The following is a 141388-nucleotide window of genomic DNA, read 5'->3' on the forward strand; positions in this document are numbered from 1 at the left end:
GTTTCATTTTTTCCTCTCTTCCCCTATTATTCTGTTTTGTTTCTTAAACTCCACATGAGTTAGATCATACAATTGTCTTTCTCTGTTTGAGTTATTTCACTTAGCATAATATCCTCTAATTCTACCCACATCATTGCATATAGCAAGATTTCATTTTTTGATGGCTGAGTAGTATTCCATTGTGTACACAACTTCATCATCCATTTATCTTTTAATGGACATGTGGGCTCTTTCCATAGTTTGGCTATTGTAGATGTTGCTGCTATAAACATTGGGATGCAGGTTCCCCTTTGGATCACCACATTTGTATCTTTGGGGCAAATACCCGGTAGTGCAATTGCTGGGTCGTAGGGAAGCTCTATTTTCAACTTTTTGAGGAAACTTCCTACTGTTTTCCAAAGTGGCTGCACCATCTTGCATTCCCACCAACAGTGTATGAGGGTTTCCATTTCTCCACATCCTCACCAACATGTGTTGTTTCTTGACTTGTTAAAATTAGCCATTCTGACTGGTGTGAGGTATTGTGGTTGTGATTTGTATTTCTCTGATGCCAAGTGGTGTTAAGCATTTTGTCATGTGCCTGTTGGCAATTTGTATGTCTTCTGAGAAATGTCTGTTCATGTCTTCTGCCCATTTTTTGACTGGATTATTTGTTCTTTAGGTTTTGATTTTGATATGTTCTTTATAGATTTTGGATATTAGCTTTTATCTGATACATTATTTGCCAATATTCTTCTCCCATTCTGTAGGTTGCCTTTTGGTTTTGTTGAGTCTTTCCTTTGTTGTACCAAAGCTTTTTATCCTTATCAAGTCCCAATAGTTCATTTTTGCTTTTGTTTTTCTATACTTTGGAGATGTATCTAGCAAGGCATTGCTGCAGCCAAGGTTACAGAGGTTGCTGCCCATGTTCTTCTCTAGGAAGTTTTTTTTTTTTTTACATTTTAAAATTTAAATTCAATTTGCCAGCATATAGTATAACACCCAGTGCTTATCCCATCAAGTGCCTTCCTCGGTGCCCATCACCCAATTACCCCACCCCCCCTTCTCTAGGATTTTGATGGATTCCTGTCTCACATTTGGGTCTTTCATACATCTTGAGTCTATTTTTGTGTATGGTGTGAGGAAATGGTTCAGTTTTATTTTTCTACATGTAGCTACCCAATTTTTCCAACAGCAGTTGTTGAAGAGACTATGTTTTTTCCATTGGATATTCTTTCCTGCTTTGTTGAAGATTAGTTGACCATAGCATTGAGGGTCTATTTCTGGATTCTCTATTTTGTTCCATTGATCTATGTGTCTGTTTTTGTACCAGTACCATATTGTCTTGATGATCACAGCTTTGTAATAGAGCTTAAAGTCCAGAATTGAGATGCCACCAGTTTGGGGTTTCTTTTTCAACATTCCTTTGGCTAGTCGAGGTCTTTTCTGGTTCCATACAAATTTTAGGATTATTTGTTCTAATTCTGTGAAATAAGTTGATGGTATTTTGAGAGTGATTGCATTGAATGTACATATGTTAAAGACATTTTAACAATATTTGTTCTAATACATTACCATAGAATGTTTTTCCATTTATTTGTATCTTCCTTAATTTTTTCATCAATGTTCTATAGTTTTCTGAGTACAGATCCTTTGCCCCTTTGGTTAGGTTTATTCCTAGGTATCTTATGGTTTTTGGTCCAGTTGTCAATGGGATTGACCCTTAATTTCTCTTCTGCCTCATTGTTAGTGTATAGAAATGCAACTGATTTCTGTGCATTGATTTTATATCTTGCCACTCTACTGAATTCCGGTATGAGTTCTAGTAATCTTGAGGTGGAGTCTTTTGGGTTTTCCATATAGAATATCATGTCATCTGCAAAGAGTGAAAGTTTCACTTCTTCTTAGCTGATTTGGATGCCTTTTATTTCTTTTTGTTGTGTGATTCCTGAGGCTAGGACTTCTTGTAGTAATGTTGAATAACAGTAGTGCATGTGGACATCCCTGTTGTGTTCCTGACTTTAGGGGAAAAGCTCTCAGTTTTTCCCCATTGAGAAGGATATTCACTGTGGGCTTTTTATTTTATTTTATTTTTATTTATTTATTTATTTATTTATTTATTTATTTATTTATTTATTTATTTTTTTGGAGGTTTGAACTTGAGTAAGACATTTATAAAAACCTAGACAGGGGCAGTGTCCTCCCCAGCCCAGGTGCCACTAGGCACAGCACAAGAGACTAAAAACTCAACAGAGGGGAAGGCTGGACACTCGGGTTTGGGAGTGTAGGCACCCCACATCTGGCTCAGGGATTTGGGGAGTAAACAAAACCTACTTGGAAAAGAACTGGGGAAGAAAACCAGCAATTGCCTTCTGCAGGGGTAGGGGCAGGAGAGGTAGGGCCAGGGGCAGGAACATATTTCACATCACTAACCTAACTCGGGAAACTGCAAGGGACCATCTTCAGCTGGCCTTAAGAGGAAGGCCAGATGGATGATGGGAGAATCCACAGGAGGGAAAAGGAGAGGGAACGTGGCTGGGAGGGGGCAACAGCCCCTTCCTTTCTGGGCACAGGAAGGCAGCCAGGGCACCAGGTCCAGGGAGTGACCTCACAAGGACAGCACAGTTTTTGCAGCTTAGAGATCACCCACCTGCCCCCACCCAGCTACTCATTCTGCTCGCCGGCAGGTGTAGGGCCACTCTCCGGCCCCGAGGGAGTGGACGGCTCTGCAGCCTGGGGCCCTGCCTCTTCCTCTGTGTCTCCTCCCTTGGAGGCAGCACTAGCCTCTGCCCCCTTGGCCTGGGGCTCCTGGCTCTCAGGGGTGGCGGCAGCCTTCCTTCCTGGGCTGTGCCTTCCTCGCCGCAGGCACGGATCTCGCCCTGCTCCTGCTCTTCCTCTGTGGGTGAGGAGGCAGAGGAATCACCCCCACCCTCCTTCCGATTTCTCTTGAAGGACAGACCACTCAATTTGAAAGGCTTCTTGAAAGAGAATTTCTTCTTCTTCTTGGGGGTCTCCTTGGCGGGGGCATCCCCCTTGACCTCAGCGCCCTGGCTAGGGGGTGCTGGCTCGATGCCATCGCCAGTGGCCCCGGCTGCCTCCTCTGTTCCGTTCACGGGGGGCGACTCCCCTTCACCCTTGGGGGATAAGTCTCCATTGCTTTTCACGTGGCCATTCTCCTGTCCGTTGGCCTTAGCAGGGGAAGCGCCTGCTGCCTCCTCGGCGGTCACGTCGCCCCGGGGAGCCTTGGAGCTCTGGCTGCCCATGATGGGGGGGGGGGTCTGCTGGGGGGCGCCCGGGGCGGCCCCGGGCTCGCGCCGCAGGGGATAGTTCGGCCGGGTCGGCCTGGCCGGCGGAGCGGTGGGGCTCGCGCCTGAGGGGGAGGGGTATGGGGGGAACCGAGCTGCACCCCCTCTCGGCACCCGACCCGCTAGCTACGCCCGCCACCGCTCTGCTCCGCGCCAGAATGCCCTGTGGGCTTTTTATATATGGCTTTTATGCTATTGGGGTATGTTCCCTCTATCCCTACACTGTGAAGAGTTTTAATCAATAAAGGGGTGCTGTACTTTGTCAAATGCTTTTTCTGCATCTATTGAGAGTATCATATGATTCTTGTCATTTGTTTTATTAATGTAGTTTATCACATTAACTGATTTGCAGATGGTTAACCACCCTTGCAGCCCATAAATCCCAAATGATCATTGTGCATAATCCTTTTAATATCCAGTTGGATCCTTAGTATTTTGGTGAGAATTTTTGCATCCATGTTTACCAGGGATTTTGGTCTGTAATTCTCCATTTTGGTGGGATCTTTGTCTGGTTTTGGAACTAAGATAATGCTGCCTTCATAGAGATTGGAAGTTTTCCTTCCATTTCTATTTCTTGAAAGAGCTTCTTAAGAATAAACATTAATTCTTCTTTAAATGTTTGGTAGAAATCCTCTGGGAAGCCATCTGGCCCAGGACTCTTGTTTATTGAGAGTTTTTTTTTTTTTTTTTTTTTTTTTTTTTTTTCTGCTTCAATTTACTTGCTGGCTATAGGTCTGTTCAGATTTTCTATTTCTTCCAATTTCAGTTTTGGTATTTTATACATCTTTAAGAATAGATCCATTTTATCCAGATTGCCTAATTTTTGGCATATAGTTGCTCATGATATGTTCTTGTAATTGTTTGTATTTCTCCCATGTTGGTTGTGATCTCTCCTCTTTCATTCATGATTTTATTTATTCAGGTCTTTTTTCTTTTTGATAAGTCTGGCCAGGGGTTTATCAATCTTATTAACTCTTTCAAAGAATCAGCTCTTAGTTTCATTGATCTGTTCTACTCTTCTTGTGGTTTCTATTTCATTGATTCCTGCTCTAAACTATATTTCTTTTCTCCTGCTCAGTTTAGGCTTTATTTGCTGTTCTTTCTCCAGCTCCTATAGGTGTAAGGTTAGGTTGTGCTTGAGACCTTTCTTGGTTCTTGGTAAAGGCTTGTGTTGCTATATACTTCCCTCTTAGGACCACCTTTGCATCCTAAAGGCTTTGAACTTTCATTTTCATTTATTTCCATGAATTTTTAAAATTTTCTTTAATTTCCTAGTTGACCCATTCATTTGTTAGTAGGATGCTCTTTAGCCTCCGTGTATTTGAGTTCTTTCCAAATTTCCTCTTGTGATTGAGCTCCAATTTGAAAGCATCATGGTCTGAAAATATTCAGAGAATGATCCCAGTCTTTTGTACCAGTTGAGATCCAGTATGTGATCTGTGACCCAGTATGTGATCTATTCTGGAGAATGTTCCATGTGCACTTGAGAAGAATGTGCATTCTGCTGCTTTAGGAGGAATGCTCTGAATATATCTGTGAAGCCCATCTGGTCCAATGTGTCATTCAAAGCCCTTGTTTCCTTGTTGATCTGCTTAGTTTATCTGTCCATTGCCATGAGTGGGGTGTTTAAATCCCCTACTATTATTGTATTACTATCAATGTGTTTCTTTAATTTTGTTATTAATTGGCTTATATAACTGGCTGCTTCCATGTTAGGGACATAAATCTTTACAATTGTGAGATCTTCTTTTTTTAAGATTTTATTTCATTTCATTTATTTTCATTTCATTTATTTATTTCATTCATAGAGATGCAGGCAGAGACACAGGCAGAGGGAGAAGCAGGCAGAGGGAGAAGCAGGATCCACGCAGGGAGCCCGACGTGGGACTCGATCCCGGGTCTCCAGGATCACACCCCGGGCTGTAGGCGGTGCTAAACTGCTGCACCACTGGGGCTGCCCCAATTATGAGATCTTCTTGTTGGATAGACCCTTTAATTATGATATAGTGTCCTTCCATCTCTTATTACAGAGAGATGGTTTAAAATCTAATTTGTCTGATATAAGAATTACTACACTAGCTTTCTTTTGACATCCATTAGCATAATAAATGGTTTCCCACCCCCTCACTTTAAATCTAGTGATTTCTTTGGGTCTAAAATGAGTCTCTTGCAGATAGCATATTGATGGGTCTTGCTTTTTATCTAATCTGATATTTTGTCTTTTGATTGGGGCATTTAGCCCATTTATATTCAGACTAACTATTGAAAGATATAAATTTAGGGGCACCTGGGTGCCTCAGTGGTTGAGCATCTGCCTTCAGCTCAGGTCGTGATCCCAGGGTCCTGGGACTGAGTCCTGCATCAGGCTTCCTGCAGGGAGCCTGCGTCTCCCTCTGCCTATGTCTCTGCCTCTCTCCCTGTGTGTCTCTCATGAATAAATAAATAAAATATATATTTTAAAAAAGATGAATTTAGTGCCATTTCATTACCTAAAAAGTCACTGTTTCTGTATATTGTCTCAGTTCCTTTTTGGTCTATGTTATTTTGGGGCTCTCCCTTCCCTTAAAGGCTCCCTTTTATTTTTTATTTTTTTAAAGATTTATTTATTTATTCAGAGGAGAGAGAGAGAGAGAGAGGTAGAGACACAGACAGAGGGAGAAGCAGGCTCCATGCAGGAAGCCTGACGTGGGACTCGTTCCCGGGTCTCCAGGATCATGCCCTAGGCTGCAGGCGGTGCTAAGCCTCTGCGCCACCGGGGCTGCCCCTAAAGGCTCCCTTTTAATATTTCTTGTAGGACTGGTTTGGTAATCACAAATTCTTTTAGTTTCTGTTTATTCTGAAAACTCTTTATATCTTCTTCTATTTTGAATGACATCATAGCTGGATAAAGTATTCCTGGCTGCATATTTTTCTCATTTAACACCCTGAATATATATCATGGCAGTCCTTTCTGCCCTGCCACGTGTCTATGGATAGGTCTGCTGCCAGCCTTATGTTTCTACCCTTGTAGGTTATAGACCTCTTGTCCTGATCTACTTTCAGGATTTTCTTTGTCTCTGAGATTTACAAGTTTCACTGTTATATGTTGAGGTGTTGACCTATTTTTATTGATTTTAAGGGGTGTTCTCTGTGCCTCCTCTATTTGGATGCCTATTTCCTTCCCCAGATTAGGGAAGTTCTCACCTAGAGTTTGCTCTAATGTAACTTCTGTCCCTCTCTCTTTTGTCTTCTTCTGGGATTCCAATTATTCTAATATTGTTTCGCCTTATGGTATCACTTATCTCTCAAATTCGCCCCTCATGATCCAGTAGTTGTTTATCTCTCTTTTTCTCAGCATCTTTACTCTCCATCATTTTGTCTTCTACATCACTAATTCTCTCTTCTGCCTCATTTATCCTAGCTGTTAGAACCTCCATTTTTGGGATCCCTGGGTGGCGCAGCGGTTTAGCGCTTGCCTTTGGCCCAGGGCGCGATCCTGGAGACCCGGGATCGAATCCCACATCGGGCTCCTGGTGCATGGAGCCTGCTTCTCCCTCTGCCTGTGTCTCTGCCTCTCTCTCTCTCTCTGTGACTATCATAAATAAATAAAAATTAAAAAAAAAAGAACCTCCATTTTTTATTGGATCTCATTAATAGCCTTTTTTATTTCCACTTGACTAGATTTTTAGTTCTTTTATTTCTTGAGAAAGGGATTCTCTAGTGTCTTCTATGCTTTTTTTGAGCCCTGCTACTATCTTTATAATCATTATTCTGAACTCTAGTGCTGATATGTTACTTATGTCCATACTGATTAAGTCCCTGGCAGTCAGTACTGCCTCTTGTTTTCTTTTTTGAGGTGAGTTTTTCCAACTTGTCCTTTTACCAGAGAAGAATAGATGGACAAGGGCACAAAATACTAAAATGGCGACAATGACCCCTAAACAAATCAGAAGCTCAAAACTTAAAAAAATATATATATAGAGAGAGAATATAATCAGACAAGTGAACAGAATTGAGCAATACACTGGACTCTGTGTATTTTGATCCACTTGTTAGAAAACTAGATCCCAAAATTGTAACAAAAAAATTTATATGAACAAAAACTTAAATACAATGAAAGGATAGAATGTAACTGTAAAAATGGAAATTAAAAGACAAAAAAATGGAATATAAACAGAGAGGTGAACAGAACAGAGGATTACACTACATCCGGAGTGTATTTTGGTCAGTTTGTTAGAAGAAACTACACTTCAAAATTGTAAAGAAAGAAAAACATAGATATAAAAATAAAATTAAATACATTGAAAGGATAGAATGTAACTATAAAGATAAAAATTTAAAAATCTTTAACAAAACAGAAAAAAAGAGAAAGAGAAAAGTGAATACGACCAGACTGATGAGGAGAATAGAGCCATAAACTACATTTTGGGTGTATTTGGTCTGTTAGAAGAAACTGCATCCCAAAATTAGAAATATGAAAGAAATAGAAAGAAAGAAATTAGAAAATAAGAAAGAAAAACATATATATGTTAAGTTTTTTAGTAACTAGACGGAAATGAGACCGCCAAGGCAAACGAGGGTCCAAGAACAGATTTTATTGCAGGCACCCTCGGGCAAGGTTCCACGACTCACCGGGGAAAGAGAGTGAGTCGAGGAAGTCGCCCCAAGACAAGGTGGTCGGGGGTTTACATAACGTTGTAAGGCAGAACGGTTTCCTATTGGTTGGCTCATATGCAAAGGAAGGATTGCAATCCAACCAGTCAGAGTGACCCTCACTATGCAAAGGAAGGATTGCAATTCGGCCAGTCAAAGGTGACTTCCTCCTCTGGGGTTTGAAGGGCATTGGGTTCGGTTGGGGAAGTCCAAAGGAGTGGTGTAAGGGTCTGCTCAAGCTGTCAGCAGGTCATTGGTCTATTGGCGTCCCAAGTGGAGGTGGTGACAGGAACCTCAGCCATTTTGGCGTATCCGCCATCTTGAGGAGTTTCCCTTCCCGCCTGGCCCCAACAATATATAGAAGATAGAATTAAATACAATTAAATGGTAGAATGTAAATGTAAAAATGAAAATTAAAAAAATAATAATAAAGAGTTGATAAGGGGCATCCCTGGTGGCTCAGCGGTTTAGCGCTGCCTTCAGTCCAGGGCCTGATCCTGGAGTCCCGGGATCAAGTCCCACCTCAGGCTCCCTGCATGGAGCCTGCTTCTCCCTCTGCCTGTGTCTCTGCCTCTCTCTCTCTCTGTCTCTCATGAATAAATAAAATCTTTAAGAAATATAAAAAATAAAAAAAAATTAAAAAAGAGTTTTGATAAAACAAGAAATTGGTTGAAAAGGAGAGAAAAAATTAAAATTATGGGACTGAAGAATTTTGGGGGAAAGAAACCCACTATGAATTATATACATTGTATTCCTGTAGCCCTGGAGTTTTGCAGTTCTCGAGGTTTGGTGAACTTGGTCTTGGCTGGATGTTCTTGCTGACCTGGGGGAGGGGCATGTGTTGATTCTCAGGTATCTTTGCCCCTGGCGGGACTGCACCGCCCTTGCCAGGGGGCAGGCTAAGTAAGCTTCTCAGGATTGCTTTATGTGGCTTTTCCCTGAAGGCTTTCTAGGCAGCCTTAGGGGATGAGAGTGAAAATGGAAGCCTCCCAATCTCCAGCCCTGGAGCTGAAAGCTCAGGAAGGTGGGGTGGGGGGGCCCATGCCTCAGCTCTGCCCTTGGGAAAAGCAGTCCATCACTCCCATTTCCCTGGTCCCCATCCGCACCCCGTGTTCACTGAGCCTGGGACTGAGCGTTTCTATCTCAGGCATGACCTGGTTCCAGTCTCCAAATCCTGCAGACTCCTGTGGGTCGCTCCCACGCCGCTCCTCCCTGGGGAGGAAGGGGACATCTCTCGAGTTCTGCCACTTGCTGGGCTCCTGCTCAGAGAGTGGTGGCATCGACTGTGCCCCAGTTCCAGTTTATGGCCACCCTGAGCTGAAAGCCCACTCCCGGACCCGCTGATTGCAGCTGTTTCCCTGCTCTGATGCCTGAGAGCTCTGCCCCACTCAGGCACCTCTGGTCTTCCTGTGATCCTGAGGATCCTGAGACCACCCTGTCCCATCTAAGACTCGGCCCCTGCTCTGCTGCCCGAGCACCTTTCAGGCAGGGATGTCCCTCACCAGAGTAGGCTTCTAAAATTTCCAATTGTGCACTCCGCTGCTCTATCATTTTCTGGTAGCCAGCTGATGGAGGAGGCTCCCTCCCCTCCAATGTTTATCTTCCCCCATATTGTCCTATTGCCTCCGATGCACTTCTCTGCACCTCCCACTTTGTAGAAAATGTGGAGGCCTAGAAAAATCAAGGCCATTCCACCTAAAGTTTAGCATTAGCACAAGTACAGCCATCTTAGGCCCCTGTGAATAAGAGCTGAACTTTACAGGAAAAACCGCAGAATGTCCTCAGCAGAGAATCCCCTATCAGAAAGACAACAGAGCCCACGCCCGTGGTAGAAAGTCCCATATTAGAATGAGAGCAGAGCTCAATGCCCTTGAAAGCCCCATATCAGAATGTAAACAGAACTTGAGAAATTCCTCCACCTCTTCTGAAAATCCCCTAGACCAGCCTATAAAAAACCCAGCTGTAACCCACTTCAGGGTCCAAGTCCCTGCCCCTCTGTGTCGGCTATATTTGGACCCAAGCTCGAGCTTGCAAATAAACCCTCTGTGTGCTAGCTTCGGTGTTGGCTCCTTGGTGGTTTCTCGAATACGTAATCTTGGGCACAACAGAAAATGAGCACTTTTCTCTGTAGTTTACTTAGAGCTCCAGTTGAGTTCGTGGGTGTTCAGAATGATTTAATAGCTATATAGCTGAATTCCTAGGATCTGAGGAAACTAAGGTCTCCTACTCCTCTGCTATCTTGGACTCTCTTCCTGTATCCTAATACCTTAACCTCAAGAAGATCTGAAGAGAGTAGGAATATCCATACGAAATGGTTTTCTTAAGGCAGGTTGAAAGAAATTCCTATTTCATCCATTGACACATTTCTTTTCTCTGTGTTTATGATTGACAGGGTCCAGGGTGACCAGTTCTCCTGAGTAATGTGAGAAGCAATTCCAGTCAACGTTATATCTGAGGTATCACCTGCTAACAATTAAGCCAGGAAGGCTTACAGAAACTCTCTTTTGAGGACTTTCATGACATTCACAAGTTGTTTTTTTTTTTTTTAATATTCTGTGTCTTTAGCGTTTTATCTATTGCTATTTTTTTAAAGATTTATTTATTCATTCATGACACACACACACACACACACAGATGCAGAGACACAGGCTGAGGGAGAAGTAGGCTCCTCGCAGGGAGCCCAGTTCAGAACTCGATCCCAGATCCAGGATCATAATCTGAGCCAAAGGCAGGCACCCAACCGCTGAGCCACCCAGGTGTCCCATCTATTGCTATTTATACTGGAATGATGAAGTCCTCTTGATGGAGTACAGGTCAGAAGTGGAAGCAAATGCAAGTGCTGGCAAGAAACCCATTTGCCTCTGGTGTATTGGCTGGTACCAGGAATGGGTACATTGGGCTTTCATGGAACAGCTCCATGAAACACAGAGATAGAGTATGCATTACTGGTCTCCACAGAAGCTGTAAGAGGGAAAAGGAGGAACATTCAGCTGATTCTGAGAGAGACCCTCCTGGCTAAGCATGTCACAAAAATAAGCAGGTCCTGCCATCAGATCCTCCCATTTTATACCCATCCCAGCTGCCTTTGGATCAGTGTTTGCATGACGTAACTATTGCTATCCTTTGACTTTGAACCTCGTTATTTCATTATATTTGAAGTGAGCTCATGGGAGACAGAATACAGTTGGGTCAGTTTTTTTTTTTTTTTTTAAGCTTCTATTTACTTATTCATGAGAGACACAGAGAGAGAGAGAGGCAGGCTCCATGTTGGGAGCCCGACGTGGGACTCAATCTCGGGTCTCCAGGATCACACCCGGGGCCGAAAGCGGCACTAAAGCTCTGAGCCACCGGGGCTGCCCTTGTTTTTGTTTTAAGATTTTATTTATTTATTCATGAGAGACACAGAGAGAGAGGCAGAGACACAGGCAGAGGGAGAAGCAGGCTCCATGTTGGGAGCCCGACGTGGGACTCAATCCCGGGTCTCCAGGATCACGCCCTGGGCTGAAGGTGGCACTAAACCACTGGGCCACCAGGGCTGCCCTGTTTTTGTTTTCTTAGCCCACTTTGACAATCTGCTTTAAGTGGTGTGTTCAGCCATTTACATTTAACATAATTCTCGAAAGATTAGGATTTAGCCTAGGTCAGCCATTTTAGTACTTGTTTTCTGTTTCTTCCCTTTGTGCTGTATGCCTGTCTTTCCTTTCTTGGCTTTTCCATGGGTTACTTGAAGAGTTTTTAGCATTCCACCTTAATTTATCTACTGTGTTTTCCACAATATGTGGTTGTGTATTTTTTAGTGATTGAGTTACAGATAAAAGGATACACACTGAATGCATTAGTGTTACTATCCATACTGTACTAATTATAGTGGAATCTAGAAACCTTAGCACCATTTTGGCCATGGTACCTTCTATGACTGGGTTGTTTTGAGACTATGTCTCTCTATATAATAAGGTCCCAAAAGGAAAAATGTTTTATATGTTTTTTACTTTCTTTTGTTTTTTGTTTTTGTCTTTCTTTTGTTTTTAAGATTTTATTTCTTTATTTTAGAAAGAGATACAGAAAGCATAAACGGGTGGAGGGGCCAAAGGGGAGGGAGAGAGAGTCTCAAGCAGCCTCATCGCTGAGCTCAGAGCTTGTGGCAGGGCTCGATCTCATCATCCTGAGATCATGAACTGAGCTGAAATCAAGAGTTGGATGCTTGACTGAGCCACTCATGCATCCCTGGTTTTTACACTCAATTGCTGAATATATTTTAAGAGCCCATGAGGAGTATTATTTACGATATATGCCCATATATTTACCATTTCTGATGCTCTAAAATTTTTTAAAAGATTTTATTTATTCATGAGATACAGAGAGAGAGAGACAGACAGAGACACAGGCAGAGGGAGAAGCAGGCTCCACGCAGGGAGCCCGATGCAAGACTTGATCCCGGAACTCCAGGATCATGCCCTGGGCTGAAGGCAGGCGCTAAACTGCTGAGCCACACAGGGATCCCCTGATGCTCTAAAATTTTTAAAAATATTTTATTTTTTTGACAGAGAGTGTGGGATAGCACAAGCAGGGGGAGGAGCAGGCAGAAGGAGAGGAAGAAGCAGGTTCCCCACCAAGCAGGGAGCCTGACATGGGGCTTGATCTAGGACCCTGAGATCAGGACCAGAGCCAAAGGCAGATACTTAACCCACTGAGCTACCTAGGTACCCCTGCTTTCTGTTTCCATGGGATGTGATTTTTGTTTTTTTGCTCATAGGTCAAATTTGTATTGCGTTCACGTGGAACTCATTGCTCTTCATGGTACGTATGTACACCTTCTTGACTCCGTCTCCCCTGAAAAAGCCCACAGACTTCATTTTCATACACCTGACATTAGTCAATGTCTTCATTCACCATCATGTTCAGGTTGATTCCAAATGTCATGTCATCATTTGGAATGAGTAATTTCCCAGACGATGTTGAGTGTAAGGCAATGTTGTACACATACAGAGTCTCTCAGCATCTTCCCATCAGTATGACCTCTCTCCTGAGTGCCTTACAGGCCATCACTATCAGTTCCAGTAATTCTAGATGGGTGTGGCTGAAATCTAAAATCTCTACATGCAGGGCACCTGGGTGGCTCAGTGGCTGAGCATCCGCTTTTGGCTAAGGTTGTGCTCCTGGGGTCCTAGGATGGAGTTCCACATCAGGCTCCCACAGGGAGCCTGCTTCTTCCTCTGCCTATGTCTCTGCCTCTCTCTCTGTGTTTCTCATGAATAAAATCTTTAAAAAAAAATCTCTACATGCAATTTCCCCTCTTTCCTTTCTTTCTGGATCAAAACATGCTCATATATATCCAAATCATTGGAAGCTTACAAGCCAATACCAATTTCAGTACTGTTGGGTTTGGACATTATCAAGGATACTGTCAAACTAAGCAGAATAAACCTCACTATCCAATGGCATTAATAAGTGTCATGGTGATTTGAGATCTGCTGTTGTGGTCCTCATGGTGTGGTCCGGCATCCATATGGTGAATCTCTTGTGCAGACACCACAAGAGAGCCCAGCATGTTCACAGCCCCAGCCTCTCTTCCCAGCCACCTCCTGAAATCAAAGCCACCCACAGTGCACTTTTGCTGGTAAGTTGCTTTGTGTTCTTTTACTGTTCAGGCAACTGCCTTACCATCTATTTGACTTCTGGACCTGAGGAAAACCCAAGACTGGAGAGAATTGCTGGAAGTATTTCATCATGCTACCTAACCATCTGCCCTCTTGTGCTAATGGAAAGTAATAAAATTATTTCCAAATTTATTTCTGCCCTTTCAAAGGTGAGAATTACCTCTTCTCAAAGAGCATTCAGTGACTCACCTGATACCCCACCACTTCTTTCCAATGCAGAGGAATCTACATTATCATTTATCTGAGGAAACAAATGCCATGACATCAGAAATGTTTTTAGTTTAATTTTGAATTGTTATTTTTTAAATGATTATACTTTGGGAAAGCATTATCAATACTTAGCTAGTCTGATAAATTATTTCAAGGTATTGGATGAACCTGCAGAAGTGTACATGCAATATGTAGCCTTGTATTGATTATAAAATTATGCAAAGCAATGTAGGATGTATTTTCATAGGAAAATGTACATATTGGCAAGACTGAAGGAAAACATAAAAATGAGACATATAATTCAGGATAGTGGTCACTTGTGTTACATTTTAAAGATCTGATTGGCTTTATTGAATGATTTGTGAATCTGGCAGCAATCTATCCAGCAAAAAAAAAAAAAAAAAAAAAAAAAAAGGAGCTCAAAAGGGCTACAGAAAGGAAATGGTTTCAAAGTGAGGAAAGGCAGGTGATTATTAGCCATGGATGCATTGTTTTAGGCAAGGTTGTCCTTCTAAGGGAAATGGGGTCTATTGGTGGACTGGTCACTTCCTTGTGATTACTGGCCAGGACACCCACGTTGGCTGGCTAAAATTCATATTTCTGGGAGAAGCTCAAGCTAGAGTTAGGTTAGGTGTTAAGTCTTGGTGGGGTTTAGTCTAAGTGACTCCATTGGAGCCTACTGTCTCCTTTGTAATGCTCTATGGGCTATGGGAAGAGTACACCTAGGGCCTTGTCAGCATTTGTAATGTTTTAAATCCTAAACAGTTCTGGGATGTAGGTTATTGCTTGATTGTTTATATGTTTTTAAAAAGATTTTATTTATTCTTTGAGAGAGAGAGAGAACAAGCAGGGGGAACACCAGAGGGAGAGGAAGAAACAGATTTCATGCAGAGCCGGGAGCACAACACAGGGCTCAAACCCAAGACCCTGAGATCATGATCTGAGCTGAAGGCAGATGGTTAACTGACTGAGCCACCCAGGTGCCCTTATATGAATTTTTAACTTTGAAATATTTTGTGCTGGTTTTAAGAGAATCAAGTCATATTTCATTTATATTTTCTCCAGCTTCATTCAGGTATAATTGACAAAATTGTATATATTTAAAGTGTACAACATAATGATTGCTATACATGTATCTTGTGAAGTGATTGTTACATTGGGTTAATTAACAATTTATCTCACATTTTGTGTGCATGTGTGTGTGCGTGTGCAGTGAGAATGGGTTTGAACAACTTTCAAGTCTATAATACAGTATTATTAACTGTAGTCGCCATATTGTACATTACATCCCCAAAACTTATTCATCTTCTAACTGAAGGTTTTTACCCTTTGTCCTGAATTTCCCCAAGTCCCCCATCACCAGCAATTAGTAATGACCATTCTACTCTGTTTCTGAATTGGACTTTTTTTCTCTTTTTGGTTCCACATGAAAGGGAGATCCTACAGTATTTGCCTTTCTCTGTCTGACTTATTTCACTTAGTATAAGCGCTTCCCTCTCCCTATCATCCATGTTGTCACAGGTGGCAGGATTTCCTCCTTTCTCGGGGCTGAATAATATTCTATTGCATGTATACCACTTTTCTTTGTCCATTCATCCACCTGCGGACACTGGATTGTTTTGGAAAAGAAGCAGTGTGTCTTAACCTGAGTCATTTGCCCACATGACAGCAAACCAAGACTTAATTGAGGGTTCAAAATCTCTCAAAAATGTCACCTTGAAACAGTCAATCTGAAATTCCATGATCACCACTGGCAAAGTCATCTGCATGATAAGACCCTTGCCATTCCTTCTTCCCTAAGGATGAGTTGGCCTAGAGCATTTGTCTTTACTTTCTTTTTAAAGATTTATTTATTTATTCAAGAGAGAAAGATTGAGAGAGCAGGGGGAGGGGCAGAGAGTAAGAGTGAATCTTAAGCAGGCTCCATGCCCAGCACGATGGGGCTCGATCCCAGGACCTTGATATCATGACCTGAGCCAAAATCCAGAATCAGACGCTTCACCGGCTGAGCCACCCAGGTGCCCCTTTCTTTTCTTTTGCTAATAATTTTCTTACCCTGGTCTCCCTGTGCCTATAAAACCTTCCATTTTTTAAATTTTTTTTTATTTTTTTATTTTTTTATTTTTTTAATTTTTATTTATTTATGATAGTCACAGAGAGAGAGAGAGAGAGAGGCAGAGACATAGTCAGAGGGAGAAGCAGGCTCCATGCACCGGGAGCCCGATGTGGGATTCGATCCCGGGTCTCTAGGATCGCGCCCTGGGCCAAAGGCAGGCGCCAAACCGCTGCGCCACCCAGGGATCCCAAAACCTTCCATTTTAATACCACTCCTCTGAGCCCCTTTAATACCACTCCTCTGTCTCTACTAGAAGAGATGCTGTCTGATTCATGAATCTTTGAATAAAGCCCATTAGTTGAGTTTTGTTCTTGAACGAGGTAGCTTCCATGTCTTGGTTAAAGTGAATAATGTGTCATGAACTTGGGGGTGCAGGTTGCAATTTGAGAGGCTGATTTCATTTCCTTCAGATATGTATGTAGAAGTGGGGTTGCTGGATATTCTTTTTTTAAATAATAAATTTATTTTTTATTGGTGTTCAATTTACCAACATACAGAATAACACCCAGTGCTCATCCCATCAAGTGCCCTCCTCAGTGCCCGTCACCCATTCACCCCCACCCCCCGCCCTCCTCCCCTTCCACCACCCCTAGTTCGTTTCCCAGAGTTAGGAGTCTTTATGTTCTGTCTCCCTTTCTGATATTTTCCACACATTTCTTCTCCCTTCCCTTATATTCCCTTTCACTATTATTTATATTCCCCAAATGAATGAGAACATACACTGTTTGTCCTTCTCCGATTGACTTACTTCACTCGGCATAATACCCTCCAGTTCCATCCACATTGAAGCAAATGGTGGGTATTTGTCGTTTCTAATGGCTGAGGAATATTCCATTGTATACATAAACCACATCTTCTTTATCCATTCATCTTTCGATGGACACTGAGGCTCCTTCCACAGTTTGGCTATTGTGGACATTGCTGCTAGAAATATCGGGGTGCAGGTGTCCGGGCGTTTCATTGCATCTGAATCTTTGGGGTAAATCCCCAACAGTGCAATTGCTGGGCCGTAGGGCAGGTCTATTTTTAACTCTTTGAGGAACCTCCACACAGTTTTCCAGAGTGACTGCACCAGTTCACATTCCCACCAACAGTGTAAGAGGGTTCCCTTTTCTCCGCATCCTCTCCAACATTTGTGGTTTCCTGCCTTGTTAATTTTCCCCATTCTCACTGGTGTGAGGTGGTATCTCATTGTGGTGGATATTCTGAGGAAGCTCCATACCGGCTTCATAGGGGGTGGTACCGACTTTCGTTCTTTCTAACAGTGCTTGAGGGTTTCCTTTTCCCCACCGCCTCACCAACAGCTTTGAAAATGCCATTCTAACAGTTGTAAAGTGACATTTTATTGTGGTTTTGATTTGCATTTCTTTGATTTAGTGAAAGCCATTGACAGGTGGCTTTTCTTTTGATAATACAAATGCCTCACTTAAGCTTTGCTTGCCAAGACCTTCACTTCCAAGACAAACACAGCCATCCCAATAAACACATTGCGGGGGGGGGGTTGGGGGGGTAGGGGTGTGTGTGTGGGGTGCTGGGTGGCTTAGTCACCCGCTTAGCTAAGCGGCTGCCTTTGGCTCAGGTTCTGATGCTGGGGTCCTGGGATGGAGCCCCACATCGGGCTCTCTGCTCAGCAGTGAGTCTGCTTCTCTCTCATTCTCTCTCAGACCCTTCCCCCTGCTCAGGCTCTCTCTCTCTCTCTGTCTCAAATAAATAAATAAAATCTTAAAAAAAAAAAAAAAACACTGCCAGCCACACAGTAGATAAAGAGCCAGCTTGCCCCCCCACCCCTCCACTCTAGTTTCTAGGCTCCGTGCTTCAGGCTTCTCTGTTACAGAGATCTTGGGTGGTTTCTTAAATTTTTTTTTTATTTTTTTAATTTTTAAAATTTATTTATGATAGTCACAGAGAGAGAGAGAGAGAGAGAGAGAGAGAGGCAGAGACACAGGCAGAGGGAGAAGCAGGCTCCATGGACCAGGAGCCTGACATGGGATTTGATCCCAGGTCTCCAGGATCGCACCCTGGGCCAAAGGCAGGCGCCAAACTGCTGCGCCACCCAGGGATCCCTCTTGGGTGGTTTCAATATCTGTTTGGGCTGCTGTTCTTTTCTTTTCCCATGCTTTAAATTCCTGCTTTTATTTTTACTCATTCATTCATTCTAGTAATCTCCACACCCAATGTGGGGCTCAAACTCACAACCCAGAGATCAAAAGTCACATACTCTTCCGATTGGACCAGCCAGGTGTGCCTGCTTTTATGTTGTTTTTTTTTTTTTAAGATTTTACTTATTTATTCGTGATAGAGAGAGAGAGAGAGAGAGAGAGAGAGAGGCAGAGACACAGGCAGAGGGAGAAGCAGGCTCCACGCCGGGAGCCCGACGTGGGACTCGATCCTGGGACTCCAGGATTGCGCCCTGGGCCAAAGGCAGGCGCCAAACCGCTGAGCCACCCAGGGATCCCTGCTTTTATGTTTTAAACACAGAATAAAAAGTAAGCCTGCAAAAGCCTTAGGCCTCCACTCTCTTTGCCAATTAAAGCAGAACTCCAGGCCTGTGCACTCTCTTTCTCCCTGCATTCAAACTATAAAAAAGATAAAGCTGGTTTGCTATGTTAAAATTAAAAACTTTTCTTCAAACTGATGTGCACATGAACTACTAAAAATTAATAACAAAAGGGCAGAAGACCTAACTGGAAAGAAGCCAAAAGGCTTGACTGGACACCTCGATTATGAGACATGTAGTCAATAAATATATGGTAGAGTCCCCATCTCATCAATAGTCAGGTTAAAAGAAATTAAGCTGAAAATGAAATCCCACTACAATACAAGTCAATTTGGCAAACACATGTAACTATAAAAAATATAAAATTGTGGGGTGCCTAGGTGGTTTAGTCGATTAAGCATCTGCCTTTGGCTCAGGTCATGATCCTGGGGTCTTGGGATTGAGCCCCAAATCGAGCTCTCTGCTCAGTGGGGAGTCTGCTTCTCCCTTTCCCTCTTTCCTAAAAGAAATAAAATCCAGGTACTTTTAAGAGGAGGGAATGTGTGCTGTGTGGACAACCAGGACATATCCACAACCAAATTCCAGGTGGGAAGAGTGTGTCTGTCTCTATCCACCAAATGTAAATTTCATAACAAGAGAATAAGACCTGGTTTTATTCATTGCTGGAACCTCAAGCCACAGAACATAGTAGGCACTCAAAAAATACTAGTAAATAAACAAAAGAAAGAATGAATCCTACTGACTACTCCCTAGGAAAAAACAAAGCTCAGACTCAGTTTTTCTTTTTCCCATTCTTCCTTCCAACCTTGTATTTGGGGAGTGCGTCATTTGGACTGATATTGCTTCTCAAGGCTCCTGCATCCTGTGAACATGGGTGACAAGCACAGTTTTTTTTTTTTTTAACATAGTTGTTGCTGTGAGGAATAAGTGAGATGTGCACACCAGGCTTCAGCAGAACACTGGACACGTGTGGTGTTCAGTAAGCAACAGCACCAGTGAGGAGCGTTGACATGGGACTTTCCAGCCAATGACTGTCACGCCCCTCTATGGACCTGCCCATATTGGGGACACAGAGGTGAGTAAGTGGTAGTTCCTCTGGGAGTGCACAGCCTGGTGTATGTGCCAGACATGCACACAATTGAAACACCAGGAAGTCACGCCCTGTCATGGACTTTTGATACATGACAGACTAACGGAGCAGAGCAAGGAATTTCCCTAGCCACGACACTAAAGCTGAAAGATATGAGTGTGTCCAGGAAAGGAGGGTGAGAAGGGGAATTCTATTTTTTTAAAGATTTATTTATTTATTTATCCATGGGAGACATAGACTGAGAGAGAGAGGCAGAGACAGAGGCAGAGGGAGAAGCAGGCTCCCTGCAGGGAGCCCAATGTGGGACTTGATCCCGGATCACGAAAGGCAGGCACCCAACTGCTGAGCCACCCAGGCATCCTGAGAAGGGGAATTCTAGACACAAAAAGCAGCATGTCCATGTGACCAGAATTAACAATAAGAAAACGAAAGGGCATGTCAAACTCATTTCTTATTTTGTAACCAAACCTGCCTCCCTGAAATTTGCCCAACACTGGTTCTTTCTCTCACTCTCCTACCCCCCTCTCCTCCTCCCTCTTCTTTTCCTTCCGCTCTCTCCCTCTCTCACTGCATAACATTCTCAATCTTATATCCTGAGGAAATGACCTAGGGTGATGTACATGTGCTGTATCTGATTGGGGTGTTGGTCACACAGGTGATTATACTGGTCAAAACTTGTTGTACTACACATTGAACATTGGTGCATTTTACTCTACACAGCTTTAAAAAACCAAAAGCAAGCAAGCAAGCAACGAGCCATCAACGAAAAATAAAAAGTGAATGTAGAATGGAAGTCAGAAATCAAGAGTGATCCAAGCGGAAGAGGATCACGCTCCCTTCCTTTCGGTGTCTATACCTCTATAAATGGATTCGTCATTACCTGATTATGCTAGATCAAGCTCACCAGTACAGAGCATCCATACCAGTGCCCCAATGGTTTCTAATATTTACCCAGCGCCTATGTGAGAAGCATGATGCTCTACTCACTAACTTTGTGGACTGGAGCAAATTAGTTCACTTCTCTAAATCCAGTACAACATAGGAGAGGTAATAAAAACTACCCTACCCGGGTTAAATGCGCTGATGTCATTAGTGCTAATGTTATCCCCATTCAATGGATTCTAAAACTGAGATACAAAGAGGCCGGGTAACTTGTCTAAGGTTACGGCTATAAACAGTAGAGCTTGGGTTAATACTAAGTCAACCCGACCGTAAAGTTCAGTCTTATTCACTGGATGAGATTGATTGAATACATCTATCACTCTCTCCCCTCCCATCCCTCCATCCCTGAATGCAGGAGCCCACTGTGCCCATCCTAGTCCCCATGACCTCTGTCCTCCCCCTGGACCTCAGTCCCCTAGGATCTTTCTAGGATGGATAGATTCCATGTCTTCAAGGACCCTCTGGAGGCTTGAAGGTAAGAATTCACATTTACCAGGCTGATATCATGGGTATGGGTCTGGTGTCTAAAGATCTGAATTCTGGTTCAATCACACACCAAAACACAATCACACATCAAAACACCTTACATGGTTCCAATCTCCACAATCCTCACTTAGCTCATCTACACAATGGGATGTAACTAGGCGCTGTTTTCCCAGAACTATCAAGACCCAGAACTGAGAAGGAAAAAAACCCAACATCAACCTCCCAGTGTAAGGTTGAAGAATCACCAGCAGTCCGGTCAGGTCTCCTGGTCCTGGCGTGGCCTCCCTAAGAGCACAAGTTCAGCAGAATCTCTGCCACAACATTCCCACCTCCCAATTTCAGGAGGACTGACCCGAAGAACACTGCCTTTTTGGAGAGAAATTCATGATGATCTGCTTGCCCCTCCCCTAAACCCTAATGAAGAGAAAGAACCCCAGACGCTCAACCTCTGAGCCACCCAGGTGTCCCTGGGCCGGTCTTTCTAGAGACTGGTGCAGGTCATGGAGCTGTCGGTACATAAAAAACCGGAACACTGTGACAGCACCAGCCCAAGGTGAGCAGAGATGTTGCTGGCGATGTTAATTAACGGGTAACTGGGGTCTAGTTTCAGGAGCTGCTCTAAGTGCTTCTCATACAAGAACCCATTTCTCCCTCAGTGCAACCTGCTGGAGGAAGCAGGATTATTACCCATTTGATAGAAGATGAAAATGAGGCACAGAATGATTAAGTAAGTTTGCCAGTGTCACAAGGCGTGAGAGGCAGAGCTGGGACCTGAACCTAGACGGTCTGTCTTGAGAGCTGGGGTTAGAGGATATCCCAGAGCTCCCCCTGCCCTAGGCATGGGGGGCAGGCTTATCTTTTTCCAAGATCTTCCCAGGGGGTTGAGGGGGACAGATATTCCCACATCCTCCACCACCAACTATGCCTGTCCTCTCCATCCCCTCAGTGCTGAACCCACCTGGTGCATGTCCTTGCCCAGCCTCCTCCCTGGCCTCCCCACCTCCGGTGTCTTGTCTTCAGTGCATCTTCCATGGGGCCCTAGAGGAGTCTCTCTATCCCCCAGTGCTGTCCCTGCCCCTTTCCCACTCACGTTCCTCCCATGGCTCCCCAACTCTCCCAGGAGAAAACCCCGAGCTCCCAAACCTGGCCTTCGAAGCCTTTCACAGAACAGCCTCTGGAACTGAACTCATTTCCTCATTTCAGTTCCCTCTCGCCAGGTAGCTCAACCACCTGGCAGCACCAGCATCTCCCTCCAGAGCCTGCTGGTCCCTCACACGCATGACATGTTCACTGCTCTTGGAGTCTTCCTGCAAACCCAGTCCACCTCCAAGGGTCCTCATCCATGGACAGCCTCATGGTTCACTCAGTACCTGCCCAGGTCCCCTGGGAGGTTCTCATCCCTCCCTTCCTCCTCCTCACCGCCCCTCTCCCACTTGTCAGTCCCCAAACCCCATCCCTCAACCCCACTCCTCTTGCGTTTTCTTTCTGCCTTGTATCCTCCCCTGTGTCCCCAGGGCCCCTGCCCCAGCTCAGATCTCTTCTCCCTCTGGATCTCACTCCAGCCTCCTTTCTGGCCTCCTTGCCTCCAGTCTCCCCACTCTAGTCCAACTCCCACACGGGACCCATTCTTCACCCAGGGCTGATCTTGTCCGGTCTCTCGCATCAGCCCCCCTTGCTATGCCCCTTGCACATTCTCCAGTGTAACTCTCCATGTATTTGCCTGTGGTCCTTACATTCCAATGGCAGCCTCTCCTTCTGAGTAGGTCCTTAACTCTTCGGCCAGTTAGCACTTGCACCTGTTGTTCCTCCATCCATATAGAAATAACCTTTCTCAGCCTCAGTCGGACTCCCACTCCTGCTTCAAGGCGCACACACTCACCCGGACCCTCCTTACTCAGACACGCAGAGGTCACCCCCAAGCCTGCCCTAATCTCCCCCATACAAACGATGCCCTCTCCCACCCAATTCCATCCCCGTCCCCCGACTCTCAATGGTCCCGCCCACCCCTACCTCCCGCCTCTCGACCCGGAGGACTAGCCTATCCAGAGGCCCCGCCTTCTTTGCTCGACTGAGCTCCTCCGCCCTGCCCTTCAAGCTAGGTTTCCTGAAGGCCTCCCCTCTTCCAATCATTTGGACCCCTTTAGCCCGCCCTCCCCCGCAGCATTTACCCCCGGATCTCCGCGACAATGGTCCCGCCCGCCGAAACGGACCTGTCGTCCCCAGGCCCAATCCCCCCACCCCTCTGCTGGAAACTTGGTGCGTCCCGGAGTGGCAGAAGGGAACGGGAGTCGGGCGAGACCATTACCGACGGGGGGGGAGGGCGGAAAGGGAGTCCCTCTTCTCCTAGGGACGGACGGGACCGCTGGCTCCCTTGGTGCCTTTCAGATCCGACCAGTGTCTCCCCAGACTCTGCCACCTCCCTGTCGCTGCCCCCGCCCCATTAGGGCTGTGATCTTCACCCTTCCCGCCTGGTGCCCCCCGGTTCCCGGGAGTCTGGGTTCACCCGGGATCTCAAGGTAGCGGCGCTTCCTACCACCCCAATGCGCATGCGCCGCACATTTCCGGGGGCCCGGCTTTTCTTTATCCTGATGTGGATCCGGGCTGACAAATACTGGGAGACCCTCCCCCTGCAGCAACGCCAAACGTCAACCTACATCTTCAGTCTTTCAAAAAGAAAACAGTTATATAATAACCAATTATTGATGCGCTTCGCGTGCACTAGACAGTATAAGCACATTATTTTCAATTCTGCAGCCGGCCTTGGGGAGTTGGTATTATCCCCATTTTCCACGCGAAGACACTAAGGTTCAGAGATGGGGAGCCTCAGCAAGTGCTAGGACAGCGCGGGACGGACGCCAGTCGTGTATGACACCATCCATACTCGCTGCGATTGGAAGTTTAGGGACATATAATGGGGCGCCTGTGTGGCTCAGTTCGTTAAGCGCCCAACTCTTGATTTCAGCTCAGGTTATGATGTCAGAGTCGTGAGATCAAGTCCCGTGTAGGGCTGCTTAAGATTCTCTCTCTCCGTCTCCCTCTGCCATGCTCTCTCAAGGGATGGATGGTCGTGCAGGGGTGAATGTTTGGGTTGGGGAGGATTGTTCCGTGTCCTTTGGCAAGTCACTGAATCTCTCCAACTTAATTTCCACAGCAGGAAAATGGGCACCATGCCCACCTCCTGGGGTGTTGGGGGTGATCCCAGAGGGCATCTCTTGGCTCTGTCACTGCCAGCACTGGCTGCATTCTCACGCTCCACTAAGATGCTCCCAATCAGGTCTAAGCCTGACCATTTTCATTCCGGGGCTTCTTGGGATTGAGAGAAGGTTTAGAAGTCTCCCACCCTGAGCAGACCCATTGGCCTGGATTGGGTCACACAGCCATTCTTAAACCATTCATGGCCACAGTGGCTGAGACTGGACTGACTGGACTGATTTGCCAAAATCCACGGATGTTGGCAAGTTGCCACCCTAGCATACTGGTGGATGTGGACACAAGGGAGGAGGACTGCTGAGCTGAAGCAGTGGCAGGGGGTGGGAGGGTGGATTTATTTTTGGCCCCTCCATTCCATCTGGCCCCAGGAGGTCTTGTTGATAGAATGGAAGAAGGAATGTCGGACCACTCAATTTCTCTCCTGGCCAGGACCTCTCCCCTTCCACCCTCCCCCCACCCCAGAAGCCAGGAACTCAGTGCAGAAACCAAAATAATACTGTTTTATTCCAATCTTGAAGTACAATAGTCCAGAGCCTCTGACCCATCCCCCGAAACCCCTTTTCTCATTTAGTCTCTTCTGGAAATGACCAACCAGAAGGCCAAGGGGATCCAAATCTCCAGGCTTTGGAGACTCTCAAATCACTCCGTTGTTCCTTCTCTCCCCCTCTCCCATACCTTTCCTTTCCGTGTGTTGTTTTTTTTTTCTCTGTCCTCTACCCCTGGCCTCCTTCTCCCCTGCCTCCCTCTGCTTTCCCCCTATTTCTGCCTCTCCTCTTATCCTCTCTTCTCCGCTTGTCCCCCTGTCAGTTTCTCTCCACCCCACCCCCACCCTCATTTGTCCTCCTACATTCCCCTTTGCTTTTCTCCTTTGCCCCTGTACTCTCTGGACTGACCATCTGCTCCTGCCTGGGCTCTCCCCATAGCCTGGTGTCTCCCCCTCCCTCAGCCTTGTCCCATCCTTCCTTCTGCCCCGGTCTGACCCTGTCTACCCCCGTCTCATCACACATTTCCTCTCCTGAGGGAAGCCCTCAGAAGCCATCCTGGCCACCACCATCTTCCACACTGTGGCTCCAGGACCTCGGAGACCACTGTCAGCCTCCCCGCAGACCCAGAGAGGCAAACGGCCAAGGTGAGGTCTCTGGATGACACAGGAGGTGGCCAGAGGGACTGGGGTGGCCTCCTTGGCCTCAGCCCTATTATCTTTGGGATCGAAGAACGCCCTCCTGCCCTCGCAGCGGAGGGTGGCAGGCAGGGGCCTGAAGGGTCAGGGCTCTGGGGCTCTCCCCCAGCAGTCCCTGAGCAGGTCCATGTGGAACAAGGCTGCCCCGGTGAGGAGGCGCGCTGCGAAGAGGTGGCGGCAGGGCAGACGTCGGGCGGCGTGGATGGAGCAGCTGCAGCGTGTCAGAGCCCTGTCCAGGAAGAAGTCCGAGGTGCCATCCTTAAGGGCAAACCCAGCCCCAGTCCAGTGGAAACCCCGGGTACCGTGCCGCCTGGCAAAGGCCAGCTCCTCGGCCACCAGTTCTGCTAGCTCTGGCCCGCAGGCCGCCCGGAACTTGGCCAGGGGCTCCCAGTCCACCTCCTCCTCTGCCGAGGGGCAGCAAGGCCTCTTCGGTTCCCTCGGGCCATCTTCCTCACCTCCCTCCTGCGGGCCCTCCCCAGGGGCCAGGTATGCTCTCCTTGTCCCTGCCCATTCTGGGTCCCCCTCAAGTGCTGTCCCCACGGGGGTGCTGCACGTGACCCCATTCCCCAGCCCGAGACACCTCCCTCCGGTGCCCCCACACTCCACCCCCTGTCCTCCTTGGCTCTTGGGGCCTGCAGGTGGGGCTCCCTCTCCATTCTCCAGGCCTGCCATCCTTGTGTCCCCCAGCTGGACCAGCACTACATCCTCCAGGTCCCGTCTTCTTTTGACCCCCAACCGCACTCCTCTCTCTTCTCCCATCTCTGGCCCTCTCTGCCTCTCATCTCCCCACTGGGGCTCCCTTTGGTCTCCATTCTCAGGGACCAGCTCCAAATGGCGCCCCCTCCAGTTCCTGACCTCCAGCCCCTCTTCCCTTCTCGGCTTCCAACTGGGGCCCGTTCCACTCTCTGGCTTTCAGTCCACGCGCCTTCTCATCATGCAGCTGGGCCCCCTTCCAGGTGCTCCCCTCAAGACTCCGGGCCCTCTCGGAGTCAAGCTGGGTCCCCCTCCAGTCCGTGGTCTCCAGCACCCTGATCCTTTGCTCTTCTAGCTGGGCGGTCCTCCAGGCATACCCTTCCAATCCTCTCAGCCCGTAGTCCTCCAACCGGGCGCCTCTCCGCACATAGCCTTCGGGTCCCCAATCCTTCTCATCCTCCAGCGGGGCGCCCCTCCAATCTCTGATCTCTGGCCCTCTCCACTGCTCGTTCTCCAACGGGGACTCTCTCCAGACACTCCCTTCTAGCCCTCTCACTTTCTGGTTCTCCACCTGGACCTCTCTCCAATCTTGGATCTGCAACCCTCTCCCCATCTCACTCTCTAACTGCGCCCCTCCCCGGTCTCTGGCCTCCAAACCTCGGGGCCACTCCTTCTCCAACTGGGCGCCTCTCCATATACTTCCTTCTTTGGGGGCTCCTCCCCAGTCCCCGCTCTGCAGGCCCCTCCCCCTCTCCTTCTCCACGTGGGCTCCCCTCCCCGGCTCGCCCTCCGACCACGGCCCCCCACTGTCCGCGCCCTCGGGCGCCGCCTCCCCTGCCGCATCGGCCCACTGCATGGCCACCAGATCGCGGAGGCACTGCGCCACGCTGCGCGAGGGGCTCAGGCGGCGCAGCAGGCGCCGGCGGTGGCCGCGCACCAGGGCGCACGCGTCCAGGTCCCGGGCCGCCTCGAAGGCTCGGAAGCGCACCCACATGTCGCGGCGCGGGGCCCAGTTGCGCTCAAAGTAGTCGACGAAGGCGGCCGGGCCGTGCGCGCGCAGCTCGGCCAGCGCATCGGAGTAGGCGGCGGGCGACGACGCGCCTGCGAGGCGGCACAGGCGCGGCCACAGGCCCGGGTCCTCGCGGCCGGCGCCGCCCAGCTCCTGCGCTTTGCTGAAGAGCGTCTCGAGGCCCTGCGCTCGGCAGATCTGCACGCGCGCGCCCGGCAGCAGCTGGCGCACGGCGGGCAGCTGCGCCGCCACCTCGGGCCCGGCGGTCAGGCAGCGCACGCGGCCCTTGACGTCGGGCGCACTCTGCAGCAGCGAGGCCAGGGCGAAGCGCAGCAGGCTCGGCGTGCCCGGGCGCGCCACGCAGCAGGCGGCCTGGCGCGCGCGGCCCGCTCCGTCCACGCACAGCACCGCCAGCAGGTCCAGCGCGCCCTGCAGCCCGGGCAGCCGGTCCACCAGGAGCATGCGCGGGAAGCGCCGCAGCAGCGCCCGCGTGCGCGACGTCAGGAAGAACACCGTCTCCACCACCGCCTGGTCCTCCACGAACACCAGCTTCACCTGCGGGCGGGGGAGGGGGAGGCAGGGAAACAGGTCGGGGGACGCCGGCGGCTCCGGGATCTCGGGTCCCCCGCACCCCCCACCGGGGGCGATGGGAATCCATTCATTCCTGCGTGCGGCCATTTATTCTTCCGACCGGCAGGAGGCAGTGCCGAGGGGGTGTGTGTGAAATGGTTAAAGACGCGACCTCTGGAGGCCGACCGCCGGGGTCTGAGAGCCTGCACCGCCGCCTAGTAGCTGTGCGGTTTCTGCACCCGAGACAGCCTCTCTGAGCCTCAGGGTACCTGCCGGGACCTGGGTTAGGTTAGGTTCCTCCTGCGCCCAGAGGCAGTCTACAGCCAGTCTTAGAAGTGTAGGCCTTGGAGCAGCAGCGTCACCTGCTGGGATCTTGACAGAAATGCATATTCTTAGGCCCCCCTGCCAAGTCCGAAGCTCTGAGGGCCCCACAGTGGGCGCTTTGACAAGCCCTCCAGGGGATTCCCACGCATGCTCAGTTTGAGAGCCCCGTCTAGCACTAAATCCATAGACTTAGAAACCCGGTCGTCTAGGTTTGAGTCCCGGCCCCACGACTTCCGAACCTGGTGACTTAACCTGAGCCTCAGTTTCGTCCTTACTCTCCTTGTTCCCCTAACTTCTCCTTCTGGGAACTGGAAATTTGTTCCTTCCTGCTTGGAGGGTCAGGTCCACATTAGGGCCTCGAGCCAGACTGCCTGGGCTGAGACCCTGGAGCCCCCACCCCCACCCCTGCTTCCTGGCGGTGTGGCTTCCCAAGACTTCCCTGACCTCCATCTCATTTGCAAAATGAAGAGAGTATCTCTGTGAGGATGAAATGAATTAAAGCATTGTTGAATACTGCTCTGGCACAAAAATACATTAATATTCTACAATATTCGTTCAACCAAAAGTAAGTGCTCTCAAAGTGTTCATAATTACAGCAATTATCACCCCTGCTCAGAGATCATGTCCTCATAAAGGTCTGCTCTGACCATCCCTTCCAAGCAAATAACCCCAGCTCCCTCTAGCCGTGATTGGCCATAGCATTCAACCACCCCGAAGCATGTCACATCTTTACTTGCTGGTTTGCTTACTGCCTGTCCTAGCAGGGAAGCGTCACAAGGTTAGGGATGTTGTGTTTTGCTTTCCTAATGTTTTGAATGGCGCCCACAGCAACAGCTCGATACATTCCGAATGAAGGCATGCGTAAGTGTGCAGCAATATCCTCTGGCCACGTCTCTAGAGTTCAGGGAAGAGTCTGGTTTTAAATCCTCGCTTTGTCTCTTACTAGCTGTGGGACCCTGCGCTGAGTCTCACTTTGCTTGGCTGCAAAATTGAGGTAGTGTCTATTGAATAAGGTCATGGAGAGGCTAAAATGAGATCAGTTGTGTCCAAAGCTTGAGGCAGTATCTAATCCCACTATTATTTCTGTCTGACTTGTCTTTCAGCAGCACTGAGGACTGGGACCCTGACCCTTTTCTGGAACACAGATCACTCTTGGCTCCTATCATCCTCAAAACTCCTGGCTGTCCTCCTTCCTCGCAGGCATCTCCTGTGTGGTCTCCTTTGCTTGTCTCAGCCTTCCTCCACCCCTGCTCCACTTCTAAATGTTGCTGAGCTGCAGAGCACCCCCTGGCTCCTCTTCTCCTCCTTCCTGTCTCTAGACTCTGCCAAGGTGATCTCATCTGGTCACATGGCCTTCCTCATCTCTCAGCTGATAACTCCTAGTTCTGTATCTCCAGGCTCTAGGTCCATCTATTAACTGCCTCTGCAGGAACATGGCCCATTGGACATCTCCAGTGTCCCTGGAGATTGGCAGCCCAAAGCCGCATTTGATTCTCACTGCCCCCCCAACCAGCCCCATCTCTGTTTCATTTTTAAAACTTCTGATCAGCTCACTCCCTCCCCTGCTCGAAAACCTTTCCTTTCCCGGGACTTCACATCCCACTTCAAGTACCACCCAGAGTTCACACCATGCTGTGGGCTGGGTGATCAGGTCCTTGGACCTCATCTGTCCCTCTCTTTCTCCTTGGCCTCAGCCACTCTGGCATCATCATGCACGAAAGCCACTGAATGGGATGCCTGGGTGGCTCAGTGGTTGAGCGTCTGCCTTTGGGTCAGGTCGTGACGGGGTGGGGATCAAGTCCCGCACTGGGCTCCCCATGGGGAGCCTGCTTCTCCCTCTGCCTATGTTTCTGCCTCTCTCTGTGTGTCTTTCATGAATAAATAAATAAAACCTTTTTAAAAAGCCACTGAATGGGGCAGGCAGGCAGTAATCGGACTCCTTCTGCTGGTCCCTGTCAGTGCTGACCCACAGCTGCAGAACCAGGATCTGAATCAAGAAAGCACGGATCTCACCACAAACTGCACTGCTATTGTCCAACCTCCTCCTATCAGATGGTTAAAAAACACTGCATCAGGGCACCTGGGTGGCTCAGTCAGTTAACCGTCCGACTTGATTTTGGCTCAGCTCATGATCTCAGGGTCATGAGATCAAGTCCCGTATGGGTCTCTCCACTTAGGGAGTTTGCTGGAGATTTTCTCTCTCTCCCTTTGCCCCTTCCCTCACTTGAGCTGTTTCGAGCACTCTTTCTCTATAAAATGAATAAATAAATCTTTAAAAAATAAAAAAAAAGCACTGCGTCATTCTCAGCTTTCAAGGAGAAAGAAAAAACTCTGATTAAAAAGAAGGGGGGGGGGAATCCCTGGGTGGCGCAGCGGTTTAGCGCCTGCCTTTGGCCCAGGGCGCGATCCTGGAGACCCGGGATCGAATTCCACGTCGGGCTCCCGGTGCACAGAGCCTGCTTCTCCCTCTGCCTGTGTCTCTGCCTCTCTCTCTCTCTCACTGTGTGCCTATCATAAAAAAAAAAAAAAGAGGTCTAGTAGAGTCCATAAAGAACAAGGAGATTGCTTTCCCAACCCAGAAATCCTATATTCAGCATCTTAACTAGTATTAGAATTCACCAAATTTTATGAAAAAGCCTGGAAAACTTTCTGCTGGATTAGTTATTACCCCACTACGATTTTTTTCAACCATCATGAATTTGTACATTTATAATTACTTTATGATTGATTTATCTCTGCAAATGTTTCAATCCAGAAGGGCTCTAAGCCCGTAGCCTTAGCCACATGTAGCTATTTACATTTAAATTAATACTTGACAACCTATAAAAATTCGGTTCATCGGTCCCATGAGTCCTAGGCTAGTGGTTGCTCTCCTGAATGCTGCAGATACAGGACATTTGCACCATCACAGAAGGGTCTGTCAACGTGAGTGTAGAAATTAGTGCAAAGGTAAAAGTTGTCATAACAGTTGTTAAAAAGGAGTGACATGTTCCTATAGTCTTGAGATCATGTCTGTTTCTTCTGGGGAGTCAGGAGTAAGAAAAGAAAATACAGCAAAATGTATTTGCCTTGAGATTTTTCCAGAGAAGGCAAGCAAGCACTCGATGAGTTAGAAGCTGGCTCCCATTCTTCAAGGGATTTTTGATTTCTGATCCCAGGTTTTCTTTCTTTTTTTTTTTTTAATTTTTTATTTATTTATGACAGTCACACACACAGAGAGAGAGGCAGAGACACAGGCAGAGGGAGAGGGAGAAGCAGGCTCCGTGTACCAGGAGCCCAATGTGGGATTCGATCCCGGGTCTCCTAGGATCGTGCCCTGGGCAAAGGCAGGCGCCAAACCACTGCGCCACTCAGGGATCCCTCAGGTTTTCTTTCTAAAGAGGCTATGGAAGCTTTTCCTGCACAGACTGTGGGATTCAAATCCAGGTGCTTCCTCTTACCAGCTGTGTGAGTTTACACACTGGTTGTGTGCATTGGGAAAGTGTCTGAACTTCTCTGTGCATCAGCCTTTCACATCTGCAAAGGTGGAGTTCACCATCTCCCTGACCTTACAAAATCACTATGAGGATTAAATGGGCTGACTCGCACAAAGCCCTCAGAGTGGTACGAGGTCAGGATTTATTGTCAGCCGTTATTATCATTACCTGAGTGTGGAGGGCATGCTAAGGGGGCTAAGGTTGGGGTGAGGCCCTCCAAGTGAGTGACAGCCATTGCCGAGAGGGCACCATCATTTTCCTTAAACTAAAGATATTCCAGGTGTGTAGAGAAGAATGAATTCCACCCACCTGGGGGTCCAAACTGCATATTCCAAAGGAAGTTCTGGCTCTTGCCCAGATGCTGGGACATAGGAATGTCCTGCTTGATAAGAGTGTCTGGGGGCCTTGGGCCACTCGAGACAGTCTATGCTAACAAGGTGATCTATGGTGGGGGTCACACAGTATCAGCTTGACCTCCAGAGGGGCTGGAGACTTAGGTCAGCCACTCAGGCAGTCAGACGTGTCCATGTGACCAAACCCCAGTGAAATTGCTGCACACCAAGGCTCAGATGAGCTTGCTTGGTTGGCAAGACTCTGTGCCTGTTAACACATCGTTGCTGGCAGAACTTAAACTGTGTCTGCACAACTCCACTCGGAGGATAGCTGGAAGCTAGAGCCTGGTCTCTTTTGGACTCCACCCCATACGCCTCTTCCCTTTGCTGATTTTATTCTGTCCTGCTGCTGTAATAAGCCACAGCTGAGGGTATAACAGCTTTGCTGAGTTCTGTGAGCCCTGAAACTGAGGACAGTCCGAGGGCCCCCAGCTACACCAAAGCCAAAGTGAGTGAGTGAGTGAGTTGGCCAAAGCCGTGGAGCTAACAGATAGTGGGGTGGGATCATAGCCTCGATTACTCAGAATGGTTGGGGGGGGAAAGCAAGGAGCAGAGGGAGATATGTAGGTGACGCCGAGGGGTGGCATTTGCTGAAAGTGGGGGATACGTAAATGAATGAACTTTTCTACCAAATATTTACCGAACAAGTCTGCTGTGTGTGCCAAGTGCCGGTTCAGGAATTGAGGGTGGCCCAAAGGGCTTCTTAGAGTAGGAAGAAGCAGCCTGCAAACCCAAGATGAATAAATGTACACGTGATGATTCCAGGCACATGGAGAGCTCAGGAGAACACAGACCTAACAGGAAGTGGTTTTTCCTTGCCAAGGCCATTAACTCTTTCAATTCCCACAACAATCCTGCAAAGAGGGACTCTTATGACTATTACCATTTCTCAGATGGCAAAACTGAGGCACAGATGGGTTCTGTCACTTACCCAGGGTCCCACAGGTAGTAAGCAACAGAGCTGGAATTTGAACCCAAGGCCACTTGAGCCTAGAGTCCGCACTCCTGACCACTATACCCTCTTGGCCTTCATGAGAGTGATCCCACAGGCCTGATTCTAAGGGCATGTGGTAGGCAGCTATGAGGGCTCACGTGAGGGTAGGTATTACCTCAGACACATAGATCGGGGGCACTGGGATGCATCAGCCACAGAGTGGATTCCACAAATGTGAATATCAGAAACAGCACCGCTAAATACTTTTCATCCACACCTCCTCCTACGTGTGAGCACAATCTTCTTTTCACATGATCAGAAAAGGACTATCGTCCAGACTGTCCGGAAAAAGAACTTGAGGGAATAAGAATAGTAGCTAAACATACAGGGCTTCCTACTTAACTATATTTTACACACACACACACACACACACACACACACACACACACACAGACTTAATCCTCATACAACAAACCTGACAATCCTATGAGGTAGTACCTCTTCTTATCCCCATTCTACAGATGAACAAACTAAGGCTTGCAGAAGGAAGTAACTTTGTTGCATGCCCAGCCAGAATGTATCTAAAGCTTTTAGCACCTAACAAAACAAATAAAATCAGTTTCTAGTTGTTACTATAGCACCCAGAAAATAGCTGCTCCAAGGTACAAAAGCTGTAGGGCACAGAGGATATTCCCCTGGGGAGCCATGAAGAAAGAGGGGTTAAGACAAGTGGGTGGGGGGCAAGGAACTACGGATCAGGGAAACATGAGCCCAGATTCAGACTGGGCTCTGGGGGACCGTGGGTGGGACAGCCCTCTATCCGTCCTCTCTGGTTGCCCTTGACCATATGCCGATTAATCGTGGCTCTCCTGTCTCGAGCCCTTGGCAGGAGTCCACCCGTCCATTGCTTTGCAGTTGGGCAGGGTCATGTACTTGCTTTGACTAACAAAATATAAGTGGAAGTGACCTGCCGTGGTGTGTCACCTGGGTGCGGAAGCCCCAACGGTCCTTCCTGACAGATACACTAACCATGTTGGGAGGATTCTGATGAGGAGCATGTCTCCCAACAACCCGTGGCGGGCATGCAGAGTGAGCAGAAAATAAACTTTGGTGCCACTGAGGTTTGAGGGCTGGTCACTGGGACAGCGAATCCCGGGCCCTCCTGACTGACACAGTCTTAAGATTCTCTATTGTTCACCCCCTAATTGTTCTTTTCTAGAGAGAAACAGGGGAGCATAGTGCATTGGGACTATTCTCTATTTTTCACCTCCTCTTTTAAAATGAACTATTTGACGGGCACCTGGATGGCTCAGTGGTTAAGCGTCTGCCCTTGGCTAGGGCTGTGATCCTGGAGTCCTGGGATCGAGTCCCACATCAGGCTTCCAGGAGGGAGCCTGCTTCTCCCTCTGCCTATGTCTCTGCGTTTCTCTCTGTGTCTCTCATGAATAAATAAATAAAAACTTTAAAATAAATAAATAAATACAATAAAATGAACTATTTGAGAGGCGCCTGGGTGGCTCAGTTGGTTGAACCTCCAGCTCTTGATTTCAGCTCAGATCATGATCTCCGGATTGTGAGATGGAGCCCACATGGGGCTCCGCACTGAGCATGGAGGCTGCTTGAGATTCTCTCCCTCTCTCTCTGCCCTTCCCCCTGCTCACACTTTCTCTGTCTCTTAAAAAAATAATAAGTAAAATAAAATGATCTGTTTGTGCAAAACTCCGTAGGGTCTGAAAGTCTAATCATAGAAGCCATACAGCCACGGTCTTCTTCCTATCGTCTTTCAACCACCCAGTCCCATTTGCTACTCCTATGCCCATCCACCTCCTCGGTACTTTCTAGAGTTTCTTTATGTGAACACAAGCAAGCAAGCCCACCTAGATGGTCTCATTTTCTTCCTTTTATACACAAAACAGCATGTTACGCACTGTTTTGCTCCTTGCTTTTGGTGGTTGCCATTGTTAACCTAAAAATGTGCCCCAGAGATCTGTTCAGATCAGTTGCCAGAGTTGTTAGCATTCTTGTCTAAAAGTTTTGGGGTATTCCAGGGATAGATGTCCCAGGATTCTGGAACCATTACCCTACTGGTGGGGTTTTGGTTGCATCTAATCTCTTGCTTCCATAAACCACAATGATTAACCTTGTAAGTCATTCTTCACCTGTATAACTATGTCTGCACAACAGATTCCTGGCAATGGGAGAGGGGCCAAAGTGGTCATTTTCATGGATCTTGCTCAATTGTCCTCCACAGTGACTATATCAGTTTACCTTTTAGTATTCCTAAAAGTGGCACACTTTTATGGATGTGGATCAACATTGCCCTTTCTCAGAAGGCAAAGTGTACTTAAGACAGGAGTTACAACATTTCTGTGCAAGGTCCATCTCTGCCCAGAAAGCCAGTTGGCTTGCTGATTACCCTACCTCAGTCCAACATTGCTGCCTCAGGGCAGATTATAAAAGGTCTTAACATCTCCCTGGTTGAAGTGGCTACTCAGTCTTGCCCACAAACTGTGGCAGTGGCTTTTGGGTACCTAGCTCTTATGGGACCCTCTCCCAAGACCAAGTAGGCCATCTCCACTCAGGGGGACCTAGGCATTTGGCTTTTTAAAGCAACCCCTCCAAAACAGGAACAAAACCAAATCCAAAACCACAACCACAACCACAACCAAAAAAACCCAAAACAAAACCAGAAACAAAGTCATCCCTTCTACAGGAGACTGCTGGGAAGCAGAGAGCATAATAATCTGATTGTTGCTTAGCCTGGTCTTGGAACCAAAGAATTATTATCTTAGCAGATTAATAAATAATACAGAACTCATTCACTATATCTCATAATTGAAAAGAGCGACGCAAAATTGCCATGTAAAGGTGACAGGTTGATCATAGTCTTCTAACTTTATCTTCCCTGAACTTCGTAGAAAAGGATTTCTTTTTTAAAGACAGAAGCAATAGAAAAGGAGACAACAGGAACCAAACTTGGGAAGCCAGCAAGCAGATGGACAAGACACTCCCCATCTCCGGCAAAACAAAGCCAAACCCTAAGCCCCAAGATTCCTGCGCCAACAACTGCAAAATGCCGAGGACCAACAGTAGCATCTTCAAAAGGAATTGGCAGAGTGCTAGGTGGCAGGAGGAGGTTAAATTAGACAAGTTGATTGTTGTCTAAGAAGCAAGCAGACCTCCCCAAGTCAAGTTTCCTCTCACTCCTTGGTGGCTGGAGGTTTATTCTGTGAAAAGCCTAGAACGGCAAGGGCCACCGGCCTCGGGGACCATGGGTACAGCTGATGAGGGACTGGGTGTCTGTGCATCCTGCTGCCCCGAAGCTAGCTCCTCAACCCTCTTCCCCCATGTGGTTCCCGGAAGCTGGCAGCCTGGCCTTTACCCCTGCCAGGCAAGACGTTACAGGCTTTTCTCAGGGGGATTTGACCAGCCTCAGAGGAAGAATGAAAGAAGCTGACATGTGACCAGTCCCAACATCTAAAGCAAGATGCAAGAAAGTATGTCTAATATGCTACTTTGCTGGGGGTAGGGAGAGAGCCAGTAGAAGTAAAATTAAAGACACAAACTTATCTGTATACATACAGGGCAGTGCTGTTCAATGGGAAGCCACTAGCCCACATAGGGCTGTTTAAATGGCAATTAATTAAATTAAATAAAAAAATCCAGTTCCTCCATCATACTAGCCACATTGTAAAGTGCTCCATGGGCACACGAGCCCAGGGGCTAGTGTCCTGGACAGCACAGACACAGATCATTACTATCATCATAGAAAGGTCCCCTGGATCACCCTGAGCCGTAGAATAGAAAGATATCTAAGATGTATGAAGAACTGCTGCTCTGGTAGCCTCTGAGTGGGGGACTTGGGGGACAGGAGGTGACAAGGCAACTTTTCACCACCAACTCTAGTACCTTTTGAATTTAGAAGGATGTGAATGTGTTACATATTCAAAAAGTCAATAGTTAAATGTTAAAAAAAGAAAAGGAATAAACCTTTCACAGATCTGTTTCTTGGTGTTCCAGAACTTCTTCCTCATTTCCTTTGACAGTATTAAGGTAGACTAAAACACAGACCCAGGAGCCAGCCTGGATTCTATGGCAGCCTCCAACCTGGAAGTTAAAAGGACAACCCCTCGGCATTGAAGGTTTTCATTTGTCAGTGAGCTGCTTCTCACAGGGGTAACCCTACATGCATATTTCCAGGAAAGATAGTGAAGGCTGTTTATAATAGCTCAGCGAAAACCAGTGGCATGTACCCCCATTGTACAGAGCAACAAACTGCTTTGGGTGGGACCCTCAAGCCTCTGGAGGCCAGAACTATGAGAAGGGTCCCAAGCCTCATTTCCAAACTGGGGAATAGCGAGCAGTGAAGAGCATGGCCCTGGATCCAGACTGTGTAGGTGTGAGGTCCAGCTCCATCATTAAGTAGCTGTGTGACCTTGGGCCAATGACTTGACCTCTCTGTGCTTCAGGCTTCAGTTTCCTTGTCTAGAAAATTGCGGGGGTGGGTGGTGGGTAGAATGGTGAAATCCTTCCTCCACATGCTCTTGTGAGATTTAAAGGAATTATAATATGCAAAGCATACAAGGTAGTGCTTGGCACATCGTCAGTGCTTGATAAATGTTAATTGAGATTATCATCGATATTATGTGTGGATAGAGCACTGGGTTTGGGTTGGTGGCTTGAGTCACGGCTGATTCCTGAGCAGGAGATGGAGGTGGGGGGAGTGCTCTGGGTCTAATTCTGGAGAGTGGGTTCACACTGTCACTACCCTGAGTTGGGACCTCTTCCATGCATGAGAGAAAAGCACAGCTGGTGTGGGGGGGGGCACCTAATTTCCCTCCTTCCTCCTTCCCTCCCTCCTTTCCTTCTTGTCCACCCCACCCCAGCTCTGAAGTTGGATCAAAGCAGCACAAAGATCCCTCTTGGAGGAATAGCAGAAATGCTCCAGCCTCCAGTTTTCCACTGGCTACTCCTTCTGCCTGGAACTCCGGCCCCTCTGAAGAAGGATGGGGGATCCCCTGCCTCCATTCTGTCTCCTCTGCTTTACCAGCTTTTTCTTTTTTTTTTTCACCAGCATTTTCTTAGAGATGTCTTCCTTGACCACTCAAAATACAACAGCACCCTTACAACTAACTGTCCCTCTCCATATCCGCACCCTATACTCCCTGACACTCCTCACTCTATCACCTTAGGTGACAAAGGCGACCCTCCCTCCTGAGTCTTGATCTGGGTGGCGGGGATGGGCTATTTTAATTTTGTGAACGTTCCTCCATCCATGTACTTCTTCTCATCTGTGCATTTTCTATGTGTGTGGTTTGGTTTTCTTTCAATGGCACTTTCTGTGGCCTCTTCTTCCTACCCCCAACCCTACTGACATAGTATCACAGTGTGTCTGTCTATTGTGGCTTTCTCCCATTACAACTACAAGGTAATTCTAGCAGGTTCCTCTGCAAAGGTAGCCAACAGCCAGAAGTGGCTGCTTAAATTTCAGTGAGCTAAAATGAAATAAAATTTAAAATTCCATTCCTCGGTCCTACTGGCCACATTGCAAATGCTCAATAGCCAAGTGTGGCCAGGGGCTACTGGACCCTCCAGGTGCAGAATCCCTGGTCGGGGCAGAAACCTCTTCTGGTTCCTGAGGGCAGGGAGCACGTGTGTCTGGCAGGCTGCTGCCTTCCCAAAGCTGCTACGAGCACTTAGTGAATGACCAAATGACCGCACGGGGGAATGGATGGAAGGAGTGAATGGATGGGGGGTGATGAATGAATGAATGAATGAATGACCCGCGAGGCTGGAGTGTGGCTCTCCCCCACCCCTGCCTGCCTCTCCCAAGACCCCACCTTGGCCTCGGGGTCGGTGCGGAAGAGCCCCTCGAGCACGTGCAGGGCGTCCAGGACGCCGTGGTCGCGGCCCTTGCAGTAGGAGAGTAGGCGGTGCACGTCGGCTGGAGCCACAAACTGCTTGGAGATCTTGTTGGTGGTGCGCACGGGCAGGCAGGCATTGGCCAGCAGGTGCCCCGGGCGGAAGTAGTAGGCAAACTCCAGCGGGCAGGCCGGGTGCGAGTGGGTCAGCTGGCACTCTGTCACCACGAGGCGGTCCCGCAGTGGGCTCAGCTTGACGATGATGAAGGCCGGGCAGCCGGGCTGGGGGGGCCTGCGGGAGGAATGACCACCGCCGCCGTCACATCACCCTCTGCCCTCGTCCTCCTTCTCTCTCTCTCCTTTTTAATTATCGTTTTCTAAAATTAAGAACTGCTGCAAACATCGAGAAGAGAGGGCCTTCCGAATCTGCCAGTGGTGTGACCTTGGGCAAGTCACTTCAGGTCTCTGTGCCTCAGTTTCCTCCTATGTTGAAAGGGAAATAATCATCATCGTGCCTTTCTCATGGGGCTATTGTGAGGATTGAAAGAGTTGATGTATGGGAAACACTTAACTTCTGTCTGCAACGTGGCGGGCACTAGTGTTACCACACCTCTGCACCTATTGCCCCATTTCTATCAAAAGTGAATGAATATTTTATTTCCCTCAAAGAACTGTAAGAAATACAATACTTCAGAGACTTTTGTATCCACTTCTCATTTAGCAATGGCAAATTGAACACCTCTGTGAACCCTGTCCCGACAAAGTCCTCTCCCTCCTGGGTCCCCCAAAGTAGCCACTTCCCAAACTGGGTATCTTGCATTCCTGCATATATTTTCAATACCCATCAATAGTAGGTGGTAGATTTCTAGGTTTTAAAACTTTGTAATACATGGAAAGGTGCTCAAACTCCTCAGTCATCTACCGAATGCAAATGCAAACCTCCAGCAAATGCGTCTACCACCGCCAAAATGACCCGATAAACACGGAGCACAGACCAAGAGGTAGAGCAAGCGCAACACTTAACTTCTCATCGATGGGAGTGTTAAATGTAAGTCACTTGTGGAAAACTGTGTGACAGTATCAGCTATCGTTGATCATGTGCCTCCCCGTGACCCAGTATTTCCATTCAAGACAAATGCCTGAAGATGGGCGCCAAAAGAATGTACTAGAATGTTCCAGCAGCACTATTCATATTAGCCAAGTATTTGAAACAGCCCAATATCCAACGGTAGAGTAGGAAAGTAAGTGATATATCCTTACACACAACCCTAACCAATAGTAAGAATGGACAAGCCACTGCTATCCCCAGCATCGTCAACAGATCTCACAGATCAGCTGTGTGAAAGCCCAGCACAAAAGATGATAAATCACCGTGTATCAGGTTTATCAAAAGTTCAATAAGAAGCAAAGGTAGCCACTGCTGTCAGAAGACTGGATCGTGGTTACCCTCGGGTGGTTAACTCTACGGGGAGTGCTTCTTAGTACCTGGCACGTGTATTTCCTTGGTCTGGGTGTTGGTTACATGTGCATTTTATTTTGGGGAAATTCACTGAATTACATACACATGATGCGTGTGCTTTTTTAAAATGTGTGTCATGCTTTTAAAAAGTTTACTTAGGAAAACTTTTCTTTCTAGTGTATGGTAGGCAGACCAACAGCCTGATCACATCCTAGTTGCTGGAGCTGTGCAAACATTACTGTGCATTGCAAAAGGGACTTTGCAGGTGTGTAAATTAAGGGTCTTGAGATGGGGAGATGATGATGGTTTACCCGGGCAGGCTCAGTGTACTCACAAGGGTGCTTATAAGCGGAAGACAGAAACAAGCAGCCAGAGAGGCAAGTCAAAGTCAAGAGAGAGAGAGAGAGAGAGAGAGAGAGAGAGAGAGAGATGCTTCTTTGCTGGATGAGGAACAGCAAGCTGCGGGGAGGCCGCAAGCTGAGGAATTGGGTACCTCTAGAAGCTGGAAGAAGGAGGGAAACAGATTTTCTCCTAGAGCTTCCAGAAGGAGCCAGCCCTGCAGACACCTTGATTTTAGCTCAGGGAGACCCATGCTGGACTTGTGACCCTCCGAGCTGCAAGATCACACATTTGCATTGTTTTAAGCTGTCCTGTTTGAGATAATTTGTTACGGCAGCAATGGGAAGCTAACCCCACTCTCTATATACTTTTGCAACTTGCTTTCTCACTCATTAGTTTTTCAACATTGGTTCAGTACTTTTCCTGCCTGTTATTCCACTCCCAACTCTGCCAACTGTATGTTGCATTTTTTTAAAAGATTTTATTTTTAAGTTATCTCTATAGCTAAAGTGGGGCTCGAACTCACCACCCCGAGATCAAGAGTCGCATGTTCAACCGACTGAGCCAGCCAGGCACCCCTCTGCCAACTGCATGGTGTGTCCAGCTCTCCCTTCTTACAAATAATGCTCCAATGATAGCCAACTCTCTTATCCGTTTGTGTGTGAGCAAGAGCCTGTCTAGGACAATGGCCCTCAAACAGCAGGGCATGGCCCATTAGCTGAAATCACTCAGGGAGCTATAAGGAGCATCATAAAAAATGAAAGAGAATGTGGGGGTGGGAAATGGGGTGTATTTCCCTGATGATAATACTTAAATTGACAGCTGCTTCTGAAAGGAGGTTCCGTGTTTCTCCATAAGGGATGATATTGGCATTTTTGGTAGGAGGTTTAAGTTTATAGAGCAGGGATTGGCATACTTTTTCTGCAAAAAGACAGAGTAAATATACCCTTGCTATATTGTACAAACAGCCATACATCCTATGTCAATGCATGGGTCTGGCTGTGTTCCAATAAAACTTTATTTACAAAAAACAGCTGCAGGGTGGATTTCACCCAAGGTCCTCACAGCTTGTCAACCCTTGTAACATAGACTGTCCAGGGCGTGGCAAGTAGTTAAGAAGCCTGACTCCCAGGCAGTAAATGCCAGTAGCATCCTTTAAAATGCTCCCAAATTGTTTCCAAATGGCCCCCTGGAAGGGTGATCCTTTTCAGAACACACCCCAAGAATCTCTAGTATAAATACTTAAGAACTGCCTTTGTTAAACCAGAAGGAGCTCCCTGACACATTCCTTTTCTGCTCCATACAGAAAGAGGTAAAGTAAAACCAGGAGCCTGCCAGATTTTGAAAGTCTACATAAAAAGCTCAAGACCTTTGGCCTTATTGGAAGCGACAAAAATAACATAAAATTAGAAAAATTGTAAGTATACAAATCATTATAAATAAAATACAAAGGTGGAGCCCTCACAGTGGTGTTAGGTAACTAAAAGACATTCCCGATGTGCAACCCATTTTTGATCTACCAAAAAGGCCCATTCACGGGGCTCTTATCTGACACATTTCCCCTGGATAACTCACAGGCTTTTGTGAAACTCTCTGGTCTGGCTTCTTTTGGCCTGAGTGGTTCAGTCCCTAGAACAAGCCCCCACTCAGGGGAGGTCACAGCTCCGTGAAGTGGTGCATCTTGCCAGAGAACTGCACATCCCCTCTGGGGTCCCAGGATCTAATATAACTGTCTACTGTGGCCTCAACACGCAATTTTTGCAATTTCTCTACAGCTAGCTGGGGAGGATAATGCCACCCACCTCTACGTGTGAACTCCACGTGGGCAGGGATCACTGTCTGTTTTGCTTACTGCTACATCCCCAGCACCGAGAACAGCCTCTGGTCCCTGGGAGGCGCTCAGTATTTACTAAGAAAAGACAATTCCACTGCACATACGAACCCCCAGCACCCAGGCACTCCGCTCCTTACATCAAGCCACCCAGCACCAAGTCTTGTCTATCATGCCTTCTGAACTCCTCAGACCATCCACTTTTCCCCCATTCCTACTGCCACCAACTTTACTTAGTTTTTACTTTCTTCGTGAAACATCCTTCTCCCTTCTTTTCACCTAGTTAGCTCCTATTCCTCCTTCACAACTCAGAACCAGCGCCAGCTCCTCCAGGAAGCCTTCGCTGACCATCCCCAGGCTTGGGCAGATTTCACCACACACTGGGGTGATGATCTGAGTGATGCCCACCCGTAATGCATGCTCTTCACTGAATGGGGTGCTTTTCCACTGAAACCCTGGCATCTAAAACACATTCACCCAGCACACAGCAGGTGCTTGAAACAAAGCGGATGGACACAGCATGGCACCTAGGACCACATTCAACTCTCATACTGATAATCCATGATGGAAATATAGATGAGGGGGAGGAGAGGGAAGAGAGAGGCAACAGAAGTATGGGCTTTGTGGTCAAACTGTGTGGGTCCTGATCCTAGTTTCCCCCTCTGGGCAGCTGGGCAATCTTGGGAAATTCCTCTAACCTCTGTGCTTGTTTTCTCATATGGAAATTGGGGCTAAGGAGAATACTACCTCACAGGTTTATTGAGAGGAGTACAGAAGAGGATTATGTTATGCAAAGTACTTTAGACAAGGGGCTGGTACATAGATAGCACTTGATAAAAAAAAACCAGCCCATTTTCCTCAATTTTTTTTCTTCTAAAAGTACCACTGCTTTGAGCTGTTTTGCACTCCATGTGCCATTTCTTCTTGATCTTTCAGGTTCCCAAGCTCTTTGTATTTTCAAAGGCTGGTGTGTGTATTCTAGAGTGGGAAGCGCTGAGAGAGGCTGTGGGGGGTGGGCACAGAGCAGAAGGCTGGGGAGGGGGGAGAGGGGGGGAGGCGATTTGGGAGAGGTTGCCAGGCAACGTCTGAGATAGGGGGACAGAGTGGCCAGGGAGAAAGCCGTGATGTGCGTTCTCGGGGCCCCTCAGCCCCAGCTCCTCGCTGGCCTCCTGCCTGTCTCCTCCAGTCTGTCACTGACACAGCCACAGGAGGGATCATCCTACAGCCAGAGCTGCCCCTGCTCTCAGCCCTCCCAGGGCTCCCCCAAGATAAATCCCGGCCCCTGGACTCAGCCCTGCAAGTCAGACTTTGATACCATTCTGCCCACATCTGCAGTCTTTTCTCACACACTAGACGCCCCCTAGGACCCTGGCCTGTGGGCTGTCCTTGAGTTATGACTCTGGAGAGGTGCTGTCTGAACAGCTGGGGGGACAGATGGGCTGGGAAATGATGGGCCCCCCAGTCATCATCTCTGAACCAGCTTGCCAACCACCCTCACTCCTGGGCTCCCCATCCAGACACTATCCCACTGTCTCCCCAGTCAGGGCACCAGCCTGTCAATCTCCAGTCCTGCCCCTCCTGTCTCCTGGCTCCCTCTGAGAATTGCAGAGCACTGGAGATAGTGCCTGGACATAGTAAGTGCCATGTGTTTAAGTCAAATACATACATATGTAAATGTATAAACACAGAGAATCCTTCCAGTCTCTGTTTACTGGTCACCTTTTCCGGGAAGACTTCCAGAAGCACTCTGTAAGGTCTCAGATGGAGCTGCACTGACCACTTCTCTTTTGTCCTCTTCCCTTCCACCATCTAACTTCTTCTCCTTCACAACTGTGAGCCCTTATTTCCAATTTTCTTTTTTTTTTTTTTCTCCTCCATTAGGTTCTCCGCTGCTCAAGAGCAGAGGCCAGCTCTGGGTTCCAAATGCCTAGCAAAGAGCATGCACACAGTAGGTGTTCAATGTTACTTTGAATTGGCTTCTTTTAAGAGATTCCAGATTAGGCCTAAGTGGCTCACAAGCTCTAATGTTCTAGATTTCTCTGTGATGATGTGTGTTTGGTGCTGCTCTGCTTCCTGACCTCTGAGTCTCTGTTTCTAGGTAAGCAGTGAGTAAACCACCAAGAACAATAATCTCTCAATAAATGTTTAAATAATTATGGTGAGAATTGCTGTTCCAAAGTGCTCACTCACTCTGTGCTGGATGCTCTTCTGGTGACTTGCATGTTATCAGCTCATTGAATCCTCACAAAACCTAGGAGATGGATCAGTACCATCCCTTCCTCTGTTTTCCCAAGTCAGGAAACTGAGACCCAGAAAGGTGATGTCACTTGCTCACTGTCACTGGCTAATCATAGGAGGCGAGGCTGCTGGCACCCAAGTCTGTGCTCTTGACTTCTAGAACATGTGTTCTTTACCCAACTGCCCAATGTTCCAGGCAATGGGCGGGGGGGGGGGGGGGGGGGAGTTCCTTCCCATCCTTGGGCTCATGGTAACCTTCCAACAGCTCTGCAATAACCCCACTTCAGAGAGGAGAAACCCGACTCAGAGATGGGATATCTGTGGCCCAAAGACACCCACCCTGGAAGTGGTGGCAGCTGGTCTCAGGCAGCCGGAAGGCAGAGCCTGAGGGAAGTGACAGGACTAAGTGTGAGGTAACAGAGAGTGGTGGGGTCTGGGGCACACCTGAGTGCCAATGCCTGGTCTAATTGCAGTGGCCGTCTGCCACGCAAGAATGTGGGCTCAGCCTCTTCCAGTGTTTCAAGAAAAGCTGGAGACCATATATTTTATGGGGAGTGCTCTGGTTTAAAACTAGGGTCGATTAAAACATCGTTGGCCAGCTGGCTATATCTCCTAGCTCTCTCATGGATTTTTCAATTGCCCCTTGTAGCATTCCACTTGGAGGGAACTTATTTGTGAGCTTGTTCATACAACGTCAGCCTTCCTGTCCAGTCTGAAAGTTCCGGGAGGGCAGGCGATTGGTCTATCCTGTTCAACACCCTTTCTCCCCAGCAAAGTTATCTCTAGCCCTCGTGTAGGACCTGGCCTCTGTATTTACCAAATTAATGGATGGATCTTTCTCTCTCTGTCCTGTGGCTTTCTCTGCAGCTCAGTCTGTCTCTCATCTCTTTGTATGTGTCCCAAACCTGGCTCTCAACCATTTTTCTGATTCTGGCTGGTGTCTCTGGCTCCATGTCTCCATGTTTCTGGAATTTTCTGTCTTGGGTGAGGGGAGGGGCCTTTCTTCAATGTATGCATTTCACTCTGGCTCTCTGTTAAGTCCCTACTAAAGTCTTGTTGGAGCCTGCCCTGCTACTTACTATGTATGTCCTTCCAGCTCACTGGCTGTCCCCTTTCTCCTGGGACTTCCTGCAAGGTGTACTCAGCTGTTTTAGTGGGCATCTCTCCCTCCCCTTCTCTTGTCTCTTGATGCAGGGGCTCTCTGCCTCTCTACCCCCTCGCTTCCCCTCCCCCCAGGACCCAGCAGGGCTCGGCACCGCTCACGCACCCCACGGTGGGCCGGCTGGGCGCGCGCACGTCCTTGCACACGAGCCGCACGTAGCTGTACTTGAGCACGTCGATGAGCGTGTAGAGTGGGGGCGCGCTGGCCCAGCGGCAGCGCGCCAGGTGCATGGAGCTCTTGACGAAGAAGAGCGCCAGCCTCTGCTGGCACCACGCATCGAAGAAGCGGCTGAACTCCGCCCATGAGAAGAAGGCACGCTCCCGCAGCTCCTGCTCCTCTTGCCCCGCTGTGCTGGGTGGGGACTCCATCCTGGGGCGCCTGAGTGGAAGAGGGGAACGTAGATATCAGACCCATCTCCACCAGGGGTATCCCGCTTCTTTCATTACCCGCCTGCCTCTTTGATGCTGGTGCCTCTTTCCAGGCGGGGCCCAGGACGGGATGCACCCCCATTAGTATGTGGATATGAATCTGCATTCCATCTTTGGCTTTCTCCCATGCCTGCAGTATTCCTGGGACAGTTGGAGCCTGTCATCCTTGATCCCTAATTTCAGCTCCGGCCCCCTCCTTTATAGATGTGCCCCTCGGTACAGTTGGGGTTCCTCTCCCAAAATATAACCCTTAAGTTCAATGGTGGATCTCTCGAATCTCTTCCCAACTTCCAGCTAAGACCTCCTCTCCACCTCCAGATGTATCTTCTACACTTGGCTGTAACCTCTTTTTGCTCCCATTCATGTGACACCCCCCCCCCCCAAGTGTCTACACTTGGCTCTAACCCACACCCATCTGTGCCCTCTTCTAAAGATGTTCCATCTCTGGATCTGCTCCCACATCCAGGCACTGACCTCTCATCCCCAGTTTTATTCTTCACGCACCTGTGCCTCCCTCCTCCCTGCATGTGTCTCCGACAACCTGTTACTGCCCCAGATGTGACCCCACCAGTCGTCACATACAGCTGCAGCCCCTGCCTCCAAGATGTCCTCCTCACATCCAGTATGTACTTTTAGCCCACAGGTGTGTGCTCCATTCACTTGTGGCCAATTCTCAGAAGTGTCACCAAAATTTGGTCTGTGCCCCCCTCCTGCCCAGACGCGCCCCCCAGTCCAGCAGTAGCTCCCACCTCCCATCTGCAGCTATCTACTCCCCAGAAGTGCGTTCTGGTCCTAGACATGGAAGCCCTCGTCCTCAGATGGGCTTCATCACCCCGGATGCTCCCCCACGTCCGGCTGCGCCTCCCGCCTTCGTGCAGCCCCTCCCAGCCCGCTCCCGCCTCCCCAAGCCCTCCCAGCCCCTCCTGTGGCGGGCCCTCCCATCTCCGCTGTCCCACCCAGCTGTGCCTCTCCCCTCCCCCAGATGTGCACCCTTCCCGCCCCTCCCCACTCACCTACCCGCCCCGGCGCGGCGTCCACCTCCCACAATGCTCCGCGCCGAGGCCAGGCCCGGCCCTTGCTCCCGGGATGCCCCGCGCGGTCTCCCGCCTCTCTTCCCGCCGTGCCTCGCGCGGCGTCTTCCCCCGTAGCTCCCTCTTTCCCCGCCAGTCACTTCTCGGACCCGCAGCTACACCCGCCCACCCGGAGCGAGGGAAGGCTTGGGCCGTTTCCCATCGTACTCTGCGGGAGGGCTCACCCTGCTTCACCCCTTTCCTAGGAGCCTCCCACCCGGGAGACTACAACTCCCACCGTCCTCCGGGAGGCAGCGGCGGCGCGGACGACGCCCGGGCCCCGCCCCTCGCACGGCCCCGCCCCCGCCCGCCAAAGTCTGCGCGCGAATTCCGTGGCGCGAATTGAGGACTGCAGTCGAGCGCCGAGCGGTTCTGGGTGTGACGCGCAGGACAGTGGCGCGCGGGGCCGGCGCGAGGCAGGTGTGGCCGCCGGCGCGGGACTGGGAGATCTGGGGGCGGCGCCCGTGTCGTACGCTCCGGGCCCACGGCTCCGCCGAGTCGGTCGGCTGCAGGGGAGCGGGCGTGGGGCGACGCTCAGGCAGCCGAGAGCGCGGCGAGAGGGAGAGTGCCGGCAGCAGGTCGCTGCGGGGGACGGGGGGCGTCCGCCGGCGGGAGAGGGCCAAGGGGAGGCTAGACGGGGGCCCGAGTCCGTAGGACCCGACAGGGTTTGAGGAGAGGCCTGGGGGCGGGGCCACCACGGGGGGCGTGGTCACGGAAGCCGGGGGGGGGGCTGGGGGAGAAAGACGTGGTGGGCGGGGCCACCGGGAAGGGGGGTTGGGGAGATGTGTGTTAGTGGGCGGGGCCAGGTGCTGGGAGGCGGGACCAGAGGAGAGGTTCAGAGTAGGGTCGGCTTTAGACGGTGTTGGGGAAGGATCCCGCTGGATCTCTGGTCAGAGAGAGGTCAGTGGTCTTGTCCAGGTCTAGGTCAAAGCCTTAGGAAAGGTCGGGACCTTTCTGTTTGAGAGTTCTGGCTTTGTGGGCCCCTCATGAGGGGGCGGAGCAGAGGTAGGGTTAGACACACAGCCGGGAGGCCGAGGCCTGGGGAGGGAGGGGGCCCTGGAGAGAGTAACCCAAAGGTCGAGGTTTATCGTTGCCCTAAAGGGTGGAGGGAGGGCCAGAGGAGCTTGGGGAGGCGAGAGAGAAGGTTATTGATGTCCTTAGGTGAGGGGAAGGCTGGTAAGGCAAGGCAGGGCGGGGTGCTCTTGGCTCAGAGAAGAGATGAGCATTTGGAAAGAGGGGGTTGGCATCTGAACGCAGAGGGGAATCACTGAGGAGAGACAGCAGGAAATGGGATTAAGGACACATCACTTCTTTGGCCTCCATCTCCTTGTCGTCCGATTAGGAGGTCTAATAGGTCTCTGACCTATTAGCTTGAGGGAGGCCTGAGGCAAAGGCCCGTGGAGTCTAAGTAAGACCTCCTAAATTTCATCTTACTTTAGAATTCGCTGGGAGCTTGCTGGGCCTGTAGATTCCCCCCTCTATTCCCAGAGTTTCTGATTCAGGAAGTCTGGGAGTGGGCTGGAATAATCCCAGGTGGTTCTTAGAACTGGCGCTCTGTGTTTCTGGTATCCACCATTGGCTGGCTGTGTGGCCTTGAAGGAATCACTTTCTTTCTCCTGTTTCAACTTCCTCTTTGTCTTTTGGGGGATGCTGAGCTGTTCTGAGCTTCAGAGGATGAGAGAGAGTAGCATGTTTAGGGGAATGGGTGTAAAATACTTTCCAAGGTGGAAGGTGGTGAGGGGAACAGACAGGTCAGGAAATGTGAACTTTTATTAACGAGAAGAAAAAGACTTGAGCCTTTTGGCTGGTCATCCTCAAACTGACTCTTTTATATCATGCTTCCTGTCACGTGGCCTGCAGTTTTGAAAGATCCTGCTTAAGAACCCTAAATTCTTTAGTAATGATGTTTTTGTTACTCCAAGCTTTTTAAAAAGATTTATTTATTTGAGAGGGAGGAGGGGCAGAGGGAAAGAGAGAGAGTCCCAAGCAGGCTCCATGCTCAGTGTGGAGCTGACATGGATCTCAATCTCACAATCCTGAGATCATGACCTGAGCTGAAACCCAACTCAAGTTGGATTGGGAGCTCAACTGACTTTGCCTGTTACCCAGATTTTTAAATAAAGACATGCAGATGGGCCAATGCATTCAGTACCTGGCACAATTTTGGATCCTGTGGCCATATCACTAAACAAAATGGACAAAATCCTTACCTTTCTGGAACTCAACATTTTAGCCCTGCACTGCTTAATAGAGTAGCAGCCAGCCACATATAGAGATTTAAACTCATTAGAAACAGATGAAAACCTCAGCTCCTCAGTAGCACTAGCTGCCTTCAAATGCTTGCACATATAGGTAGAGTGATCTTTTTGGACTCTGCAGGTATAAAATGTCCCTATCATGCAGCAAATTGTGTTAGAAGCACTACTCCAGAGAGTGGGACAAATTCTAATTTATAAGGTCCAGTTGTGCTAACTGCTGGGAAGGAAAGGAGTGAGGGGTTAGTACAGCAGGCTAGGGGTGGCGGTAGCCAGACCAGCGCTTGCTTGCTCACTGGTAGCAGTGGGATGCTGAGAGGCGGTTGACTGGGTGGTGTTTGGGAGGCAATGCCTGCTAGTGGGATTCATAAGTTTGGGGTGTGAGAAAAGAGGTGAATCAACAATGTAAGGGTTTTTTTTTTTTTTTTAAGATTTTATTTATTTGTTCATGAGAGACACAGAGAGAGAGGGAGAGAGGCAGAGACACAGGCTGAGGGAGAAGCAGGCTCCATGCTGGGAGCCTGACGTAGGACTCGATCCCAGGTCTCCAGGATCAGGCCCTAGGCTGAAGGCGGCGCTAAACCACTGAGCCACCCAGGCTGCCCCCCCCCTTTTTTTTTAAATAAAATTTACATATAGTGAGTTTATTCTTTTTGGTGTTTAAGTCTGTCGATGATGAAATGTGTAGAATTATGTAAAGATCACCACAATCAAGATACTGTACAAAAAGCAATTCTTGTGCTCCATTGTATAGGCAACCCCCCCTCAACCATTGGTCCTTCTCCCTCCCTGCAGTGTATCCCTACATTCCTTTTTATTGCCATGTGAGTGTAAACAAGTTTTATTTAGTACATCCTACAGTGGGATACAGTTCAGCAAACAAAAGCATATGATGTGCCATATTTTGTTCATCCATTTCCTGTGGAAGAACATTAGGATTGTTTTCGGTGAATGTAAATAGATCTGCTGCTGTAAACATTCAATTACAGGGTTTTGTGTGAACATAGGAGTTCTCTGGGTAAATAATTCGGAGTAGGGTTGCTGGGTCATATGGGAAGCATGTTTCCTTCACCATTTGAGAAGCTGCCAGGCTTCTCCAAAAGTGACTGTACCATGTTGAATTCCCACCAGAAATTCCCACTGTTCTACATCCTCATTAGCACTTGATATTGTCAGGTGTTCTGTTGTATTTTTAACGGTTAAATATGCATGTAGTAGACTCCAGGGTTTCTGACTTCAGGTTTTCTGACTGAAAAGCTACCAACGCAGAGATAGGAGAAGGAATGTGTGGGTATATGTCCCCTGGAGTTTGGTTTTGGGCCCATTGAATTGGAGAAGTTGGTTGGACATCTAGATGCCAGTGCAGAAAACCAGAATGTGCCCCTTGAATTTAGAGGCTAATAATAGCAGGAGTTAGATATTTTGGGGTTCTGATCATAGAGTACGTTGAAGCCCTCTGAGTCCATGTTAACAAGACAGAGAGGAGGCCTAAGGACTGGGCCTGGGGCACTGCAACAGAAAGCTATTTGCCATCTAACTTAGTCTTCTGTTGCTACTGTACCAAATTACCCCCTTTGCCACTTAAAAGTTCTGTGATTCTTTGTGTGTCTCGTCATTGGCGAGATGGGGATAAAAATTGAAAATATTTGATCGGGTTGTTGGGAGGTATTGGGTAACATGATTGTTTTACACTGGTTATCTCAACCACCCCAAGTTCTAAGGACCACCCACCACCCCTTCGATCCCAATACAGGGTGACTCCTGCCATTCTCAACCTCAAGAATAGGTAGCCGTTAAAGATACGGACTTCGGAGCCGGACTCTGATCCTGGCTTTCAACCCATTAGGCTGTGTGGCCTTGAGCAAATTACTTGATCTCTCTGCTCCTTTTGCTTCATTCATAAAATCAGGATAATAACGAATTGTAATAGATCTTGTATGAATTAATTCATATAAAGCACTTGGAAAATAAATAAAGCACTTGGAATGGTGCCCGGTCCCTAGTAAGCCCCCCAGTTAATAAAGTTGATTTTTTTCTTTTTAACAGAAAAAATATTAAGGGGAAAAAACTCAGGTTTTACATAGATACAGTTGAAATTTCAAAAGGATGGAGAATGTCTAAAGTTTGGGAGATAATTTTTGGAGAAGATGGGAGTGAACCAGGCACAGCCCCATGGCTCCAGAGCTCCCAGTCTGATTGGAAAGATGAGCTGTGATACAATCAGGAGAACAGAGGGTCAACATGATATGTGTGACAAGAGAAGTACCAGTTAGCCATCACAGGAGGTCAGGAGATGGAGAGTCTCTTATAGCAGGTGCCCCAGGGAGGCATCTGGACATTCATCCAGTTCTCAGAGTTGGGCATAGGAGGGACTGGCTGCTGGAAGGAGGGGAGGGCATTCCCCAGAGGGACCCTGGAGGAAGGGGATAGGAGGCGGATAATAAAATCTGAACAGTTATGTGGGGCCTTTATTTACTGGTGTTTTTTTTTTTTTTTTAACTGAATAGGTAATAAATATGCAGGATCTAAAATAAAATCAGGATAGAAGTATGCAGTGACAGGCCTGGTTCACATTTCTACTGCCAGTCACCTTGAGAGCCCCCCAGACGCTTCTATTGGCTTCTTGATTATCCTTCCAGAGTTTCTATTTGGCAAACAAAAGCAGGCCTAAAGAATAGATGTGTTCCTATTTTCTCCTGTCTTACGGAATCAGTAGCACATTACGTACACTGTTCTCTGTCCTTTTTATGTACTATCACTGTTTAAAATGTTACTGAAGGTACCTGGAACATCTTTCTATATTAGTACATGAGAGTGTCTTCATACTTTTTTTTTTTTTTACTTTTTATTTTGAAAAAATTGTATAGCCTTACGGGAAGTTGTAAAAATAGCTCATCTGTCTCCCTGTAATGGTGACATCTTATATAACCATAGTCCAGTATCAAAACCAGGAAGTTGGCGTTGGACAGTACCATGAACTAGACCACAGAGCTGGTTTGGCTGTGTGTGTGCACATGTATGCCTGTGCTCATGTGTGCACATATGTACAGTGTAAACCCTTGTAAGGATCGATGTAACCACCACCACAGTCAGAATATGGAACAGTCTGTTTCCACAGAGGCACTCACTGTGCTGCCCCTATATAGCTGCTCCCCACCCACCTTTTGTCCATAAGCTCTGACAACCCCTGATCTCTATCCTAGGTTTTGTCATTTGTTACGTAAATGGAATCATACAGTACATAACTTTCTGGAATCGATGTTCTCTGCGGGATGTTTTGCCCCTCGTTTCTGTTAACAATGTACCTTAGAAACTGCTCAGCAGCTGATTCATGTGCACCAGTGGGTATTATTTAATGGGCTGCCATGTTTCAGGGTCGTTTTAGGATATTATATAATCACCTAAAAACAGTTTTCTACTTATTTTTTTTTAAGACTTTTTTTTTTTTTTTTTTTAGCACGAGCAGGGAGGAGGGGCAGAGGGAAAGGAAGAAGCAGACTCCCCACCAAACAGACAGCCCAACATGGGATCGATCCCAGAACCCTGGGATCATGACCTGAGCTGAAGGCAGATGCTTAACTGACTGAGCCACCCAGGTGGCTCCATTTTTTGCTGATCTTGAAACTTAATTCCTCCCCCAAAACCCCTAACAAAACCAAAAAAAAAAAAAGAATCCAAACAAACAGAAACAAAAATAAACAACCAAATCTGTAGGTTTCAGTCTCCTTTATGTTAAATGAAAAGCAGCCTGGCTCCACACGATCAAGGAGGCATCTCATCTTGGTCTGACTTGGAACTTTTTCTTCACTAATAAATCTCACCAGCAGATCAGTTTGTCTATAAAAACAAGATTTTCTTATCAGTGGGGAAACTCATGTTTCTGATTTTGTGGGTTTTTTTTTTTTTTTCCTTAAAGAAGGAGGGTTACATGTTTTGGTCTCTGCACAACTGGCAGCCCCACCAAGGATCTGGATTTCTGTTTCAGGAACAGCTGGCTGGAGAAGAGAAGGAGGAGGGAGCATTCTGATCCATCATGCAGCGGAGTATCATGTAAGGATGCTCATCCTACACTCTGAGTTCTCTGCTTATCTTTCTATTCCTTCGCTTTTTCCTGGAAGAACACAGGTTAGCCTCCAAATTGGAGTTTCCCAGCGAGCAGGACAGAATATGAGATGTGGGATCTGGGGACGGGTAGCACGTTAACCAGAATTTTTTAGCTGCGGGGTTCAGAAACACCGACTCCGCAGCATCAGGGGTTTGCAGTCAGTGGTTTGGCCCCCCAGGGAACAGCTGGCAGTGTCCAGAGACATTTTTAGTTGTCATTCCTGGGGACAGAGAGGGGGTTTGTTTTGTATCTACTGGATAGGAGACGGCATGGTAGCTGTTTAACACCTATAGTGCACAGGACAGCCCCCCACAATGAAGAACGGTCTGGCCTGAAATATCCATGATGTCCAGGGGGGGAAACCCTGTTGTAATGCAAGCTGGCTTCAGGAAAATGAGACGGGGAATTGCGTGGCCTGTGTAGTTGAAGCCTTCCGAATTAATGGCCTCAGGCTTGGTTGGATTCAGTTGCCAGAACTCATTCACTGGAAATTGAGGGGATGTCCCAGTAGGAAACTGGTGAGGCTGCTCCTGGAAGAAGGGGATGGATTCTAGGTTGACCCAGACCTGGATACCATCACAGGCTGCATTTCTCTCACGTGAAGACGAGTCTGGGCATCGTGGGTCCAGGGTGGAGAGCACCTCTGACAGCTTTCTGCCTGTGGCTTGTCTTGGCTTAGCTTGATCAGTTGATTGCTGACCGTAAATTAGGAGTCAATTTTGGAATGGGTTTAGATGTACAGAAGAGTTGCTCAGGTGGTAGAGACCATTTCCACATACCTCTTTCCACAAAGGCACCCAGTTTCCACCGTTGACATCTTGTGGCCTGTTGGTCCCAAGTAAGGGACCAGCGTTGGTACATTATTGGTAACTACACTCCACCCTTTATTCCGATCTCATTGGTGTATCTACTAATGCCCTTCTCTATTCCAGGATCTGGTTCAGAGTATCATGTTGCATTTAGTTGTCATGCCTCCTCGGTTCCCTCTGGTGTCACTTCAGGTGACAGTTTCTCAGACTTTGTCATGATACATGCAGATGGTCCCTCAATTTGTCTGATGTTGTTCTCATAACTAGGCTGGGGTCATGGGCAGCGAAGTAAGGTAACCTCTTGTCACCTCATAGTTGGAGTAAACAATGTGCCTGGGACATCGCTGGTGATGCTGACTGTACTCACTTGGTCAGGAGAGTGTGGGCGAGGCCTCTCCACCATCACGTTTTCAATGTCCCTCCTCACTACTCACTTCTCTGGAAGCCAGCTATTCAGTCCAGCCAGTCCAGGTGGACAAAGGAGGCCTTGCTTTATTTATCTTTTCCAGAGCACTTCATACCTCCCAATGTCTTATATTTAGTTACTTAACATTTGCCTCTTAGGGAGTGTCAGCTCCTTGGGGGTGGGGACTTGGTGTGTTTATCTCCACCAAAAATGCTTAGTTGATTCTTTATGCTGTTATCATTCCCATTTTCCTCTCCTGTGTTCCTCCAGGTCATTTTTCTACCCCAAGAAGGAGGGCAAAGCGAAAAAGCCAGAGAAGGAGACCTCCAACAGCATCAGAGAGACAGAGCCACCCCCAAAGTACGTAACGGGGCTAGGTGAATTTGTTCCTTTGTAAGTCAGGGCTCTCTTGGCTGTGAGTGTTTCGGACCCAGCTCAGAACATCTGGGGGTTCTAAAGGGAATTTTTTGACTTCAGTAACTGGGAAGTCCAGAGGTGGGTTCCTGCTTCAGGCACAGCTGGATTCAGGGCCTCAGTGTTGTCCAAGCAGGTTGGTAAGTCCCAAGTTCCAGGAGTGAGACTGGGCAAGCAGTCAGGAGCAAGTCATATGCTTGACCATACCTCTTCCATCGTATTGGTGAGAACCCCTCACATAGCTGCAGGGAGGCTGAGAATGATAGTCTGTAGCTGAGAGCCCGTGGACCTAGCTAAATCTCAGGGGCTTGTATGACTAAAAAAGAGAGGATGTCCAAATGGATGTCAGAGGCCATTCTCTGCTCTCAGTTGGAACTCCCATCTGCTCCTTAGCATTGCTTGTCCATCACAGAGAAGGTGCGCATACAGGAGGCCTCCAGAAATGTGAATGCAGTGGATAGATGGATGATTAAAACTATATGCCAAGGAGGCGCCTAGAAAAAGCTCATGGAATGCTTGAAAGAAAAGGAAAGGAATGGAACATAAGTGAAGGAGCTGGAGCATTCGGGAAAGGATACCCTCTCTGCCTGCTGGAACACCCCCATTTTCCCACCTTCCAGGGTGGCACTGAAGGAGCGGAATGGAGAGGTGCCTGAAAGCGATTCTCCAGTGAAGAGGCCAGGGCGGAAGGTGGCCCGGGTCCTGGGCAGTGAAGGGGAGGAGGAGGACGAAGCCCTCACGCCATCCAAAGGCCAGGTAGGTCCCCACCAACCTATCTATTCATTATTTCTGGAAGAAGCCATAATTCCCATTAGCCTCTTGTAACCTGCTCAGGAGTGCTCATGCTCCAGGAGGTGGAGGAGTTTAGCACCTGTTCCCTGGAGCAAATGGACAGTCTGCTGTACACGGTTCCATCTCTGTCCTGTGCCCAGGGCAGGCTCCTTGCCTCGTGCTTCGGCCACCTCACCTATAACCTGCAGCTCTTGAGAGCACCTACTTCATGGGGTAGCTGTGAACAGGAAAGGACTCAGTTCATGTATGGGTCTAAGAATAACACATCGGGCAGCCCCTGTGGCGCAGCAGTTTAGCGCCACCTGCCCAGGGTGTGATCCTGGAGACCCAGGATTGAGTCCCACATCGGGCTTCCTGCATGGAGCCTGCTTCTCCCTCTGCCTGTGTCTCTGCCTCTCTCTCGCTCTCTCTGAATGAATAAATAAATAAATCTTTTAAAAAAAATAAGAATAACACATCATCCAAATTACAGGCTCAAAGATACATGCAGTTTCTCCTATTGTCAGAAGGCTTTCCATCTTTTCCAGAGACATTGGCTTCCTTCCTCTTTCCTTCCCTTGTTAAAAGTCACTGAATGGGCAGCCAATTGGTGACCTTAATTCCCTCTGCAGCCTTAATTGCCCTTTGCCACATACCTGAATATATTCACAGGTTCCAGGGACTGGGAGGGGCCACTTTAGGAGCTTGGACTTTGCACTGTCGCTGCTAGGGATCTTTGGAATGGTTGTGAGCAGGAGAGGGACAGGGGTAGCTTTGGGTCCCAGGCAGCCTTCACAACATCCTTGTGGGGCCTGTGTCTATCAGGATCCAAATAGAGAAAAACCACAAGAGTGATTTGAACAGAGAGAATTTAATACAAAGAATTATCAACTAGGTATGCAGTTTTCAACTGGGTCACTGCAGGGGTGAAAAGAGTAGGGAAAAAAAAAAAGAGAGAGTAGGGTGCAGCCACCATCCCTGGAGCTGTGGAGCTGATAGACCTTCAGATGCTGGCTCGTGGGGGCCAGGGTCTCTGAGCTTACAGGTGGTGCCCTGAGCACCTGGTCAGATCTGTGAAGCAGGGGCAATCACATCACATCACATCAATCACATCACAATTACACCCTGGGTAAGGGTGCTGGCATCCACGGGGCATCACATCACAGGCCCTGTGAGTGTTATTGGAAATGCAGTAAATTGAATCCAGCTGGAGTAGGCCTCTCTGGTGTCCTGTTAGGGCATTGCCTGACAGAGCCTTCTGTCGGAGTGGGAAAGGGGTTTTCGGAGTCCCAGCATCATGAGGGAGAGTAGACAGGGTAGCCTTGGAGCTGAGGGGCAATCACTTAATAAGTGGCAGAGGGCCTAGTAGGATGAGTTAGGGATTGAAACCCAGATACAAATAACGGGCTTACACAAGGTAGGAATTTCTCTCTCTAATGAGCGCGAAAAGTCCAGGATTAGTATGTCAGTTTCTCAGGCTGTTTCTGTACCATTGCTTTTATCCCTAAATGCCCTGGTCCAAGTGAATGTCCATATTCAGCCAGTGAGAAGAGCAAGACACTCACGGGAAGTGTACATCATTTTCCTTTATATTGCGCTGTGTAGTAGTGAGGCTCCTGGCCACACTTAGCTTCAGGGAATGCCAGGCAGTGTAGTTCTCAGGTTTCTGGGCACACCTAGCTACAGGGGAGGCTGAGATTTGTGATTTCTTTTTCTTTTTCTTTTTTTTCTTTTTAAGATTTTATTCATTCATGAGAGACACAGAGAGAGGCAGCGACATAAGCAGGGGGAGAAGCAGGCTCCCTGTGGGGAGCCCGATGGGGGATTTGATCCCAGAACCCCAGGATCATGATGTGAGCCACAGGCAGACGCTCAACCACTGAGCCACCCCGGAAATGTGGTTTTCAGTTGGGCCATTGTATGCCTAGCTAAAAATCAAAGGTTCTGTTACCTTAGAAAACAGAGAGTTGTTATTGTCATCCATGATAAAGGAGAGTCTGGCGCCATGAAACCCCACAGGAGGGTAAGGCCCAGGTAAGAGAGGAGAAGGCCTGAATGGACAGAGAATTCACTACCCCTAACTATTTGGAAAACAACAAGGAGGTGGCCACTTCTTCCTCCCCTCACTCTAAAATATCTCTTTTCTTGCTTTCCAGAAACCTGCCCCAGGCTCTCCACAAGTCTCCCCTCCCAGCCCTGTCACATATCCCGAGAGCAGCCCTTCCCTCTCCAGTACCTCTCCTGTGGACATCTCAGCAGGGATCCCAAAGCGGCGCACTGGTGAGGACACACAGGCCCCTGCCCTTTCCCTTACCTGTCTTTGTCCGCAGGAGGATTTGTGCACCAGGCGGCCATCCTTGTGACAGCTCTGATCTTAGCATTGTGGTTTAGAGCATGGCTTCACCATCTACTGGCTGTGTGACCTTGAGTAAATGACTTACCTTCTCGGAGCTTTGATTGCTTCATCTGTACAACAAAGACAACGATAATTACAGCATTTATCATACAGAGATTAAGAGCAAATAGGTGGAAAGTGCTTGGAACTCAGCCCAGCCCAGAGTGAGTGCTCAGGAAACACTGGTCATTGGAACTGTGGGTACATGCCTCAAGGAGACAGTGCAGCTTACTGTGGGAGCACAGTGAAGAGAGAGACTTGTAGAAGAGAGATTCACCCAGCCGAGCCCATGAAGGACAAGGAATAGTGAGCAGGGAAGAGGGTTAATGGCAGAAGGAAGTAGGCATTGAGAAGGCCCTTCAGGGCACCGATGATAATGTGCTGGTGTGTAGCTCACAGGGTTGGGACACCAAGCAGGGACACTGGAGATGGTCTGCAGAAAGCTGGCCTGAGGAATGGTACCTCTATCCCCTGGTAGATCAAGAAGGTTCTGTTTGGGGTGAGGAGGCACAAGTAAGAGACCTTCACATTATGTTGGGTGACAGAGATGGCAGATGGGGACCAAGGGACTGAATTTTCAGTGTTAACATCATTTTCATTAAATTTAAGAGTGAAAGCTGGTGCCAGATTGAGTTACGGAAGATTTTCAGGCACGTTAAGAATAACTTGAGTGTGTAACTCTTCTTCAACTGTAAATTCTGTGAAATCCAAACACAGATCCGCTATTTCTGATGAAAACGTAGCGCCCAGTTGTTGAGATTTAAAGTAGATCACACTTTGAAGACTCAAAGCCTGTGGAAAAAAGAATGTTTATTTTTTTTAATATTGAAAACACAACATGTTAGAGTTAGTATATTTGGATATATTGGGTTACATAAACTATTATTAAAATGAAGTTCATATGGATTGTTTTTCCTTTTTTGAATTAACTACTGGAAAGTTTAAGACCACGTATGTGGCTCACTATATATTTCCATCAAGCAGCCCTGGTGGTATAAGAGCTAGCACACCTGGGGGTGCCTGGCCGGCTCAGTTGGAAGAGTTTATAACTCTTGATCTCAGGGTCATGAGTTCGAGCCCCATTTTGGGTAGGGAAATGACTTAAAAATAAGATCTTGAAAAAAAACTCAGCACAGCTGAAATTAATAGATTGCATGTTAATTACACTTACATAAAAAATTTCAAAAATTCTTTAATTAAAAAAAAAAAAAAAAGAAAAGAAGCAGCAGTGGTAATAGGGCTCAGAACTATTGGAGCTCAGACCTGAGCCAAGACGGAGCGAGTAACCCCCAGCTGAGTCTTAGAAGATGAAGTAGTATTGACTGGGCTGAGGGGGAGCAGCCTTTCCTGCTGTAGCCATGAGTGCCCTGCAGAGCCTCAGTGGAGGAACAGCATGATACTTGGGATCGCATGCACTGGTGTGTTTCTGGAGGATCAAATGCAATTTGGGGAGCAGGGATAGTTTGAGGACAGTGTGCAGTGAGAGAGGAGAGTGGGGGTGGCTCCCGCAGGGCCCCTGGCATGGTAGGCCAGGACCCTGGGTTTTGTCCTGGGAGTGCTGGGGTGCCACAGGAGGACTGTGGGAGGTGGGGGTGTCATGAAATAGCTTTGTGGCCCAAGGCATGCTGGAAACTCAGGGCTGACCTTCAGATTGACCCTCAGGGTGGGCCAGGGAGGCATGGAATTCTTTTTAGAGGAAAGGACATCTGAACTGTTTCCTAGAGGACCACCGAATAGCAAGTGTGAGGGCCCAGAGGTCTGTTTGGGAACTGCAGGAGTTCCAGGTCATGGAGAATGAAGGATTATGTGGTGTGGCGTGGGAAGAGTTAGGTCAACTGGAGAGAGATGGGGGTAGCATGGCAGCAGATATCAGAAGGCTTGCTTCTGGAATGGGGGTGAGGAAATGTGGATGGCTTTGTGAGCAATTAGGGCATTGCCAGCCACAGCTGGTAGTAGATCCATCTGCAACCGTGCAAAGGAGCCACCAGGTCCAGGAGGCCAAGGAGAAGGTGACTAGAGATAATTAAAAGACAGATGCCTCTCAGTTCCTCACCATGCCTGAGCATCTTGCTTAGAGTCCTCTAGAAGCAATTTCTAAAGCTCTGAAACAATAGTTCAAGAAGTGAGGCATTTCTTTGGGGAGTGCAGAGAACACGGACAATGAGTGATTCAGGGAAGGAAGGAGACATAGCAGAAGATGGAGCAGTTCAGAGCGGCTCTGCGTTTATGTACCATTTCTCATCAATCATTAACAAGGGCCCTTCTTGGAGCCTGTTGCTTCCCTGATGTTTGGTGGCCCCCGGAAGAGCCACCCAGGATACACGCTGATGGCAAATCCTAGGGGTACAGATGTGGCCCCAAGGGCAGCTACTACAGTCAGCTCTGGGTACTGGGCCAAGCGCATCATAGCATCACCAGCTCTCGCAGATTGTTTCCATTCTGCACACGCAAGAGAGGGAGGCACAGAGAGATTCAGTAACCTCCTCAGGTTCACACAGCCAGGAAGCAGCAGAACTTGAAGGATGAGACCTCCTGGGGCGGAAGGGGAGGGTCCTGGAGCCTTCTCAGGGGCCCCCATTACCAATGGGCCTGAGCTCCCTGGACCGGGGGCAGGCGGTCCCACAAAGTCAGCCATACTGAGCCCTTTGCCTCCTCAGCTCGGAAGCAGCTTCCTAAGCGGACAATACAGGATGTCCTGGAAGAGCAGAGCAAGGATGAGGACAGAGAGGCCAAGAAGAAGAAGGAAGAAGAAGGTGAGGCACCAGGAGGAAGGAGGGAGGGAGTGCACAGTGCACGTGGCAGGGAATCTGGAAGGGTGGGGCCTCTCCCAGAGGCCAGACTGTTAGGATCCCCGATCTCCATGTCCCTGAATCTAGGTGTGGCCATACAGAACCCTGTACACCAACAGTTATTTGTTACGAGAGCATTTTGAAATGCATTTGTTTGGACCACTATAATTTAGTATTGATTCATAGGCAGTTTCCCATTTTTATTGTTTTTCTATCTGTTTTGATGGAAAATGTTTTCCTCTCCATGACTTCTTTTTCCTTAGAAATGTTATCGGAAGGCAGAGTTCCCCAGCCTATCACAGCATCCTTAGAAGGTCTTAGTAAATTGTTGCTGTCTCCCTCCCTCCCTCCCTGGGCCACCACCTTAGCAGTTCCATTTATTAAATAGTTATGTCCAGACAACTGTTGATGGTTCACGAACCTGGGTGTTTGAGAAAACAGTGCACATCCTTTGAAAGGAAAAGCGCTATTTTTTGTTTCATTTTGAAATACTCATGATTAGCCACTAGCTAGGATGTGTCCTGGCCTCTGCACGATTGCCCAAACATTGCAGTCCCTCGTTTCCCGTTCTCTGTTGGCTGGCGTTTGTGCAGTGCGGAGCTTTGTTTTGTTAAGATTTTATTTATTTATTCATGAGAGGCAGAGAGAGAGAGGCAGAGAGAGAAGCAGGCTCCATGCTGGGAGCTTGAGATGGGACTCGATCCCAGGTCTCCAGGATCACACCCTAGGCCTAAGGCGGCGCTAAACCACTGAGCTATCTGGGCTTCCGCAGTGCGGAGCTTTGTTTTTTTTTTTGTTGTTTTTTTTTTAAAGATTTTATTTATTTATTCATAGAGACACAGCTAGAGAGAGAGAGGCAGAGACACAGGCAGAGGGAGAAGCAGGCACCACGCAGGGAGCCCGATGCGGGACTCTATCCCGGGTCTCTAGAATCACGCCCTGGGCTGCAGGTGGTGCCAAACCACTGCGCCACTGGGGCTGCCCCAGTGCGGAGCTTTGATCGCAGCAACCAGTGAAAGCCTGGCTCTGCAGAAAGGTTAGCATCAGAAATTGTGAGGCCGGTGGTCTGAGGATACTGAAATCTGAAATACCTCGAGCTAGTAGTTCCTGTAGCATCCCTGGAACTGGGAACTATCGCACGGCACCTGTGGGAACCACTGCCAGGATCCGATCCATTGCTGCCTTTGCTACTGTCAGTGTTTGTTGAATAAAAGGTCCTCATTGGGCTCAACTTCCCGAGGGCATATGTGACTTTCTATCAGTGATGTTTAGTCCATTTGCAATCTTACTGTAAATGGTGCACTTTTTAGCCGGTATCTGCGTCTGGGGCCTTGGAAGGGCGAGTAGCTTCTTGAACCTAAGGCATGTTTTTCTCAGGGTCACTTCCGCAGTTTCATTATTTAATTACTCTAGAGGTGTGATTTTTTTTTTTTCCAGTTTAAAACATTTTTCATTTTTACCTCTATCAAGTTAATCATGTGCGTTTGGAACTCTTTCCAGTTGCACCTTGCAGTGAATAGTTCTAGAAGTTGATAAGAAGACACTGTCTGTCCATTTCCAGCTGCTCAGGCGAATGAACGTGGGGTTTGGATTCTGTTGGAGACCCCGCTGTGCTTGGGGCTGACCAGGAGCGGGCTCACACCTCTTGGCGCTTTATAGACATGCCTGATTGGCACAGGAGCAAATGAGAGCAGAATGTCTCAGGAGTTGAAATGTATCTGGGGGTCAGAGTGTTTTTTTTCTCCATCTGACTTTTCTGTCATCTAAAGCAGAGACCCCACCAGAAAGTCTGTCAGAGTCTGAAGTGACCCAAGAGAAGGAGGCAGAAGGGGAGGACCAACCTGTGACATCCCCTGAGCACCGAGAGACCTCCCGTGAGTTTCCAGTCCCCCTGCAGCCCCAGCTCTCTGGTTTGGCCTTCCGAGGCCAGTTAATTTTAAATAAGACTCAAGTGTGTTGTTTAAATGTGAATTCTGGGGGCTCCTGGGTGGCTCAGTCAGTTAAGTGTCTGCCTTCAGCTCAGATCATGATCTCATGGTCCTGGGATGGAGCCCCCAGTTGGGCTTCCTGCTCAGTGGAGAGTCTGCTTCTCCCTCTGCCCCTCCTCCTTCTTTGTCCTTCCTCATTCTCTCTCTTTCAAATAAATAAATGAAATCTTTTTCAAAAAGTGAATTCTAGGGGAATCAGAGGTTTTATTATCATCGTTGCTTTTATGGTTAAAATCCTCCCCTCACCCCTCCCCCGTGCACTTGGGAAAAGAAGAAAGAGCCAGTCATCCTCAAAATATTTGTATCTTTGAGAAATCACAGGCACTAAACGTTACTGAGGGTAGTTATGAAGTAAGGCAGCCCGGCTGAGCTGGGGGGTTTTGAGGTTATAGTTACCCTCACAAGCCCTGCAGCCAGGTGTCTGTGAAACTCTTGTATGAGAAACAGCACCAGGTGAGGGGACGTTTTGAGGATGCACATCGTATCTGATTTTCTGCAATTGCAGGAGATGTGGAAACATTTTCTTCTGATCCTGCTGAGATGTCTTTTTTTTGCTGCTGTCCATGAAGTCTCCGGGCTCAGACCAAACGCTAGAGAGAATTCTGTTAGTACTGACAAAAAAGCATCAGACCCAAGAGGCTCGTAAAGACAAGGGTCCGAACTGATGGCCTTTTCCATTTATGGCATCAGAACAACCTTGGGTGACAAATGAAGCCTCGGATTGAAAGTTGGCATCACCAACTGACATCTCTTGCTTTGGCAGCAGAGCCCCCGGTGGATAGCACGTTGGAGCCTGCGGTGTCTGGGAAGCAGGAGGCTCAGAACGAGGACTTGGCTAAGCCGCCCACCAGAGCCCCCAAGACGGTCAGCAGCTTCTTTGGTGAGTGTCTCCCACCCCTGAGCTGCCAGCGCGATCCAAGGGGGCAGGTGAGCCTTTCTCCAGAGCACGCCCCACCCCATGGAAGGTCTGACCCCTGACTCCTGGCCCCATGATTGGGTGGTGGGGGCTCTCAGGAGGAGGACATACAGGTTCCTGACTTCATTACCAGCCCCGCGGAAACCGGCAACCAAGAAAGAAGGGAAAGAAGAGGACCCTGGCACTCCAAGGCAGGAGGAGACCAAGGGGTGAGTCTGTATCAGCTGTCAAGTAGAGAGGACCGAGCATTAAGAGGAGGCATGCAGGAAGTCCAGATTCTCTTGATTGGATTCCTCTAACCATGAGACCAGTGATCACTAGAAATTTTCAACTTTAACCATCGGTGATTATGATTGATTATTCTAATGACGTGTTTTGGGGATTTTTTTTTCTTTAAGGTTGTGTTTTATTTATTCATGAGAGACACAGAGAGAGAGGCAGAGACACAGGCAGAGGGAGAAGCAGGCTCCCTGTGGGGAACCTGATGTGGGACTCCATCCCAGGACCCCAGGATCACGCTGCTACACGTCTTTCTTCACCCTCCCGACAACGCGGGGTGGTAGGGACTCTCGGTGGCTCCGTCGAACAGATGGGGACACCATGGTTCAGAGAGAGGAAGCTGCTTTCTCGGGGTGACAGCTGCTCAGGGATGTGAACTCAGATGAATCTGACTGCAGGGTCTGGGCTGCGGTGGTGGCTCCAGCAGGGTCAGTGTGAGGCATTTCTGGAGGCATTTTTGGTGGGGAGGTTTAGAATGCTGTCTCTGAAGCCATGCTGCTAACTAGCTGTGTGGCTGAGTGGGAGCTACTCAAGCACTTACCCGGGAAACAGGGTTAGAAGAGTCCCTAGCGTAGCTGATTGCTAACAGGTGAGTGCTGTGAACACAGTGCCTGGCACTTGAGACCTCTAGGGACCACACCCTTCTGCCATTCCTACTGGTTCCATCCAGAGAGAATAAGGTTGGGTGAGAGGCCCAAAGGGATCCCTTGCCTCTTAGAATGGCCCCAAAGGATTGCCTTGGTGGCTCAGTGGTTGAGCATCTGCGTTTGGCTCAGGTTGTGATCCCGGGGTCCTGGGATTGAGTCCCACATTGGGCTCCCCATAGGGAGCCTGCTTCTCCCTCTGCCTATGTCTCTGCCTCTCTCTGTGTGTCTCTACCTCAGGGCCTTTGCACTTGCTGTTCCCCCTGCCTGGAGTGTTCTTCTCTATGATACGCACTCTGCTCGCTCCTCATGTTATTCTGCCCAATGTCTCCTTCCCCATCCTTTCCTCAGAAGTAGCACCTTCCATCCTGCCTTCCCCAACTTGGTTTTATTTTGTTTTTGGAAATAGTTTTAAATATCAAAATGATTTGTTTCTGTGTTTTTTGGGTTTCCCCTCCCGACTTCCCAGCTAGAATGTGAGCTCTAGGCTCGCAGACTTAGTTTTCATTCATTTCTGTGCCCTCATGCCTAGAGCTTGGCTAGGCGCTCAGAAAACATTAATTGGAGGAACGGCTTCTCTTTGACTCAGGTGTCTAATCTCCCTGTTGCCTCTACAGACCCCTGGACCCTCCCAGCTACAATCCTGCCAAGAACAACTACCATCCCATTGATGATGCATGCTGGAAGCCAGGCCAGAAGTGAGGCTTCCCCCGCCCCCAACTACCCCTCCTCTATTCCCTGTCCTCGGGTGTGTCTCACCAGAGGCCTCCACTGGAGGAAGCCGTCAGATCTCTTATGTCCACATTCTGGGGACACAGTGTTGAAGGTGTGGGGACTCAGGTGGACCTACAGATAGATGGCATGGGCTGTACACACTGCCCCATGTCTCTCTTCCTTCCCCAGGGTCCCTTACCTGGCTGTGGCCCGGACATTTGAGAAGATTGAGGAAGTTTCTGCTCGGTAATTGGGCAGGCCCACCTGGGCAGGTGGGGGGTGGTGGGGTAGTGGCTTGTGCTCCTGCTCGGTCCCTTCCTGTCTGTTCTTTCCCCTTTGCCCTCCGGTCTGCATCCCCGGCCCCTGGGGTGGCTGCAGGGCCTCTTGGGTCCCAAGCTGCAGAGACCCACACCATGCTTCAGTCTCTCTATGGGTCAAAACGAACCAAGAGGGTGAGCCCAGATTCCTGGGGTGGGAAAACCGCCTTCTCCCGATAGCAGGAACTTAATCTCCCCTCAATGGTGAGAAGTGACCACAACCTCGCCAATTTTCTCATTCTTAGTGTAAGGATGTCTGGGTCAGGTTACAGCAAGAACCCCACTCCCAGTGAATGCTGGCCAGGCTGCTGGCACTCAGGGCTGCTGGGATCTGGCCTCCCCTCCTGCCTGGTCCCAGCAATCATCCCCTGTGTGTTTAGCCAGTGCTGGGGGGCGGGGGCACCCACTTCATTCTACCTCATCCCGCAGCCCGCCTGCAGCATCAGCATTGTTTCCAGAAGATCGCTCCCTGTGGGTTGAAGTAGGTCTCGGTCCTTTTTTAACTATTCGGTAGGATTCCTTCATTTTTGTCCATCACACATCGTTTTTTTTTAACCTCTCAGACGTGAAAGAAACCTCCTCTGGGGCATAAACCCCAAAATGTAATCCGGAGGACCCAGGAAGGGCCCAGAGTGCCAGGCCTATGGGCAGCAGCAGGAGGAGGGCTGGATTAGCCAAAGCCCAGCCCAGGGGTCAGTGGGTACAGACAGGTCTGGGAGTAGGCCCAGTTCTGCTGCTTTCCTGGCTGTGTGATTGTTGGCAGGCGGCCTGACCTCTCTGAGCTTTGATCTCGTCACTAGTAAAGTGAAGATCATCCGTCTCCAGCTTGCTCTGAGAGCTGTGGGAGAAAGAGTAGCATAGGCATTCAGTGTCCAGAGATGCTGTCAGAAATCACTGCATTCAGGAAAACCGCAGGCGACTGTCCAAACCCCAACCCACGGTTGGACAGTTCTCTAATTTTTTTTTTCTTTATTTGAAATAGTTTTAAACTTAGAGGAAAATTGCAGAAATAGCACAGCGAGTCCCCATGTGCCCTTGGCCAGCTGTCTCTAGTGTTAACATCTCCTGCCAGTGCAGGATAGTTGCCCTGACCAGGACGTTAACGTCAGTGCACGCTATTGAGTGACACATACAGACTTTGTGTGCGTTTTTGCTGGTTGCCCCCTCGGCGTTGTCTTTGCTGGGCCAGGGCCTGACCCAGACCCTGACCCCTACCCTTGGCACGGAGTCACCCTGTCTCTTCATCTCCTTCATCCTGATCGGTTTCTCTTAGTTGGCCTTTCTCACTGTGTGGCAGTTTTGAAGAGTCCCGTGATTTCATAGAAGGTCTCAGTTTAGGTTTGTCTGATACTTCCTCAAGAATTGTTTCAGGTGACGCGTCTCCTGTCAGGAGGGATGCTGTGTCACTGCGTCCCACTGGGGCCGGGGCGGGGAGGTGGTGGGGGACACCTGCCACTGCCATCGGACTCCTAGTTACATGGCTTCAGGGCATCTACCGGGCGCCTCTGCCATACATTTGCTGTCTTCCCCTTTGCAATTAGCAGGCGTCTCATGGGGCTCCACTCCAAGCCTGTGCAGGGATTGTATTCGTCTTCAAACTCATGCCACTGACTTTAGCATCCCCAGGAGTGTCCTCGGGCTGCCAGAACAAATATCCAGCCATAGGCTTGGTGACTAGAAACACAGAAATGCATCCTCTCACCTTTCAGGAGGCCAGAGGTCCGAAGTCAAGGGGTGGACAGGGCTAGTTCCTCCTGGAGCCTCTCGGGAAAACCTGACCTGTGCCTCCCCTGGCTGATGGTGGCTGCAGGCAGTCCTTGGCCTATGGCCACGTCATTCCAGTCTCTGCCTCCAGTTCCACGTGGTCTTTCTCTCTGGGTGTCTTTTTCTGTGTTTTATAAGGGTACTTTTACTAGATTGAGGGCCCACCCCACCCGGGATGGCCTCATCTTGCTCCTTACCTCAGTTACACCTGCTAAGACCCTCTTTCCAAATAAGGCCCCATTCTGAGGCTCCAGGCGACCTCAGTTTTGGGGGTATGCTGTTTGTCAGCCTGTCTGCCCCCGTGGTGCTTTGTGTTTCTCTCTCTCTCTCTCTCTCTCTCTCTCTCTCTCATGCCTCTTCCATGCCTTAATTGAGCTTCTTCTGTAAGAGAGACTTAGCTTCTCTTTCTAGTGAGGCCTTGACAGCAAACGCAGACGTTTGCACAGATCCTCTGAGCCACTCAGAATCGCAGAATCATGGTTTACTTTGTGAGCTAGCACAGCGTGGTGATGGGGAGTGTGGGCCCTTGAGCAGACGGCCTCTGCTCACGTCTCAGCCTGATTCTCACTGGTTGTGACCTTGGGCGAGTTATGTGATCTCTCTGGGCCTCAGTTGCTTCATCTGTAAAGTGAGAGTGATATCACTATCTATCTCCTGGGGGAGCCATGAGCGTTCAGGGAGAGGAAACACACAAAGCAGAGCGCTCAGATGCGGTACCCTCCCCTTCCCCCCACCACAGCATCTAGAACATGCTCCACGCGCAGCAGTTATTGTTCTGTGGATGGTCATCCGTAAGCGTGGAGCAGGCTCACTGTCCCACCAGCAGCCTGTGTTTGTGCTTACAGCTCAGGCCTCCACCTGGGCCTGGACTTGAGCTCCCCTTCTCCTTTCTCGAGACCCTTTCCACCTGCCCCCACCTTTGACCCCGGAAATGCCAGGAAGTCACACCCCTGTCCCCCCACCCCACCCCCAGGCTCCGGATGGTGGAGACGCTGAGCAACTTGCTGCGCTCTGTGGTGGCCCTGTCACCTCCGGACCTCCTTCCTATCCTCTACCTCAGCCTCAACCGTCTTGGGCCACCCCAGCAGGGTCTGGAACTTGGTGTCGGTGATGGTGTTCTCCTCAAGGCGGTGGCCCAGGCCACAGGTAAGCAGGGGGTGTGGTGGCAGCTCCTGCGTGAGGACACTCTGAGGGAGAAAGTACAGAGGTGGAGAGGATGTGAGAGATGGCAGAGGGGCACTGAAGGTGGGAGCATGGGTGCTGGTTCAGGTGAGGGAGGCCCTGTGCCTTGGGTGGGAGGAGGGGCTGGGGAGATAGGCGTGCAGAAGGAGCAGGTCCAGGGAGCTGGGACTGAGTGTCCGGGCCCAGAGAGGCCAAAGAGCCTGGAGGGCAAGGCGAGATGCGGGGAGACCACAAGTGGAGCCTCTGGGGCTTGGTGTTCATGGTGGGAGGCAGGGTGGGTCCTGGGCTGGGTGTAGACAGAGCTTGAGACAGACATGGCCCCATGCGTCCCCCTCACCACTGGTTCCCTCCACCCCAAGGGCGGCAGCTGGACTCTGTTAAGGCAGAGGCAGCTGAGAAGGGTGACGTGGGGCTGGTGGCCGAAAACAGCCGCAGTACCCAGAGGCTCATGCTGCCCCCACCTGCTCTCACCGCTGCCGGGGTCTTCGCCAAGTTCCGAGACATTGCCCGGCTTGCTGGCAGTGCCGTGAGTGGGGCACAATGGCACCCCTGCGCCCCAAACCCCCTGCCCTCCCTGCCCTTCCCCTTGGGGACCTGGAGCCATGCATGTAGCAAGGGGAACTTCTGATCTCACTCTTTGGGGTTGGGAGGCTTTAGGCCTGTTGGTGGGGTGCAGAGCTTTCCTTCTTCCTGCTTGCAGAATGGTGCAGGGGCATCTCCTCTTGAGATTCCAGCACCTGCTCTGCTGCTACCTCATGACAGGACACGGGACAGTAAATACTTGCTGGATAGGGGGAGGGAGGGAGGCAGGCTGCAGCTGGCGGAGAAGTGGGAATGGGCTGACAGCAGGGGCAGGCATTCCAGGGGGCCAGCCCGGAGGAGGTGTGCTCCCCTTCCTTCGCCCCAGGTACCAACTGCTTGACCCTCCCTTCAGTCCACAGCCAAGAAGATAGATGTCATCAAAGGCCTCTTCGTCGCCTGCCGCCACTCAGAAGCCCGATTCATTGCCAGGTAGGCGTGGGTCTGGGAGACTGGGAGAGGTGACGGGAGGGAGGGACGGATGGGCAGTGGGATTCCCGCTGGTGCCCTCAGCAGGGGGAATGGGAGTACTGGGTCCTTTTCCCAGGCAGCTCGTCTCCTGTGTCCTGGGGCTCGTGGGTAAGAGGTGCCCTGATGGATTAGTGACGTCCACCTTGGCCTCCGTGAGAGCCGAGCAGACGGGAGCCACACAGTTGCCGTGAGGGTGAAAACAGTCATGGGCAGCTCCCACCATGGAGTGTTTCTCAGGCGCCCGGTACTGCGTGTGGTAGCCTGGCGCTGCCAGGCCCCATTACCCTCAGCCGGGTCTCCTGAAGGGGAGATGGCACACTCTCTGGCCCCTCTGGGGAGGCTGTGTCCCGCTGCCCGGTCCACTCCCCTGGCTCGCTGTCTCCGAGCCTCACTGCTTCCCCAGAGGGCAGCTGAGATGAAAAGCAAAGACTTCGCCAGGCACCCACTTCTGCCCCAGGGAAGGCCAGCGGCCATGGCTCTTAGGGCCTGGCCTCAGTTTCCTCATCTGTTCAGTGGGGCCATGTGATTCCTCAGGTGTCTTCCAGGCCCAACAGTTGTTCTGGTTTTGAGAGTGAAGGTGGGGGAGATGGGAGGAGGCTGGGGCAGAGGGTAGAGGGCAAGATGGAAGGGTGGTGACAAGCCCGTGCCACCTCGCCTGCTGTCTCCCCAGGGCCCTGAGTGGACGGCTGCGCCTCGGGCTGGCAGAGCAGTCGGTGCTGGCCGCCCTCGCCCAGGCCGTGAGCCTCACGCCCCCAGGCCAAGGTGAGGCCCTGCACTAGAGTTAACCCACCTGCCCTCCTTTCCTGAAGTCCACGCCCCCGCTCCTCTCCAGGGTCCTTCCCTGGCAGCCTTGTTTCCAACACGCCACCCTCTGTGCCCCCGGGGTCACCGAGGGTTCAGGCCCATCCCAAAGCCTCTGCTGGTGGGTCTGGTCCTAGAATTCCCCCCGGCCGTTGTGGATGCTGGGAAGGGCCGGACAGCAGAAGCCCGAAAGACGTGGCTGGAGGAGCAAGGCATGATCCTGAAGCAGACGTTCTGGTGAGATCCAGGGCCATGGGCAGGGTGAACGGACTAGGAGGGGCGGGAGACCCTGAGGGGCGGTGGGCTCAGTGCTGAGGGTTACTGGTGATGTGGGAGGTGCCAGCGGCTGGTAGGCACTAGTGACAGAACAGGGTGGAAATCCAGACAAGATTAGTGCTGGACACGAGGTGGGGGACAGCAATTATGAAGGTGGGGAACAGCAAAGGATCGGGGACAGTGAGCAGTGAAGAGATGCGGGCCTCAGGTGAGAGCAGCTTGTAGCTCTCCTGGACACCTGGGAGTTCCAGGAGGACCACGCATGCACAAAGGCCCTAAGAGAAGCAGAGCAGGGCTGGTGACTGACCAGAGTGACGGGTCAAGTCATCCATGGGGTGATAGCGAGGGCTGTAGAGAGGACCGTGTGGGGGGACCTGGCCAGCAGCCCACCCAGGGCTGGCCGTAGCAAGGTGGTGACTGCCCAGAGAGAGTGTCAGTGGCTGGAGGGCCCACGAACATTTCTGCCAAGATCCTTGGGGCGCCCACTCGGGCACGTGGCAGGGGAGAACCCTCAGACCCCTGAGCCAGGACATCATCTCCACTCTGCCCACGGGGAGGATCTACAAACTGTTGCTTCCTGATCCACTCCTAGCCAGCTAAGTCAGAATCTCGAGAGGTGAGACCTGGCCTTGGAGAAAGTCCTTTATCTATCCCTGAGTGGTTTAAATGTGTAGGTCAGGTAAAGGGCCACTGGCCTCGTGATGACAGGCAGGGGTGATGGCAGGCCCAGACCAAGAAAGACAGTGGCACTGAGGGGGAGATCGTGACAGAGGTAGCCAGACTCTTGGGGGGTGAAGGGGCAGAGGAGTCAGGAGCAGACCTGAGGACAAGGTGACAGTGACAGAGGCACATCTGCAACCAGAGCATAGGGTTTCCAGGCTGCCAGAGTTCTGGAAAGACACCTGCAAGTTTATTCTTGCCCCCACGCCAGCGAGGTGCCCGACCTGGACCGGATCATCCCTGTACTGCTGGAGCATGGCCTGGAGCACCTCCCTGAGCACTGCAGGTTGAGCCCAGGTACAAGCCCCTTAGGGGTGACTCCAGCCCCACCCTGGGCAGGATTGGGTCTGGGGCCACAGAGCTGGAGCTCAGCCCTCCTGTAAGCTCCATTCCCTCCTCCTGGCCTTAGCTTCTTTCATCCTTCTAAGAACCTGCAGATTCCTCCTCTTGCCACCACATTTGGGTTCTGTTCCCTGTGCTGAAACCCATCCCTTTTCTGTTTCAAGTCTCTGTCTATATTAGGTAGGGTGGGGGTGAATGCTGTGATAGAGATACCCCAAAAGGCAGTGTGTTGAGGCAGGCAGAGTCTTCCTCTGGCTCATAAGAGTCCAGAGGAAGGCAGGTTATCAGGCAAGATACATGACTGGGCTCCAGGGACACCCTCCCACACACACACTGTGGGGGACTCAGGTTCCTCTGTCCTGTTGTTCTATCCTCCTGAGGTTTTCACCTTAATGTGCATGACCAGAGGTGGCTTACGTTTCTAGATCACAAGAGAGAGAGGGAGAAGGGTGTGACCAGACTTTGTGCATACCCCTACCCATGCATCTTCATTGTGTGGCCTTACCTAGCTGCAAGGGAGGCTGGGAGCAGGCAAGCTGCCCTCCTGATCCGGGAGGGCATGTTCTCTTCTTACGCAGAAAGGAGAATGGGTCTTGGGGCACAGCTAACTGCCATATTCCCTCTCTGATGTGTTAATGGTGTCTACCTCAGTTTACCCTAATTCTCGCTCCTCCCCCCCCCCCAGGGGTTCCACTGAAACCAATGCTGGCGCACCCCACCCGGGGTGTCAGCGAGGTCCTAAAACGTTTTGAAGAGGCAGCTTTCACCTGCGAGTACAAATACGATGGGCAGAGGGCACAGGTATGAAGGTGGACACATCCCTTCAGCAGAAGAGCATGTGCCAGAGAGCAGGGCCCTGGGGTGGGGCAGACCCAAACTCAAAGCACCTCCTGTCATAGACTGCTCGTCTGACCTTATGTGTCTGGGTTTAATATCCAACTTCGTTTAATGACAACATTAACATAGCTCACCTAAGTTACCTGAAAATCAGTTTTATTTGATGAAATTATCGAAATTCCTGACCCAAGGCAGTGGGAGTTCACTTTGCCTGTGCCCTTCTGGCGGGGTGTTCACTGTAACAGCCGTTATGGGAAGCACCTACGTAATCTTCAGTGAGATTATGTAAGTGTGTGTCCCACACCCTGGTGCCAAGGACATCCTTGGTTGGGTCTGTAGGGATGCTCCTTTGTGGCTCTGCTATCCTGGTGGGGAGTTGGGACTGTTATGTTCATCACTGGGATGGAGGAGCAAGTGTAGTGGATGTCCACACTTTGGTGGTTTGAAGCAGTTAAAAGCAGGAGATTTAGTATCATAGAAGGATCTTCAAAATATAATGCTGAGAAAAAATAAAAGAATTTATGGTAGTAACAGCGGTTTTAAATATGTATGTTTTCATATATTTTTTAAGTCCTATATGCCATATCCAACACATACTCAACTGTTGGGATGACATACGTGTAAGGTGGCATATTTGTCCATTCTGCTTAAGGGCTGTGACCAGACTATATTAAAATAAATTAACAATGAAATCAGAATGCTTTTTACAGCTTAACATCCAGGTAAATCCGCTTAGACAGAGCGAGACACTTGAGCATCCAAGGTGGGGGCAGGAGGTGGTGGTGAAAGGGAGGATGAGGAAGGTGATGGCAGGGGCTTCCACAGACTGGGGAGAGGTGCTGCATGGATGGAGGAGGTGATTTACTCAGGTCTCTGCACCAGTTCCTTCTCCAGACCTTCTGGAATCTTCTGCCGGTGAAAGTGGGGTCAGAAGAGAAAGGAGGGACCAGTGGGGGTGGGCTGGGTTCTGAGTCCCTCTCTGCTCTCTCTGCTGCAGATCCACGTTCTGGAAGGTGGGGAGGTGAAGATCTTCAGCAGGAATCAGGAAGACAATACCGGAAAGTACCCAGACATCATCAGCCGCATTCCCAAGGTAGGTGTCTGCTTCCCCTGGTGGGGGGTGGGTAGGGGAGGCTGCAGTTATGGGGCAGAGAACTGCGGCCTGTCCAGGCCAGCTGGGCACAGCAGGGTTGTCAGAAGGAGATTGGAGTGCGTTTGGCTGCAGATAATGCAACACCCATCTCCCAGAGGCTTGAGCAGATGCCCTTTTTTTTTCTCAAGGGAATCTGGGTAGGCTACCCTGGCTCAGCTGTGCACCCAAGTTCTCCAGAAGCCATTTATTTCTGTCTCTGTCCTCTGTTGTCCTTGACTGGTCGGCTTTTCATCCCAACACTTGTCCCCTGATCATCCCCAGATAGGTGCCACCATTCACATGGAAAGACAGTCAAGGGGGTTTTGGCTTCCTACCATCCAGGTACCTCCCACCACCCTGGGCCGACTCTGGTTTGGGGTCACCATCCAGCCTTGGGCCCCATGGCGCAGCAGAGGCTGAAAAAGCCAGAATGTCACACTGACAAGGAGAGGCAGTGGGGACGTAGGTGCAGGGAGCCAGCCTGCAGATCAGCTCTGCCATTGGAATAGGGACGGCTTCTTTGCTCTTGGGCGTCTTGGGCCTGCTCTGGGAGCCCTTGGTCAAACAGCCCTTCTTGCCTGATCCTAGTTAATTAGGAAGTTGGCACTTTCCCAGAGCAGCATTAGCATTAGCTGAGCTTTCCCAGAGCATAGGCATTAGCTGAGCTCTTGTTAGCTGCCAGGTGCTAGCGTTTCCAATAAGTTTTACTAGATGTAATTTCTCTGTAGAGTTCTGATTTTAGTGTACATGGTTTGGTGAGTTTTGGTAAGTTTATATACACTTGTGTAAACAAAACATTTTGATGTATCACCTAAATTGTTCCCTTGTGTCCCATGCCAAGCGGTACCCCCCCCCCTCCCCATAAGCTCCCAGAGGCAATGAGCATCGATACACCGTTTTGTCTCTACAAGTGGTGTGGCCTATTCCAGGGCTTCTTGTGAGCGGTATCCTACAGTTTGGGGTCTTTTGCCTCTGTCCACTTTTGTTTATTCATTTAGCGCATATTTACTGGGCACCTGCTCTGTGCTGAGCCCTGCACAGAAGGCTGGGGACATAGCATGGACAGGCTACACCCAGCTCAGGCCTGGCAGGGCCAGCAGATCTTCATCGGAGCGTCCCACTGCTGGCTCTCTAGTTATACAGGGACACGGGGGCTCTGAAGGAAAGACCACCATTCTGTGAGCCTCTGTATCTGTAAGAGATTTGACCTAGGCCCGGTGTCAGCAAGGCAAACCACCTACCACATATTGCCCCAGGATATAGAATGAATGGTGCCACCTAGAGTTGTGCAGTAGCATTCCTTTGAGGGAAAAGAAGTCCTCCCAATGGAGGTGAAGGATAATGACAGATGTTCTAGAGTGATTAGGAAGTGCAAAGGCTCTGTGGTTGGAGGGGCATAGCCCATTCACAAAACAGGCTAGCGTACTGGGGTGCAGAGTCTGAGGGGACCAGGTGAGGTGAGGGTGGGCCAGGGGCCGACTGAGGAGAGCCCCCACAGCTTTGGGAAGCCAGGTATGGCTTTTAGCAGGGATGCACTGATCAGATTTGAGGTTTGCTGAGGGCACCCTAACTGCTGTGAGGAGAGTAGTTTATATGTGGAGGCCATACAGGAATAGAGTGGACTGCTAGGATGATGTGACGTGGGCTGGACTGGGCTCAATGAGGTGGTATTCTGTAGGTGACTTAGAGATTTCAGAGGGGAAGTGGACAAGTTCACGGGGAACTGACAAAGGTCACTGGGTTTCCAGCTTATGGGACCAAGTAGTAAGTCTCAGAAAAGTTCATTTCCCCCCACTTACAGGGAATGAGAAGAGGGTCTGTGTACACATGTACATCTTTGAATTGACATCAGTTTTTTTGTGAATCTTGAGAAGGAAGAGCTGTAGAAGGAAAAGGACCTGTTTCTCTGGGCCTCATCCCCTACCTCTCAGCAGCCCTGGGTCTCCTTCTTCACTTTTCAGATTAAACTCCCGTCAGTCACGTCTTTCATTCTGGACACAGAAGCTGTGGCATGGGACCGAGAAAAGAAGCAGATCCAGCCATTCCAAGTGCTCACCACCCGCAAACGCAAGGTAGTCTCAGTCTCCCTCCACTACCTGCCGTGGTCACACAGTTTCTCCTCTTCCTCCTAGCCCTGCCCCACCCCAGAAGGACAGAGTGTTCCTCGGGATATGGTTCTTGCTGCCTTACAATGTGGCTGCCACAGCTCCAGCCATTGCATTCTCATCCCAGCATACCAAGTACAAAGGAGGAAAGAGCCTTTCTCCTATCTCTGTTTTTTTATTTTATTTTATTTTATTTTATTTTATTTTATTTTATTTTATTTTATTTTATTTTATTTTATTTTAATTTATTTTATTTTATTATTTTATTAATTCATTCATGAGAGGCAGAGACACAGGCAGAGGGAGAAACAGGCTCCATGCAGGGAGCCCGACATGGGACTCAATCCCGGGTCTCCCAAGATCATGCCCTGGGCTGAAGGCAGCGCTAAACCGCTGAGCCACCAGGGCTGCCCCTGTCTCTGTTTTATTATGAAAGATCTGTGCCAGGATCCCCACCCCCCCCACAACCTGTGCCCCACCAAACTTCTTTACCTTCATTGGCCATTAGCTGCAAGGGAGGTTGGGAGAGCAAATATTTGACAAAGGGATTGAGTTTGTTGGGATTAGCTGAGAGCCATCAGGTTGCAGACCCAGGAGCCAGTAGCATTGTCACTCTCACGGGTGTGTGGACTATTGCCTGGAGAGAAGGGGAGAGTGGTAGTGACAGGTGTCTGCCTGGGGCATGACGGGAGGCAAACCGACCGTGCCCCTGTCATCATTCCCCACCCCTGCTCCCCGTTCTGCCCCAACCCAGGAGGTGGATGCAGCAGAGATCCAGGTGCAGGTGTGTCTATATGCCTTCGACCTCATTTATCTCAATGGAGAGGTGAGTTCTGGCTGCATGTCTGGGGGTAGCCGGGGGGAGGTGGGGGCTGTGTATGAGCTTAGGAGCCGACCTTCTGAGTGGCCACACTGGGCAGTGATTCTCAGGGACCCCGGAGGGTCTCCAGGACACTCTCGGGGAAGTCTGTGAGGTCCTGCCTGCCCTTCCCAGCTCCGCAGCCATATGAGGCAGATTCTCTTCCTGTATGGCAGCCAGAGCAACACATTGCCGCTGTCTGAATGCAGACACACATGTGAGCGTCCAGCTCCATTAAAGCCAGACATTATAGAATCTGTAAAAGTATAAAGTAATGCCCCCTCTTCTCACTTTTTCTAACATAGGCACATTTCATAAATGACATATTATTGGGTTAATGTGTTGGAGTTATTATTTTTAAATGAATTGATAAACGTCAAGATTTCTCAGTTCTAACATAGCAAATGTTAACATGTGATATGATAGCTAATACTACGTCACTACTATGGTAAATATCCAGAGATGTAAGCCACGTACATAGAAGCTCTCTGGAGTGAGTCCTCAGCAGATTTCACGGGTGGGAGGGGGTCCTGAGACTGCAAAGTTTGAGAACTGCTGCTCCAGGGCATGGGTTAAGGATCTGGAGCCAGGCCACCTGCTTTGATATCCCAGCTCTCCCTTCCTGGTTGTGTGGCCGCAGATAAGTGACAGCCTCTCAGAGTCTCAAGTTTCCTTGTCCATGATAAAGAGCTGACAGTAGCACCCGCTGTACTTGTTATGGGGCAGATGAAGCGATGGGACCTGGGCATGAGCACAGTGGCTGGCTACATACGAGTGTTTATCCTCTAGAATGAGTTGCCAACACCGCCATCATCTTAGATAACTAACCTTTAACGATCTGGCAGCTGAATGGCCACCGCTTGCACTTGACTAATGAAATCAGGGTGATTTCTAATGGGCTGTGCCTGCCCATCAGGAGCATGGATGGAAGTGAAAGGGTGTGGTTAATTCAATCAAAGCTAATAAGATCGCAGAGAGTAGATTAACTTCCGGAAGGTGGGTAAGTCTGTTTCATAGTATAAGGCAAGCAGCACTTTCCCACGAATAGATTTGCTCTAACTCGGGGCTCAGTAGAGCAGGGCCTGCAGGCCGAATCTGTCTCGGCCTTTCTCATCTGTAAGGGAGGCTTTATTGGAACGCAGCCGCATGCCCATACACTTCTGCCCTACAGCCCACAGCTGAGCGGTTGTCACAAAGCCCCAGTAGCCCACAGAGCTCAGAGTATTGACTCTGGTTCTTCGTGCAACAAGGTTGCTGACCCCTGGATTAAAGTGGAAAGCATCCTCTCAGAAACACGTTTATCTCCTATCCGTGTGGTCATCGGCGCCTTTCACCTTTATTCAACCCGTGTTGTAAATGGAACTGTAGCCACAATAACGAGTCCATTCCAGCTCCATAAGGACTGTGGCCCTGTCTTATGCACCTGAGGTCACAGGACTGACCGGTCTCCAGCCCCCTAGCTGCCCTTTTTTTTTTTTTTAAGATTTTATTTATTTATTTGAGACAGAAAGAGGGTACAAGCATGGGGAGAAAGAGAAAGCAGGCACTCTGCTGAGCAGGGAGCCCCATGTGGAGCTTGATCCCAGGACCCTGAGCTCATGATCTGAGTCGACACTGAACCAACTAAGCCACCCCGGTGCCCCTCCCCTTGCTGCCTTTGACTTGCCCTTGAAATGGGTCCTCGAAGTTCTCAAAATCCTCGTGTGGGCCTGGTTCATCCCTGTCGGGGGCCTTCCTATCTCGTGGGAGCCCAGGCTTCTCTTTACCTCCACAGTGACACCCTCTCTCTTTTCCTGCCCTATGCAGTCCCTGGTACGTGAGCCTCTTTCCCGACGCCGGCAGCTGCTCCGGGAGAACTTTGTGGAGACGGAGGGCGAGTTTGTGTTCGCCACCTCCCTGGACACCAAGGACACGGACCAAATTGCCGAGTTCTTAGAGCAGTCTGTGAAAGGTATGGGGGCCTGGGGCAAGCTGCCATGTGTACTCCCTCTTGGCTGCCCCGCCCCGAGTGATTTCACTTGAAGCTGCTGGCTCCGGCTGGCTGGCTGTCATGAGCTGGGCTTCACAGAGGTCACTCTTTATGTCTCCCTCAGACTCCTGTGAGGGGCTGATGGTGAAAACTCTGGACGTTGATGCCACCTATGAGATCGCCAAGAGATCCCACAACTGGCTCAAGGTGCCCTTCCCAAATCTGGCCATCTTTCCATCTGGTTCCCAGTCCTCACTCCACCCTGTTTAAGTGTGGGAGCCTTTTCTCGGTCCCTGATGCCTCCCTGTCCAGCCAGCCACAGACCACCCCTCCACAAATCCTTGCTGCTGGACTCACCAAGAATCAGTTAGAACTGCCCCGGCCTGAGTGCCATGGAAGTTAGATGAGGTTTCTATTCTAAGTTCATAGCCCCTCTCTGTTGGGTGGGGCCGATGGGAAGGGAGGGAGTCAGTCAGGACATAAATGAGATGACATTGGGGGCGATGAGCATTGTGGAGAAAGCAAGTCAAGTCAGGGGCCAGTGAGGATCTTGCAGTGCTCTGGTCATCGGGAAAGGCCTTTCCAGAGTTGACTCTTGCGTTGAGGCACAGATGACAGGAGAGAGTCAGGCACATGGAGATCTGGGACAGAGTGTCTAGGAGAAGGGTGGGGGCAACAATTGCAAGGGCCCTGAGGTAGGAATGAAGCTCCGTGTGTGCAGGGAGCAAGGTGATTAGGGTGTGAGTCGAGGTCAGGGTGGAGGGCAGGCCTCGGATGACACAGCCCCTTGGGGGTCGTTAAATACCCTGGGTTTTCCTCTGAGGGTTTTGAGAAACCAATGGAGGTTTGAGACAGGAAGTCCTGTGGTCTGGTTGTCATTTGGCATGAGACATCTGGCTGGCTGAGGATGGTGGATGGTTGGGGAGGGTGCTGGGCAGACTGGGAACCCTTGGGCAGGAGGCTAGCCTGGAGAGGGGCGAGAGGACTGCAGCAGGAGATGAGCCGGAGTGGAGCCAGAAGGATTTCCCCGGTATGTTTGAGGGGCCTGTGGTCTGTCCCCCTGAGACTGTCAGCAGCTGGGAGGGTATGAGCGTTCCTGTCTTAGGACATTTTCCCTGCTACATACCCCAGGCTGAACTCCTGCCTGGCACTTTCTGGAACAAGTGATAAGTGTTTTCCATGTAAAGGAGTAAGTGGAATGTACATCTATCCCAAGGGAAAGGGGGACCCCCAGGGTCTCCATCTGACTTGTCCCCTCAGCCTCGCCAGCTCCTTCCCCTTCGCTCGTCTCTTTCCTATTTGTTCTGGAAGTCTAGGAGCTCCTCCCACATCCCACCTCAGCCTGGTGATGGTCCTCGGTCTCTACAAGAGCGCTCTCCTTTGGCTCACCCCGATGACCCCTGCTCCAGCATCAAGGAGCCTCCAGCAGTGAGGTCTGTCTCAGTGCCCCCTCACCTCTGGCCTTCCCTCCCTAGCTGAAGAAGGACTACCTCGATGGTGTGGGCGACACCCTGGACCTCGTGGTGATTGGCGCCTACCTGGGCCGTGGCAAACGGGCTGGCCGCTATGGGGGCTTCCTACTGGCTGCCTACGACGAGGAGAGTGAGGAGCTCCAGGCCATATGCAAGGTGCTGTGAGGCAGGAGTAGATTCGACTCCACCTTGGGGGGAGGGGTGCCTGAACCAAGAGGCTCTCGTGTTCTTCCTATGAAGGATTAAGTTTTTTTCTAGTTTTTATTTGCTTTTTCTGATCCTATAAGTAACTCTTGCCTTACATAGAAGTATGTGCTATTATAAAAAGATGTAAAGAAGTTGTGCCAGTTAAGAATTGAGTTTTGCTACAGATGATGACATAAAGGGATTTATTTTTCTCTCATATAATGAGAAGTCTGGAGAGGAGCAGGCGGCTCTCTGATGACATTAGGGGCCTAGGCTTCTGTCCCCGCACAGGGGTTTTGTCATGTGCTTCTGACCTCATCTTCATAATGTGGCTGCAGGGCCTCCAGCCATCACAGCCATGCACGCTCCAAACAGCAGGAAAGAGGAAGGCCGCAAGCAGAGGGATGTGCCCCCTACATTAGCCTCAGCCAACGAACAGCTTCTGTGACATGGGTTGGAATTTTGCTCCACGGCCCACCTCCCTCCACAGGGGAGCTTAGGAAATGGAGTGGGTTTTGTTTTTGTTTAAAGCTATGCACATTGGTGATCCAACAAATGTGAGGCTTTTGCCACAGAAACAGAATAAACTGTTACCCATTATTCCAGTGCCCAGAGGTAACCACTCATAAAATTTGAGGGAATGTCTTATTTATACTTTTACAAAGCTGTGATCTTTGTATATAAGGGATTTTTTTCTCCTATAAATAATGTTTTTTTAAGATTTTATTTTTTCATGAGAGACACAGAGAGAGAGGCAGAGACACAGGCAGAGGGAGAAACAGGCTCCATGCAGGGAGCCCGACATGGGACTTGATCCCAGGACCCTGGGATCACGACCTGAGCCAAAGGCAGATGCTCAACCACTGAGCCACCCAGGTGTCCCCTAAATCCCATGTTTTAAATACTGTCAGATACATATAAGTAACATGGTGATAAAAAACGTTAGAGTGTTTGCCCTCATCTTCAGGACTTTTAGAAGCACGAATGTGTTAAACTTAAAAATAAAATAGTCTGTTATTTTACCAGCAAAAATGGGTTTGTTCAGAAATAGCATAGAATTGTATTTTGGGACATACAAGCCTTGGCGAAACCGTAGGCTCCTCCTGCAAAGGAAAATAATGGTATTTTATGGGAAGAAGGAGGAAGTGAGAAGAGTTGTTTTGAATGAAAGTCTTGGGGGAAAAAAGCAGCTCAGAGGGATGAGGGTTTCTCAGGGGCTGAGTTGCTGTGTTGGTCCCGTTCTCAGATCAAAGTCTTGTCTTTCCCCGGGGGGCCCTGTCATGGATGGTTCTTTCCTATTGGTGGATTCTTCTGTTGGAGCCTATCACCGAATGTTGGCTTAGGCTCTGTAAGCGACAATCCCTCCTGTAACCGAAAGTTAGGGGGACCCTCTCTACTGGCCTCTGCCTCTGTTTTAGCGAGGTTGCCCAGAATTTTTCACAGTTGTTTGTGGAAGATGTGCTCTGTTTCCTGAACCAGCTCCCTGTGCTCGTGGCCTGCTGTGTTCTTGAGAGTAAATCAGCACTGCACACGATGCTTAGCCCAGGTGACCCGTGACAGACATGGTCTTAACAATTCGCAGAGATCATAGGGCACCGGTCCGGGGTCATTTTACACTATTTACCCAGAACGGTTTTCTGTGAAACAGCTTCTGCCGGAGAAGATATTTAAGGCTCTCCATTCAGAAAGGGCTTTCCGGTTGATGTTTATATCCGTGGTTTGAAGATATGCATCTTACTACGTTTGCTGGCAGCGAGGTTTTTTTAGGCTTGACGATTTGGGTGGGTGAAGGAAAATCTCTGGCATGTGGAGTTTGGAGAGGACATCCTGTTCCAGAGTAGGTGGGACTCAGGGGAGCCCAAGGGAGCGACACCTGGGCCAGGGGGATGGAGCGGAAAGAGCAAGGGCTTCTACGTCAAGCACAGGGCAGCACGTGGGCCAGGGGATGCCCCTGGGAGAGGTGTTACCCCACCCGGGGTCTGCGCCCAGCAACCCTCCCTCTGCCCAGCCCTTCCTCTGTGGTTTCTGTGGCCAGGGTAGGATGGGGGCCTCTGGTATGCACAAATCTGAGTCCTCAGTGGAAGGAGCAGGGGTCGGGGTGGGGGGGGACGCAAGTGGGGAATACTCAGCCACTGGTTGCACCTCTGACCTGCCCTCCCTGTCCTCCCCGCAGCTCGGAACTGGCTTCAGTGATGAGGAACTGGAGGAGCACTACCAGAGGCTCCAGGTGAGCAGCCTGCCTCTCCACCTCTCGTGGCACACTCTGTGGTGGTGGAGCTGGCTCCAGAGCCCCCCGTGTCCAGAGTTCAAGTCTCAGCTCTGCTGGCTGCTACAGTGCCCAGGACTTGGGTCAGGGAGCCTGCCTCCTGCCTCTGCTGCTGGGGGATGCGTCTCAGGGGAGCACTATCGCAGGGGTCCCTGAGTTGGCCCTGAGTGAATCCCCTAGTAATTGGGAGTGTTGCATGGTCACGGGTATTTGGGGGTACGACTCCCTTCCCTGTGTGCCGGTACTTCTGTCTCTGTGACATTCTTTGGTTCTCTCTCTCTCTCTCTCTCTCCAGGTCTCTGTCTCATTTCTTCCTTTCACCATTGCCCTCATCCCCACCCAAGCTCTTACCTTAAGACATGTCTATGTTGCCATCTATCCCCTTCCCCATTTTCTTCCCTCTCTCCTCCCTCCCTGACGCCCCAACCCCCAGCCTTGACTTTGAGACCTAAGACCCTCTCTCTTCTTCATGTCCACTGCTGTTCCCCGATGCTGTTCTCTGCAGGCCCTGGTGCTGCCCACCCCACGCTCCTATGTCCGGGTCGACGGTGCCGTGGCCCCCGATCACTGGCTGGACCCCAGTGCCGTGTGGGAGGTGAAGTGTGCGGATCTGTCCTTGTCGCCCATCTACCCTGCTGCCCGGGGCCTGGTGAGTAGGCTGGGCAGGGGTAGAGGAAAGGGGAACACCTCAGGCTCCAGGCAGCAGGAGGGACCCAGGGTCGACCTTCCAGATGGGAAATGAGGAGCAGGGGCTCGTGAGGGTGACACCTGTGCTCCGGGCTGATAGTAACTAGGAAAGCTTGAGCTTGCTTTTTATTTGGCTGTCAGATAACAGGGTCAGAGTCTCAATTAAAAAAAAAGAAAAGAAAAAAGAAATTCCCCAGGTACAAAAAGTAAACAAATTGTTTCCTTTAATACCCTAATCTCACATTTGGCTCTTCACTGATTTTTGAAAACACAGTTCCTCTGAGTAACAGTTTAGGACACTTCCTGCTGAGCAGTGATGCGGGCTGTGGCTCGTCTTTCTGAACCATAATTTGTTTTCATGCTACCACATTTTAAAATTCCCTGGGCTGGGATGCCTGGCTGGCTCAGCAGTTTAGCACCTGCCTTAGGCCCAGGGTGTGATCCTGGAGTCCCAAGATCGAGTGCCACATCAGGCTCCCTGCATGGAGCCTGCTTCTCCCTCTGCCTGTGTCTGCCCCCACCCCTCATGAATAAATAAATAAAATCTTAAAAAAATAAAATAAAATTCCCTGGGCTGATCACTCTCACCAGTGGTTCAGCCCTCAACACCAGCCAAAGGGTCAGCAGACGGGGAGGTACACTGCCCCTTGGCCGGTGCTAGGGCAGCTCTCTGCCTTCTCCAGAAGAAATGTGTTTTCTTTGTGATTTCCTACAATCTTTCAAAATCTAGGTAGCATGCACTTTTCTGATTAGAAATGGACTTCCTTTAAAGGCAGAACTCATATATTCATTTTTTTAAAGATTTATTTATTTTAGAGAGAAAAAGAATGAGTATAAAGTGAGAAGGGGCAGAGGGAGAGGGAGAAGCAGACTTGAGTCCTGCACAGGGCTCAGCCTCACAACCCTGAGATCATGGCCTGAACCAAAACCAAGAGTCAGCTACTCAACTGCTGGAGCCACCCAGGCGCCCAGAACTCATATTTTAATTTATTTTTTATTTAAAATTTTTTTAAAATTTTATTTATTCCTGAGGAACACAGAGAGAGGGACAGAGACATAGGCAGAGGGAGAAGCAGACTCCTTGCAGGGAGCCCGATGTGGGACTCGATCCCAGGACCCCAGGATCATGACCTGAGCCAAAGGCAGACGCTCAACCACTGAGCTCCCCAGTACCCCAGGACTCATATTTTTATTTTTTTATTTTTTTATTTTTATTTTATTTTATTTATTTTATTTTTTTTCAGGACTCATATTTTTAAATTGAATTTCTGTCTTGAAATGTCTAAGACTCCACATTAGACAGGGTTCCCTGGAGACAAGTGGCAGGAGCAGCATTTATGGAGCTTCTGTATGAAGCAGGTGCTGTGCTCACAGGCACGGCACTTGAGTGCACCTTTCCATCCTCACAAAGCACTGAGCCTCCCTAGCTGAGGCAGTAGAGCCTGGGAGCTGAGGTCACTCGCCCGGGGTCACGCAGTTTCTGAGTTGGGAGATGGGATTTGAACCCTGCCATCTGGTTCTCAAATCTGCAATCTGCCTCTGCTGTCCTGCTCCTTTGGCCCTGAGAATAGTAACAGAACAACAGCATAGACCACAGCTATGGTACTAGCATTTCTTAAGCACTTATAATGCTCCAGGTATGGTCCTAAGATAGGGCTGTATATCGTATTTTTTGTTTTTTTGTATATCGTATTTAATCTTTATAATCCATTGCTTGGCCCCATTGTATGGGTCAGGAAACTGGAGGGCAGGAGCAGGGAGGAGACCCTGGATGGGGAACTGCTGCCCTGAGTGGCCTGTCGGCTAGACCCCAGGAGGGTCTCCATCATCTCCCCCTCCCCCAGGTGGATGGTGAGAAGGGGATCTCCCTTCGCTTTCCTCGGTTTATCCGGGTCCGTGAAGACAAGAAGCCAGAGGAGGCCACCACCAGTGGCCAGGTGAGGCCTTAGCTTCTTGGTGGTGGATTCTGGAATGAGGGGTGGGAGGCAGACCTGGAGCTGCTAACCGCCCACCCCCACCCACTCTCCTCAGGTGGCCTGCCTGTACATGAAGCAGAGTCAGATTCAGAACCAGCAGGGCGCGGACTTAGACTCTGACTCAGATTTCTACTAGGCTCCTACCCTCCCAGGGGCTGGGTGGTACAGGGTGGGTGTCCTGTTGGTCAGCAGATCCGGTGTTGCGGTCGTGTGGGTTTTGAGTGTCAGGTGTGTGTGTGCATGTGTGAGGGAATGGTTTAAGCTGGGGGTAGGGGGTTTTTGGATCATTTTTTTCAATAAATAAATAATTATTGAACACCCACTGTAGTGTTGGAGTCTATGCTGGGCTCTGGGGTGACAGCTCCAGTAGCTCCTGCGTGGAGGGTGTGTGGCCAGCAGCGTGCTAGGAACTGTCTGACCCAGCACCTTCCCGTAGATTCTCCACAGGTTTGCAGGTGTTCTGCATCCATGCTGAGCGGCAGGATAGCCACCAGCTACGTGCAGCCGCTGAGCGCTGGAAACATGGCTGTGTTTCATTTCATTTTATTTTATTTCATTTTCTTTAATTTTCCTGTAAGCAGCCACATGCGGTTGGTTGGTGGCTGTTGTATGGGCCAGTGGTAGCCAAGACTTGAATGTTAACTCAGGTAACCTGCTTCGCAGACTCTGGGGGGACGGGGCGCACAGAACAGGGAGATGGGCACCCAGGCCCAAAGCGGGGGTGCCAATGCCAGGGTTCTGACCCAGCAGCCTGGCTCCGGGCCCTGTCCTCCTGCGAGACAGTGCAGTGAGTGTGTGAGACCCCCAGCTCTGCCAGCCACGGACTGGGGACCGCAGATTCTGGAGCCTCATCCGTGAGGGCAGCCAGCCGCTGGCTGGACCTGGTTTGCTCATCCGTAGATCCTCAGCCCCTTCACAGTGCCTGGCATGTAGTCGGTGCTGTTTTTCCTGATCAAAAAGGGGACCTGGTTGGGCAGCCCTGCCTTCCCACCTGCCTCGACTGGGGATCGATGGTTGGAGCTGGGGCCGCCACCTTGTGACCATGAGGAATAGCCAGCAGATCCAGGGAAAGTAGCCCTTAGATGGTGGCCCGGGGGCCAGCTGCTGCCCAGCAGGCTTCTGGTCGTGGGGGTGGAGCAGAGGCGAGGGAATAGTTATTGGGTGCAACCAAATCCCAGTGTGGCTGCACACTGTGAAATGGCCTGTGCTCATCAACGGCTAAAAGAGTCCCTAACCGATACAGCTGTACCAAAGAGGACTGGCAAGGTAACGTGCAGCCATACTTACCAAACTCTCCGTGTTTAAGGCAAAATAACATGTGTGTGTTACGTGCTGTGTGTCTGGGGGTGCCCATGTCCGTCTGGCTTTGTGTACAGCCCATGGTCCCTTCAGGCATGGAACCCAGTCTTCCTGAGGAAAGCGGGGCCAGAGACACGCTCCTCCTCCCCTCACCCCTGCAGACCCCTGTGAACACGCCACCCCCAGCAGCTGTGGCTGCCACAGCCCTCCACCGGGGCTGGGCAGGGATGTCCTCACTCACCAAAGACCCTCACGACAGTCCCACCGGATAGGAATTTTTATTACCCCATTTGACAGATGGGGGACACTGAGGCACATAGATGCAAATAACTTTCCCTAGGTCCACTGTCTACTAGATGGAGGGCCAGGATTTGGTCCAGACAGTCCTGCAGGAGGCCCTGTGCTGGCAGCGCTGCCCATGGGGAGCCTCACATGCCCCCTCGGGGATGTGGAACATTCCAGTTCCACACCCCACTGGAAAGTGTGGGAGTGACAAGATCCTGCTGATGGCTGGCGATGCAGGTGGTGAGGGGATGAGCTCAGGGTGGACAGGCGGGCAGCTGGAACATCTTCCCCTGGTTGAAATGCTGCTTCTAGAACTTGTCGAGACCCCAGGGCAGACAGTGCTTGGAGCGGAGTCCCGGAAAGTGTGTGCAGAGGAGGGGCAGCAGGGAAGGGAAGGTGGGCAGCTGGCTTGTTCATGATTGCACGTGAATCAAATATATAATTTCAGTTTGTCACATCTGACGATGCTCGTTTTAATCACTTGATTAAGGTGATGTCTGCTTGGTGCCCCCATGTAAAGTGACCCCTCTGCAGTCAGTATATCGTAAGAGGATATTTTGTGCGACGCAAATAAATGGTATCCAACTTGGCACAGTCCTGTCTGTGTGGACTCCTGCTTTCCCGTGTTCCCATATAACCTGTTGATATTTATTTGGATTCTCAAATTGCCAGGGGAGCTTCTTCAGGGTGACCTCTGGGATCCTTCGCCGTGACCCCACAACTGTGTCCTTGCTTTACTGCGCAAGACGTTTTAGGCTCATCTTAGACTTGCTTGTCGTGCTCCAGACGTGGGAGCAGCCCTCTCCCCCAGGACTTGTTCCTTTCAATGGAGAATGGTATTTTAAAAGCCAAGCCCTGGATGCCAGGGGTGTCACAGCTTCTGTGTCCTCTTAGCTCGATGACCTACATACCAGTGTCCCTGCATACCCTGTGACATCTGTGTTTACTGTCACAGCCCTCTGTCCTGAAACCCACCAGTACAAACCAGTGCCTCCGATTCCCATCCAACACCAGACTCCTCCTTTTCCCCATCTCAGTATCCATGAAGAACTGATTGCCCTTTATTCCTCGTCGATTCCCTGTGTGTAACTCCTCTCTCTTCCTTGCTGCCATCCCGCTCAGCGGGGGCACCCTTCTCACCCTGACCTGTTGTCCACATCCTACACCTTGCACCCCCTGTGAGTGGACATCCTCGGGACCTGCGTGTAGACACCTTCTCACTCTGCTCGTTCTCGTGCTCCCACGTGGCATGTCAGGCTCCCCTCCCATGGCTCATCCTTACTGCCCCAGGCCCAGACACTCAGCCCTGCTGCCTCTCTGTGGGCACCCCCCTAACTCCCACAACTATTCGAACTCTGGCTCCCTATCCTGATCCCCTCCCAACCCCCAAGGTAGGGACCTTCATGGCCTCCTTGGGCTGTGACATCACCATGACTTTTCGCTTGCCAGCCCCCTCGCTGGCCAGCATAAGTGCCTACCTTGCTCTCTCCCCACCCCACCCCAGATTATTTACGAAGGGAGAAAGAGGTGAGCAGAGGAAGCACAGATATCGCCCTCTTAATCGCTGTGTGCACCCACTTCCTGAAGTCAGGCTGTTACTCAGGTTCTTGCATCCTGCTCGCTGGCACATGCTGACGGCAGCGCCCTGAGGCCAGGCGCAAGGTCCTCTACATGTGCACAGACCCAAAGGCCAGCAGAGGCCCCTCTCGGAGTGAGTACCCAGCAGGCTTGCTGGAACATGAATGAATGGATGCTCTCCACTCTAATCCCCAGGTTTGAAACTCTTCAGTTCTATTCTGGGGATAAAAGGTCAGAGCCTGAAACCGGCTCCCCCTCCACCCCACTCTAGCCAGATGGGGAGGCAGGGACAGCTCTGATCCCTCCCCAACCCCAGGAGAGATTTCTGATCCAGCTGTCACAGCTCTCGGACACTGGGACCGAGGGAGAAGCCAAGAGAGGCAGCAAGACTTGGCAAAGGAGCACCAGAGAAGATAAGGAGGCTGCACGCCAAGGGGGACAGGAAGGAGGGGAAGCCTACTTGAGCCTGCTGCCTGGTGCCCCTGCCCTGCCCCTCCATGCAGTTTCCCATGGGCCCCGCCTGCATCTTCCTGAGGAAAGGCATCGCTGAGAAACAGCGGGTGAGGTGGCAGACAGTGGGAAAGGGTACGGACAGGGCAAAGGGGGCCAGGGTGTGGGGAGGGAAGGGGCATGACAGGTGCAAGGGGCCGGGATAAGGGGCACAGCCTCAGGGGGACTCCTGACCAAGAAGGTAGAACTCTGGGAGCTCAGTGGGCCAGTGAGGTGAGTGAAGGTAAACTCCGGACTCAGCAGCAAAAGGGAGAAGGGGAGGAGACCTGCAAATAAAAGGGGAACTGGGATGTCCCTGTCCATCACCTCTCATTTCTCTGGACACCTGTAACCATGACGGTGATGACACAACTGCCTCTTACTGAGGCACTGCTATGCACCCAGCCCTACGCAAAGGGCTTTGCTTTCCTGCTGTCATTTCATCCTCAGGACCACATTCACGGTTGGCCACACTTGCGTTCCCATTTTACAGATGTGGAAATGGAGGCTCTGAGTCACAAAGCCCCTTGCCTTCTATAGTTACTGAGTGGCAGGGTCCCATCAAGTCTATTTGATCCAGGGGGCTTACTTTTCATTGTTGGGCTTTAGGATGAGAGAGAGAGAGAGAGAGAGATGGGCCTGAGGGGGGAGGGCATCATGAGAAAGAGAAGCTCAGGGGAAGGCTCCAGGAACAAGGGGGAGGCCAGAGGCTGGTGGAGTCCACAGGTGGTGTGCCTTATACCCAGCCTGACCCTTCAGGTGTGTCTGAGAGCAGTGGTGGCATCAGGGATTGGAAATGCTTAGCTGGTTGAAGAATTGGTCATGCTGGCAGTGAGCATCCTGCCCAGATGCCACCGAACACTGGCTCCCACGCAAACAGCTTCTAACCCTTGGGAGAAAAAATGGGGGGCGGTGGGAAAGGAATCAAGCGGGTGTAGTGGAAAGAATTTTGGCTCAGAATTCAAATCTCAGCCCTCGCTGCACCTGGCCTGCTGCATGACCTCCAGGGAGTGATTTAATGTCTCCCTGCCTTGGGAGCGTCTCTGCCACTTAGAGCTGTGTCCCTTAACCTTAACCTCTCTGTTCCTCAGCTTCCTCTTAAGATGGGAATGCTATGTGGTCCTACCCCCTGGGGTGGATCTGAGGTTTCAGTGAAGTGACTGTGGGCACCGGGCACAGGGTTGGCACTCTGAGCGCATTAGCTGTGATTCTGAGCCTTACTCTCTTGTTCTGAAGAAAGGAGGGGATGGGATGCCAAGACATAGAAGACCCCTTGCTAGCACAATGGGATGGATGTCTCTTCAGGAAAGGCAGAGGGACAGAGATCAAGATCCCGGGATAGGAGAGAGGAAATGGGAAGTGATGAGGAAGAGGGCGGGAAGCACACAGTCAGGGGTGGGAATCAGGAGACGAGAAGGAAGAGGAGGGGAGTTAGAGGAGAACTGGGAACAAGGAGGGGTCGGGGAGGGGTTGTCCAGAGGAGGGAGGGATGTGTTTGGAGAAGTAGATATGGGATCCCTGACCCTCTCAAATTCCCTCTCTCTACATTCCTTTCCAGGAAAGACCCCTGGGACAAGATGAGATCGAAGGTAACCCCTGCCCCAAATGCCACCTCATTGTCATCCGCCACTAGGCTGCTCTCCTGTGCATCTCAGTGTAGACCCTTCCCACGAAAGCTTCACACACCTCTCTCTTCCCATTCAGCCATGATTTTGTAGAACTCTCTCACACAGTCGCTTGGGAGCCTCCCAAAGTGTTCAGAAGGCACACCACACCCATCCCCAAGCGTCTCAGAGACCCAGGAGTGACAGATGCAAGAGTTTTAAGATGAATCCAAGACTGTTGTTTTTTCTTTTGGAGGTTTTGAAGGTCCCTATAACGTCACCCCAGAATCTGGAGGACCGCAGTGCCATCACTCTGCGGTCTCACGGATCATTCCTCTTGCACATTTCAATCTTGCTCATTGCACTCTCTGTCCATGTTTCATACATCACTCCTTTTTTTAAATTTTGGTTTTCAAAGATATCTTCTCCTTTGGAGTCTCTAGTCAGTACCTCCCTGATGGTTTCAAGGGATGGCCAGTCTTCCCCATTGACTGTTTCGAGTCCCCTCAAGGTTCTTCTCTCTTAACTTTCAGAGCTCCGGGAAGCATTTCTTGAGTTTGACAAGGACAGAGATGGGTTCATCTCCTGTAAGGATTTAGGGAATCTCATGAGGACGATGGGTTACATGCCCACGGAGATGGAGTTGACTGAACTGGGCCAGCAAATCCGCATGAACTGTGAGGCTGGGCCGGGGAGGACTGCTGGGAGTGGGTGGGGTGGAAGCAGGAGGGATGTGGAGGCTGAGCCACAGCGAAGGAAGAGGGTAGGCGGCACTAGGAGTCTGGAAGCAAACAGTTCAGCCTGGATTCGGGGAGGCAGCGTCTGAAGTGGATAAAAGGGTGACTCTTGGAGGCAGATCTGGGTCCAAGTCCCACTTCTATCATGTACTGATTGTGGTGCTTTTGAAAAGTGGAGTCAACTTCCACTCCTGAGTCTCATTTTTCCCATCTGTCACTCCTTGTGGGATTGGGATGAAGGAGCTGATGCAGGTCAAGGCTTAGCCTCCAGTAAACGGTTATCAATGTAGGTTAGTACCATGACCACTGAGACGCAAAGGTAGAGGGCAAGCTTGGAACCGTATCTGCCTCTGGAAACAAACTTGGGATGGGTTCCAGAGCTCATTTTGAGAAGGAAGCTGGGACCAAATTACTCTGGGGTTTTGCTCTAAGGCGTGCCACAGAGTAAACAAGGTTGAACCCAAAGACAGGATTGTGTTTCTATCTGGAAGAGGTTTGGCTCCCACTCAATTCATGCTCCCCCTTCTACAGACCAACAGATGAGCAGAGATCTGAACCAATTAAGAGATTTTTCCCAAGGTCACAGGGACAGCTGGTTTCTTTCACCCCATGCATCCGTCCACCCGGGTTCGGATTAGAGGGACCCTGGGCTCCGGGTTGGCTGAGAGGGAAATTTCTCAGATGGCAGAGAGATCAGAGCAGGTCTGCCTCTTAAACCAATCTGGAAGGGTCCAGAGAGGTAGTGAAGGGTTGGTTACATGGACTCTCACTAAACCTGCCTCTTCTGTCCTCAGTGGGTGGCCGTGTAGACTTCGAGGACTTTGTAGAGCTGATGACCCCCAAACTCCTTGAGGAAACAGCGGGGATGATCGGTGTCCAGGAGATGAGAGACGCCTTCAAGGAAGTGAGTTAAGATTTTCATGGTGTTGGGGGTACTTGAAAGAAACACCAGGAGTCTATGATTGGTCTTCCAACATGGACAGAACCTACCCAAACCAAATATTTTGGAAACTAGAATGGGATTTATAGGGAAGGAAAATCACATCTTCCAAACATTTACAATGCACGAGGCCCTCTGCAAATACTTTCTAGTTTAATGATCATAAAGAACAATAGGGATAAGCCGCCCCTTATCCCCAGTCATGTAGATGAGGACGTTGAGGCTCAGGGAATTTACAAATCTCACCTGAGATCCTGCCATGCCCAGAACACATGGTTAGACCTCTAATCTCTGTGCCTGTAATGGGAAGAAGGAATTCAATAATTTGAGATTCCAGAGGGGAATGCAAAGAGATAATCCGGTTTAACCCACTGTAGAGATACTTAAGAATCTCTTAAGTCTCATACCCAGGGAGGGTGAGGGGCTTGCTGAGATTTGCTTTCATCCCCTAATAAAATGCTTTCCTCAGGGGACGCCTGGGTGGTTCAGTGGGTTAAGCATCCAACTCTTGGTTTTGGCACAGGTCATGATCTCAGGGTCATGGATTGAGCCCCACGTCAGGCTCCACACTCAGCACAGAGTCTGATTGACCGTCTCCCTGTGCCACTCCCCCCACTCACCCTGTCTCTCTCTCAAATATATAAATAAAATCTTTAAAAATAAAATCAAATAAAATTATTACCTCAGAGCTTTCGGTGCAGGAAGCAAAAATAAAGAGTAGCATAGCCTTTGGAAGGCAAAACTTTGGAGCCGTGCAAACATGGGTCTGAATCCCAGGAAGATGTCCTCCTACCAGCTGTGTGATTTTCCTGTCCCAGCTTCACATAAATATGACCTAGAGCTGCATCACCCAACAGTACTTCCTGTAATCTCAGAAATGTTCTGTCCAAAATGGTAGCCATTGGCCACCTGTGGCTGTCAAGCCCTAGACATACTAGCAGGTATGACTGAGGAACTCGTTTTTTTCATTTTATCTAATTTTGATTTGTTTCAGTTCAATTGTTTATTTAATTGGACATTCAATAGAATATACACTCAATTTGCTTAAATTTAAAAACAAATAACACAATTCAGTTACTGAGAAACATTTCTCCTGGAAAACCTTGAGTATGTGGATCTACCTTTCCACCTACAAATTTTACAAAAGCTACATGCAGATCAAGTATTTCTGATAGTATTTGGTGTTTGAATGGAGAGGTGCTATCAGATTTTTAAAAAGATTTTATTTATTTATTCATGAGAGACACAGAGAGAGGAGCAGAGGCATAGACAGAGGGAGAAGCAGGCTCCCTGCGGGGAGCCCAATTTAGGATTGAATCTCAGGACCCCAGGATCATGACCTGAGTCAAAGGCAGATGCTCAACCACTGCGCAGCGTAGGTGCCCTATCAGTTGTAAAATACACCTGGATTAAGAGTATCCTTAGCTTAAGCATACATGTGTACTGATTATGTTAAATAATCACACTAAGTATATACTAAGTACTTACCATGGTAGTATTTAAACATCTTATGAAATCCAGTGTGCATTAAAAAAATATAGCTCATTTATAATTTCTAAAGATTTGAAGTAATCTCCTCACCCAATGTGGGGCTCAAACTCCTGAGATCAAGAGTCAGGTGCTCTACCAACCGAGCTGGCCAGGTACCCTGCTCATTAATAATTGTTAAATTGATTACATTCTGAAATGATAATATTTTGGATATATTGGGTTAAGTAAAATTGATTATTAAAAGTTATCTTGTTCTCTTTAACCTTTTATTTAAAAACATGGCTGAACTAGGGGTGGTGGAAGGGGAGGTGGGCAGGGGTGGGGGTGACTGGGTGACAGGCACTGAGGTGGGCACTTGACGGGATGAGCACTGGGTGTTATTCTATATGTTGGCAAATTGAACACCAATGAAAAATAAATTTATAAAAATAAAAAAATAAAATAAAAATAAAAACATGGCTGACTAAAAAATTTAAAATCAGCCATGGGGTTCATGCTATATTTCAATTGGATGGCACTGCTCTGGGGAAATATTATTCCAGGCTGGGGAAGCAGCAGGTATGGATGCTGGAAGGCAGAAAGCGCATTTGGGGAAGAGCAAGAAGCCCTGAGTTCTTGGAGCATCCTGAGCTGGAGAGAGAGTAACATTAGCATGCAAGCAACAAGGGCTCAGAGTTGGCAGAGGGAGGACCCAACCTCATAGGAGTTTGTGGGTTGAGGAACATGTCAGGATTTCATTGAGGGGGATAGGAAGCCACTGGAGTATTTTCAGCAGAGTGGCTGACAGTACCTGATTTCTGGTTTTTTTTTTTTTGTTTTTTTTTTTTTTAAGATTTTTATTTATTTGAGACAGAGAGAGAGCATAGCAGGGGTGAGGGCAGAGGGAGAAGGAGAAGCAGACTCCCTGCTGAGCAAGAAGCCCAATGCGAGGCTTGAACCCAGGACCCTGGGATCATGACCTGAGCTGAAGGCAGACGCTTAACCGACTGAGCCACCCAGACACCCCTGATTTCTGTTTTAAATGAACATGAACACAAGGCCCTGATATGTGGACAACGCATGATGGGAGTCAGAGGACCAACTGGGGGGCTGTCATGATAGTCCAGAAAAGAGATGATTGTGGCTTTGGCCAGGTTAGTGTCAGTGTAGCTAGAGAAGGATAGTTAGCTACCCCACCTGCTTGGGGCATAGAATGCAGAGACTTTCTAATAGATTGGTTAAGGGTATGCAGCATGGAGGTTTGAAAATAGTTCATTAATTCAGCCAGTATTTATCTGGTGCGTCATACTGTGTGGAAGGCACTGTTTGGAGCCTGAGCATGGGGCAGTGAACAAGATAGTGCAGATGACCCACCTTCAGAGAGGGGACACGCCAGTGCACGATGTGTGAAAGCGCTGACCCACAGTAAGTGGTCAGTAACACTGTTCTTGGGATTGTCGTGATCATTGTTGATATCACTCCTCTGCTCCAATCAGTTTGACACCAATGGAGATGGGGAGATCACCCTCGGGGAGCTGCAGCAGGCCATGCAGAGGCTCCTGGGAGAGAAGCTCACGCCCCGCGAGATCTCGGAGGTTGTGCAGGAGGCTGATGTGAATGGAGACGGTACTGTCGACTTTGAAGGTGACATTGTGTGGGGACAGCCACTGCCCATATGACTCTCCCTTTCAACCTGGGTCATTTCAAAGGCTCCATGTCCCTCACCTCTTCCTGGGACACCATCTAGGAGCTTATCCCTACACGTGCTCCCGCAGGGCTCACTCTCACATCTCCAGTCCCTGTCTCTTCCCAGTTCACTAGGCGCCCTTGTCAGAGATCAGAGGGTCCCATCTGGAGAGTGGACTGCTTAGTAGCTGGGGCTTTGGGGTCAGAGTCTCGAGGCTCAAATTCAGGATCGTCTCTTACTGACTATGCAGCCTTATCCTGGCTGCTTTCTCATGGTTTTTTTTTTTTTTTTTTTTAAGATTTTTTATTTATTCATGAGAATACACAGAGAGGAGAGAGAGAGGCAGAGACACAGGCAGAGGCAGAAGCAGGCTTCATGCAGGGAGCCTGACGTGGGACTCGATCCCGGGTCTCCAGGATCAGCCCTGGGCTGCAGGTGGCACTAAACCACTGAGCCACCAGGGCTGCCCTGTTTTCTCATGTTAAGTGTCAGTGTTCATATCTGCAAAATGGGGCAATATGACATCTTCCTCCCAAAGTTTTAGAGAAAATCCAGAGAACTCATGTACTAAGTGGCAATCCTGACATTGCTCGCATTGGTGTTCCTGCCTGGATCACCCTTGCCTCTTCCTGCTGGGTAAGTCTTAGTTATGCCCCTGGAAGCTGCCCCCTACCTCTCCTCTTGGGCAGGGGCATTCCTCTTCTGCACCCGCACATGCCTCCACTGTAACAAGGAGAGTGACACCGCCAGAGCTTATAACCATGACTTGCCTGTTTCCTGCTGAGGCCACAGACCGAACCTCTCATCACCAAACCCCCAGTCCTGGTGCAGAGCTTGTTACATGTGTGTTGAGTGATCAGATGAATGGAAACCATTGCAATCCTGTGTGGATCGGAGTAGAGATCTTTGTAGGAGACGGAACAGGGCATGACAGGCTCTAATTGTGACTCTCTGGTTCAGAAACCCCAGCATCCAACTGCTGCCTATAGACAGAAGCTCAATTCTTTTTTTAAGATTGTATTTATTTATTTATTTATTTATTTATTTATTTATTTATTTATTTAAGAAAGAGAGAGACAGAGACAGAGAGAGAGATAGAGAGAGAACATGAGCAGGGGGAGTGGCAGAGGGAGAGGAAGAAGCAGATTCCCCACTGAGCAGGGAGCTTGATGTGGGACTTGATCCCAGGACCCTAGGATCATGACCTGAGCTGAAGGCAGATACTTAACTGACCGAGCCCCCCAGGCACCCTGACAAAAGATAAATTCTTAGTCCAATATTCAAGTGCATCCATGGTCTGACCTCCACCAACTCCTTACTTCAACAAGCACTCTGAGTTGCTGGGTTCTGGGACACACTGCTCTGTGTCCTTGAAATCCTGTTCCTTTCTCCCTGGCTTCCCTTCCAGTTCCCATACTTTCCCATCAGGGCATTCTCAGGTCTTATCCATCCCTCAGGAATGGGAACAGTGCAACCTTTGCCAAGAAGCTTCCCTTCATCTTCAGCTGGGTGTATTAGCTCCAGCTCTGTAGTCCTACCGATGTTTTTCTGTTCCTCTCCCTTCAAAGTAATCACTGCAGACTTCATGGCACTGAGCTGTGTTCACCAACTAGGGTGTTGAATCCTGGATGGCAAGTGAGGGATGTTCTCTGAACCATCTTTTCTGTAATTCCCAATAGGGAAACTTGGTAGATATTTATTGCATTACCACAACTTAGTAAATGTTTGCTGGATGCCTGCTGGATCTCACCAGGCTCAGGTGTGCCAGGGGCATCCCTGGAAATCTGGAAGAGATAGGAGGCAGATGCCCAGGCAGGGAAAGGACAGAATGACCTCAAGACCTTGGTGGGGCCCCAAAGTTCATCTGGCGTGGAGTCACAGCAAAGTCAGGTGCACCCTGCTTTATTCCCAAGGTTTACCACTCACCATCCACATGACCTCAGGCCCATTGGTCAACTGCATTGGCCTCTGCTTATCTGTAAAATGATATTTCCTCCTCCAGAATTGGTTGAGAAGATGAAATCAGATAATCATAGTTATTTAACACCTGATGTGTCTTAAAGCATTATCTTGTTTAACCGATCTGAAATATTACATATGGCATATGGCAGTCCTGTGATTTCCATTTTGGAGATGAAGAAATTGAGATACAGAGGGTCATTGAGAACTTTCCCAAAGATCACCCATGGTTCCTGACACACAGTAAGGGCTTTAAAATGAATGCTGGCTGCTCTTACAAATACGCACCTCACCAGAGACCTTCCTTTTCAGAGTTTGTGAAGATGATGTCTCGCTGAGGAGGTTCTGGAAGTCCCGGTCACCCCACCCCCAGCCAACATGGATAAAGCACTTGCCTTGGACCAAATCCCCTCGGGCCCTTCCAGGAAGAGTGGTGGCTGGCCACCTTGCAGAGCATGAATTAAGGCTAACCCAAAAATGATCACTTTGCCCAGATGGCGGAGTGGGGCCAGGGGTACCTCTCTAGAATGAGATTAAGAAGGAAGAATCTACAAATGAAAATGAGATTGGGACTAGGGTCAGTGCTGCTCCCCCATTTCCAAAGATTAATGACATCTTTTGACTTCCCATAATCTCCAAAGCCTATGACCTACTAGAGTCTCTTCCTCAGTGTCCTCATGGGTCTGACTCCCAAAAAATCCAGCCCATAGTCCGCCCTTCGCCCTTCCTGCTTCAGCTGCTTCCGATCACCTCAGTTTCTCTCTGTTGGAAGAGGGGGGAAAGGCCAATCTTGGGGCTACAGAGTTCCTGATAAGACTGGACTTGGAAGAGGTTAATTAAAGAGGCTTCCAAAGTGAGCTTAGCCCGTTTGGTTGATTTCCTGGAAGCAAGGTCTGTTTTTTCTCTTCCCACCTCCTACTTCCTTTTCCTTATGTGAGATACTGAATTAAATCATAAATCTGGATTACCAAGGTTTAGAGCAAGCTGATCCCCAGGGAATTAATCCCCCATAAAATGTCATCATGCAAAGAGAAGGGGGACGGGGAATTCTCAAATTCTCAGCTTACATATGGGTGGCATGGAAACCATTCCTGGGAACCCCAGCACCCCCCTCCACCCTGCCCCACAATGGTCTGCCCTGGGTGCTCCAGTAGATTTTGCCTCTGTTAGGTGGGAACTTGTGCCAGCCCTCACACCCTGACACTGACCTGCACCCTGAAACCAGAGGATCTGTTCCTTTTTACTTCCACCTGCGGGCAGGACACAAAGTCCCCAAAGTACAGGATTCATATCACACCTTCCACCAGGTTTTCCTCATGTTTGAAACCCACCAAGTAGAAGTATACAATGGGTCATCTGGTTCAATAGCCTCGTTTCATAAAATTAAATTTTAGATTTGAAGAGTGGAACCAGAATAATGTGTTTTCTAACCTCTCACTGTGACCACTTACTTTGTGCCCTTCTGTATATCCTTCCTTCCTTCCATCCTGCCTTCCTTCCCTTCTGCACTTCATTTATTCAGCAGGAATGTATGAAGTGCTTGCTGTGAGTGCAAGGCACTCTTCCAAGCATGGGACTATCTCGGTGAATGAAATACACCGATCCTGGCCCCCACCTCCACCCCCAGGAGCTCACCACATTATAAAGGGAGGAGACAGATGTGGAACAAAATACATGAGTAAATATAATCTTGGTTAGTATGGTAGAAGATGGTAAGAAATATGGAGAAAAATGGAGCAGAAAGTGGTTTAAGGTGTCTGGGAATAGGAGGAATCCACATTCTATGTAGGGGAGAACGAGGGTCTACTCAGTACCAGGGTCTTGTCTAGGAGAAAAGCACTTCCAACACAGTGTAGGGTGAATGCCAAGGCCCTGAGGCAGGAATATAGCTGGCCTGTTGGAGAGGAATGGTGAGAGGCCATGTTGGCTGGAGAGGGGTAGGTGATAATGTATCAGAGTGGATGGGAGGTTAAACCATGTATGTTCTTAGAGGCCAGTCTGAGGACCTTGGAGGATTTTGAGCAGAGGAGTGACATAAACCAGATCACCCTTTAAAATCACCTCCTGTGCCAGCTCCATCCCATTCCATCCATACACCTGTTCATCTGCCCATCCCACTCACCCACTTATTCAACGTGGCATTTGCTGAGTCCCTGCTGTATGGCGGGCATTGTTCCAGGTGATGGAAATAGAGCAATGAAAAGGTACTTGACCTCAAGGAGCTTGTATTCTGGAGCCACACAATCCAATGGGATCTTCTGTGACAATGGAATGTTCTAGAACTGCATTGTCTGTTATGGTAGCCCCTGCCACATGTGGCTATTGAGTTTTAAATGTGGTGAGTGAGGCTGAGAAACTGAATTTTATTTTTTATTTTACTAAGTTAACATTCTATCGACAATGATTTTATGAATGATGTAAGTTATATTTAAATATAAGTCACCCTGTGTGGCTATAGACAGCACATGTTCATGCTATACATCTGGGATTATTCTAGGTCCTGGAGACAGGCCAGCAATAAGGTCTTTGCTTTCATATTCCAGTGGGAGGGGAGAAGAAAAAAAATAATCACATAAGAGCAGCTCAGGTTGGCATGAAACTGCAGAAGATAAAATGAGATGGTTAGCTACTCAGAGAACTAGGGGAGAGGCAAGGGTAGTTTGATTAGCTAGAATGGCCCAAAGGGCATTTCTTGTTTTTTCTGTTAGTGATCTCTACTCCCAACGTGGGGCTTGAACTCATCCCCTGAGATCAAGGCTGCTTACTCTACTGACTGAGCCAGCCTGGTGCCCCCAGAAAGCATGTGTTAATGATGGGCTGTCTCAGGTTGGGTTCCCCTCATGCCTCCTCTGTTGAAGTGTACAGGAAGTTTATCAAGAAGAGTGCTTAGGATTGATACCTGGAGAAGGAAGTGGGATGCAAGTTCATGTGTCTCAGCCCAACCTGCACAAGCTCCTGACTTGGCTCTTCTGACTTGTCTCCCAGGGGTTGAAATGGCTGCACCTTTACACCTGCCCTCATTCAGAGCTTGCATATGGGCTGCCCTGGAAAGGGCACAACCTTGAGCAAGGGAGGCCACTCTGCAGCTGCAGACATTCCTGATTTGGGGCTGACCACTGAAGGCTGCCTGCAGATGGCACGGCCGGAGCTGGGCAAGCCCTCTGCAGAATTGGGATCTGGGGGCATATCTCCATCTTCATTACTGGGTGACTCAGCAGACATTGTGAAGTGAGCAGGGAGGCTCAGGAAGGTAAGGGGAAGGGGATGCCATGCAAGTAGGACACAGAGGCTGGCGTCAGTGTGGTGGCTTCAGGAACAGGGCGGTGGCTAGAGCGTACTGAGTGAGGAGACAGAGGTAGAACGTGTGTGAGGGAAGGCTGGAGACAAGGGGGCACCTGTGAGATCTGGGGGCAGGAGAGCCAGGTTTCCTGTGGTGTGTTTGTGATTAAGGGAAGATCGAACATCTGGTTGTTCTTGAGCTACAGTGGAAAAGCTCTACCATGAGATCTTCCGGCTTCTCAAATGTCTATGCAACATCGTTTTAGACAATCAGACTGGTTGAGGCCGAATGGTTAAATCTATTCCTGATGTCTGCATGCAGTGTGGGACAGTGATAGCAGTTGCTCAGTGTTTTATGAAAGAGGAGGAGGGGGAGGAGCAGGGAGGAGAAGAGGGACAACAAAATGAGGATGCACCTGGGCTCACAGGGAAACAGATTCTGTAATTAATTAATGATGTCTGCCACAGGCATGGGGAGAGAATAGTCAATGTAGTCTTGCAATGAATTTTCTTCTTTTTTAAAAAAAATTTTTTAAGTCTTTATTTCAATTCCATTTAGTTAACATGTACTGTATTATTAGTTTCAGGGGTAGAATTTAGTGATTCATCAGTTGCATGTAATACCTAGTGCTCATTACATTAAGTGCAATGAATTTCCTACCCTCTGTTTAACTTACTAATTTATTTATTAATGATTTAACAAGTATCTACAAATGCTCCACCCAAATCTACAGTTTCCCAGAAAGAGATAGCAGGTTGCAGTTCCTTCCAAGGGCCCCTGGGCTAAGAATCTGACCTCCGCCTGTGAGACTCACCACTCAGTCACCAAGGCTTCCTTCACCATACATTCTGGTCCCTCACCTTATCTCATTCCAGAGAGCACAAAGAGCAGCCCTGGGGGTTAACTGTGGGCTCCTTTATTGGTGGTTATGCCACATATTCCCTCTGTTCTTCACAAAGGACCAAGTGATTAAGCAAAATGGCAGACAAGGTACTTCTAAAAGCAATTAAACTTGAAAGACTTGATGAAAATGATGAAGCAGGTTCTAGACTTAGTATGTCCGTCTTCCTCTGAAGATGTTTCTCCTCCCCTTGAAAATAGAATCAAAAGCCAGTATTCAGGTAATAGGTATGCAGTGACTCAAGATGTAATGTGGTTACAAAGTTCTATATTGGTTTTCAAGTCTGAGTCCTAAGGGAGGCAGCTGAGCCAAGGGCAGTTGGATACCCCTGCCCTTCACCTGGCTCATGGGGGTGGGAAGCCACTGAACCATGACCACTGTAATCTCGCTGTAATAGGCTTGGTGGAATAGAGATTTGCAGAAGATAGTTGTGCACTGGTGGACATAAATCAGAGTCAGAACACTAAAAATATTCTTAATTCTAGCCATAGCCTGGGGATGACTTGTGGGTATTTTGGTTTTGGTTTTCTTTAGAGAGAGAGAGCATGCTCTTGTGTGAGATCATGACCTGAGATCATGATGTCAAGGGACGTTTAACCAACTGAGCTAGCTATCCAAGCACACCAGCTTGTGGGTGTTTTTTAATATCCACCTTGTTGAGATGGTACCCAGAGCCCCACAGCCCTATTGATGTCTCGTCTGTTCCAGGAAGATGATTTTCATGACTAATCCAAAATTCAGGAAGAGTCACTAATTTTGGTGTCACCCATAAGCCATATGCATTGTTAAGGGCAAACATTGCTAGAAACTCCAAAGTTGTCCGCACATCTGATGAAAGGGCTTCTGTTTGTGTTTAAATCCCAGAACCACTGAGTGATTAGGTCAGTAGACCCATGCAGGGAGTCTGGAGAGCTTCCACAGGCCTTAGAATACTAAAGCCAGAGGAAAGGACTAGAAGGGAGAATGAAGTTTGTCCTGTGGAGATAGCTGAGGACTTATTTGTGGAGGTGGGGGAGGGACCCTCATGATGAGGAGCAGAAGGGAACCCTACCTTTTTGTCCACTGGCTACTCAGTGACAGGGATAGTAGATCAATAACTTGGCACCATGGCCTCCGGGGACCAGACAAGTCCTGGTAATCTCCTTTCAAGCTCATTTTTTCTTCTCACACTCCAGTTTGAGAAATTCCATTTTCCTATCTTGCACACTCAAGGCCTCCTGGACCTAAACCTTGGCATGATACCTTTCTGGGTCTGAAAGAGTCCACCTCCTTCTCATTTGGGAAGCTGTCCCAGTCTCCCCCCACCCACCAACCTCCGCTTCACCTCATCTCTGGGACATGGAGCTCACCTTGCTGGGAATCTCAGCTAATCATGCTGGAAGGAACAGACGTCGCTTTCACACAGTATTGCCCTGGGTGTGTTATGCATCTCACCTTTACATCAGCAATACACCCAGGTGTGGTCCCGGTCGTAGTTGTAAGAGGTTGCACACCACGTAAGGTTCTCTTTTGTTCCTTTGCCGATACAGTTATAATAATTCTTGTTTTTATAGCTGAATGGGAAGTGGCAGGGAAAGCCAGGAACCAAGGAGGAAATTCCTAGGAAGAAGAAGGGGATAGGATAGTAGTTACCCCTGTGTCTTTACACTGTGGTGAAGGCTTAGGCTTCAGAGCCCATCCTAAAATCAAAATTGGGTCCACATTGCCTGTGGGAGTTTTGTTTGGGCTTGCTCAGAAGTTCCCATTAGAGGAGAGAAATGCTGACCTAATCCTAAATGTCAGATTTTCTTCCTGGGGAAGCTAAATTAATTCCACTAATAGTAGAAGAAGGACTATGGGCTGTGTGAAAGCACAAGGGGTCCTGGCGGTGGGAGATAGAAGGACATTATGTCACCAAGGGAACCAGGGAGTGGAGTGGGAAGCACTGAGAGGACATATTACAGGGAGTCTTATCCACAGATCCTGGATGCGTGAATTCACCACTTGCTAAAATTTATTCGGAACCTGAGTCAGTACTGGTGGGGTTTTTGTGGTCATATGTGGACACACAGAGCCCACGTTCCTAACTGAAGCCCAGCAAGGCTGCATGCACCCTGCCTTCGCTGTGCAGCTTTCCTGCTGTAGACAAGTATTTAAAATGCCTAAGTGTAGTGCTGAAGAGCTGTCCAGAGTCCCTGAAGTGCAGGCAGGCTGGGATGTGCCCTATGGGGAAATATTATATTTACAGAAAAATGTTCTGTTTTCCTTCCTTGAGGGCTTCTTTCTTATCATCCACCAAATCTACGTTTGTTCTCCTTTGTTAACAAAATTATCCAAAACATGCAATAGGGGCAAAAGATTTCCACGTGACCTTTTCATGTCCTTCTAGAGCATTGTCTAAACAGTCCCTAAGGGTCACCTGATTGTCTAGCTCAGGGCCCTGAGATTTGGATTTCATATAATTTTTGTCACAAAATATGATTCTTCTTTGGACTTTTTAAAATCGGGATCCCTGGGTGGCGCAGTGGTTTAGCACCTGCCTTTGGCCCAGGGCGCGATCCTGGAGGACCCGGGATCGAATCCCACGTCAGGCTCCCGGTACATGGAGCCTGCTTCTCCCTCTGCCTGTGTCTCTGCCTCTCTCTCTCTCTCTCTCTCTCTCTCTCTCACTGTGTGCCTATCATAAATAAATTAAAAAAAATTTAAAATCACTGAGTGGGGCACTTGATGAGATGAGCACTGGGTGATATGCTATATGTGGCAAATTGAACTCCAATAAAAAAAAAAACAATTCTTAGATTGGGGTCCAAAAGAAGTGGTCCAGGCGTGGCCCATAGGCAGGATGTGGTTTGCAGACCCCTACTCTAGGGAAATAGAACTTGGTCTGACTTACTATCTGCTGTTGGCTGGAACAAGTTCCCCAACTCTGAAACTTGTAGAAAACTGGTACATCATGACTAATTTTTGTTCAATAGAAATGCCAATAATTTCTGTCTGGTAGACAAGATAACAACAACAAAGGTTTGGGCAGCCCCAGTGGCACAGCGGTTTGGCGCTGCCTGCAGCCCAGGGTGTGGTCCTGGAGACCTGGGATCGAGTCCCATGTCGGGCTCCCTGCATGGAGCCTGCTTCTCTCTCTGCCTCTCTCTCTCTCTCTCTCTCTCTCTCTGTGGGTCTCTATGAATAAATAAAATCTTTAAAAACAACAACAACAAAGATTTGATTGCCCTTTAAATGTTAACAGATTTTGTGGCTAATTTAATAATCTTGCTTGTACTCAACATTCTTCTCTTCACTGACTTTGTGTATTTCTTATAATTTCCCCTGAATTGGCTTCACTATCCTTCTAGTTACCTTATTAATAGATTTTTTTTTCTTTAAGTAAGCTCCATGCCCACCCAGTATGGGGGCAGTGCGGTGCTTGATCTCACGACCCTAAGATTAAGACCTGAGATGAGATCAAGAGTTGGATGCTTAACTGAATGAGCCACCCAGGCACCCCAGATTTTTTTAAACCTTAGTATGTGCTTACTCTGTGTTTATACAAGCAAGTGTTAGGTGTTTCACATTTTGAAAATCTTATATTGACCTCTTTCTTTTGGATCTCAAGCAGCCCATATTTTGCCCATCACACTGTTGCATTGTTTATGTTATTTGCTCATCAGATCCATGAGGGCAGGACTCTGCCTTACTCATCACCATATGCCCACTGCCCAACACAGTGTCTGGCACACAGTAGGGCTGGATTAGGTGTTTGCTGAGTAAATGAATGAAGGAATCCATCCATGTCCACCCAGTCCTCTTCCCCAGATTACTAGTATCAGCACAGAGGCTCCACTTCCCATCCTCATCCATGTTCTCTGTGGTTGGGCACCAGAGCTTGTTGTTTTCATCCTCCATGCATTCAAAGATCGTGCTATTTCTGAAGATGGAGGGGAAGATGCAGGGCTTGCTGAAAGAATTTCCCCCATACTCTGAAAATAATTATGGAAAGGTCACAGGGACAAGAAGAGACAACAAAAAGAGCTTCCATTTATCACACATGAACTAGGCACCATAACACTGAATGTGCCCAATCAAGTTCCTTGTGATGCTATTAAGTCCGCTTTGCATATAAGTGAGAACCCAAATCATTCATGACCACACGGTTTACGGTCTCCCTGAACAAAGGCTTTTGTGTTCCACAGGCTTTATCAATAGAGTTATCGTGAGATTTAAGGATAAGGTTGATAGTGTTAAGGACCCAAGTGATGGACGTCTAGTGGAAAGATAAAATCAAGGTTTTATATGGGATTAAGATTTTTTCAGTGCTAAGGGAAGAACATAATTAAGACTTTGTATGGGAATAAGTATGCCCATGGATAGGTGCCTTTGCTTGAATCTTCATCTCGAGGGAAGCAACAGTACTTAGTGAGGAAGCATGGGCATTAGAGCCATATGAACTTGACTTAATTTTACTGGGACCATTTTCTGAATAGAGAAAAAAAAAGCATCTCATAGAACTTCCATGGAAAGATTCAATGAGAGATTATATATAGAGGTCCTGGATTATAGTCTAATACAGAGAGAGCTCTAGAATGAATGAAGGTCATTAAGAAGTGAAGAGTATGCATAGAATTAAGATGAAATGTACGTAGGGTCTAGCACTGGGTGAATCTGCTTATTGGCAACTGCAATACTTGAAAGCCAGTGTCGGGACTACACCCCATGGTTTTGGTTCTTGGGACAACCAGATTTTTGGTGCTGATGTTGGAGACTCAGGGGAACATGGCTCCAGGTCATTCCTGCCTCCTGTAGTTATCCTAATGTACTCTTTAAGAAGACACTTCATTTCTAGAAGTATTCCTCCCATTGCTCTGCTCAACCCTGTGTCACCATGATCACCTCAGGAGATGTGTTGCTGTCCCCCCCCCACTCCCCACCAAACACCCCATCCCTGCTCCAGTGCCTCACCATTGGTTTCACAGTATTTCCACTGCTGATTCTCATCAAAGCTGGAGGTGACTGAGCACCACAGCCTTCTGAGGAAGCTGCCCTCCGTGATGCAGCTGTTATGGGACTTTCCTCGAAAGATGAAGGGGAAGATGCATCGTGGGTAATCTGTATGGAAAGGAGCCCATGAGTGGTTTGACTTTCTCCAGCCATTGATGGGACAGTCATTTAATCATTCATCCATCCATCCATCCATCCATCCATCCATCCATTAGCCACCAAAGTACAGAACAAGTATCAAGTCTTGTGAAGAGATTTTATTCATTCATTTCATCAAGTATTTCATAAAGAAAGCCTCCTCCTGTACTTTTAACCTCAAAGCTTCCCCAACAGAGTCCCCAATCTCAACTCTGGCACCCCACCTGCTGAACAAACAAACATACTTCACCATGTCTTAAAAACGAATCTCTTAGGGTCAGCAAAAGACCTGTAGGAATAGGTCACAACAAAGAATTTTGATGGTTTATGATCAACAGATGAAGTCAAGACCTTGACATAAAAGGAATGTTGCCATTACTGAAAAAAATGTCAAATATCAGAGAAGTCAAATACAGTAAAATTATCATCTAGGTGCTTGTGCCTTCTTGCAACTTTCATAGATGGATTGAATTTCCCACCACAAATGTTAATACAGCAAATATAATTTCAGACATTATGTTTACAGTGGGTGGATTTATTTTAAGTGAGAAAATCAGGGTCATTTGGAGATGATGAAGGGGCTTAATAGACGAAGGGACAAGGGAAGGCTTCCTTGAGCAGGTTGTATTTGAGAAGAGGCTCTCACAATGTGGAGAAGCCAGCCATGCAAAAATTGGGGGGAACTGAAGTACAGGCAGAGAGAATAATAGTGTGAAGACTTCAAATATAGGAAGGAGTTCAGAACATTCAAGAAACATGACAACCAGTGTAGCTGGAGCTCAGCTGTCAAGGAAGAGAATGGGAGATAATGAGGACAGAAAGGGCAAGGTCCTGTAGAGCTTTGCAGACCAAGGTGAGAGGATCTTCCCCTCCTTCTTTTGCTTTCTCTTCCTCCCCCTCGTCCTTCTTCCCTTTCTCCTTCCTATTGAGTAGTAGGAGTTCTTTTGGATATTTCAGATATTAACCCCTTATCAGATATATGATTTGCAAATATTTTCTCCCATTCCATGGTTGCCTTTTCATTTTATTGATGGTTTCTTTTGCTATACAGCAGCTTTGTAGTTTGATGTAGTTCCACTTGTTTATTTTTGCTTTTGTTGCCTTTGATTTTGGGGTCAGATAAAAAAAAATCATTGCCAACCCTGCTTATGGTTTCACATTTTATTTTCAAGTCTTCAATCATTTCAAGTTGACTTTGTGTAGAGCGTAAAATATAGATTTTGTTTTATTCTTTTGCATGTGGCTGTCCAGTTTTTCCACCACTTATTGAAGACACTGTCCTTTCCCTCGTTGCATGTTCTTGGCTCCTTTGTCATAAATTAATTGACCATATATGCATGGACTTATTTCTGGGCTCTCAAGTCTGTTCCATTGATCCGTGTGTCCATTTTTATGCCAATACCATACTGTTTTTACTACTATAGCTTTGCAATATAGTCTGAAATCAGGAAATGTGGTGCCTCCTCCTTTGCATTGGCTTCTCTGGGGGTCAGGATATTTTTCTAAGTGTGCAGGTGAGCCACAGAGGTATTCAGGTCCCACTTGAGCAGGGGAGTAGCATTGCCTGACTTCACATTCCAAAAAGACTTCTTTGACTGAGGTGTGGGGAATTGGCTGGAGGAAGGTGGGGGGGGGGGGTTTGGTTTGAGGAGACCTGTTAGCAAATTTTGGCAAGCAGAGGTGATGATGATTCAGAGAAGGATGGAGGCAGTGAAGCAGCTTCTTTCCAGAAGCTAAAACTAGGATCTATTTTGACAGCAAAATTAAGTCTGGTTTATGGATTACACATGGGATGGGAGGTAAGGGATTAGGGATGATTCTGTTTTTCTGATTTACACAGCGGTGGCACCTTGTCCTTATTTGAAGAAACCTACAAATGAGCAGGAAAGCCTCTGCACAGAGTATATATTTCTAGTGATATGAATATCATAAGCTAAGATGTCTAGTGATTGCCATGGAAACCTGTTTCGGATTCCACTATTCCACTTATGAGGTGAAGCATCCTGCAAGGCATTACTTGGGAATGCCCCTGGAAAACCACTTCCCCACCACTGTGGGGCAAGGCTAAGATGTTAAAGCTGTTCACAGGTAGTGAGTAACCCACCAGTATGGGCCCAAAGAACATTACTTGCCTCAAGAGCCAGAGCTGAGAGAGGAGATGCAAAAGGCAAACCTTCATCTGTACAAGAGCCTTCATTGATATGGCTGAAAGAGGTTTAATTAAATGCAGGTTGTTGAATATCTTGGCCTTGACTGTATCTAGTATATGACTTTTGGCAAAGTTTTGTCCCCTTTTGTATATCTTATGCTTGTTCTGGGACCTCTTTTCCAGAATTATTTTTATTATTTTTATTATTTTATTTTATTATTATTTTTTTTTAGATTTTATTTATTTGTTCATGAGAGACACACACAGAGAGAGGCAGAGACAGGCAGAGGGAGAAGCAGGCTCCATGCGGGGAGCCTGAGTGGGACTCAATCCCTGGTCTCCAGGATCAGGCCCTGGGCTGAAGGCAGCACTAAACTGCTGAGCCACCTGGGCTGTCCCCCACCCAAGAGTTTTTTAAAAATCTGTTTCTAATTTTCAGATTCAGTTTCAACCAGTTGATCTTGATTTGCATCTTTTGAACTAGAGGAATATTTTCAACCAGGGGTAGCATTGCTTCCAGGTTTGGTTTCATTTTTTCAATGGAACAGGGCTTCTTTGTAGTAATTTTTGGCTCTTATTTGCTTGGAGGTACAAGCCTCTGGCCACTTTTTAATATCTTTTAGGTGAGTTATGATCATGCATGCTTATTGCTTTATTATCAATTTGTCTCATTTTATTTCTGTCTTATATTGCAGTTATGGAATTATGTTGATTTATCTTGAAATTATGAATTTAGGATAGGTAATGTTCTTTATACATTTTATTTCAGGATAGAAAAAGGAATGTTTTATTTACTATCAAAGGGAGCATTTGATCTAAGAGAGTCAAGAGCAGTGGTATGAGGGAGAAGTAAATCCTGCATATTCAAAAGCCAGCTACTACTAGGAACAATTAAAATGTCCAACAATAAAATATTAGTTAAAACAAACAAAACGCCTTTTATCCTGTGCACAAAAGATCAAAATCATACAATTACAAAGATGTCTTGGGTTTTGAGAATAAAGTAAACAGAGTCTTTCAAATCTCCTCTCTATTATACTTTGTTTCTGCCTTTCCTTATTAATTTAAAAAATCAAAAAAGAGACAAAGAATACAGTGGTTCAGAGAGCACCATTTTCAACACTATCATTGTTAACATTATTACCCTGTACTAGCATCCAGTGTTTTGCCTTCCGGGAGGATTTTTTTTCTAAAGATTTTATTTATTTATTCACGAGAGACACACACACACAGAGAGAGAGAGAGGAGAGAGAGAGAGAGAGAGGCGGAGACACAGACAGAGAGCAAAGCAGGCTCCATGCAGGGAGCCGGACGTGGGACTCGATTCCCTGTCTCCAGGATCACACCCTGGGCTGAAGGCGGCGCTAAACCACTGAGCCACCCGGGCTGCCCCGGGAGCATTTTTTATGCACACACACGTATATCATAACTCATCTTCAAAAATATGATTATATTATACAAATCCACATGTTCTTTTTTGCAATCCATCATTTGAAGAGGACTGCTGAGGGGACAGTGTGGCGCCACTCACCGTCTGCCATGCAGAATTTCCACTGCCCATTATAAACAGCTCTGGTTGCACACCAAGGAGAGAAGCTATTGGTTTTGATGCAAGAGAAGTAAGAAGACCCCTTGTAGACGAAGGGAAATACACATGAATCTTTCTGATCTAGAAGACAGAGAGACAAAATATTGTGACAGGGCTTTGTCACAATGAGTGTGCCAAGGATGAGTCTTGGTTTTATTCCCTGGGGGGGTTTGAAGGCAACACGTGGAGCTTTAGCATCCAAATGTCTCATGACATATAAGGGCATGTCCAGTTTATACTGACACCAAAGTACAGGGAAGGAGTCTCATAAACCATAAAAACAACCAGGATGAAGTTTTCCTCCAGACCATCGGAGTACCATCAATGTTACACAAAATGCATTTGGTAAAGGTCACAAGATCACATTAGGTAATGGAAGAGACACACAGTCAAATAATTCTGAAAAATGATTTTGTTTTTCAATGCTCTTTTCAATCTTTCTGATTACACAAGAGAGAAAGCTTCACTTTAATGCTAGTATTTCTCTACCATGTCTCTAATTCTTAATAATCTCCCTTTTTAACAACAAACAACAACAACAACCAAAAAAAGAGGGCACAATTCAGGCTCAAAGGCTTTTTGGGACAATAGCATCTAGTAGAATATAATAATGGGATTTTGTTTTCATAGTATTTATTTTTGTTTGCAATTTCTATTTATGGCAAGGAGTAGCATTTTTACAGATTACAGAGCTGATGTTAACTATTCTTTAAAATAGGATGTTAAAAAAAATAGGATGTTAAAGTGAAGAAAAGTGATCACGTTTAAAGAAGAAGGCTAAGTAAATGATAGTGCTGGTGGTATGAAGATGTGGCAAATATTGAGGGCGTGGTACCTGGATGAGTAAAATTGGAAAAATGCAACCCTTGGCCTTTGTATTCCTCGGTAAGAAGACAGGGACTTTGTCTTTGACACAGTGCATCCTCAGAAACTAGAATAGTGACTCGCTCATAGTAGATGCTTAAGAAAGAATTGAAAGAATGAAGAAATAATTTCAGAAAATACCACATGAAAAAAAGCTAAATGAGTTTCTTTAATGAAGAATTCATCAGAAGGGTCAATACTCAAATGAGAATTGAATTAGCAAGAGGTGTTTGGAGTATATTGAATAATCCTTCCTCCTCACTCCCTGATACCTCTGGAGACTAATGGTCCCTGAAACACATCTTATGAAATTCTCTTCTAGCTCAAATTTTTCACATCATGCAGAAGGAAGTAAGGAACCATGTAAGATAAAGCATCATTTCAACTTAATACTTTTTTTCTTTTTTAGCAGAACTAGAATGAGAACTAGAATTTTTTATCTACTGGTTGAGGATCACAGCTTTTCTCTCTGCCTTCATCCTGTCATTCCCTCTTTTCCTCCCTTCCTTCCTCCCTCAAAGATATAATGAAGGCTTACTATGACTAAGACATTCTGATAGGTTATTTATGTGCATGCATGTACGTGTGGTCCTCATGGTCCAAACCTAGGCAAAGCTTCCATGGATTCACTAAACCTATCTTCTTTTTCTTTCTGGGCTCCTAGCTAGAACCCATTTTTTGGCCTCTTTTATAGTTAGGTGGGACCACATGACTCTTTACAACTCATGGAATGTGGGTGGAAATGATGTCCACCATTTCCTTGCTCAGAAAAGTCCCAAGCAAACCTCTATGCTCCTTTCTTCCTCTGCCAGCTGGACACAGCAGTGGTTCTCGATGGAGAAGGGGACATTAGATAATGTTTGGGGACATTTTGGTTGTTACAGCTAGGAGAGGAGGGAGCTAGTACCTGTACCACTGGTATCTACTGGGCAGAGGCCAGAGATGTTTCTAAACATCTTACCACACACAGATTCCAGAACAAAGTCATCTGGCCTCAAATGTCAATAGTGCCCAGGTTGAGAAAGTTAGGTAAAAGGACCCTGCAGAGAATAATGAAGCCCTAGTGGATGTTGGAGCCACAATACAGAAGCGTACTATATCTCTGAATCACAATGAAAGAGGCATCCCACCAAACAGCCACACTGAAGTGCTAGATGAGTTTGACAAGAACTCTGTTGAATTGAACCACTGACATTTGCGGATAGTTAATCTGTTACCAATACAGACGAATAAGACATCCTCTCTATCTTCAGTCTGGCAGCCCCGTCTCTTCTGGATCAGATTCTTACCCTGTATGATCTGACAGAGGCCATCATAAGGGTGAGTGAGGGATGTGCTAAGAGAGGGTGGAAAAGGCAGACCTCCATTTTTGAGCTTCGCCAATGGGTTGATGAAAGTAGAGGTCCTTAGGTCACAGTGCATTGTCCACCTCTAGGTCTCAGAACTTTTAAATCTTGGTTTTGTAAAGTTGAGACCAGTTAATATCTGGAAAGTGCTTAGAAGAGGACCTGGGACATGACTGCTACACCATCATTACCATCACAGTCATCATTGTCATCAGTGATTCTCAGTCATGGACACCACCAGTATGTATGATGCTGGTGGTGAGGGGAGGGCAGGCAGATGCTCCTGGGACACAGGATTAAGATTATCCTTGGGAGTTGTTAGTAAGGATCAACACATAATAGATACTATTAGCCATCTGCAAAGTAATTCAGCAGATGGTCTAATCTTCTTAAATGAGTTAAAATCCTCCATAATCTGGGCCCTGCTGAACCTCTCTGTTCTCACTGCCTGATTAACATTTCCTCGACCTTCCTCCACGTTCTTTCTTGTCTTTGGCATTTGGCTCATGCCCTTCATCCTGCTCTTTTCTTTATTCCTAGCTTTATTCCCTGTTACTCATCTATATAACTTGGTTCAATGTGGATCAACACTCTTCTCCACTCTCTTGGGCTCCCTGCTCAGCAGGGAGCCTGCTTCTCCCTCTCCCTCTGCCCCTCCCTGCTGCTCCCTCTCCCTCTGCTCCTTCCCCTGCTTATGTTCTCTTGCTTGTTTGCTCACTCTCTCAAATAAATAAATAAAATATTTTTTTTAAAAAAGAATATAGTTACCTGTTTATGTATCTATCACTCTCATTTGCTGTAAGCTCTCTGAGTATAAGGCATGAATTTCATTTATTGCTAGCTATGTTTCTGGCCCATTGCACCCTGCCTGGCATTTGGGAATCATTTGATAAATGTGTATGGGATAAATTAGTTCATAAATATGTGCAGAGAAGACTTAGGGATGCCAAGTTTCGCCACCGGAATATGGGTGTGGTCTCAGGAAGGTATGACCAGAATGAGACAATAACTGGGAAAGCTGGCATTGTTCCCTGTCTAAATAAACTATGAGTTTTTAGCCTTTGGGGGACTTCTCTATTCTTATGAGAAGCTAGACCTTCTCTCTAGGAAAATACTCATACCTCCCTGTGGCAGAGACTGCTGTGTGTTCAAAACCAGCTTCATCTTCCTTCCTACTGCTAAAAACTACATTTCCCAGACTCCCTTGTATTAAGTATCCTGTGAGTTCTGGCCAGTGGAAATGGGAGAAAGTGACAGAAATCACTTCCTGGCCAAACAAACCTCTCCTCCAAGATCATCAGACTCTGGATCCTTGTCTATCAGCTTCAAGCATAGAATCCACAGGGCATCCTGAAGCCCTAGGGGATGGTGAAGACCCACGGTGGAAGGTGATGGATCCCTGCTGACCAGATGCACCCTCATTGGACTTTATAGAAATAAAATGCTTTGTGTTAAGCTGCTGAAAGTTTGTAATTTGTCTGTTTCAATATCTATTCTCAATACTCTGATAAATACACACCTTCTTTTATACTAATCCAGGGCTTCGTGAACTCATGCTTTCCCAGTGAACTCAGGTTAGGAATCTCTGGAATAAAGAATGTTATCAGTGAAAAAGGACTTTGTGGAATAAAAGGGCATGAAAACAGGAATGTTTCTTGAGGGTTTATCAGGCAGAAAAGGAGTTTAGTTGTAGAGAATAGTTTCAACATAGCTTGAATGAACTACATATAATCAAGGTCTCTCTTTGTTCTGCTTCTGTGCTTACCATAAGATCTTTGGGTGGTTGATTTAGATTTCTAGATATATGAAGAGTATAGCCTCACACCCACTAGAATGGCTACTTTAAAAAAAAAGCAGAAAACAACAAGTGTTGGCAAAGATGTAGAGAAATTGGAACTCTTGCACTGTTGATGGAATACAAAATGGTGCGGCTGCTTTGGAAAATAGTATGGCAGTTCCTCAAAAAATTAAACATAAAATTACCATATGACTCAACAATTCCCCCTCTGGGTATATCTCTACAAGAATTGAAAGTGGATTCTCAAAGAAGTATTTGTTACACCCTATGTTTATAGCAACATTATTCACAATAACCAAAAGGTAGAAACAATCTAAGTCCATCAGTGGATGAATGGATAAACAAAATGTGGTTTGTACATGTGTGTATCACACACACAGTGGAATATTATTCAGCCCTAAAGGGGAAATCTGACAGCTGCTACAACATGGATGAATCTTGAGGACATTATGCTAAGTGACATAAGCCCGTCAGAAAAAGACAAGTACTGTTTGGTTCCACTTTCATGAGGTATCTAGAGCAGTCAAATTCATAGATACAGAAAGCAGAATGATGGTTGTCAGGGATTGGAGGGAGGGAGAAATCCAAGTTGTTTAATGGGTACAGAGTTCTTTTAGTTTTGCAAGCTGGAAAGAGTGCTGGCTATTGGTTATACAACAACATGAATGTGCTTCTACTGAATTGTACACTTCAAAATGGTTAAGATGGTACATTTTATCTTCTGGGCATTTTACCACAATCTAAGAAAAATTGTGGAGGGTCTAAGTTGGAGTCTTATGACACAATCCGTTGGAATCATAGAGGCCTCCCTCCTTTTTTTGAGAGAGAGAGAGAGAGAGAGATTGAGCACGTGAGTGGTGGGAGAGGGGCAAAGAGAGAGGGGGAGAATGGCTCAGAGCCCAACTTGGGGCTCGATCTCATGGACCTGAGTCAAAATCCAGAGTCAGATGTGTAACTGACTGAGCCACCCAGACACCCCTAGAGCTCCCCTTTTAATGAACATAACTGCACATCCCTACCATGTTCCTGAGCATCATGAAAGGTGCTTGTGTCAATTACAGCAGCCACCTGCTTATCCATGGTCTGACTTTCCATGTTTTCAGCTATCCGTAGTCAAGACAGTCCAAAATCAGATGATTCTCTATCTCCTCCCTACTTGAATCCAGGAATCTTTACTTTGGCCCTTTCATTCTTTCTGGCTTCCAAATCCTCCCCAAAATTTTCCAGTATACTCACTTCCACTTGTCTCATAGAAGTAGAGGAGGAAAGTTGTCCATCCCAACAGATAACTGGACCATGGGTTCATCTCAACTGGCCTCTTATTTCTGCATTGAAGGAGGACAAAAACATTTTTTAAAAGATTTTATTTATTTATTTATTTATTTATTTATTTATTTATTTATTTAAGAAAGAGTGTGTGTGTACACACAAGCACGAAGGAGGGGCAGAAGGAGAGGGAGAAACAGACTCCCTGCTGAGCAGGGAACCTGATTTGCGGCTCTACCCCAGTACCCCAAGATCATGACCTGAGCTAAAGGCAGATGCTCAACTGTCACCCAATGCCCCAGGAAGACAAAAATTTTGCTCCTGTGGGTCCCTTCTTTCACTAACTCCCAGGTTTGGTGTCATGCATGCTGCTTTACTTTCTATCCCCAGAGGGCAGTGAAGAATAATTTACTCTTACAGGGAAGAAAAAATACATACACTGTCATTATGGAGTGGACAGTGTAACGGGAAGGAGAGATGTAGGAATTTGTTGAGCACTTACTGCATTTCAGGCTACACATTCAACACACATTATGCTACTTGGTTCTCACAAATGAAATGATAGCTATTTTAATCGCATTTCACAGATGAGGAAGCTGAGGTTCAGAGAAGCTAAGTGATCTGAGTTGATTACACAACGAGAAAATGACAGAATTCTAACCCACATAAGTGGCTCCAAGGGCTCTACTCATCATGGGGATCTTAAGCATAGCCTTAAACCCTCCTCATGGATAACACCCATCTCTGGCTGGATATTAAAGTACTTTAATAGGGCAGCCCGGGTGGCTCGGCGGTTTAGCACTGCCTTTGGCCCAGGGTGTGATCCTGGAGAACCGGGATCGAGTCCCACATCGGGCTTCCTGCATGGAGCCTGCTTCTCTCTCTGCCTGTGTCTCTGCCTCTCCACCCCCCCTCTCATGAATAAATAAATAAAATCTTTAAAAATAAAAAATAAAGTACTTTAATAATCAGCATTTACCATCCTCACTAGCCATAATTTCTACTAGCTCTATTTGCCTCTGTACCATTTCCTTAATGACACATAGATGTGCCATTCTCTGTAGAAACAACCCAGGATTGGAATTGGTGGTCTGGTTTTGTCTTGAGGCTCAGCTACTATCACCACTTCTATTGCTGGCTATGTTTTTGAGCACCTACCATATGCCACTTTCTAACAACCTGATGAGCAGGCATGATCAGCTATGTTTTACAGAAGATTGAGACCAAGATTTGGGAGATTAAGTAACTTATCCAAGCACCGCAGGTGGTAAGTGACAGATCTCGGGTTCAACTGCAGTCCTGTCTACATCAGTGTCAGAGTCCTCAAACTCCATAAACCACTTCCCCTCCATGGGCCTGTGTTCCCTCACCTGCAGAGTGTAGGTTAATAACTCCTGCCTCTGGAGGAGGCAATCAGGGTCCAGGCAGCTCCTGCTGTGAAAGTGTCTTTCCATTGTAAATTGTTACTTGTGTTTATGATTAATTAAAGCAAAGATCAGGGTAGCTCAGAGGAGACATCAGATGGCACCAATTCTTAGCAACAAATCTAGATGGTGGATTGGGGTAAAAAATATCCCAAGGCCATTGATTCAGGTCTTCAAACAGGTAGGTGACGCCATTGAGCACTTGGGTCTGAGAACACATCCTTTTACTTGGCTTTCCTGCTACCTATTGGAGCATTTTCTGATTTTTTTTTTTGTGTTATTTTTAACCACAGCACCATGCCCCAAACTTACTTTGCCTGAGTGATGTCTCATTCACAGCCTACCTGCTCATGACTAACTCTCACTGGTGGTTCAGACACTGTAGTTGGATGATGTACCTTTGATTGTGGAGGATTAGCAGGTCCTGGTTGAAATCCTAACTCTACCATTTACCACCTGGGTAACCTTTGGAAATTGCTTAAATTCTCCAAGCCTTAGTTTTATCATCTAAAAAAATGGGGATACTGGGACGCCTGGGTGGCTGTCAGTTAAGCATCTGCCTTTGGCTCAGATCACGAACACTAGGGTCCCTGGATTGAGCCCCATGTCAGGCTCCTGGCTCAGGGGGAAGTCTACCCCTTTCCCTGCTCCTGCTTTCTCACTGTCTCTCTCAAATAAATAAATAAAATATTTTTTAAAAATGGGGTTACTAATCTTACCTATCATTTAGGGTTGTTAATGGTGATTAAATGAGATCAGTAAAAAATAACAGGTAATACTCATTGAGTGTTATACACTATTCTAAATTCATTATGATCTTGGTAGTAACCCAAAGCAGGGGCACTAGTATTACTTCCATTGCATATTTGGGGAAGTTGAGGCCCAGAAAGCTAAAGTATCTTGCTTAGGATCACAAACCTCATAAGTGATGGGGGTCCTACCTGAACTCTGACAACCTAATTCCAAAAACTGGGATCTTAGCTGCTGTGTGACACTGTCTTCAGGCTTATCATGGGATCTAATATGTGCTAAGCACCCCAAAAATGGCAGCCAAAATCACTGTTCGTACCAGACCTCTCCAGGCAAACTTTACTTCTGAGTGTCAAGGTTGTATTTTCAACTGCCTTCCCAGTATAGCCATCTATACTTGAGATGCCCCTCAAATGCCTCCAATTCCAAGATTCAGCTCCTGATATAAAACCCCAAATACACACACACACACACACACACACACACACCACGACTTGATTTAATTGTACTATGTTCTCTATGGTCTGAATGTTTGTGACTCCCCCAAGTTCATATGTTGGAATACCAACTCCCAAAGTTTTGGCAGTAGAAGGTAGGAGTGATGAGGTCATGAGGGATGAAGCCTCATGAGTGGGATTAATACTCTTATAAAAGATCCCCCTTGGGGCACCTAGGTGGTTCAGTGGTTGAACATCTGCCTTTGGCTTAGGTAGTGATCCAGGGGCCCTGGGCCCGAGTCCCGCATTTGGCTCGCCACAGGGAACCTGCTTCTCCCTCCCAAGAGTAAAGCTTTCTCCTCCCTCATGTCCCATCAGTCATCAAATCCCATGACTTCTACTTCCTGAATGGCTCTTAAACTCAGCATCTTCTGTCTCTCCTGCTCCTGCAAAGTCAGGCTTTCCTCTTCCCTCTCCCAAATGGTTGTCATTCCCTCATGGATCCTGGACTCTAGGCTCTTCCCTGTCCTGTCTGTAGGGCTGCTGATGGGGCCTCCCTTGGGGCTTGCTTTTTTTCTTTTTTTTTTTTTTAAGATTTTATTTATTTATTTGATATAGAAAACCAGAGAGCACAAATGGGGGGAGCAGCAGAGGGAGCAGGAGAAGCATGCTCCCTGCCAAGCAGTGTGCCCAACTCAGGTCTCAATCCTGGGACCCTGGGACCATGACCTGAGCCAAAGGCAGACACTTAATGACTGAGCCACCCTTGATGCTTGCTTTTAAGTATTCATTCAGGAACAGATATTTACTGATATTTACTGAACCTGTGATATGTGGGCTGCAGGGCTAAGGGATGAGAGACAGCAGCGTGTGAGACAGGCCCGGCCCCTGCCTTCCTGGGGTTGGCCATCTTCAAAGGAGCCAGACTAGAAGGGAATAAACCAGAGACAAGCATATAACTCTTGCTCATGATCATGGCAAAGATGAAGGACAGAGGCTTCAGTAAGGAATAACTGGGGCAAGGTGACTTCTGGTTAGGAGGCCAAGGGAGGCTCTTCCGAGAAAATGACATAGAAACAGACCTGCAGGAAGAGTGGGATATAGACATGAGGGGAGTCAGGGTCATGGGGGCTCAGCTGGGCAGAAGAGGCAGAATGTGAGAAAGAGTTAGGTATATTTAAAGAACAACTGAACCTGATGTGTCTAGGGCTGGAGCAGGGAGGAGTGAGGCCTGAGAGATGTTTGGTGAGGTGGATGGGGCTAGACCCTGCAGAGCCTTCTTTAGATTCTAAATGAAAATGGAAGCCACTGGAGAGATTAAAGAGGGGGCAAGGGGCATCCATCAATTCACAATTCTCCATCACTTCTATAATACAACCCACCGTCCATACCTAGCCTTCCCCTAAAAGCTCATTCCTTATCGCTCTTGTTCTCCCTTGATCCACCCCATTTACACCAGGCCTTTCACTGCTTCCAGCACAGACCAAGCTTCCTTACACCTCAGGGCCTTTGCGCTTTCTCTTTTCTCTACCTGGATGCTTCCCCCCAGGTATCTGCATGACTTGCTTCTTTGTACCATAAAGGATGTTGTACAAATACAAGGAGTTGATACGGACTGACGCTCTGGAATGTTAATGAGCCTACTTGGATCAAGACATGGATATTAATAGAAAATATTTGGAGGTGGTTCAAGACAATGATTGAACTGTAAAGTGATCTTTAAGATCCAGATCTTTAAGAGCCAGACACCCACGTCTGGAACATTCAGGTTAGGACCTAGTTATTCCTTGCGCACTGGCACATTCAAATGCTGTGGAGGACCCTTTGTTCTGGGCCATGGGGTAGTTGGAGCTGGCATCTTGCCATTGTCACCATATTATTAGCTGGTGGGATCTCTGAGAAGTGAGAATGAGCAACTAAGGGCAACTATGAGATTCTCCATTTAAATTTTTTTTACCACGGCTGTGTATGACTTTCACAATTAAAAACAATAATTTTGCATATGCAATCCATATGTATATATAATGTGTAAATATTACAGATGTGTTTGTATACACATATTCACACATTCATCCATCTTTCCTTCCATCCTTTCATCCATCCATCCATCCCTCTTTCCATCCATCATCCATCCATCCATTCTTCTACCATTCATTTTTTTATTCATCTATCTAATAAGTATTCCAGAAGGCTACCATCTATATAGAACTGTGGCAACTACCAAGAGGAACTGAACGTGATTTCTGACCTCAACAGAAATGAGACATGGGCACCAATATCTATCACCCAACATGGAACAGCCACACCAGGTAGTATAAAGGTGCTGAGAGTGTCACCAGGAGGCAGCCTAACCCACCGCCTCAGCTTGCTCATTCTCTTGAGTCAAAAATGTTACAGTGGAGCCATGAGAAGACAATGACACCCAACCAACCAGGATTCAAAGACCCCCTCTCCCATTTATCTACTGGGTGACCTTAGGAAGATCATTTGACCTCTCTGATCTCTGGTTTTCAAGTTCTCATCTGTGGAGATTACAATCCAACTATGGAAGCTATTGTGGGAATTATAGGAGCTCATGGGCGTAAAATCATGGGACTTTTAGTGTGGCTTCAAAATACTGAGTCCTTTTGCTCCTTGGCAGCAGATGATGATTCCATCTGTGAAACAAAACCTCAGTGTGAGACCCCGTCACACACACACACGCACACGCACACGCACATGCACACATATGCATACACACATGCACCTCTTCTATTATGCATTCAGGCAGCCTTTGGAGGGAGCAGTGTCAAAACTTCAGGAAGATGTTTGAATCTCCGCTTTCTCCTTCATGAAACAGGGAGAGTGAGCCTTACCTTAGAGGGATAGTGCAAAGATTCATGTGACCATGTAGATAGTAGTTGACTACCAGGAACTTAATGGGCAATTTGTCCAGGCTAGTTCTCTTTTCTTCCATCTCTTTTCCCCAAACTTGGGGTACAGGTAGCCTTCCGTAGCTTTACATAGCTCAGACAGTCTGGCTTCACCCACCCCTTCGAGTTTCTTAACAGAGAAGGGAATCTGCCCCCACGTCCCCCTTCCCCACTTTCTCTGGCCTTCCTTTCCCAGAGCTCCAGAGCACTGTCCAGCATGGCGGCCACCAGCCACTTGTGGGCTCTTGAGCACTTGAAATGTGGCGAGTTTTCATTGCCCCATGTTGTAAGCATAAAAAACTTACTAGGCTCTGAAGAAGTATGAAAAGGAAAAGAATATAAATATCTCATTAAATTTTTTGGTGTTGATCAGACATTAAATGATAATATTTGGGATATCATGGTTCAACAAAATATATTGTTATCTTACTTTTAAAAAAATGTAGCTACTGCAAAACTTACAGTGATATTTATAGCTCATGTTATTCTTCCTCCAGAGGACAGGGCTGCTCTAAACCCTCCTTGCTGTGGGGGCCCCCAAGTCCCACTTCTCACACCCCTCCAGAGTTTCTAGGTTGAGGTGTACCTTTGAGAGAGTCCTTGGCCCTAGCTGTCTCCGCGAGCCCTCTTAAGGTTCTGCTCCCCAAATCTCTGGATTATTTGGGGACAGGCCCGACCGCTTTGGCCCCAACCTGTCTGTAGGAAGACACTGCAGCTTCCCAAAGGAAGGTTTTCTGTAAGTGGTTATAATCATGGCAGTTTGGATGGGATAGCCCCATGATTAATGATGCCCCAAGATGAGTTTATGCATATCCATGAGGCCCATAAAATTCAATCATGTGTATGTTAATGGGATCTTGCAGAGGCTGGGGTCATGAACAGAATATTAATGAACAGAGGAGAAAGTGCTCCTGGATATGCAGCTACAAGGAAGTGGACAGATTTTAGGTGAATAATGCAAGAGCAAGAGCCCTAGAATTTTCAAGTGAGAAGGGAGGTATGGGAGAATCGAAACCAGCAGCTCTCTGAAACATATTATCTCATTTTTTCTCATTTTAAAATTCCATTCTACCATTCTGAAAATTTTGTAAGTCTACTGCCCTGCCTTAGTATCTTTTAGGATTGACACCATAGAGATTTACCAAATATTACCGTTGATCACAGGTAGGACCTGTTGGTTTTAAGGATGAGGAAAAGGAGGCACAAATGTGCTCGGGGACTTGCCAAAACCATACAGCAAATAGGTGGGGAAAGTGGGACTTGGAGCAGCTGAGTCTGGAGTCTCATTTTATTGTCACTTTGGTGCCAGGTTCTCATTTCACAGGTTTGGGGGTTTTCCAAATAAGAGGTTTATGGTCTTCATTTTCTGACATGGCAGCCTTCTTTCCATATCTTAGTTCCTGTCTCGGTCTCTGCCTTTCCTTCTTTCTCTGTATTGTGGAAATCCACTCTCTCTCAGCCTCTCCTGTACCAGCTTTCTCCCCCCTCTCCCTTTTGCTCTCTTCCCTGTCTCCTTTTCCCTCCTCGTTATCTCTCTCAGTCTCTGGTTTGCTCTGCCAATCTCTGTGTGTCATTCTGACTTGAATGTCTCACTCTATATATACATACATTTATTTTTTTTTTAAGATTTATTTATTTATTCATGAGGGAGAGAGAGAGGGGCAGAGACACAGGCAGAGGGAGAAGCAGGCTCTTTGCAGGTGCCTGATGCGGGACTTGATCCAGGATCCTAGGATCACGCCCTGAGCTGAAGGCAGCCGCCCAACTGCTGAGCCACCCAGGCATCCCATATGCATACATTTATATGCATGTATATGTACATGTGTGTGTTCCCTCCCTCTTTCTTTTTCTTAGTCCATCAGCTTGCCTCTGTTTCACTCTCAACTACTCCTTATTTGAATATAGGAATATAAGGGGCATCTGGGTGGCTCAGTTGGTTAAGTGTCTGTCTTCGGCTCAGGTCATGATATCAGGGTCCTGGGATCAAGTACTATATCAGGCTCCCTGCTCAGCAAGGAGTCTGCTTCTCCCTCTCCCTCTGCTGCTTCCCCTCCTTGTGCTCTCGCTCTCTCAAACAAATAAATAAAATCTTCAAAATAATAAAATAAAATAGGAATGTATATTGGAATCACTGGAAAGCTTTTAAGAATAAAGACTCCCAGCCTCCAGACTAGACCTACTGGCATTTGTAATTTTTTTAAAAACAGCTTTATTGAGGTATAATTGGACATGTTTACTGTCTGATTATGAGTTTGGAGATATGCATATACCTGTGAAACCACCACCACAATCAAAGTAATAACATGTCTATCACCTCCAAAAGCTCCCTCTGGTCCCTTTGTGTCTGTTTTGTTTGCAAGAACATTCAACATGAGATCTCCCCTCTTAACAAACTTTAAGTGCACAATACAGCATATTAGCTATAGGCACTCTGTTCTACAGCACATCTCCAGAGCATATTCATCTTGCATTGCTGAAACTTTATACACATTGAACAACAACTTTAGAGGCCTCATCTTTTCATTGGAACAACTGGTCTCCAGGGAGCCCTAAGCCTTCTTGGGGCATCTTCCAACACCACATTCTCACACACAACACAAAGCGAGTTGCAATCCTCTTTGCTAGGACCCCAACAGGGCTCTCTATTTCAAAACACCTTTTCTTTTTTTAAAGATTGTATTTATTTATGAGAGAGAGAGAGAGAGAGAGAGAAGCAGGCTCCATGCAGGGAGCCCGATGTGGGACTCGATCCCAGGTCTCCAGCTCACCTTCTGGGCCGGAGGTGGCACTAAACTGCTGAGCTACCTGGGCTGCCCTCAAAACACCTTTTCTGATACCACCCACTCTTGCTTAGAGTGGTACCTTCATGAGGACAAGGCTGGCTCTCTTTTCCTCAAGCTTCCCATATACCGAGAGATGACACAGCTTGACACTAGGAATGATGTGCTTGACACTCTGGTAGAGGCAACAGTGGATGCCACTGGCACATCTAAGGCAAGACAGAGAATAAGTGGGGCCCAGGGGAGGTGGAGGCAGAGAGCCTTCCCTGAAAAGTTTCCCATGCCCTTCTGTAGTGAAGAATTTTCCTAAATCCCTCCGCTTGTGAGGTACAGAGGAAAAGACAGTGGACTGGCACTTAGCCAGCTGTTCATCCACTATAACTCGTGTAATTCCCCCCACAAGTCCTGTTAGGCAGATGCTATTATCACTGTCTTAGAGAAGAGGAAATGAGGGACCGGGCTCACACAGCTAGTAGCAGACAGAGCTGTGAGCCTGGAAGCCCGACTTCAGTTCCAGGAGTGAGAGCACGAAAAAAAAAAAAAAAAAGGAGTGAGAGCATGGATGCGCTGAGGTTCAAGGTGAGGGCAGGGGGTAAGTGCTTGCACTGTCTAGGACCGACTTGACATTAATACCTAGCATACTCAAGGAATTCATGCAAATTGCAAGAAAAAGGCAAAGAACCGAGTAGAAGCACAGGCAAAGGAAATGAATAGGACATAAATGCTGAGTGGTTTACTGTAGCAAGAGAAGAAATGCTCAGTTGCATTAGTGTTCAGATGAATGCAAATTTAAATAGAAGTGAGGAATCATCTGGTATAGGTTAGACCTAAAGTTGGATTTTGATCTTGTTGTTTGGCTAAAATCTGTTTCAATTCTGACCTTGGCCTTTGGCCAGCCAGTCCAGTTGCCTCAACAGGTATCTTTCCTGGAAATCTCTGAATGCTTATTTGATCAATGACTTTTTTTTTCTTTTCATTTTTCCAAAGACGTACAGATGGCCAACTTGATCAACGATGTTTGTGATCATGTTGGCTGTTTTCATTGTTAATATGCAAAGCATGCATTTTAATTTGCAAAACATTGGTAATGTTAACAAGGCATGGTTTCAGATTCATTTTTAATGTTAATATTTACCTTTAAATATGAGTATGCATTCTAGACATATTCTAGACATCTTATGTACTTTATATGTAGAAATTATGTCAGTGAGACAATATGTCAATTTGTTATGCAAAAGCAAAACACGACCCTACTCAATGTTATTGTTAAAAAATAGCTTTCAGGGGTAGCCCCGGTGGCGCAGCGGTTTAGCGCCGCCTGCAGCCCAGGGCGTGATCCTGGAGACCCTGGATCAAGTCCCATGTCAGGCTCTGTGCATGGAGCCTGCTTCTCCCTCTGCCTGTGTCTCTGCCTCTCTCTCTCTCTGTCTCTATGAATAAATAAATAAAATATTTTAAAAAATAGCTTTCAGAAAGCCACTAATTTTATGTAAAAATTAGTTATTAAAAACTTTCAAACAGGCATAGAGAATAAAAAAATTATTGATATGAAGATTAAGAAAGTTAATTTTCGGGCAGCCCCGGTGGCTCAGCGGTTTAGCGTTGCCTGCAGCCCAGGGTGTGATCCTGGAGACCCTGGATCGAGTCCCGCATCGGGCTCCCTGCATGAAGCCTGCTTCTCCCTCTGCCTGTGTCTCTGCCTCTCTCTCTCTCCTCTCTGTGTATTCTCATGAATAAATAAAAAAATCTTTAAAAAAAAAAAAAGGAAACTTAATTTTCAGAAGAACATTATACTCCTTTAGGGTACAATATTGGGATGATTTAAAGTATCATAAATAAAGCAGAATAGTAGAGATTAAGTGTTTATGTGTATCTACATCTAATAATTGCTTGGTATTCCACATTCATACTCTTAAACAAAATCTTTAAGAGTCACATTTCTTCCCTGAAGACCACCTGTCATCCAAAAAATCCTGTTTCAGAAGGCTTCCAATAGTACAAGCATAAATTAAAAGCAAAATGATAATTTTGCCACTCCTATTGTTAACTGTGTAAAACAATCTTTCTTTCTAAATATAATAAAAACATTAATTTTTAAAAATGAGATACCCTAATACATTTTGTTCTCACCAATCAAATCTCAAAACACTGGTTTTACAAAACATTTTTAAAAAACATTCTTTCAGGTCTATGGAAGCTAAGAATTTATTTTATTTTATTTTTAAGATTGTATTTATTTATTCATGAGAGACACACAGAGAAAGGCAGAGACATAGGCAGAGGGAGACTCAATCTTAGGACCCTGGGATCATGACCTGAACCAAAGGCAGACGCTTTCACCACTGAGCCACCTAGGTACCCTCTAAGCTAAGAACTTACACAAGTCTTTAAATTATTGCTGTACATGGCCAATAAATTTTGGTAGTTGAAGATTTTTGAGATTTGCTCAAGCAAATCCTAGTTAACAATGTTCTAGAAAATACAGGATTCAGAAGGGCCTGGAGGGCTCAGTCAAAAGAGTGTGCAGGGATCCCTGGGTGGCGCAGCGGTTTGGCGCCTGCCTTTGGCCCAGGGCGTGATCCTGGAGATCCGGAATCGAATCCCACGTCGGGCTCCCGGTGCATGGAGCCTGCTTCTCCCTCTGCCTATGCCTCTGCCTCTCTCTCTCTCTCTCTCTCTGTGACTATCATAAGAAAAAAAAAAAAAGTGTGCAACTCTTAATCTCAGGGTTGAGTTTAAGTCCTACGTTGGGTGTAGAGATTTATTAATATTAATTAATTAATTAAAACTTCAGAAAATATGTGATTAAAAAAGTTTTCCCTGAATTATATTCAGGCTGTGCAAAAGTTTAGTGAGACTACGAGAGTGTGTCGATTCTTAGCCCATTCACCAATGCTCCGACATATAGAAATCACAGAAATTAAAATTTGCCAACAAGATGTGCTCATGAGAAACTGTCTCCTTCATTCATTAAGTGATTCTTGGATCTCACATGGGTAATAACAAAACAAATGTGACTGAGTAAATATTTGGAGTGGGAGGTTTGGTGACGTGACTTGCAGTTATGATTGACACGGAACAGAGATGAAGGCAAACACAAGTAGTTTAGGATTTGCAAGTACGTGACATCTTAATATCTGTGGGTTTGTATTCATAAAGTGCTAACCCTCAGAACAAATGATAGTGAGCCAAGACCAACTATCTTATGTTGCAGAACATATTCCAGAACTGCCTTACCACGTGTTGGTGAAAGATGTTCAAACAAGAAGGGGAAGTGGCTACTGCTTGTTCACATGCTATCTGAACAACAAAGATAGTGAATACAGCATCTCCTGGCCCTCTGGATCATGAAGGGAAAACTGCCTACGACTGACACCATCTTGCAGACGATAGTCTGTGTACAGCAGAGGTAAAGACATGATGAAGCATTGTGCTCTGAGATTGGAAGTATTCCTTGGCGAGATATGTATGGTTTCAAGTCCTGGGAAGAGGAGAAAGTGGTTCACATGAAATGAATGCTGAGATGTTGATAAGAATCCCCAAATGCCAACTTCATTGTCCTGTGTGGACATCTATCAGTCCAAGATTTAGGGACAATCTTTCTTAAGTGACCATAGGAAGCAGTACATGAAGGCAAGAATGTTAGAGATAAGTAAAGACAGAGATCATTTCTAATTAGAATTGGAATTCAAAACTCTTGAGTAAGCTTTGGTTTCATTCAAAAATAAAATCTAGGGTGGCTAAAAATAAAATCTAGGCTCCTGGGTGGCTATGTCAGTTAAGTGTTCAACTCTTTCTTCTTTAAAGATTTTATTTATTTATTCATGAGAGACACAGAGAGAGGCAGAGACACAGGCAGAGGGAGAAGCAGGCTCCTTGCGGGGGAACCCAATGTGGGACTCGATCCCAGGACCCCAGGATCATGCCCTGAGCCAAAGACAGATGCTTGACCACTAGGCCACCAAGGTGCCTCAAATGTCCAAGTCTTGATCTCAGCTTAAGTCTTGATCCCAGGGTCATGAGTTCAAGTCCCATGCTGGATTCCACACTGGGCATGGAGCCTACTTAAAATAAGTAAATAAATAAAATATTTAGAAAAAATAAGAATAAAATATATTGTCCCAGAGCAGAAGTCCCACTGTTGAGAGCCTCCAATTTGATGGGTGTTGACATTTTGATGGTTGTAATTTGGGGCCAAGGCTTTCCTTATCGTTTGTTCCAAAGGAAATTCTCATCTTACTAATAATATGGAGACATGATAGACATACTTTTAACTTAAAGTATATCAGTGAAGACTACAAGAGACTTCAGAATTCAGTCTTACTTCTCAGAGTTGTGAGATGTAGGGAACCATAATGTGACATTGCTTATTCCTCAGAACTGCAAAGCCACCTGCAGCCCACTGGGTGGATTGCCATGTGTCTCTGGAGAGCAGAGGCCCAAACCAGAGATCCACAGAGCCTGCACATGGATGCTTGTATCTGGAAGCAAATCTGCATCTCCAACCAGCCTCCCTGGACTTTCAAAGACCCAAAAGCACCAAGACATAGATAAACCTATACTCTCATGGATCCTTGATGATCGTGGACACAAACTGAAATTCCTTTCTGTGACTTACCTAATCCTTGCATAGTTCTTTTTCTGCATTTCTTCTGATGTGAGGCAGGTGGTCTAGCTTTGGGGCAGAGAGAGGAAAGGAGGAGAAGGGAAGGAGAGGACGTGGAGGACAAGGGTAGAGGGAGGAGGGATAGAAAAAACAGGGGAAGGATAAGGGAGTGAAAAGGAGAAGTAGCATTACAAGAAGGAAGGGGAGGAGAGAAGGAGGAGTCTAGGGGAAAAGGAGAGGGAGGAGGAGGGAGGAGGAAATGTAAGGGGGAGGAAGGAGGAGACATGGAAGAGACAGGGGTGTTGGCTATAAAATCCCTGAGGATGAGCTGGTCAACCAGCAGTCCCTGAGGGGAGGAGCATGGCCCTGCATGTGAAGTTTCTATTGCTCTGGGTCTGTTGGCTTCACAGTGTGATTGGTCCTGAATATGAAGGTGAGTAACAGTGACAGTGTCGGGGGTGGACATTTAAAAACCGAGTCTTGCACATCTCCTAACATATGTAATCAGACTTGAGATGCCATGGAGAGGGTAAGAGCCATCCTAATTTCACGTACCCTGAGAGAGAAAAATGTACTCTCTCTATTTTTCAAGTATTTCTAAGAGACATGAGCCACTGCTAGTCTTTAAAAACGCAAAGAAGAAGAAGAAGAAGAAGAAGAAGAAGAAGAAGAAGAAGAAGAAGAAGAAGAAGAAGAAGAAGAAGAAGAAGAAGAAGGTTTGACTAATAAAAATGAAAGAATAAGCATGCAGTTTGGAAAATCCTGTTGAAAGAGTCATGTTACCTGATAACTGTGTCTCTCCCTTCTCACCCTACTATATTTTAAATGCCTTGTTCGAGTCTTTGAAAATAGAACTGAATTTTGGCAAGTCTGTTTTATTCCTTAACCAAAATCGAAGGGCCTTCAATGATTGTAAATGACAACACAAGAAGGGAGTTCAACACAGAGGCATTTCTTACATATTTGATGGGGATCGCACATAGTTGTGAAAACAATTTTTTTGCAAAAATTTTGCAAAGCGATGGTGACCACTGCTTTCTTATCTGTTAGAATATTTGTTTTATGCTTATGTAAAAATAACGCTTTTGTCTCAGATGTTGATTCTTTCATGAGATATCACTTGTACGAACATAGAAAAGAAAATATAAATGAAAGAAGCTGGTTAAGATGTTCCTAAAATTTCTCCACTTTTAGTGCCTGGCCTCCTGAATTACTGATGTCGCACTTTCCCATGTGACACTATCTCAATGGTGCCCAGAGTCTTGGTGAATGAAGACTCCCCAGTCCGAGGCACGTTAGCTGGTCTTTGCATTTACTTGGTGCTAAGCGCACTTCTGAGTCTTTGTAGATGTTATTTATTCATGCTGTCCATCTCCACACACAAGTGTCTGCTTCCCAGAGGTTAAGATGGCCCCATTGTTGTCTCTGGAGGTTTCTTTTGAGCCACTGACATGCATACCACAAGAGCTGATGTTGGCCTTTGGCTACTGTCATAGTACAGGCATTAACTACCGAGTCCCCACAGCAACCCAGCCTACAGGCAATAAAATACCATCAAATAAGGGACATCCTCATCCTGGAGACAGAACTGAGAAGCATTGCATTTTAGCATTTTAGAAGCCATGAGATGGGAGGTTTGGATCCCGCCAGGCCCATGTGATGCAGAGATTATGTGGCAGGAGTACCTCCAATCATGAGTCCACTGGCTGGTGGGAAGACAGAGAGGAGACAGATGAGCCATGCGAGCTCAACCACCGACATGCTTCGAGTGACACTAGAGATGCGACTGATCTGGCAAGGCTTCACAGAGGGCCCGGTTGAATGATCTCGTTTCAGGACTAGACATTTGCTGTGTACGAAATGTGATTTCTCCACGGTTACAAGCTATAGGGACACACTGAAGGATTACATGACAGTGACCTCCCTTGCAAGGAGGACCATCGGGCAGGAAGCCCCTGACATGCAGTGTGAACCCAAAGTTCTGGAGTTGTCACCTGCTGCCTGTGACCATTTCTGGGGGGATGAACTGCCCGTAGGCAGATAGCTAAATTTCAGCAAAGGTTTGTGCTAAAATATGAATCTTGCACTGCAAGAGCCTTTATTATTTTATGGAGTGGGAGTGGGGGAGTGAGGGGACTCAGTGGTCCCTACTAGTGGAGAGCTGAGCACACCCTCCCAGTCATGGATCACCGCTATCCCACCTCCCTCCAGCAGGGGCTCCAAAGTCCAGCCCCCTCTTGGCCTCTCTGGCTCCAACCCAAGCTCCATCTGTGACCTCAGGCAAGGCTCTGAATTCCCATACCCAGCACAGGAGAAGAATGATTCTTGCTGCCTCCACCCCCAGAGATGCTGGGAGGATGCCAGCCAGCATGGGTGAGGTTGTCATGTCATTATCACAGCTACCACCTGCAGGTATTAGAGAAGCAGGATACAGGCTTGGATTTAGCAGCTAATAGTCACAGAGTGAGTCTGATTATTTGAGATACCTCAGCTGAAGTGGAATCATCCAATATCTGTTTCTCTGCATCCGGCTTATTTCACTGAGCCTGATGTCCTCCAGGCCCATCCATATTGTCGCCTATGGCAGGAGTTCCTTCTCTTTTAATGCAATTTAATTGTATTTATTTAATGAATTTATTTCTCTTCAATAAATTTCCAGGGCATGTATATACCACATTCTCCTTATCCATTCATGCGTGGATGGACATTTATGATGTTCCCACATCTTGGCTATTGAGATTAATACAGCAGTGAGCATGAGAGTACAGATATCTCTTCAAGATCCTAATTTCAATCCTTTTGGATAAATACCCAGAAGTGGGATTACTGGATCACATGGTAGTTCTATTTTTAATTTTTTGAGCAACCTCCGTACTGTTTTCCACAGCAGCTGCACTGTTTTACATTCCGAGCACGAGTGCTCTGTAATTCTTTGCTGTTATGGTTAGTTTAGGTTTTCTTTTTTAAAGCATTTAACCCATTGTGTTATGGAAACATTCTCACATACTCAAAAGAATTGCCCACGCCTCGCCCCTGTGGATGGCAGACACAATTTCTGGTGTTAAGCTAAGTACTTGATATGCATAATACACATGTTTCTCATGACAATCCCATTAGGTAGGTACCATTATTGCCCTCGTTTTGTAGAAGAGAATTGGAGGCACAGAGGGGTTAAGTCATGGACCAAAAGTCACACAGCAGCCTAGGGACAAGTGAGTTAAAGATTCTGAGAAAGCTTATTTCTTGAGCCACATCTCTGTACTGTCAATTTATATTCTGAATGTGTCCTCCAACTGGAATCCTTCATACTTGTAAGTGTGAAAAAAGTAAGTCATTTCTAAATGCCTTCTTTATGTCGTATTTCCTACTCCCAGAAAAAAAATTTCATATTTTGTACAGGTTGCCAGTTCAACATTTACAGCCCAAAACACACCCATTGAGATCCTGTCTCTCTTCCAGTCTCAGAGAAGAGCAGTTGAAGATCTGCGAACAATGGGCAATCAGTTTATTATGTGATGCCTTAGCACTTTCTGTGAGATTTCTTGTAATTTCAATACTTGTGAGATACCAGAGTCTCCTAAACGTGAATCCTGGAGCCAATTTTAGTGAATATAAGTTCTCTATTGTTTGTGAAAATCGACTGCAAACTTGAATGAGTTTTCCATCTCATCAAGGAGAAAATAATAATAATTATTATAAGGAGAGAAATCTTTTATCATTGCAATAAAATAGTTACCATGAGATACATGCTTGCCATGTGCCACCTATGGTGCAGAGCCCTGATGTATGATTTCATTTATTCCTCACAACAAACCTGTAACACGGAACTGCAAAGACTTTTTTTTTTTATTCATTTGAAACACAGAGAGATAGAGAGAGTACAAGCAGTGGAAAAGGCAGAGGGAGAGGAAGAAGCAGACTCTCCGCTGAACTGGGAGCCCAAAGTGGGCCTCGATCCCAGGATCCCAGGATCATGACCAGAACCAAAGGCAGATGCTTAACCATCTGAGCCACCCAGATGCCCCAAGACCCTTTTGTATCGGATGCTAAAAGCAATTTGATCTTATTTTAAAAGCGAAAGACAAATAAGTAAATGTTTCCTTCAGATTGTGCCTTTCAGATAATACTAAAAAGAAACAGAATAAAGCAAAACAAAACAGAAAAGAATGCTGAAGTTTATTTTGTAGGAAGTTATGGAAAAAGTAAGTCATTTGTTTTTGTCTACTGATTTTTGCTTTGTTTTGTTTTAGAGATCATTTTTATTGTTCCTGATCATTAATGCTATTTGGAAAATACAGGGATGTGTGTGTGTGTGTGTGTGTGTGTGTGTGTTTAAGATTTTGTTTTCAAGTAATATCGACCCTCAACATGGGGCTCAAAACTCCAACCCTGAGATCAAGAGTCGCACGTTTCATTGACTGAGCCAGCCAGGAGCTCCGGAAAGTGCAGTTAAAGCAAAAGGAAAAACAAAAAATCACCCACAATTATACCACTGAAAATAAGCACCACTGAAGTTTTGATGCATCCCCTTCAAAATATTATCCTTACTGGACTACAATTTAGTAAAATATTTTATTTTATTTTATTTTATTTTATTTCATTTTATTTTAAAAGCTAAACCTAGTGAAATAAATATTTGCTAAAAATTGTAATGTCTTGGGGGGCACCTGACTGGCTCAGTCCATAGAGTATGCATCTCTTGATCTGCGGGTTTTAAGTTCAAGTCCCATGATGGGTATAGAGATTACTTTTTAAAAAATAAAATAAGGCGGCCCAGGGGGCTCAGCGGTTTAGCACCACCTTCAGCCCAAAGCATGATCCTGGAGCCCTAGGATCGAATCCCACGTCAGGGATCCCTGCATGGAGCCTGCTTCTCCCTCTGCTTGTGTCTGTGCCTCTGTGTGTGTGTGTGTGTCGTGAATAAGTAAATAAAATCTTAAAAATAAAATAAAAATAGGGGTACCTAAGTGGCTTAGTCAGTTAAAGCATCTGTCTGCCTTCTGCTCAGGTCATGATCCCAGGGCCTGGGATGGAATCCCATATCGGGGTCCCCGCTCAGCGGGGAGTCTGCTTCTCCCTCTCCCCCTTCCTGCCACTCTGCCTACTTGTGCTCTTTCTCTCTGTCAAGTAAATAAATAAAATCTTTAAAAATGAAATAAAATAAAATTGTGTCTTTCAGATGATGATCTACCAGCTGCAGGTAAGTTGATAAAAATTCTTTTATTAGAATTTCTTTTTAAATTTGGCCATAAAATGTAAAGTTGTTAAGTAATATGCTTCTTTTCCTAGCAAGAAATTATATTTTTCATGAGAAACTACTATTTTATGTCCTTGTATATAACATAAAGTACAATCTATGTTAAAAGTAGTTAAGGAAAAAGAAGAAAGCAATTATAATATTACTGTCAATTTTACTGTTAATATTTCCGAGTGACCAAATGTATCATCTCATACAACTTCATAATGTGATTTTCTTTTTTGCAAAAACAGAGTCTTATAGAACATAATGAAATAAGAAAAAGCTTTTTGTCATCTAAAGAGGAAGTGCAAATGTTTTCATACTTATAGGACCATCTTTGTTAATGCCTGCAGTATTATAAAACTATATATTTTAGGGGCTCCTGGGCGGCTCAGTAGGTTAAGCATCTGGCTTTTAATTTCAACTTAGGTTAGGATCTCAGCCTTGTGGGATCAAGCTCAGCATCAGTTTCTGGACTCAGTGTGGAGTCTGCTTGTCCCTCTCCCCCTGCTTCTTTCCCCACTCCCGCCCTCTCTCTCAAATAAGTAAATAAATAATTTTTCTAAAAAACTATATATTTGGGATGCCTGAGTGGCTCAGTGGTTGAGTGACTACCTGTGGCTCAGGCCTTGATCCTGGGGTCCTGGGAATGAGTCCCGCATCAGGCTCCCCACAAGGAGCCTGCTTCTTCCTCTGCCTATGTCTCTGCCTCTCTCTCTGTGTCTCTCATGAATAAATAAATAACCTTTAAAAAAAGGAATTAATCCATAAACCAGAGAAAATAAGATGTGCAATTATTGTATGATTGCATACTTTAAAACTCCCAGGAAAACTAATAAAGTTTACTAGCTTCAATTAGAGAATCTGGCTTAGTGGTTGGATATAAGATAGATATACAGTAGTTCATTGTTTTTCTCTATACTGGCAAGAACCCACTAGAGATGATAGAACACTTTGGGGTTAAATCAATAAGAAATGTTCAGGACTTAAATGAGTAAATGATAAATATAAATCATATTGAAGAACATAAAGCAAGTTTTAAATAATAGATCATGCCATGTTCTCGGTTGGAAGACATAAGAATAGCAAGATAAATGTCAGCTTCAAATTTTCTTTTTCAGAAACTATAACTCACCTCCCAGAAATCAAAGGTAAGTTGATTAGAAACTTTTGATATTAAATAAATTTTCTTTTAATTGTGTAAAAATGGGGAGATCAGTGGGATTTTTCTTGATAAAATTATTTTTCTCTTTTCATAAAATTTGATAGGGCAGCCTGGGTGGCTCAGCAGTTTAGTGCCTGCCTTCAGCCCAGGGCATGATCCTGGAGACCCAGGATTGAGTCCCACATCGGGCTCCCTGCATGGAGCCTGCTTCTCCCTATGCCTCTGTCTCTGCCTCTGTCTCTCTCTGTGTCTCTCATGAATAAATAAATAAAATCTATAAAAAATTTGATAAAAGTAAATGAGAAATTTAGAGAGAAGAAATATGAGAAATAGAGTTACCCTGACCTTTACTGGCACTTCACTGGCACTACTTTTTCATTTCAGCCAATATAACAGAAAATACCTGATTTTAAAATTCACATAGGAAAAATGTCCAATAGTAATTAGGAATATTACAAACAAAAGTGTTCTGGAGAAACACCTTGTATTATCAGATATTTAAACAAATCACAATAGTAATACAAATAGCATGGTATCAGCCAAAAATGCATCAAATAATAATAAGTAATGTTTTCTGATGCTTGCTGGCTTCAGACCCTGCTCATTTTACTCTGCATCATCCATTTTAAAGCAAGACAGGAACAATCTGTTTTAAAGGTAAACATTTGGGATCCTTGGATGGCTCAGCAGTTTAGTGCCTGCCTTTGGCCCAGGGCGTGATACTGGAGTCCCGGGATCAAGTCCCACATCGGGCTCTCTGCATGGAGCCTGCTTCTCCCTCTGCCTGTGTCTCTGCCTCTTTCTTGCTCTCTCTCTCTGCCTTTCATGAATAAATAAATAAAAATCTTTTTAAAAAAATAAAAATAGGGGATCCCTGGGTGGCTCAGCGGTTTCGCGCCTGCCTTTGGCCCAGGGCGCGATCCTGGAGTCCCGGAATCGAGTCCCGCGTCGGGCTCCCGGCATGGAGCCTGCTTCTCCCTCTGCCTGTGTCTCTGCCTCTCTCTCTCTCTCTCTCTCTCTCTCTTTCTCTTTCTCTCTCTGTGTCTATCATAAATAAATAAAAATAAATCTTAAAAAAACAAAATAAAAATAAAGGTGAACATTTTCAAATTGTGCAAAAGCATTTGAAATTTCATGGTGATGAAAATCCAGGTAAAAGAGCACATTGGTAGGAAAGATGAATTGCCATTGTCTTCTGAGAAAACAATACCCAGCAATGTTAACAATTCATGTGTGCTTTAACCTAATAATCATGCTTTTGGGATTTCATTCTATAGAAATATATGGTTTAGTACATAAGGATTTACATACATGGAAAGTTTGCTTCAGCTTTATATACAGAAGGAAAATAATCTGAATAAGAGAAATATTGAATAAATTTAGCAAAACCATATCACAGAATATGAATTTGCATTAGAAAGGAGTGAGAGCTCCAAAGGTTAAAAGCATACATTGGATAAATTTTCTGGCCTAAGTGGGTAGAGATGTCATTCACTGAGTAAGAATATAAGTGAAAGAGAAAGATGATGAATTCAAAAATTCAAAACTAGAGAAAGTTCTGAATGCTATTTTAAATGAAGGCCAGGAGGGCAAAAAAAAAAAAAAAAAAAAAGATATGTTGGAAAGGATTTTTGTGATATGCTAAGTTAGTAACAAGTTATCGATATAAAGTATGATTCATGTCAGGAGGTAGCAAAAAATCTGTGCATGTATGCCCCTACATGTATAAAATGTAAGTTATATGTATATTGTATGGATATATGAATATGTATATATAATGTCCAGGTGTGCATGGAGAAAACTGTGGATAGATACAAACCAAGCTATATACAGTGTGTGTGTGTGTGTGTGTGTGTGTGTGTGTGTGTGTAAGAAGATAAAGAAAAAAAAAAGAAAAGAAATGAAGGGGAAATTGCTTAAGAAGTCTCACATTTATGTTTCTAAGCTTAGGATAGGTTTCTGGAACTGGGGCCAAATGCTAAGCAAAATATCAAGAGTGCTTATACCATGCAAAAAAAGTGCGACATAGAGAAGGGTTGAAAATAAGAAATCTTTATTAGTAGAGGTCCAACAGCTCTGCAGTCATGTGACCCAATAATGTTGAACAGAACCCCAGACCCTGACTCTCATTTCTGGGCAACCAGGTGAGGGCAAAAGTAACTTTGTAACATCTCAACTAACACTCTAACACTCCCAGAGAAGGACCAAGCATTTTTGTTTTCTCTAGATGGCAAGTGTTTCTTTCCATTCTACTACAGAAATGAAGTGTTCTATGACTGCATGAAGTTAAAGACAAAACACAAGTGGTGCTCCCTAAATGAGACTTACCAAGGATATTGGAAATATTGCTCTGAAGAAGGTGAGTGTCTTGCCTTGAACACCTCAGGGTGATTGATTAGTGATCTTTGTCACCAGGGCTGTGTGGTTCAATGAGACCTGCCTACAAGAGGGCTCTAAAAAGGAAATCCACAGTCAATTAAATTGTGAAAATGAGGTTTGTGCAGGTCTCAGACAGTACGAAAATCACATTGCTCCAAAGACGTATTATGAGAGCTTCAACCCCAATATTGCTGAGTAGATGGGGCTGAGTGAGATGGTGGGTGCGTGTGTGTGCATGCACACGTGTGTGCATGAGAGAGAGGGCAAAGAGGAGGTACAAGATAGATTTCCTATTCTGATTGTCTCTCTTCTCTGTAGACTTTGCAAAGTGTGTGTTTCCCTTCTGGTACAGACACATGATCTACCGGGAGTGTACTGAAGATGGGGACGCATTTGGGAAAAAATGGTGTTCGCTGACCCAGCATTATAACAAGGACAAGATTTGGAAATATTGTGACTGATGGTGAGGTTTTCTGGGAGGGGCATGTAAAGATCTAATTGTTCTCATGGGAAATTCAGTTTCTTTTGTGAAGTAATCTCCAGTTTCTTTTATGAAAGGAGAAAGTAGGAACCCTCTTTATAAGGTTTTATTTTCTGAGATATGAGTTGAAGATGATTTGGCTGAAAATAACTGGGTTTTGGCCATTGATTATGGATGATGAGGTTTTGATATGGAAACCTATATTCTAGCCTCAGCACTTATACCTGCTAACTGGGTAAAATTAGGCCCTTAAAAAAAAATTCTATGGACTTTGGGTGATAATGAGGTGTCAGTATAGGTCCTTTGATTATATCCAATGTCCCACTCTGTTAGGGGGCGGTGTTGGTTTGAGCAGGAGGCTCAACCTGTGTGGTACCTGTGTGGGGGTGGAGGCATTTAGGAACTCTCTGTGTCTTCTGCTCAATTTTGCTATAACCTAAAACTGCTCTAAAAAAGTAAAGTCTATTAAAAATGCATTACCTTAATATAGAATTTTTTTAAAAAACAAACAAAAAGATTGATAACCGAGATAGGAAAATAGGTGTTGACAAGATGAAGTGACAAAGTGAGGCTCAAAGCAGTTTAGGGGGGAACCGCATGGACCCAGGTGACAAGCTGAAGAGAGTTGATGACATGGTACAGCATGTGCCAGTTTACCCCCAAGGGGTGGGACATAGTTTTCTGGAACCATCCACATCTCCTTGGTTACAGTTTATTGAACACTTGGGACAGACACTATGCTGTGTGCTTTATTTACATCATTATTAATCTTACCACGACCTAAGAGGTAAATATGAATGTCACCATTTTCAGAAACTATGAGTCAAGTGGGTTAACTAATTTACCAGGTCCCATGGCCATGACTTTGAGTATATAAAAAGGTAATAAGAGAAAAAAATAAAACATAATGTATCATGTGACCCAGGAATTCCACCCCTGGGGATGGATATTCCCAAACGAATTTAAAGTAGGGACTTGAAAAAATATTTCTATGCTGATATTCCTTTCAGCATTAGTCCAGTGGCCAATAAGGGGAAGCAACCAAGTGTCCATCAACAGATGAGCGGATGAACAAAATGTGGTATATCTTGATGGTGGAATATTATTCAGCCATAAAAAAGTAATGAAGTCGGGATCCCTGGGTGGCGCAGCGGTTTGGCGCCTGCCTTTGGCCCAGGGCGCGATCCTGGAGACCCGGGATCGAATCCCACGTTGGGCTCCCGGTGCATGGAGCCTGCTTCTCCCTCTGCCTGTGTCTCTGCCTCTCTCTCTCTCTCTCTCTCTCATAAATAAATAAAAATTAAAAAAAATTAAAAAAAAAGTAATGAAGTTGATACATTTCACAACATGGATGAATCCTGAAAACATTATACTAAGTGAAATAAGCCAGATACAAAGAAACAAATGCTGTGTGGTTCCATTTATATGAAATATATAGAAGAGGCAAGCTCATAGAGACAGGAAGTAGGTAAGATGTTACCAAGGTCTGGCAGGAGGGAGGAACTGGGGAGTCACTGCATAATGGGTACCGGTTCTGTTTGGGGTGATATAAAGCTTTGGAAATAGATTAGTAATCATGGTTGCACAACACTGTGCATAGAAGTAATGCCACTGAATTTAACAATAGTTAAAGTAGCAAATTTTATTGTGTGTATATATCTCTCCACGATTTTTAAAAATTAATAGTGTAAAAAAAGATACTAAGATTTATAAAATTTAATTCTATCCTGGGATGCAGAAAATAGACCTGTCAGAAGATGGTGCATCTCAACCATGGGCAGGTGCTCATACATTTATTACTCATCCTCTCCCAAAGCAAGAGTCTCCTTTACTAGTTTTCCATGAACTTGCCTGAATATTAACACTATATGGCTTCTCATTGGCTGCACCAAAGCAAACATTGTATATCTTGAAAGATTCCCTTATTCCTCCCAGACCGTTCTTTCATATGACTTATTGTTCCTATTGGCAGTCTTCTGACAACTGCAAATACACACAAAATGCCCCACCTAGGAGTAGCCTTTGCCCTGAAATAATTAATGGCCTCTGAGCTGACTTTCTGATTTCCATGAAATGGCCCTTTGCAATGACTGTCATTTCACTTAGGGCCACCCACCTGTGGTTGAAGATCCATAGAATCTTCCCTTCGCCCTTCCATCCTGGCCCTAGCACAAACAAGAGATCTCAGGAGAGAAAAGATTATTTTATTTATTATGAACCTATTATATGCTAGTCAGTGTAATTATTAGATTCCACACAAAGTTTCCCCAAATCCTCATAACAAGCTTGCAAATTTGCCTTACTTTATTCTTCCCTTTATGGAAGAAGAAATCAAGGCTTAACAGAAATCAAATTAAATAACTTGCCCAAAGCCCTAGAGCTCACAGTAGGAAGGATGGTGAGGGTCCACTGTGTCTTTACCCTTTGTCTTCCCCGCCTCTTCCAGGGTATCTGGAAGCAGTGCTCCTGTTCCCTTCATCTGCTTTGTCATTCTTCATCATTGTCCCTCATAAGGAAAATAGATGTGCTTAAATTTAAAAAAACAACAACAGTTCTTGATTAATTTTCAGATCCTTGCCTGTTCAGATACTTCTTTATAATAGGTCTGCCTGCTTTTCGCGGGCTTTTTAGGAGAGACATTTAGGAGATAAGCTCATGAATTTTTTTCTTTTTTTAAAGATTTTATTTATTTATTCATGATAGTCACACAGAGAGAGACAGAGAGGCAGAGACACAGGCAGAGGGAGAAGCAGGCTCCATGCACCAGGAGCCCGACGTGGGACTCGATCTCGGGTCTCCAGGATCGCGCCCCGGGCCAAAGGCAGGCGCCAAACCGCTGCGCCACCCAGGGATCCCGAATTTTTTTCTTTTATCTATTCCTATGTAAGCATACAGGATCCTAAGAAAATATTAAAATATTTTCATAGCTGCAATTTGCCTCTAATGGTCAAACGAATCACCCAGATATTCCTTATTTAGTGTGCCATGAAAGGCAGCCAGTTGCTTTTTCAACAATTTCCTGGATTGGCTAATGCAAATCTACATTAAACCTAGATCCATTACCCCCAGCTGCATTTAGGCTTTAAAAAGCCCAAAACAGATAATTGTATCAAAAGCCTACATAACTCTTGGGATATGTAAAATATTTAAAAACTTCACCCTCAAATTCATCCATACCGAGTTAGAAAACATCTTTAGGAGAGTTTTTTTTTTTGAGCTGTGGGGTCACTGTTATCGATTCAGTGGGGCTTAAATTAAAAATGCTGGGGTGCCTGGGTGGCTCAGTCGGTTAAGCGTCTGCCTTCATCTCAGGTCATGATCCCAGGGTCCTGGGATAGAGTGCCACATCT

At 47.3% G+C, this 141388-nt stretch overlaps 6 protein-coding genes and 1 long non-coding RNA gene across 19 annotated transcripts in view; 4 read left to right on the forward strand and 3 right to left on the reverse strand.

Moving 5' to 3' along the window:
• Positions 1-2131: 2131 nt before the first annotated feature.
• LOC119869994 (MARCKS-related protein-like) lies at positions 2132-3311 on the reverse strand. The gene is given in 2 exon segments (XM_038525648.1): positions 2132-2813; positions 2816-3311. Coding segments are annotated over 2 exon segments (597 nt in total). The 5' UTR covers positions 3243-3311; the 3' UTR covers positions 2132-2643.
• A 21294-nt stretch (positions 3312-24605) lies between these two features.
• On the reverse strand, positions 24606-46762 carry ZSWIM9 (zinc finger SWIM-type containing 9). Its single transcript, XM_038528396.1, is given in 5 exon segments — positions 24606-26168; positions 26170-27561; positions 38543-38855; positions 45698-45970; positions 46525-46762. Coding segments are annotated over 5 exon segments (2781 nt in total). The 5' UTR covers positions 46548-46762; the 3' UTR covers positions 24606-25388.
• Positions 46763-47356: 594 nt separating this feature from the next.
• LIG1 (DNA ligase 1) lies at positions 47357-85838 on the forward strand. 9 transcript variants are annotated; one of them, XM_038528397.1, is made up of 28 exons: positions 47357-47510; positions 53331-53395; positions 54936-55025; positions 55700-55835; positions 58007-58130; positions 60903-60998; positions 62804-62908; positions 63786-63902; positions 64072-64147; positions 65479-65559; positions 65765-65821; positions 68630-68802; positions 69198-69364; positions 69773-69849; positions 70559-70650; positions 70827-70926; positions 71897-71982; positions 72713-72828; positions 73862-73957; positions 75958-76068; positions 76856-76927; positions 78767-78911; positions 79054-79136; positions 80405-80557; positions 82761-82814; positions 83359-83502; positions 85385-85477; positions 85572-85838. In XM_038528397.1, the coding sequence occupies exons 2-28, from the start codon at positions 53379-53381 to the stop codon at positions 85650-85652; spliced, it is 2742 nt and encodes a 913-aa protein (XP_038384325.1). In that variant the 5' UTR covers positions 47357-47510; positions 53331-53378; the 3' UTR covers positions 85653-85838. The 9 variants fall into 9 exon arrangements, with proteins under 9 accessions (XP_038384325.1, XP_038384329.1, XP_038384330.1 ...); XM_038528401.1 differs by having other exon boundaries at positions 63789-63902; XM_038528402.1 differs by having other exon boundaries at positions 62807-62908.
• Positions 85839-85969: 131 nt separating this feature from the next.
• CABP5 (calcium binding protein 5) lies at positions 85970-98421 on the forward strand. 2 transcript variants are annotated; one of them, XM_038528412.1, is made up of 6 exons: positions 85970-89238; positions 90726-90756; positions 91305-91448; positions 92303-92412; positions 95415-95562; positions 97877-98421. In XM_038528412.1, the coding sequence occupies exons 1-6, from the start codon at positions 89176-89178 to the stop codon at positions 97900-97902; spliced, it is 522 nt and encodes a 173-aa protein (XP_038384340.1). In that variant the 5' UTR covers positions 85970-89175; the 3' UTR covers positions 97903-98421. The 2 variants fall into 2 exon arrangements, with proteins under 2 accessions (XP_038384340.1, XP_038384341.1); XM_038528413.1 differs by having other exon boundaries at positions 89060-89238; positions 95415-95544.
• Positions 98422-101512: 3091 nt separating this feature from the next.
• On the reverse strand, positions 101513-128841 carry ELSPBP1 (epididymal sperm binding protein 1). Its single transcript, NM_001002931.2, is given in 8 exon segments — positions 101513-101934; positions 103180-103344; positions 105540-105698; positions 106678-106824; positions 110535-110672; positions 114321-114386; positions 115836-115924; positions 128787-128841. Coding segments are annotated over 7 exon segments (786 nt in total). The 5' UTR covers positions 128816-128841; the 3' UTR covers positions 101513-101934; positions 103180-103186.
• Positions 124715-128970, forward strand: LOC119870954. The gene is made up of 3 exons (XR_005354540.1): positions 124715-124747; positions 127383-127577; positions 128547-128970. It is a non-coding gene; the product is annotated as an uncharacterized LOC119870954 (long non-coding RNA).
• Positions 128971-129043: 73 nt separating this feature from the next.
• BSPH1 (binder of sperm protein homolog 1) overlaps positions 129044-141388 on the forward strand; it is a 19015-nt gene continuing 6670 nt past the window's right edge. Inside the window, exons 1-6 of one of the 4 annotated variants that reach the window (XM_038528415.1) lie at positions 129062-129207; positions 133954-133974; positions 135135-135164; positions 137406-137537; positions 137876-138020; positions 139049-139185. In XM_038528415.1, the coding sequence (XP_038384343.1) occupies positions 129135-129207; positions 133954-133974; positions 135135-135164; positions 137406-137537; positions 137876-138018 (399 nt within the window). In that variant the 5' untranslated portion in view covers positions 129062-129134 and the 3' untranslated portion in view covers positions 138019-138020; positions 139049-139185. Of the gene's footprint in view, positions 129208-133953; positions 133975-135134; positions 135165-137405; positions 137538-137875; positions 138524-139048; positions 139186-141388 lie in introns of those variants that run through there. The other 3 variants (XM_038528417.1, XM_038528416.1, XM_038528414.1) reach the window with 3 other exon arrangements.

This window comes from Canis lupus, chromosome 1, assembly GCF_011100685.1.
Source record: "Canis lupus familiaris isolate Mischka breed German Shepherd chromosome 1, alternate assembly UU_Cfam_GSD_1.0, whole genome shotgun sequence".
In the NCBI taxonomy this organism is placed as follows: Eukaryota; Metazoa; Chordata; class Mammalia; order Carnivora; family Canidae; genus Canis; species Canis lupus.

Bases quoted from the DNA above. Each gene is read 5' to 3' on its own strand.
- LIG1 (XM_038528397.1), top strand. The intron at 68,803-69,197 runs GTAAGCAGGGGG...CTCCACCCCAAG, and splicing joins GGCGGTGGCCCAGGCCACAG to GGCGGCAGCTGGACTCTGTT. The intron at 82,815-83,358 runs GTGAGCAGCCTG...TGTTCTCTGCAG, and splicing joins AGCACTACCAGAGGCTCCAG to GCCCTGGTGCTGCCCACCCC.
- CABP5 (XM_038528412.1), top strand. From the start codon at position 89,176: ATGCAGTTTCCCATGGGCCCCGCCTGCATCTTCCTGAGGAAAGGCATC. The intron at 89,239-90,725 runs GTGAGGTGGCAG...ATTCCTTTCCAG, and splicing joins GCATCGCTGAGAAACAGCGG to GAAAGACCCCTGGGACAAGA. The intron at 90,757-91,304 runs GTAACCCCTGCC...CTTAACTTTCAG, and splicing joins GGGACAAGATGAGATCGAAG to AGCTCCGGGAAGCATTTCTT.